General features: G+C 41.9%; 2 protein-coding genes and 2 long non-coding RNA genes across 7 annotated transcripts in view; 2 read left to right on the forward strand and 2 right to left on the reverse strand.

Annotated features, from left to right (window-relative positions):
* Nucleotides 1–12933: 12933 nt before the first annotated feature.
* On the reverse strand, nt 12934–67776 carry hunk (hormonally up-regulated Neu-associated kinase). 2 transcript variants are annotated; one of them, XM_031895706.1, is made up of 11 exons: nt 67648–67776; nt 49594–49834; nt 31624–31916; nt 28257–28312; nt 27124–27259; nt 23954–24081; nt 23037–23166; nt 19585–19753; nt 18618–18701; nt 17234–17411; nt 12934–15311 (listed from the first exon to the last, which is right to left on the reverse strand). In XM_031895706.1, the coding sequence occupies exons 1-11, from the start codon at nt 67746–67748 to the stop codon at nt 14632–14634; spliced, it is 2196 nt and encodes a 731-aa protein (XP_031751566.1). In that variant the 5' UTR covers nt 67749–67776; the 3' UTR covers nt 12934–14631.
* On the forward strand, nt 48203–53205 carry LOC116408753. The gene is made up of 2 exons (XR_004221206.1): nt 48203–48450; nt 49488–53205. It is a non-coding gene; the product is annotated as an uncharacterized LOC116408753 (long non-coding RNA).
* A 20438-nt stretch (nt 67777–88214) lies between the features above and the next one.
* LOC116408754 lies at nt 88215–92608 on the reverse strand. The gene is made up of 2 exons (XR_004221207.1): nt 92523–92608; nt 88215–88682 (listed from the first exon to the last, which is right to left on the reverse strand). It is a non-coding gene; the product is annotated as an uncharacterized LOC116408754 (long non-coding RNA).
* Nucleotides 92609–92717: 109 nt separating this feature from the next.
* scaf4 (SR-related CTD associated factor 4) overlaps nt 92718–144179 on the forward strand; it is a 57073-nt gene continuing 5611 nt past the window's right edge. The window contains exons 1-19 of one of the 3 annotated variants that reach the window (XM_012958019.3): nt 92718–93057; nt 105714–105797; nt 106479–106523; nt 106641–106802; nt 107488–107623; nt 109375–109520; nt 109666–109812; nt 110206–110321; nt 112669–112792; nt 113505–113669; nt 113906–113985; nt 115088–115278; nt 115703–115803; nt 116239–116352; nt 119604–119760; nt 119861–120006; nt 122872–123220; nt 124484–124570; nt 126043–126222. In XM_012958019.3, the coding sequence (XP_012813473.1) occupies nt 93028–93057; nt 105714–105797; nt 106479–106523; nt 106641–106802; nt 107488–107623; nt 109375–109520; nt 109666–109812; nt 110206–110321; nt 112669–112792; nt 113505–113669; nt 113906–113985; nt 115088–115278; nt 115703–115803; nt 116239–116352; nt 119604–119760; nt 119861–120006; nt 122872–123220; nt 124484–124570; nt 126043–126222 (2560 nt within the window). In that variant the 5' untranslated portion in view covers nt 92718–93027. The remainder of the gene's footprint in view (nt 93058–105713; nt 105798–106478; nt 106524–106640; nt 106803–107487; nt 107624–109374; nt 109521–109665; nt 109813–110205; nt 110322–112668; nt 112793–113504; nt 113670–113905; nt 113986–115087; nt 115279–115702; nt 115804–116238; nt 116353–119603; nt 119761–119860; nt 120007–122871; nt 123221–124483; nt 124571–126042; nt 126223–144179) is intronic. The other 2 variants (XM_012958020.3, XM_012958021.3) reach the window with 2 other exon arrangements.

Below are 144179 nucleotides of genomic sequence, written 5' to 3' on the forward strand. Positions count from 1 at the left end.
CTTTCTGCTCTAAGATGGGAGATAATGCAAGCTGGTGCCACATCTAGTCCAGTAAAATAAAGTGTTTTATTCTCTGAGGCTGCCGGAATGATGAGAAAAGGGAATAACAGCGGGACAGAGAGTAATACAGTGGAAATGAGCTGGGAGGAGAGAATGATGGGCCCCGTGTAATTAGCAGATAGCGCAAGGCCTGTGTGCACCAGAAACCTTGTAGGGCGCATATGGGAACCGTCCTCCCAGCACCTTGAATTCATCACCCACAATAATTTGTGACATTTTGGATAAAGCAGAGAGAGCTGAGAATATTCCTAGGCTTAGGGTCTGGCTGAAGAACATTGCCAGATTACACAAATAACAATGAGAGGAGCCAGATGATGGCTAAATCAGAGAAGCCAGGAGCATAGAGGGAAGCCCTGAGATATGAGACACCAGGCTCCTGTCAGCCCAGCGTGCCGTGTTACAGAGTATACAGAGGAGTAATGTTACGCAGCCCCCGGCCATAGATCAATGTGGCACTTCTACACATTACAGCCCAGGGAGGGGGCAGCAAGGCTGACATTATGGAAGCAATTTCTCTCTTTTATGTTCAACAGCAAAGTCTGCTGAGATCCCATCATTATCCCTATTGTCTGTTATTTGCCCAGCGGCCCAATGCAGAGCTCATTCCTAGAGTGCAGAATAACAAAGAGAGAGTAAACGTTCCCATCATGTGATTTTAAAGGGGAAGTATACCATACCATATGTGCAAGCAGGCTTTATCTGCCATTTCTTTCAATTGCCAGGACAGTATAGTAAGAGTATTTATCTACATGGCTTGTTCCTGCCACATTGGTTTCCTCAGGGTCGGACTGGGCCAGTGGGATACTGGGAGAAAATCCTTTATAGGCCCCCTCGACCCAGAACCACAACCTTCCTCCCTCCCGGCTGGGTGGGGTCTGTGCACCCCCCCCCACCCCCCCCACCCCCCCACTGGGCAAGATCTGCAGGTCCAAGAGGAGAAAGAAGGTACACGGCAGGGCGAGAAATTGCAACAGGGCGTTGGAGGGGACAGTTTGCAAAATGGTTGACGGCATTGAAGTTGGTCTCTTATTGAATAAATAACTGGTGTTTTAAAGGAGAAGGAAAGGCTAATAAAGAGTTAATCCCAAGCTACAGACATACCTTCAGTTCCCTCAATAGTGCCCTTAAGTCTCCCCATATTTCTCCCGTTCAGATGATCAGAAGCCAAACAGGAAAAAAAAACAATGAGCTGTGTAAAGAAAGTTCCCATAATGCCTCGCTCCTACACTAAGAACAAGACCCCTGTACATGCTCAGTTAGTAAGACTATGAGGAAGCTTCCTGCTGATTGGCTCAGATCCACATTCCTAAGGGGGGGGAGGGAGTTCTTAGCATTCTTGAGGGAGGTGGGAGCAGGAGAGAGGAGAGAGCTGCGTGTCTCTGGCACAGGAAAACAAACAGACAATAAATCCTATTTCTCTTGATAGAGGACTCAGTGCAGCATTACTGTGAGTGCTTATGGCTGTATTTACATAGCCCTTTCTGATAAAGCTTACTGAGTTTTTACCTTTCCTTCTCCTTTAAGGTAAATCTACTTATAAATAAAGTATATTTTCCATCGGATGAGTGAGCCACGTATATTGTTAGGGCAAAGATCACCTTGTATGTGATGATTCCTATTGCACATTGGGGCGTAGTGTTATTTATGGCATAAAATACGGAGCTATAAATAAATATAGGAGAAGCGGCAACAAACCAGAATTCACCTGGGAGCCTCGTGCTGCGCTGCCTGTTGTACATAGAATAATACATACGAGGGAACGTGTATATTGATATTCTGTGACACAATGTAACACAATGTCATTGCTGGATTTAGTCATATGCCATTTGTCATTCCAGTTAGATCAGCAGGGCGGGGGGTTACAGAATCAGGGTCGGACTGGGGGGTGCAGAGCCCTGCAGGTGCCCCGCCGGCCGCCTCCCCCGCACCCCCTAACCCCCCCTCCGCAGGGGCCCCCGCTGAGCCTCCCTTGTTCCCCCACAGGGGCCCCCTCTGAGCCTCCCTTACTCCCCCACAGGGGCCCCCTCTGAGCCTCCCTTACCCCCCCCACAGGGGGCCCCACTGAGCCTCCCTTACTCCCCCACAGGGGCCCCCTCTGAGCCTCCCTTACTCCCCCACAGGGGCCCCCGCTGAGCCTCCCTTACCCCCCCACAGGGGCCCCCTCTGAGCCTCCCTTACTCCCCCACAGGGGCCCCCGCTGAGCCTCCCTTATTCCCCCACAGGGGCCCCGCTGAGCCTCCCTTACCCCCCCACAGGGGCCCCCTCTGAGCCTCCCTTACTCCCCCACAGGGGCCCCCTCTGAGCCTCCCTTATTCCCCCACAGGGGCCCCCGCTGAGCCTCCCTTACCCCCCCACAGGGGCCCCCACTGAGCCTCCCTTGTTCCCCCACAGGGGCCCCCTCTGAGCCTCCCTTACTCCCCCACAGGGCCCCCTCTGAGCCTCCCTTACTCCCCCACAGGGGCCCCCGCTGAGCCTCCTTTACCCCCCCCACAGGGGCCCCCTCTGAGTCTCCCTTACCCCCCCCCCACAGGGGCCCCCTCTGAGCCTCCCTTACTCCCCCACAGGGGCCCCCGCTGAGCCTCCATTACCCCCCCACAGGGGCCCCCGCTAAGCCTTCCTAACCCCCGCAATGTCCCCCAGCCGACATCCTCCCCTGAACGTGCATAAGTTTAATGCTTCAGGGGGGAAAATGTCGGCCGGGGGAGCAGCAGCAAGGGTCGAGTCTGGGCAGCCGGGCCCACTAGGGCCGTGGCCCACCGGGTTTTTTCCCCGGTGTCCCGGCGGCCCAGTCCGACCCTGTACAGAAGAGAGGGCCCTGGCTAGGTAGAAAGGTGGGCAGTATCCAGCCTGCGGCCCTCCAACTGTTGTGAAGCTGCAACTCCCAACACCCTTCATCTGGGGAGGCACATTTTAAAGATCTATGATGGGTGAAAAATCTTCCAATAAAGCAGTAACACATAGCAGCCAATAAGATGCTTTTAAACAGATGAACAGTAAATGCTGCTTGCTGATTGGTTGCTATAGGCAATAAGAAGTGTAGCAAACTTTGCTCCTGAAATTACATAACCCCATATATGTACATTTCTCTATGTGCCAATCCCCTCTAAGCTGCCCCTAACAGGGTGCCTGGGGCAAATAGTATGAATTATAGGTGTATTTCAACATTGGAGCAAAGGAAAAATAAAAGAGGAGCCTGAGAGCCTCCTGGCACATCTGGGCCTCCCTGGTTCTTCTTGCTTTACCTTCTGGGTTCTGGTTCTGTGATTAAACACTCATTTATAGTGCCTTATTCCATGTTCTGTGGAGCCCTGAGCCTATATGCCAGCCATTCTTTAATGCTTCTGTGGATACTGCCCCCTTTTGGGGCAACAGGCCTGCGCTATTGACCTGAGGGGGGGCATCAGGTGCCCAGTTCCCTCCAGTCCCTAAACTGCTGTATTTACTCTAATAACACTTCCGTGGAAGAGACCGATATTCAATCTTCGCCCAAGAGGTTTGTCATTCTTCTAGTTTCACAAATTCTTTTTTTTCAAATAATTTTTCATCTGACAAAAGACAGAAACAAGTTCAGAGGAAAAATTCCTAATGATCTGGTAAAAAAACTATTTCAGAAATCCACACCTGGACAATCCCGCTGCGCCTCCAGTTGCACAAACGCCCCCACCTCTTCCACTGAAAAATGCTTCTCCCTTGAAATCGGTTCCACCCTTGTTTTGTTTAAAGTTCCTCACATCGTCGTAATGAAGTGTCAGAAGCACCGTGTGACAAGAACATACAGAGGGGGCAATGCTCCATGCACTGTTGCACTCTGGGTAATCCACTAATGTGTGTGTGTGTGGGGGGGGCTCCGGGTGTTGGTGATGAACTCGTTGCACCAGATTGGCTGGGAATACTTAGGGGCCGATTCATTAAATCAGGAAAGCCTCCCATAGGGCTCAATGGCACTCTGCAGCTCCAACCCGGCCCAAGGAAAGTCTCCCATAGGGCTCAATGGCACTCTGCAGCTCCAACCTGACCCAAGGAAAGTCTCCCATAGGGCTCAATGGCACTCTGCAGCTCCAACCCGGCCCAAGGAAAGTCTCCCATAGGGCTCAATGGCACTCTGCAGCTCCAACCCGGCCCAAGGAAAGTCTCCCATAGGGCTCAATGGCACTCTGCAGCTCCAACCCGGCCCAAGGAAAGCCTCCCATAGGGCTCAATGGCACTCTGCAGCTCCAACCCGGCCCAAGGAAAGTCTCCCATAGGGCTCAATGGCACTCTGCAGCTCCAACCCGGCCCAAGGAAAGCCTCCCATAGGGCTCAATGGCACTCTGCAGCTCCAACCCGGCCCAAGGAAAGTCTCCCATAGGGCTCAATGGCAATCTGCAGCTCCAACCCGGCCCAAGGAAAGTCTCCCATAGGGCTCAATGGCACTCTGCAGCTCCAACCCGGCCCAAGGAAAGTCTCCCATAGGGCTCAATGGCACTCTGCAGCTCCAACCCGGCCAAAGGAAAGTCTCCCATAGGGCTCAATGGCACTCTGCAGCTCCAACCCGGCCCAAGGAAAGTCTCCCATAGGGCTCAATGGCACTCTGCAGCTCCAACCCGGCCCAAGGAAAGCCTCCCATAGGGCTCAATGGCACTCTGCAGCTCCAACCTGGCCCAAGGAAAGTCTCCCATAGGGCTCAATGGCACTCTGCAGCTCCAACCTGGCCCAAGGAAAGTCTCCCATAGGGCTCAATGGCACTCTGCAGCTCCAACCTGGCCCAAGGAAAGTCTCCCATAGGGCTCAATGGCACTCTGCAGCTCCAACCCGGCCCAAGGAAAGTCTCCCATAGGGCTCAATGGCACTCTGCAGCTCCAACCTGGCCCAAGGAAAGTCTCCCATAGGGCTCAATGGCACTCTGCAGCTCCAACCTGGCCCAAGGAAAGTCTCCCATAGGGCTCAATGGCACTCTGCAGCTCCAACCTGGCCCAAGGAAAGTCTCCCATAGGGCTCAATGGCACTCTGCAGCTCCAACCTGGCCCAAGGAAAGTCTCCCATAGGGCTCAATGGCACTCTGCAGCTCCAACCTGGCCCAAGGAAAGTCTCCCATAGGGCTCAATGGCACTCTGCAGCTCCAACCCAGCCCAAGGAAAGTCTCCAATAGGGCTCAATGGCACTCTGCAGCTCCAACCCGGCCCAAGGAAAGTCTCCCATAGGGCTCAATGGCACTCTGCAGCTCCAACCTGGCCCAAGGAAAGTCTCCCATAGGGCTCAATGGCACTCTGCAGCTCCAACCCGGCCCAAGGAAAGTCTCCCATAGAGCTCAATGGCACTCTGCAGCTCCAACCTGGCCCAAGGAAAGTCTCCCATAGGGCTCAATGGCCTGGCCCAAGGAAAGTCTCCCATAGGGCTCAATGGCACTCTGCAGCTCCAACCCAGCCCAAGGAAAGTCTCCCATAGGGCTCAATGGCACTCTGCAGCTCCAACCCGGCCCAAGGAAAGCCTCCCATAGGACTCAATGGCACTCTGCAGCTCCAACCCGGCCCAAGGAAAGTCTTCCATAGGGCTCAATGGCACTCTGCAGCTCCAACCCGGCCCAAGGAAAGTCTCCCATAGGGCTCAATGGCACTCTGCAGCTCCAACCCGGCCCAAGGAAAGTCTCCCATAGGGCTCAATGGCACTCTGCAGCTCCAACCTGGCCCAAGGAAAGTCACCATACCGAAGCTTGAATGAATCCCAAACTTTCGTGCTCGGCGCGACAATATGATTTTGTCGCAATTATGAAAAAGTTGCGCAAAATACGAAAAAGTCCCCGAAAATACGCTCGGATCGTTCATGGATTAATAAATCTCCCCCTTAGTCTGTATATACAGCTATGGATAAGTCTCCTGTTGATAGAAATGCACAACTGAGATGCTCTAGGTCGGGGGTCCCTAAACTTTTTTACATGGTGAGCCACACAAGCATGAAAAAAGTTACTTGGGGATGCTAAATAAGGGCTGTGATTGGCTATTTAGTGCAATGGTTCCTAAACTGTTGGACTGGGGCCCCGAGTTGAAAACTTTTTACGGCCGGGCCCTCTTTAAAGTGAAGGATCGTCCGGGCCCGGGACAACAGTCCCCGCTGTCCCCCCCTGATAGCGGCCCTGAGTACCCCTCCCAAAGAAACAGATCCAGACAGCAGCCAGATCCAGAAGCCCAATCTGTGGTCCTTTAGTCCTTGTTGATGTACATCCTACAAGCCATAGAGATTAACAAGCCATAGAGACAACCCATGATTCCTCCATGGGTCCTACAATACTTTTTTATCCTAAAATATCCTATGTTTCAGCTGAACCAATCCCTAGAGGTAGGGGCAGCTTTCTCTGTAGATAACTAACCCTATGTTGTTGCTCTTCAAGTCAATGAGATAGTAGAAGAGGGACGAGTTGCTGGAATGCGCCAGATGATCACTTGCAAGCTCGGCAAGACAGCAATATTGATAATTACCCGGCCATGTGGTCCCCTGCGCCACGTTTCCTGGATCTGACCAGAAAGCTGATCTCAGCAATGAGTGATTTACCCCAGTAGCTGAAGGGGCTCCCAGGAGCTGCTAGCACTATCTCACTATTTCCAGGGCAAATGGTCTTCATGAAGGTGTTGACTAAATGTTTGATGATCCAGAAGGCGGTGGAAAAAGAATGTCAAATTGAAACAGATAATTGTCCTTCTAGGCAGGTATTCTAGGACAAATAATGTAGGGGCACCTCTGAAATCAGGAAAGGAACATATAAACTTGTTATAAGCAGGGTTTGTTTTGACTTACAGTGAAGGATTAGGATTCCTTGGGGCACCAACTGTATTTATTCTGGTGGAGAAGAGCCTGAAACCGACCGTGCCCCCAGCCTGGAGTATGAAATAGAAAGAGGGACAAAAAGCTCTGCCGTGTCAAGTGCAGCAATCATGTCCGCTTTGTGGCCACTCCCCTAAATACCATACACATTTTATCAACCATACCCCAGATGTGCCAGAATAATTACTACAGAAAATTGATAGCATAGCATATGGCTGATAGCATATCATATTAACCCCAGACATGTCAGTATAATCACTTTAGAAATGGCCAATGAGCACTCCATTAACTTCAGACATGCCAGTAAGATCACTGCAGAAATGGGTAGATTGAAAGCATTGCCTCACTGACACAAGTAGAATGCCACTCAGTTCTCAACAGTCTGTTCGGTGTTCATCTTTGTGAAACCCAAAAATAATCTGGCCAATAAATGACAATCATTTATATATCAAGATACTCGCCGTGATCCTTTCTAGCAACATGGATTAGTTACCATTAAATACAGTTCATTTCTTATTATTACAGAAAGAAAAAGCAAATCAATTAAACATGTGGAATTGTTTTTCTAAATTACCATTGTTGTATTTCAGAGCTTTTAGGAGACCTGGTTTCTGTATAATAGGTCCCATACTTCAATTAAAAGAATAAACTTACTGATCAGGCAGAATATAGATAAAGCTAGGGTTGCCTCCCATACATTTTGAACCGGACATTCCAGTTTTTCAAAGGGACCCCCCTTGGCAACCTAGTGCCCACCCCTGATGCCAACATGCCCACCCCCAGCATCACTGCCCCCTGATGATCGGCCCCTTTGTTGGGCTTTAGCCGCCGGCTAAGGCCATGTATCTCGCTCTATGTTATTGTTCTGTACCCGTAAAATACGTTCCCTGTCAAGACAATTGAAAAATTCACTACAAGAGAGTGGGATTGGTGTGTATTTCAGTCTCTCAGGCCCCCGGTGCTTGTACACTGAGGCAGCTGCTGAGATCTTATCCAGCGTATTGGCGCGGTGCGTGCCTCTCCCGTATCATACAAATCGCATTACTATAACTCACACAGCACATAACTCTCATATTAAATATTTCGCTTCTGCTGGAGGCTGCAGTGAGGCCTTATGTCTGTGCTTGTCTGGCTTCAGCATTTCGTCTTGTGATTTTACTGCCAATGGTTCCACATAAATCTAATTCCAAATATGTCATCTTAGAACTAGGCCTGACCCATACGTGGTACTGTAGATATAGATCCCTACTGATTGTAGCCAGTGAATGAGGGCCTCTCTGGGATAGTCATGGATGTACTGAAAGGTTACAGCAAGTTAAGTAGCCTGCAAAAAGCTTTCTTCTGTAAAACTGCAGCTTTGGATGGCAAAAAAGGTTATTTCTGCTTCCCAAAGTATAAAGTCACAAGTCATGTCCCCTGGCGCTTCAGGGCCTGGGGTATAAATACAGATGGCTGTTTAAATGCCACCCATTGGCCCTCTCCAATTCTGTTCTTCTCTGCTTCCTACTTGAAAAGAAGATCCAAGATGGCTGTGCTTTCTACTATGAAGTTTCTACAGGAGTTTTGGCCAGGCAGAGAGAGAGAGAGAAGCTGACCATGTACGAGATGGTTACATTGGGGTGATTCTAAAATTCAAAAAGCCCAGTTGCCAGTATGTGGGAGAATTCAGTTCATTACAAGATCCAGAACTCCATAAAACAGGAGCCTCATGTGGAATAAGTTGCTGGATAGATTTTATCCTCACATGGCATTCCCTGCACCATAATAATAATAAACTTGACGGAACACGTGGAGTAGCGGCATCTGATCCTCAGCCGACACAGTTGCCTATCAGGTTAGGAGAACAATGGCTGAATACACATAGGTGGATCTTCCCAGCATATCTATGACAATACGGAGCATTCAAGTTACACATAGGGAACAGCAGACACAACACTGTAGATGACAATATAGGGCTCTGATGGAAGCCCAGCCTGCGGGGGTCTCACATAAGGTGCTAATGAGTGGGCACCTATCAGCAGCTAAAGGAGACTTCACCAAATCAATGCACTTACATAAAAGCCATTCTACCTACATAAGCCAAATAGACAAAGGGAAACCTCTGTGACTGTAAAACATTCTACATTGCTTCCCAGTTGACACCCAACACTGGAAATAACATTGTTTTATCTCCCTGCAAATGACAATATCCTTCCCATTACTGATGCTGAGAAAGCACTTGTCCTATCAGCCTAAACAGGGGCACAAATGGCACTTCTGGGCACTCCGTACTCCTGCTCCATGCTGCTGCCCTGAGGAACAAGAGACAGATGGTGCTCATTCACCACAATGGATACTGCCCTACAAAATTCATTTTATTCCAGATGAGTGGTTGTATTGCAGCTCTAATTAGCCCTGTAAGTAATGCCTGCAATGGACAAGCAAGTGGTGTGCCAGCCATTAATGCCCTCATGCACAAGCAGGTGGTGTGCCAGCCATTAATGCCCGCCATGTACAAGTAGGTGGTGTGTCAGCCATTAATGCCCGCCATGTACAAGCAGGTGGTGTGCCAGCCATTAATGCCCTCATGCACAAGCAGGTGGTGTGCCAGCCATTAATGCCCGCCATGTACAAGCAGGTGGTGTGCCAGCCATGTCTGTATGCACAGGTAATGCCACAGAGAGAATCACAGGTCTTGTGTTCCATTCTGGGAGAGCAAACCTATAGTGGGATTGGCTAAATTGACATTATTTTCAATAATACCCAGGCTGCTTATTCCCTGGGCACCCCCGGTCTGGGATTCCTACCTAAAAGGTGCAAGGTTTTCCTATGCCCATTAATCAATATCAGATGTTTGTTTTCAAACAGCTGACCATTCAATGCTGATTGGCTGTAGGGTTACTAGTGCAGGCAACTTTTTATTACATTACCCGCTTGGTACTTAGCCAATCCCAGCAATTCCCTGGCAGCTGAATGTGGCACTAACTGTGGGGAAGGCGCAAGTGCCAGCTGAACCACCTTATTCATATCCAGTAGTCTCCCAGGCCTGGGCTTGATAAGGGGCCCCAATGGGGCTATTTGTGCCATTATGTTCCCTCTTTGTGATGAATAGGGGAGCACTTGATACAGGTTGGGGAAAGGGCATTCTTACAGTCAATATAACTCCCACAAAGCATGACTTCTTCCTTCTCACCCCTCCAAACTTATATAAGAATGTGGTTCTAAGATACGTCACTTGTCTCTCTTGTAGCAGCTGATGGTGGGAGGATGGGAGTTCAACTACAGCATGGGAGGGTGAATTGGCCAACCCTGGCAAAAACAGCCAAGAACATGCAATATTTATTGCAAATAATTCTCTGCCATTTATACTTTAATAAGGATATTTCCGTATTCCCATTCCAAGGCTGCTGCCCAAAGGCTTGTGCTCTCTCTGCCCTTTATTATAAAGCCCCCGGGGTGAGACTCATACCAATAACTGCCACAGGGCAGACAGAGCGAGCGGCTGGGCTCGATGTTGTAGTTGAACTAGAGCTTATATTGTTTTCCTTGGTCGGCGCCTGTGTCTCCTTCCCCAGCGCTGGACTATTATTCACTGAAGGTTTTACTTGTTTTCATGGTTTTTCTGCTGTTTATTTGTTATGTTCCGCTGTGCAAGAACCATTTATGTTGGGTTTTTTAATGGAATATATGTCCGAGCTCTACTGTGTGGGGAAAAGAGATTGGATGAATCTATCAAACTGCAGTTCAGCCTTTAGTTGGCTCAACCAATCACAAACTGACAGTTTTAGTACCGCAAAGCCGTTACCAGAAGTGTGTGTCTGGCCTGTATAATTACCTATATAATACATGTGGGGGCAGATTTACTAAAACTCTAACATCTCTTTATTTTTCATTTCCACAAATGTCTGACATTAACTACAAAGTCTGAACTGAAAAAGTCTGCATGGGAAAAGTTGCAGAAAAGTTGCAAAGAAAAAGAAGGATCCTCCAGGGATGGGAAAGGGACATCCGCCACTGGCTGCTACACCATCTCGGCAACGTTCTGCTGGCGAATTGGGATTTATAGCCGTTTTGACGCATAGTAAATCTCAGAAAAGCTGCTACTTTTTTTCTGCAACTTTTAGCACTAAATATCTGAATTGGAAAAGAAAAAAATCCGGCGGTTAGTAAATGGCCACCTTAGCAGTAAATGGCCACCTTAGCAGTAAATGGCCACCTTATGAGTAAATGGCCACCTTAGGAGTAAATGGCCACCTTAGCAGTAAATGGCCACCTTAGCAGTAAATGGCCACCTTAGCAGTAAATGGCCACCTTAGCAGTAAATGGCCACCTTAGCGCCACTCCAATCTCGGCCTGCTTTCCATTGCACTAGAATTTACTTAGAATTTCATTAAAAAAACAAATACATTAAATAAAACATTGATTTTCTTTATGAAAACTGTTCATGTACAGAAATAAACATGAATTAAATAGAGGGAAACTGGCTTACAGGTTGTATAAGGTCACGCATTACAGGGACATATAGAGGTTATGTAATAAAAGGCATTACGTTTGCCCAGGAGCAGTAACCCATAGCAACCAAGTGGCAGGTTCAATTTACTGGTCACCTGTTTAAAAGCAAACACCTTATTGGTTGCTATGGGTTACTGCTCCTGGGCAAACTTAGTGCCTTTTATTCCATTTGGGGGTAGATCTGACATGTGGCTCGGAGATGGAGGAGGAGCCTCTTTGCTGCAGGAACCTCCCACCAAGCCTGACTGTATATTCCCGCCCAGTGACCGACAGCCTCCCCAGCATTCCTTGCTTCAGCCGCAGGACTAGGATGACGGCTACAGAGGAGGCAAACAACATTCTATTCTCTATGTACCTAGAAATCTACACACGGGGTGCGATGAGCATCTGGGCGCGGCACAGAAATGTGTATTTACAGTTGCATTCCACTGAAGCCTTTTCAAAGACAGGGGCCCGACATGAATCCCAACCTGCGCGGCAGCAACATGTGATACAAACATTGCCGTCTCTTCAGGAATTTCCCCTTCTTCTCCCTTTCAGAAGGAATGATGGATTCAGCTTGCAGTTTCACTCTTGCCCAAGCTGCCATTGTTATACTCACCACCTCCCACAGCCCTCCCGTCGTGTTATAAGCCCCTTGCAGAAGGGATTTTTTACATTTATTGCCCAAAATGTGTCCAATTGTCCTTATAGGAAAATATTCTTCTATTTTAATCATCACTGTGCCATGGATATAGGGCAGTTGATTGGTGTTTACCCTAAATCTCCCCCTAGCTAGGGATGGAATATCAGGTACAAGTATATTTAGGACAACAAATAAGCATTTGCTATAAATCTCGCTCTTATTTGTGTTCAGGCTCAGCCTCACAAGATATCTGAGTGGGGTTGGGCCAAGTCATTAAATGTGTAATTTACTTTTTAGTATGTTATAGAATGGCCTATTCCTAGCAACTTTTCGATTTTTCATAGTTTTGCCTTTCTCTTCTGACTCTTTCCAGCTTTCAAATGGGGGTCACTGACCCCGGCAGCCAAAAACGATTGCTCTGTGAGGCTACAGTTTTATTATTATTGTTACTTTTTATTACTTATCTTTATATTCAGCCCCTCTCTTATTCATATTCTAGTTTCTCATTCAAACCTCTGTCTGGTTGCTAGGGTAAATTGGACCCTAGCAACCAGGCAACTGCTAAAGTTATTTAATAACTCAAAAGCCACAAATAATAGTAAGTAAGATGAATTACAAGTTCTTTAAGAGATCCTGCAGTACATAGAGTGGGAGATGGAATTTTACTCACAATGTGCAGGACCAATGGCCAGTGTATTGCCATAGCCAATAGCGACTCACAAACGGACGTGTATGGTGGGACTTCTGGCCGGGTGTTGAGACAATTCATTGCGCTGTACCTCGGCTTCTATATTGTTTGTGAATTTGGTTGCTTTGTTGAAGTGACATTCGCATATAAACTACATCCATTGGAATGTTTCAGTGTCTGTCGGAATCACTGCGCTAAACTGTAAGCTCTTATGACAAGTCATCTGCTACGGTGGCCAGAGTTTGGCCAAAACAAAAGCAAATCTATGTAGAAATTGCTGGAAGGAGTTTATCAATAATCCCCATTATTTTATTGAACAAATGTATGCAATTAACGCATATACCATATAACACTCAAATGTTAATAATGTTGGGTGTACAATAGGCTCAGGCCTCTGAAACAGTGTTGCTTACAGTAAAATAAAGGGTATAAAAAAAAAAATTACCAACATAAATTGTGGCATAATATGTTACGGAATGTCCCCTAAGGTCCAGTTTGTTTATGAATAGGGAGATAGATAGGTCTTCTAAATAACTGGCCCTGTATGGAAAAATTCCACCCCCTTGTCACCAACTGGTCAGAGGCTTTGGAACGGTCCTGCTCCGCTCATACATAGATCTCCATGGCACCCAGGGTTGGGCCAGCGGGGCACCAAGACCTGATCCCCACAGTGCTTCCCCACTGAGCTCCCTCCCCCAACTTGTCAAAGGAAAGGGGGTTGGGCATGCAGCAGGGGCCCCTGGGGGTGTGTGGGTGCTCCTGCAGGGGCCCCTGAGGGGTGTGGGTGCTGCAGCAGGGGCCCCTGGGAAGGTGTGGGTGCTGCGGCAGGGGCTCCTGGGGGTGTGGGTGCTGCGGCAGGGGCTCCTGGGGGTGTGGGTGCTGCTGCAGGGGCCCCTGGGGTGGCAGCCCTGGTGGGCCCTGCACAGGCCAGTCTGACCCTGACGGAACCTATATTAGGACCCTGTGTATGGACTGTTTATACTCATCACAAAGCAAAGTAAACACTGCTCAGTGCATTCAAGAAGGGATCCATTATGCAGAAAAAACGGTATCCAGAAATCTCCGAAACAGGGGAAGGCCTCTACCATAGGCCCCATATTCTGGACCCTATTAGCATTAGTGTGGGATGCCCTCTGTAATTCTATTCTATCCAGTCATTACTAAGCTATAACTCCCATAATTCCATAACTACTAAGTATGCTGGGACTAAAGTTCCGGGGCTACAGGGGTGGATATGTTTGTTCTGGAGGCGTAACAAGGTGGGCAAAGAATCCCGCTGCCACTCCTGTACGGGGAAGTGATAGTGGTGTTTAAATAAAGACGGTGCGAGAATAACAAAGATTGGGTGAACAATAATTATGTAAACGTACAAAGTACATATTGGTCAGAAGTGTTTTCACTAGAAACTGTATTCTACACATGTAATATTGACTAGTTGTCCAACTGTTCCGCCATATAGCAGCTTATAACATAAAACAACGACGAGTGAACCATATCAGCAGTGTGACAAAATGACCCGAAACATTTAGCTTGAAAGCATTAGAACACGGTGTTGTACAGCCTGGAACATCACAGTTATTTCCCAATCATGTGCAATGCCGCTCATCCAGAACTTGTACAAGGCAATATGTATGTTCCCCAGGATTCTCGTTCTGCTTGTGCTTCCGAAAGAGTCAAGTATCTCAGGGTTAGTGCAACAGGCCTGGAATCAACAGCTGCAGAAAGTGTTCGTGGTTTCGAAGAACCAAGTAGGCAGGCTGAGGAGTTCTAAGGGATATTGGTCCCTTTTGCCCAAATGTATACAGCCTTGAATCATGTGTATCATTGGCAAAGACCAAACAGTTTTGGAACTTAAACAAGAATAAAGTCACATAAACATCATATTGTACATCAGTAAATCCTTTCCTCCTACAACGGATTAGTCCTCACAGTTCCGGACTTCTGCAACACATTGTCCTTCAGAAGCCACAAACTAGCAAAACCCATTCATATCACTTGAGTTAAAGCTGGCATAGCCTGGGCTCATCTGATGCAATGCGGGCATACGTGTTTCAAGAGGCTTTTCTGCTTTGGGGGATACAACTTGGTTTCTCTTCCTCAACATCTGTCCAATGCCCATCATTGGGAAGCGGCCCCTACTTCTCACACAGTTGGGGCTTCCTAAATTGCCAGAAATGTTATTGTTACAAGAAGGGGAATGGGGGGAATGGGGAGAAGTGGGCGACATTGATTCTGGACTTGATGGACTGCTTTTGTCATCGTATGTGAAGGACGCTTGATTGGAATGGCCCTTTATAGGGGATGTGTTGTCAAACTGAAAGATTGGGGATAGAATTCTTTCACTTGAATGCCTGGGAGAGAAGGACACTGGGGACCCAAGAACTCTGTACTGGTGATTTGGGGACAACGATTCTATTTGGTCTTCCCTGTTGACGGACTCAAAGGAACGCACAACGTTGAGGTGGGTTTCCCTTATCCGGCTTCCCATGTTCACATTTACAGTCTCCTGGGAGTGGGAATCTTGACGTCTCATAATCTTTGGGGTCCTCGGGTCTGGACTTTGCATTTCCAGATACTCCAGCGAGCAAGACGTCATGCACCCCGGCTTGGTTATCCTGACTTCATGGAAAGGACTTAGCCCTCCAAAGGATTCTGCAAAGTTAAGGGGAGAAAAAATGAATTCAGAATAAAACAAAAAATATGAATAAATGTAGTAAAAAACAAAATGTTTCGGTAACTCTCTCTGATTTAAGCTTCGATCGTCAAACCAGAAGTACAATAACCTAATTAGAGCATTTATATTAACAATTCATTGAGTTTTTTTGCTCAAGTATCACATTTTTTGTTCCCATTGGCGCGCTAATGAAGGCGCTGCATGGTTCTAAGTGGCCTCTTTGACGGCTACAGGTTCCTTTGCGAAGGGGCAGACGTTTCTTGGCACTATTGCAGCCGATGAGTCACATTGGCCTTATTCCCCATGTCTATTTATAGAGACCGACTGTCTTGTGAAGGGCAGTACAATAGGCACAAGTTCCATTCACGTCACAGGCAGCGTCACGTGACCGCAGCCCATGAATGAACGCTCGTCGCAATCTCGAGAATTGTATCAGAAAATAGAAATAACGAGTGCGCTGGAAGAATGAGGCTCATGCATCAACGTAGGCTTTTTAATGCTCCTTTCCTGCTTCAAGTACAAGGCTAACAATCTCTAGGACCTCTTACATATTCCCTATGAAAAGCAGCCGTGATGGTTTTATTTAATTACTGCCAAGAAGATGGCACCACCCCAGGTAAAAAAAAAAAGGTGACCTTGGGATATGCACAATGCAGAATAAACACAATGGGAATCTGAGGACAATTATATAAAATCATTTTATACAGAACTCACACCTCCAAAACGTCATTAATATATTGTTTTTTTACTAACTGAAAATTCTGTGAGAAGAACCACTTAAACATTCACTTGATCCAATGGTTTGTGTACTGAGGTACCTACTGGCTCTCCTAGATACACCTGAATCAGCTTACAGGGGGCTTTATTTGGTAGGAAATCTTGTTTTTATTCAACCAAAACTTGCCCCCAAGTCAGGAATTCAAAAATAACTCCCTGGTTTGGGGGCACTGAGAGCAACACCCAAGGGGTTGGGGAGCAACATGTTACCCCTGAGCCACTGGTTGGGGATCACTGCTCCAGTTTATCCTATATCTGTAACTTTCTTATATACTAAGGGGGGTGCATCATGATCGCCAGTACTTGCTACCTAAGAGGCCCGGACTGGCAATCTGTGGATCCTGGCAAATACCAGAGGGGCTGCTGTAAGATGCCATAGTTAGGAACTATTTATTGGGCTGGTGGGCCTTGTGTACTTATGTACATACATACTTGAAATGCCACGGTCTATTTTGTATCCCTGTATGGACATGCTACCTAAGAGCAGGGCCCCGCTGTGGCCTGCGTTCACCGCCACCCCCTCACTTGTACACATTAGGGCAGGGGTCCCCAACCTATTTTACCCATGAGCCAGCATAAAGTTAAGAATTCAAAAATAGGCACCTGGTTTGGGGCCACTGGGAGCATCATCCAGGAAGTTTGGGAGCAACATGTTGCCCCCGAGCCACTGGTTGGGGAGGATCACTGCATTAGGGGATAGGTAGGTGGCAGTAGGGATAATGCCTAGGTGCCGCCACCCTCCCACCCTTGGGGAATACAGCAGCAATTCATTTAGGCTTAAAGGCAAAGTGTGCAAAAAATAGTGGATTGCACCCAATTTTGCACAATGCACTCTGCCTTCTGCTTTGGTAATGACCGCTATGGTCTCTCTCTAAGATGCAGTATGCAGGAATCAAATGGTTTCATCTTTTGAATTTGACCATAATAATGATATGAAATTATACAATAAATAGAAACACCATTCGTTGAAAACAGCCACTTATCAGAATGCTTTGGAAATATTATTTTTAGGAGCTTATATATAAAATGCAATATTTGCCACTTGGGCACTATGGGTCTCATGTACTACAACGGTGTTGTCCACAGACACTTCTGAGCCTGTGCCGCAGTCTCGGGGCCTCACCTCTCTCAGACTTAGAGGATCTCCTTTCCTTAACAGGCCCTTTGCTGATGTGCCCTTGTGGCGTCAGGCAGTTACTTTGCCTGTGTGAGGGGGAACATTTCTCCAGTTTCCTCTGCATGGCCCGTTGCTGCTGCTGCTGCTGCTCTCCTCTTTTCTCTAGATCCTTACTTCTCCGTTCCTAACGGAAGAGAAAAAGGCAAGGTTAACTGAAATGTGTGTATACAGTCAAACAAACCCAAAACCTTTCATGGGGCCACACCCGGTATAAGGAACCCTATGTGTTCTCCCACTACAAGCCAAAATACAAGTTCTCTACATCCCAGTAACGATCCCAATCTGACTGTTGCTATAGGGCAAAACAAAGTGACACAAGGGATGCTCCAATTTGTAGATCAAAGAAGTCAGAAAACAGAAGTGGAAAACCAAATATTAAACAATGGTGTTTACTAAACGTCAATCGACATGATTTCATCGAGAGCGAAGGGAAAGTGGAGGGGGGGGGTCGGACTTCCTTGTATCCTATAAACCAGCACATCCTCCACTTTCATTCTCTGACAAAGTGTCAGTGTGTAGGTTTCCTGTCCCATATTCCCTCTCAATGAGCAGGAAGGTCCTTCCCTTCCACCCCACCAACCACCTCCCCGGGATACGATTCATCTGGGGATCTCAGGGAGTATTGGAGTAAGGAACACTTGAGCCCTGTGGCTCCTTTAATCACCAGTCATATAATGGCACTGCGAGAGTGAGTAAATGGCCCTGCGAGAGCGAGTAAATGGCACTGCGAGAGCGAGTAAATGGCACTGCGAGAGCGAGTAAATGGCCCTGCGAGAGCGAGTAAATGGCCCTGCGAGAGCAAGTAAATGGCCCTGCGAGAGCGAGTAAATGGCCCTGCGATAGCGAGTAAATGGCCCAGCGAGAGCGAGTAAATGGCCCTGCGAGAGCGAGTAAATGGCACTGCGAGAGCGAGTAAATGGCCCAGCGAGAGCGAGTAAATGGCACTGCGAGAGCGAGTAAATGGCCCTGCGAGAGCGAGTAAATGGCCCTGCGAGAGCGAGTAAATGGCCCTGCGAGAGCGAGTAAATGGCCCTGCGAGAGCGAGTAAATGGCACTGCGAGAGCGAGTAAATGGGCCAGCGAGAGCGAGTAAATGGCACTGCGAGAGCGAGTAAATGGCCCTGCGAGAGCGAGTAAATGGCACTGCGAGAGCGAGTAAATGGGCCAGCGAGAGCGAGTAAATGGCACTGCGAGAGCGAGTAAATGGCACTGCGAGAGCGAGTAAATGGCCCTGCGAGAGCGAGTAAATGGCCCGTATCAGAACACGATTTTGCTTAAGACAGCACAAACGGGCTGGAAGCAGAGCCATCTCACAGCCCTAGGAGGCTCACCTCATAAGAGTTCTTGTTCATCTTGTATTTTTCCAACTGATGAAACTGGTTTTTGTGGCACACGTTGTCATTGATGTCTGGTTTCTGGCATTAAAGGAAACAGATGTTAATTACAGAGCGCAGCATGTTGTGCGGATAAACCCGACTGCTGTGTGTTTTGCTGCTTTGCAATAATCTCTGCTATAAACCCTACCCACAGTCACACACTTCAGCTGAGTAATCTGCACCCCACTCAGGGTAATGGGCACAGCTTGTTATCATGTAATAACAGATGCAAAGTTTGCTCCAGGTCTAGTAACCCATAGCAACCACTCAGCAGGCAGCATTTACTGATCTCCTGTTTAAAAGCAAGCATGTAATTGGTGGGTTACCAGTCTTGGAGGATATTTTGCACATTACATTACCTCCCAGAAAAGGTCTCAGGACCAATGATCTGCTTATGGCACGTGCAAGCAAAAACTGCCCAAAATGGTGGTTGGTGTAATTTACTAATTCCTAACTAGGGGTAGGCAGAAGTGGGACATGTCTAAAAGTAGAGTGGGGGTGCTTTCCCTAGTTTGACTTTGTGTAACTGTGCATGCAGGGCCCCTGTGGGAGTGCCTGCCCCTTATGAATACAGTGCTGCCAAACAAAAGCAGCACTGTATTCATAAGAAGGTGTAGCCTTTGCAAAGAACTTTGATCACAAAACAGGGGGCAGTCATCTGTCTTTGCCCTATGTACCCTGCTCTGTGATTAATAAACAAGGCCATGTACCTACATTATAGGATGCCCCTTGCTTGCAGGTTCCATAAACAGATCAACTGTCTTTTTAAATAATCTACAAATGTTAAAGAAATGTGAGCAGAGATCCTTATTAACCAATATATACTGTATGTATGAGAGTAGGAGCTGCCATAATGCTTTCCCTGCCAGCACAAAATGAGAGATCATTGGCTGAAACTGTGTCACGGTGCCCTGAAACGTACCCGCATGTTTAGTAAATAGTTCTCGAGTTTCCTGTTTAGGAGGAAGTAGACAGCCAGGGTATGGCAAGCTCGGTTGGAGAGAATGACGTTGATAACGTCGCTGTGTTTGTAGCCAAGTTTCTCGGACATATGGAGCACCACGCTTTGGCTGAGATCTTCCAGGTGAATCCTGAATAGGGAAAAGAAATAAAAGAAATGTTACGATTACTTAGTACAATTATGTAGGTACAGCGGATAAATGCCGGTGGACAAAATGCCCAAAACTGGCCCATTACGCGCACTGTGAGCAGAGACAGGCAATGCCATTGACTGCAAATGTAGGTACAATTGGGTGGTTTTGTATACAGTGTATGTAGCTGCCCCTGTGCACGGAATACCATATAGATACCGAATCAAACACAACCAGCACCAACGGTCTTGTCGTTCAAATAAATATTGGTGTATTATAATTGCATGTACAACCGACGTTTCAGTCCCTTTTGGGACCTTCTTCAAGGTCCCAAAAGGGACTGAAACATCGGTTGTACATGCAATTAGAATTATTTATTTTTATTTAATTATTTGAACCACAAGACCCTTGGTGCTGGTTGTGTTTGATTCGGTATATATAAGTATATAGTATATATAAATACATTCAGTTACAAGAAATACAGTGTTTACAATATGCAACAAAAAAAACAGAAGCAAAAGGGAATACACAAGCTCCTATACATGTCTAGCACAGTTTGTACATACATACGATCCGTGGGTTTCCTTTGATGTTTACTTTTGGCCCATAAACACCACAAATCTGGAATTCCACTGAGTACAGTATAGTCGTCCTGACACTTGTGTGTGAACAGTTCCCCCTATCAGTGATGACAAAGGTGCCCGGAGTCCATACTGAGCCATAATTACGCTATCGGTTTGGCAGTGCTGCTGTGTAGACTCGTTACCTATGTCTGCGCCACTGACGGTGGGAAAGGAATCGATTAGGAAATGTATCATAGAGTGCAGAGTGGGAGGACTCGTCTGTCTCTTGGCTTTGAAGTGTAACGTTCAGGTCATCCTGTTCCCTTTCATGTGTAAATGAGAGGCTCCCGCTTATTACTAGCAGGCCATAATATGTCAGACTGTTCCATTAGAGGGTGATACAAGGGGAGAGCTCTCCACTCAAAATTGATCTTTATCTTTTGGTGGATAGAACATTGCTGAATTATTTTGCTTTTTATTAAGTATATATATATAGACAGAATGTTTTATTTAAAGGGACAGGGAGCTGTATATCCCAGAGTGTGAGTCTCTTGGCCTGGCTGTCTGTATTCTGACGGGCAGATTAGCACAAAGGTGTGAAATTTGCCCCCTGAGTGTGGAAGCTGTACAACAGGGCTGCTAAACCTGCCAGCCTAGGTCTCTCATCGGTGACAACCCCCCCCCCCGTGTTCTTTACTAAGGACCTTCTGACCCCCCCCCCCCAAACATGGATCTGTGGCTCTTGCTGTACTTCAACTCCCTGCATTCCAGTCCCCTAATGGCAGCCATGGGCGCTACTGGCCTGCTCTCACTCACACAGTTCATTTCTTTCATTTAACCCCTTTAATTTTGTTTCCACTATTAATTTCTACTCCCCTGCACTTTAATTCCTTATTTTCTGCCTGTGTGAGTGGCCCTTCCATTTATATAGGAACATGGTACAAGGCACGAGGCTTATGGGCACATTTATTTCAGAAAAATAAAAGTGTAAAATGTTTCAGGGTAACAAATCTACAGATGAAAAATATTTATAGAGGGTTAGTACAACTCATAGGGGTGCTTTTTCTGTTTATTTATTGTGTGGCCCTATCTCCCATCTTGGTTGAACCCAAATCTAAACTCCCCCACTGTGCACCCAACCCTTTCTTCTCCCCCTCCCACTGACTCTTCTTCATCCTTTTCATTGTTCTCTCTTGCCCTTTAATTCTATGGCTGCTTCCGCTGGTGTATGTGAGAGTGTGTACGTGTTTGTTTATATCCCCTTGTTTTATTCATCCCTCACTCCTGTGCCCCATGCTTAGTAGAACCCAGCCCCCTTCTTCCAACCCCCACCCTCCAAAAACAAGCCATTTAGTGGAATCTCTGTTTGTTCACTATGCATAAGAGGGGCCACGCAGTATGGCCACAGCCACCAATAGGAAGGTAGCCATACACATCTACTGGCTACTAGTCCCTCTGCATACCAATGTGCAACTGGTCTCATCAACCAAAATGCATTTAATACAGCTAAACCAAATCCAAACCCATAGTCATAGGGCTCAGATTTGGAATCTTTTGTGGAGGATTTGACATTCGGTTGAAAAACAAAAATTACGAATTGGGTGCACCCCTACTCTATGGGCCAAGCCACACCAGGCGTTTTATTAGCTGATGTATCTACTCCAGGGAGATAATGGTGATAACGGCTTCCTTCTGCCCAGATGTAAGTATGAACTGATATCGGGGGGGGGGGGGGGGGGGGGGGGGAACACCTGGTGTGACACAGCCCTAATGTCTTCTCAGAACACAGTGTGATGGTGGGATAAGGAGGTAACTGGATACGTTCCATGAATGCACTGATAGGAATCAGGGAAGGATTATAGCAATGTATCTCTAGGAACCAGACTGTATGACTTCATGGAAATGAATCTGGAGGGTTGGGATGTCTGGGTCAGCTTGAACACCCCAGATTTGGGTGAATGGCTAACATCTACTAAAAAGGCAAACTCCACCCAAACACTGCTAAAGGAAATGCAACTTTCCAATATACATTCATTATGAATTCTCATTGGTTTTATATGTATGTGCTACATAAAACAGTATTTGTCTTTGCAATTTATATTCTTTGCACTGCTGGTCATGACTCCTGAAACAGCAAAGCAGCCAGCCGGGAGAACTGCAGTGTTGTAAGAACAAGAGAAGACGATAAACACATAGCCATTCCAATGGCAGAAAGAGGCCAACACCAAGGGTCTGCCCTGGAATCCCTTTAAAGTGTCATTTGTTTCAGTTACTGATCGGCACCCTTAGGCCGTCGGTTCGATACCAGTCAAAGCACAAAGCCTTGACTTGAAAGGGTGAAACATGAAGCCAAAAGGTCTATTTTAAAAAGTCAGAATAGACAATTGATCTTTGTGCTTGAGCAGGCAAATAGTCAAAACACACCCATACACACATATATATCTATATATATCCAGGTGCATGCCCCCGGAAACAATTTTAGGGTTCCTTCACAGTCAGAACCACTTTGTGTCCATTAAAGGGACACAGAATATTTACAATGTGCAATGTGGCGTGAAGTAGTGCTGTTTGGGAACACGTGTTCAACATGTTCAGCCAAGTATGAAGTCTGCAGTTTCTTTCAGCACTGCTGTCACCTAATACCCCTTTTGTAGCCTGATGGGATAGCCACTCTAATAGCCACTCCCAGCATCCCCTGCCAGCAATGGCCAGTGATTTACCTGTTTGGGTAGGTGTGCAGTCCTTTGCCGTGGTAATTATCGTTAAGCCAGCGGTTTGCCAGTGCTTGTTGTATGTTTGGCCGCTTAAGAGGGTCGGGTTCTAGCAGAGATCGGAGGAAGCTGATGGCGGCTAAAAAGGCAGAAAGTGTAAATCATGAGATTATTTGACTCTCCAGCCTACAACTCTTATATTGCAGATACATACTAATAAGGCTAGCAAACAGACTGATTTTTAAGGTGGCCATGCACAGGCCAATAAAAGCTGCTGACTTGGCCCTTCCAAATTGAGTTGGTGGCTTATTGGTCTGTGTACAAGGGCCTGTCGGATAACTATCTGGGCAAAAATCAGTAAAAATCAGGTTCAAAAACTGCCCAATCTGCTCCTTAACAAACAAGTTCTGATCAGTGAATCTGATGTCATTTTGGAACTGTATTTATACCCCAGTGTTAATTATCTGCTTGCCTGTTATACAATATAAATTCTATGGTGCTGCCTGTCAGGGACCCAACGCCAACACCATAGAGTTCACAACTTATCCTAAAAGTCAGGGTTACTATCCAGCTATATGATTACTGGGAAAAGCTTTACTCAATAAAAAACAGAATTGTGCCCATGTTGGAAGGTTTGGATTAAGACAGCAAGGTATGTTCTCAGAAGCAGCCGTGCATACCTGTTCCCCTACAGCTCTGTTTGTCAGCGATGGAAATTTATGGCTTGTAAACACACTGCACCGCAGGCAGTTTTCACAGAGAAGCAGGCAGCTCTGCCTCCGTACAGAGAAATAAGGGCAGTTAAAGTGCTGCTGAGATTGCCTGGCAGAGCGTAGAGCGATTATAATCATTCTAGAGTGTGCGCTCCCTTGTGATCCCCCCAGCTGCTCACCAATAAACCGACTTGGAAGCACCAAGCTACTTACCCGGAGAGAGATGGGTGGGCAGAGGATTCATATCTTTGTCTACCATCTTCTGGTACAAAGCTCTCAGGCTGAAAGGCTCCACAGTGAATGGCAGCGTGCCCGTCAGCATGGCATACATATTAACGCCACTGGGGAAACAAAAAGGAATGAAGAGTTAGGGCTGAGCGGGAGAGAGAGCAGCAGCGAGTCATTCATAATAAATACTGGATTATTCGGCTCGGCCTTAGTGCTCTTTAGTACTGGGAATCTGCTTGGCACGGCGCCCCTATCCCTGGCAGGCATTTACACTGAGCCTGGCATTTTAAAAGTTAATTTAAAAGTGCAGTACCCCTTTGAATAGTGAGTTACTCCATCTACTGGGTATTCCATGGCCAGGTCCCCATTGGCTTCCTTTAATGGGATTTTGTATGAAATGGAAATTACGGAAGACGATAAAAAAGGTAAAATAATGTAACATTACACAAGACTAGAACTACAAACCAAGCTAAAGGAGTTGTTCACCTTTGAGTTAACTTTTAGTAGTAGCAATAACAATACATTTGTAGCCTCACAGAGCAATCTATTTGGCTGCTGGGGTCAGTGACCCCCATTAAAAAGCTAAAAAAAAAAAAAAAAAGAGTCAGAAGGAGGCAAATAATTCATACACTATCAAAAATAAATAATAAAGACCAATTGGAATGTTGCTTAGAATTGGCCATTCTATAGCACACTAAAAGTTATGCTTTTTACAAAATGAATTGGAAACAAAGAAAGAGAATGAATCATAAATTCACCATATAGAAAAGGCGACTAAAGATATTCTATACCTTCATTTGTCAACTTTTTTCTTAACAGTTTTACATTCAACATGACTTCTGCATCTTGTAATTACTATACTAGCCAGGGATATCAGAGTATTGCTTTTAACTGCTGCTTTAGAACTACACTTCCCATCATCCCCAGCCAACGGTTGGTACTGATGTGAGTTATAGTTCAGCGGCAGCTCTTGGGCTGGGAGATCTCCTTGAGTTACACAGTATTATTTTCTCACAATCCAGCTGGTTTCTTAGACAATGAAAAAAAAAACATCTTTTCATATTTTTTTTAACAAAAAATAGGAAATTGCTAGAAATAAATTACTGTGGGAAGTTGCCATGGAAACCTGTCTGCACAGTAAGTGCTTTGGGGAGGGGTCCATTTAAACCTACCAGATAACCAATATTACAGCTGCTTATGTGTTTGGCATTATGGGAAATACACAGCAACTAGCAAGTGGGGCTTAAAGCAATGGCTCGGGGGGAGTTTTATCGTATTTATACCCTACTCATAATGTCCAGAATTTCAGCCAGCGTTGCCGATTGTTCAGCTTTGAGGTAACTTTTAGTATGATGTAAAGAATAATATTCTAAGAAAATCTGCAATAATCCTTCAGTTTTATTATCTGTGGTTTTTTTTTATTTTTTTTAAATTTTGGTTCAGCAGCAGTTTGGAATGCTAGGGTTGTTAGGGTTCAGATTACCTTAGCAACCAGGGAGTGGTTTGAATATGAACAGGAGAAGGCCTGAATAGAAGAATATATATAATAAAAAGTAACATTAGCGATACAATTGTAGCCGCACAGAGCAATAGTTTTTTGGCTGTTGGGCATCAATGACCCCAATTTAATAGTTGGAAAGAGACAGAAAAAAGGCAAATAATGAAAAAAATTTTTTTAAAACCTAAGACCAATTGAAAAGTTGCTTAGACTTGGCCATACACATAGGTTTGCATATGCACGTTAGGGCTAGGGAGAGTTCAAGGTAACCGCACACAAAGTGGTTCGGCCAGAGGCGTGAATTCGGGCGAATCCAAAGCCTGCTGAATAAAGCCGAATCTTCTGTGTATCACTAAAAGCAACATCCTTAACCTCCATGTTCTTGTTTTGCCATAATGATAATAGGCACGTGCACACCCTAATTCCCCTGACATTTTTTCAGCCTTGCGTGTTTCTCTAGAACTAAGCATGGCTGTTTGCACTACAAATACGTCCTACACAAACAGGCAGATGTGCCCCGACTGCTCCGGGATTAGTACGAACAGGCGTAAGACGTTCCTTTGAAACTAAACTGAAACCCAGCAGCCGTTTCAGCCGCGGGACGCTCGGATGGTGCTTTATGTGCTATCCCGGTGGCCCTTTTGTAAAGAGATTCCATTTGGGATCGGGGAATGGAATGTGCATGAAAACAATGCGGAGGTGCCGCACCACACAAACCTTTGCTACTATGAAATAATGCAAAGAATTTGTATTACTAATTTTAAAGGGGTTAGCCATGGGCATTCTGTTTTCCATAAGGGAACATAAAGCTGAGAAGTATGGGAAATAAGACAATAATACTATTCATATACAGGTATGGAACCTGTTATCCAGAACACACGAGACTTGGGGATTAGTTATTCCTTATCATTTAACCATTAAATAAACCCAATAGGACTGTTCTGCCCCCAATAAGGGGTAATTATATCTTAGTTGGGATCAAGTACAGGTACTGTTTTATTATTACAGAGAAAAGGGAATCATTTAACCATTAAATAAACCCAATAGGGCTGTTCTGCCCCCAATAAGGGGTAATTATATCTTAGTTGGGATCAAGTACAGGTACTGTTTTATTATTACAGAGAAAAGGGAATCATTTAACCATTAAATAAACCCAATAGGGCTGTTCTGCCCCCAATAAGGGGTAATTATATCTTAGTTGGGATCAAGTACAGGTACTGTTTTATTATTACAGAGAAAAGGGAATCATTTAACCATTAAATAAACCCAATAGGGCTGTTCTGCCCCCAATAAGGGGTAATTATATCTTAGTTGGGATCAAGTACAGGTACTGTTTTATTATTACAGAGAAAAGGGAATCATTTAGAAAAAGTCTGTTTATAATGGAAAATGGCCTTCCCATTCAGAGCTCTCTGGATAACAGCTTTCATACCTATATTATATTTGGTATGGTTTATCTTCCCCTTAACTACAAGACTGCACACAAAGAGTCCCTTCCATTTATACCTGCCCTCATACATAGTAACGGGCATTGCCATATAGATGGAGCTGACACAGTGAGCAAAAGCATGACTTTATAGCTGGTCTAGCTATGGAAAATGAAAAAGAAAAAAGATAGAAAAAATATGTTTCAAAATGGGAAAAGCCAGACACTTACATAGACCAAACATCCACTTTGGGGCCATACTTCTTTCTTGCAAGTAATTCTGGGGCAGCATAGGCGGGACTCCCACACTGTGTACTAAATGGGTCGGTGTATCCCAGGATACCAGCACAGTTGCTCAGTCCAAAATCTACCAAAGCAAAACCACATATTTAGGTTAGAAAGTAATATTTACTATATGGTCGTTTTACAACGAACCCAGAAACTATAACAGCATGCCACTAATAACGAATTGCAATTAAGTTAGATGCATAACTAAATCAATATAAATTACATAGCTACATAGGGTTGAAAAAAGACCATCAAGTTCAACCCTTCCAAGTAAACCCAGCAATGTCTTCAATGATTTTTAAGGTACTTGTAGCTGTAAGTGCCATCAAAAAGCAGTATTTGTCCCTTACTACTCCCTCTACTGCTTGTCTTGACTACCCATACCATTGAAACTTTGTATTGGTTGTCAGCTCTCCTCCAGTTAAGACTCTAGTTCCCATAATGCCTTATAACTTCTGTGATTAAAGGGGTAGTTCACCTTCAAGTTAACTTTTAGTATGTTTTCGAATGGCCAGTTATTAGCAACTGTTTAATTGGTCTTCATTTATTACAGTTTTTTTAATTATTTGCCTTCATCTTCTGATTCTTCCAAGCTTTCCAATGGGGGTCGCTGACCCCGGCAGCCCATACACAGTTACTAGTGTCATTTGGATCCTGACAACTAGATAGGTACTGAAATTCCAAACTGGAGAGCTGCTAAACAAAAAGCTAAATAATTGAAAAACCTCAAATAATAAAAACTAGTTGCAAATTGTCTTATAACAGACAGAAATATAAACTCATGCAATGCATTGTGGGAAGTGGAGCCTTGGCTGTAGGAGAGCAGATTTCTGCTAGACTGTTTCTGTAGTCAGACAAGCAGTGGAGAGTAAAGCCTATGACACATACTGTAATTCTCTTTCATTCTAAAAGCTACGCAGTCGGCTGTAAAATGTGTTTAATGGGAAAATGCGAGCGCAGCCAAACCCAGGAGGGAAAACCCTATTAGAGGGTGGCGTGTATCTGCCGCGCGGCCAAACCAAGTGTCAGCGGAGACGCACAATGCTAATGGGAGACTCGTTAAATCATTTGCATACCGATCAGCTTGATGTTGTTGTTCTCATCCAGTAACAGATTTTCAATCTTCAGGTCTCTGTGGGGGAGACAACAATTAATGATTGTACATGAGCATGGGAAGCGGCGAGGCCGGAATACTTAACGAGTGGGAAAGGATAAACCATTAGCGGAAAAACATTTTATTCAGCAGAAAATATTAACCCCTTCACTGCTAAAGGGAGGGGGGGCAGGAACATTGTTGGTGTTTACATAAAACTCAGGGTCAAAGGAATATTCCAAAAAGGCGTTAAACTCCTGGTTATCCAATTAACTGGGAACTATTAAATAAAAGCAGATTTGGGTTTTTAAAAGGGTCTATGGCAGTGGTGAAATGCTGGCTCCCTTGGGGGTGGGGGGACTCAGCCTAATGATTAGTTGAACTGAAATGAAAGGAGATGTCTTATAGTTCAAGGTGGCCAACACATATTTGTAGATATTCTTGGAACTATGGCTAAATTGAAGACACAACAAAGTTTTCATATAACTGTAACCTCATCATAAGCTAAGGTGGAACCTTAGAACCTGACTAAAGGTTGGACCTAAATCTAAAAACCATTGGTTCGTGGCTTATATGGTGATTGGCTAGCCTACTAAAACAGATTTAATTGTGACCTACTGAACACAATGGCATTTGCTTGGAAGGCATTTCATATTTCTGGTACAAAGGATTAATTGAAATTATGACCCATTTGTGTTTTCAACAGTGAATGTGATTGGCCTCGATGGTTCTACTCCCCACCATCTGCTGCCAAAGTACAACCCAGCCATATTGAGTCAGCAGCTGGATTATGATGGTGGCAGTGCAAGGACTGGCCTAGTTCAAGATGGAGTTGCGCATACCAGCTCTTGCGTATTGTGCGGCACTAGGGGGGCAGCACAGAAAGAGACGGAAGCGCCCTGTTATCTCATGAATCAATTGCTTATCATTGCACTATTCCCAGTAGTTAAGTTGCCAAACGCTGAAGTGCACATGCTTATTTAGATCACCATTAAGAAGATATTTTCACAGGGAGATGCACAGAACAATGGAACACACAAACTAAGGCACGATTCAGCTGCCTAACAGCCTGACAGTAATTGGCTCTGCAAAGGATGCATTTGTCAACCCCTATCAAGTCAGATGTTTCCCGTGGGCTGTGGAAGAGCCCATGCTTTTTAACGCTATCAACGCTAATTCCCTAGTATTACTACATGTTAAAAGTAACACACATAACATATAAGGAGCCCTAACCTTCCTATTATATATTAATAACAGACTGCTACCTTTAGAAGTATTAAAATGTTGAGAAATCATACATTTTACAATAGAATAAGGCTCAGAATGCTGTATTTTATTTACTGAATTTACTGTAGCAGCCCAGTGGTTCAGCAGCATCGATCAGAAGTGATCCTTGCCTTCCAAATAGTCCACAGCAGCTTTTTATATTTGATCATGTTATGCCATCTTGGGAATGTCAGTGACTCTGCACATGCTCAGTGTGCTCTGGGGTGCCACTGACAAGCTAAGCTTTTGGGCCATTAGAAATGAGCAAAACATTAGCAGAAAGTAAGGTGACATCCATCCTACTGATGGATACTGGGCTGATTCTTAATTCAAATGTAGAAAATACTGGTTTCTATGCCGGTGTCATGTATTGTGACTTTGGATTTAGATTTGTATTGTGAATATTATATTTTTTATATACATTCTACTTTATATTATGAGTTGGTCCCTAACTGATGGGAAACTGTGGGTATCCTAAGGGCACAGATCTTCCCTACATAGGGGCAGTGGTGGACTTGGGCTGGTAGAGAAGCATGTCTAGACTAAAGGTCCCCATACACGGGCCATTTAGCTGCCGAATCGGTGTAAGGGACCATTATCGGCAGCTAATCAGCCCGTGTATGGGCACTACCGATGGGCCTGCTCGACCGATATCTGACCTGAAATCGGCCAGATCTCGATCGGGCAGGTTAGAAAATCTAGTCGGATCGGGGACTGCATCCGGCTCGTTGATGAGGTCCCGGACCGACTTTGCCTATACCCGAAATTATAATTCGATCGTTTGGCCCCAGGGCCAAACAATTGAATTAGCCTGGATTCTCCTGATATCGCCCACACGTGGCAACATCGCCAAGCGAGCGGATCTGAAGGTGTATGGCCACCGTAATTCTGGGTTGAGTTTTGTACTCCTATAAATAATTAATTCCCTGACCATTCTTGACTCATTAGAGACCTGTCAGACATGAATTGAATAATTGGCCTGATATGGTCCTCACCCTGACAATCAAGTCCGGATTAAATTATATCTGTGAAGGGGATTGTTTTAGCCTTATACAAGGGCAAGAGGATATTCAGTTAGTAGGCAACCAATTTCTGTCCATGTATGACCAGGTCCACATCCTACGAAGTATATATATATAGGTTTTTAATGCAACATCATTTTATGACTCTGCTCACTAAGTTAGCGGACTGATGCGCCTCACTCGAGCCCACTTTGATTTATATCAGAAGAATTTCTGTGGCATTCTGTAATGGCGTGTCAACAGAACATCAATTCAGATGGCCTTTTATCTATTATTCTATTAATAACAGCCAGCTCTTCACATAGCGCCCAGGTGAATTCCTGTCTGTCGTGACTTATCCCCCTTTATTTATAGCTGCCTCCTTTCATGCCATAAAACTCTGAAGCCCATTGAAAAAAATGATCTTTTTTTTTTTTTCTCCACACAAGTTCGGATCTTTCCGCTCACAATGCCTGTGACTCATTCATTAATGCGCTTCCTCTGCGGCTGGAAGACATTGCTTGGAATCAAACAACCTTGCATTGAATCCGAAAATTACTCCACGTCTTTATTTTCTCCCCCAACGGAACTGATCTTTATTTCTTTACGTTTACAAAAGGGAATTATTACAAGAGTGTGGTACAAAAAAAAGAGAGAGAGAATTGATATAATGGGCGATAACTGTAGAGGTGTGAGAGAGTTAAACCCAACTTTAAAGAAAAATACATTTCAAAGCTGAGCGCTGTACTCTTCGGGCAAATCAAATATTTATTCTGAAATCAATACATGAGCCTTTTTTGGGACGGTTTTTTTTTTGGTCTAAAGGTCATGGAATGGTCCAAAGTGTTTACCTTAGAATAAATATTTAGTTTGTATGTAAAAGGCCAAAAGTGCAGCTTCTCTTTTTTGGGGGGATGGGGGGGCTTCATTTATCAAGTTCTAAAGTCAACTTTCAGAGGGAATGCTTACCCCATCCACCAACTTGTCTAGAGCAGTTACAATAAAGAAAGTAAACATCTCATTGGCTGATAGAAGCCACATAAGCCAGGTTTCCAAGCAAAGCAATACATTGCCTACAATTACCTGTGTACGACTCCTGCTCTGTGCAGATGCTCCACGGCCAAGATAAGTTGCCTGATGTATTTCCTTGCCTCGTGCTCCTCTATTCTCTTCCTCTCGTATATCTTGTGCATGAGGTTACCCCCAGTGCAAAGTTCCATGACTAAATAGTAGCTGTTCTCTGTCTCCAAAATGTCAAGGAGCTGGGTGATGTTGGGGTGCCTAATCATTTGTTGGATCTGGCCCTCCCGCCGCAGGTTCTTAGTAACATATGTGTCCTTCTTGGCTTTCTTCTTATCGATCACCTTGATGGCCACCTGGAACAATAAAGTTTATTAAAAGTGATTAACAGGGCGTGACAACTGAATTAGTCCATAACTCAGGAATTCCTTTTATAAGTGACTGCTGAAACTTTACTACCTGGCTAAATGTAGCTTTCAACCACTCTGGGCTAAATGACTTCCTTTCCTAGTAAAAGCATGACCTGGACGACCTTCTCAGCTGTCTTGGAAATTGGTCTCTTTTCTCCAACTTTACTGCAGTTACACTTCACTGGATGGACTTTACCCTTAATTCTTCCAACATGGAAGATTTTCATGCTTGTATCTGTTTCGATGTTTACATCTATTATGGGTGAATCTGTATAGCAAGGGCCAGCCTGCAGATCATCTTTTTTTTTTTACCCCAAATGACTTCTGGTATCTGAATTTCCACAACAAATCTTTCCCCGATATGCCCAATCACATTGACTGGATGTAGGCTGTTTGGGCGAGGACTGCATCAAGACTCCTTGCCCTGTTGAGCTTTTTAAAAACATCATCTGGCCAATTTTCGCCCAGATATCGGTCAGGTAGGCCACAGGTAATTTACATGAGTAAATATAAGCATATATTTTAAAAGTTATACAAATATATATAAGGTTTAAACACCTTTTTAATGACCCTATTGAAACAAGCCTAGTTTACAGTTAATCATTTTGAAACTGTTGCTCAATTGGGCACAATAAACCTCAACCGCAGCTCTTTATTATTTTCCATTCAGTTTAAGTTGACACAAGAGTCATAGGTTTTAAACAGAATATAGGTATATGTGTTCCATTCTGTTATTCTATACATGAAACAGCTTCTTTACCAAACATCTCTTGCTTTTTTTCCTCAAAGCTTCAGCACCAGAGTTGATTTGAAGAGTATCCAGTAAATCCCATAATCCCTCTCACTACTGGGAACACTCTCCATTACAGATGGAGTCTCCACTCTTCTAAACTTTCTTAGCGGACTGATTAGTTTTAATGTGCAATAACATAAGAACAAAGCATCTATTGAGCCTGAAAGTACCCTTGTTTCATGAAGCAAGAAATGCCCATACACAACAGCTATTGTTTTGGAAAGCTTTTAATTGATTAGATACTCCTGTCAATTCCTTGGGGCCTTTATTTTGTCAACTAGTACTTGAAATGCTCTTGATGGAAGGGAATCCATGGTATTATTTATAGTTGGTTGTGCTTGTTAAATCCTCACATATAAAAAAATTTATGAGTATTACATATTCAATGGAATTAAAGATAAATATCCTGCGTAAAATTTATGAAAGCCTGTCTTTCGTCACTCAGGTATTTTGGGAAATAACAAAATACAGAGATGTATGCATTCCTAGAGGCTACAAAAGAGCCTAAATAGCAAGTTAAGGCTGATATAGCAGAATATCAGATCAACACAGAACCTGTTTCACCGCTCGGGGCAATTTCCAAAGAAAGGATAAATCTGAAGAAAACAAATATCTAGTCACGAAAAGGATTACCACATAATAAGATCAAAGACCACAATGAAATTTGTGGTACAGCCTTAATCTACTTCATAAACCCCACGTATATTGGTTATTACTTGCACACTCATCCATCCTGCAATTTGTTAGTACTGGCCCCAGCCTTGGCAGGTGTTTTCTGGCTAGCTTGGTAAACGCTATGGCCAAATGATTGGATCATTGCAACTTTACCCAGCATGTTTGTGGTTGTATTGGGCAATTGCAGATCTGACTAGAAAACAATACCCATTACATAATTAAGCCAACTTTTAGGCTAATATCCCATGGAGAGATTTAGTCACTGCGATTTTTAAAAAACAAGTTCACTCGTCTAAAGGTCCCCACACACAGGCCGATCGGAACTGCCGATATTGGCCCTTGGACCGATTCGGCAGCTTATCGGCCTGTGTAGGGGCAGAAACAACGGCCATACCCGATCGATATCTGCCCTAAAATTGGGCAGATATCGATCGGGCAGGTTAAAAGATTCACTCGGATCAGGGACCACATCGGCTCGCTGATGCAGTCCCTGAACCGACTGCCCCATTGCCGCCATTATAATTCAATCATTTGGCCCCAGGGCCAAACGATCGAATTAGCCTGCATGTTCCCCGATATCGCCCCCCGGAGGTGGGGATATTGGGTGAAGATCCGCTTCTTGGCGACCTCGCCAAGCGAGCGAATCTTCATGTGTATGGGGACCTTTACTCCAAGCGATTAAAAGAGATTTCAACGATGTAACGATTCTATTTCCCACAAATTCAGGTGTCATATTCCCCGCCCACAATTAGAAATTACATTCAGTGCAATGGGAAAATCGCAGCGACTTCCTGCTCAGTGGGTTTAGTTTCAGTGATTCCACTAGTTTTGGCAATTTATATTCTTCTCTATGTGGAGACAAAATGAGCGACTCGTCACCGGAATGTACTTTTTAAAAATAGCAGTGACTAAATTTCCCCCGTGGGACATTAGCCATATGCTCACAATATAAAGAAATCAGATGTCAGCCACCCAGGTTCTCACACTCCCAGTAGTACACACAATGCCCATTATGTGCATTCGTTGTGATAGTGAAGTCCAATATAGCCTACAGGTGCCATGCTGGGACTTCCATAGCAACAGGAGTATAAAGGGCTGCCTGGCCCTGGCTAGTAAGTCTGATAAGCTCATAATAAAATACAAGATTTTCCAATTATTGGTATTTTCAAACCTGAAAGGTTAACGAACTCCAAGAATTCTATGAGCTTAGCTTAGTCGCAGCTGAACCGACTGCAGTCTTTGCAGGAATTTACAGAGGGCTATAAATTATGAATACACTTTTCAGCAAAAGAGAGAAAACTTGTTCTTCAGCAATGTCCATTCTAGCACTGTGTTATGTCTGGACCAGCTGGACTGTACAGAGTTTGATTATAATCATAGCTCTAAAGCCACATTTAATATCAGTAAATTATTTTTTAAAATTGCAATTAAAGAAAAAGCAATCCCACGTTGAGAGATTATTAGTTCAAAGGTCAATAGGTAAGGTAAGGTAATAAGGAAACAGTGTGTCACTTAAGAGCAAGCTATAAGGCAGCTCCTACCCATGTTAATAGGCATTAATGAGTCTAAAATACAAGGCTCTTTTATGACTTGAATAAAATAAATCTAATAACAACAGAGAAGAAAAAGCCTTCCATGTTCATATCCACAATTGGTAGCAAGTGACAACTTATTACTATGAGATGCAACTGCCTATATGTGCCTCTTTTATGGCCTTGGGCAAGGTAAGAACTAATTATGAGTCATATGACATCATTCAACAGCCAATAACTCGTATTGCATCAGGGTTTGTCAAAAACGGCAGCTCAGTTACAAGAATCAGACATGCCTGGGCAGATAAGTGTTAAAATGTAGATGTGCAATAATATATTTGGAATAGAAATTCTCAGTATTAGAATAAAGGGGTAAAGGTCAACTTTAACTTTACATGAGCTGCAGGTGTAAATAATCTAAGCCCGTGGTGCGTAGCAGGTATAGTGCATAGCAGGTATAGTAGGGAGAGATGGTGCCTATAGTAGCAGTGGGATAATAGCCTCTGGGAAGGGACTGGGGCTGTGGGATAGCAGGTATAGTAGGGAGAGATTGTGCCTATAGTAGCAGTGGGGGGATAATAGCCTCTGGGAAGGGACTGGGGCTGTGGGATAGCAGGTATAGTAGGGAGAGATGGTGCCTATAGTAGCAGTGGGGGGATAATAGCCTCTGGGAAGGGACTGGGGCTGTGGGATAGCAGGTATAGTAGGGAGAGATGGTGCCTATAGTAGCAGTGGGATAATAGCCTCTGGGAAGGGACTGGGGCTGTGGGATAGCAGGTATAGTAGGGAGAGATGGTGCCTATAGTAGCAGTGGGGGATAATAGCCTCTGGGAAGGGACTGGTGCTGTAGGATAGCAGGTATAGTAGGGAGAGATGGTGCCTATAGTAGCAGTGGGATAATAGCCTCTGGGAAGGGACTGTGGCTGTGGGATAGCAGGTAAAGTAGGGAGAGATGGTGCCTATAGTAGCAGTGGGATAATAGCCTCTGGGAAGGGACTGGGGCTGTGGGATAGCAGGTATAGTAGGGAGAGATTGTGCCTATAGTAGCAGTGGGGGATAATAGCCTCTGGGAAGGGACTGGGGCTGTGGGATAGCGGGTATAGTAGGGAGAGATGGTGCCTATAGTAGCAGTGGGGGGATAATAGCCTCTGGGAAGGGACTGGGGCTGTGGGATAGCAGGTATAGTAGGGAGAGATGGTGCCTATAGTAGCAGTGGGGGGATAATAGCCTCTGGGAAGGGACTGGGGCTGTGGGATAGCAGGTATAGTAGGTAGAGATGGTGCCTATAGTAGCAGTGGGGGGATAATAGCCTCTGGGAAGGGACTGAGGCTGTGGGATAGCAGGTATAGTAGGGAGAGATGGTGCCTATAGTAGCAGTGGGGGGGATAATAGCCTCTGGGAAGGGACTGGGGCTGTGGGATAGCAGGTATAGTAGGGAGAGATGGTACCTATAGTAACAGTGGGGGGATAATAGCCTCTGGGAAGGGACTGGGGCTGTGGGATAGCAGGTATAGTAGGGAGAGATGGTGCCTATAGTAGCAGTGGGGGGGGATAATACCCTCTAATATATCTAATAATTTAGCAGCTGTTGTAAACAATAAGGATATTAGGAAGCAATCATTATAATTTACATGAAAACATTTGGCCTACAACCTTATGCATTTACATGGTCACAGAACCCCTCAGTGACTTTAAAGATCCTTATAATTTACAGTAGGGGGTTAAATATTTTCTCTGTGTGTTTTTTCTGTTTTGTATAATAGCTGAAATCTATTGTGTATGTCAGAAATTTTTATTGTACAAAAGAAACGTATAAGTACGTGTAATACTAGAAGGAGCAGAGGAAGCTATTCTTTTGAAAAAAAAGCCATATAACTGCAAGTGTCATTTCCCATACGTGCTGCCTGGTAATGTGTCACATCTTACATTAATGTGGCAAAATGCTGAAGCACGCTCTGCTCCCACACACGGCTACACATGTGCTGAGCTCTACACTTTGTCTACACTGCCTAAGTCAATGAGTGAAGGGTAAATGCACTCTTAACTCGCTTTGTCTGCAAGACAGTGCTGAACTACAAGCAAACCTGCTGCCTATTACAAATCCAAAGTAACTTCAGGAGACTTACACTATAAGGAAACTACACCCTATATCAGGGATCCCCAACCTTTTTTACCCGTGAGCAACATTCAAATGTAAAAAGAGTTGGGGAGCAACACAAGCATGAAAACGGTACCTGGAGGTGCCATATAAGGGCTATGATTGGCTATTTGGTAGCCCCTATGTATACTGACAGCCTATAGAAGACTCTGTTTGGCTTTACACTGGGTTTTATGCAACCAAAACTTGCCTCCAAGCCAAGTATTCAAAAAATAAGGGCCTGCTTTGAGGCCACTGGGAGCAAAATCCCAGGGGTTGGGGAGCAACATGTTGCTCACGAGCCACTGGTTGGGGATCAATGCCCTATATACTGTATAAAGCAGAAATCGTTTCAAATTTTTTTATTCAAATTTACATTTAAACATATGAGGTTGAGCTGCCATGTCGCTTGCTTCAGCTTACCTCTATAAACACAGGGCTGCTGTTACTGCATTCTATGGAGTGTAAAAAAAGGGCCATTTTAGACTGCTGATACCTTTGTGCATCCCATGAATACAGTGCTACCTGCATTCAGCGCTACTGTATTCACGAAAGGGCTGACAGGGGGAGGTACGTTGGCCTCCCCTTTCCTGCCCCCTAACTTGCATAAATATATAACAATGTAAATAAATAGAAAAGGAATATTCTGTTCACACATCTGTTTGTCAAGGAACGATGAACAGAAGTCCTTAATATAAACTGTTAGCTATAGATATATTTATTTTTATATATATATATCTGAAATATTTAGAGCTCCATACTAGAAGGTGGCTTGCATTTTAAAGGTAAACCTACTGCTCGTTTCACTCGAAAAGTATTTGTTCACTTCCCCTTCTGCTTAAAACAAAGACCTTATTTGAAAAAAAAAAATACTGTAGCTTTTATCTCATTCATCTGCATTTCGGAATTTTAGCCTTGGAAGCTTTCCCGGCATCCCCTAGTAATAAATTGTACGGCAGCCCCGAACGCTCTCCCCCAAAAATCAATCTGTTGTGTATAAAGGAAAAGAGCAATCTGATATCTCCTTATAATAAGAGCTGTTCTGCCGGCAGCGTAACCCTATCCCCAAGTCAAACAAACCGCCCGCAGTTTACAAAGTTATTTCCTTCTGTTAGCAATTTGGAAAACTCTGGTTTCCTCGCACATAGAAAATGCATTTTTCAGATTAAAATAGCAAGATGTTTGTAATAGGAAAAAGATGTACGTGTCCAACCTGGGGATGAGGTCAAGGTTGGAAATATTTTTTGCTTTTTGTATGGATTATCTGATATTATGTGAAAATGAAAAAAAGAAAAAGTAGAATATGAAAAAGTCATTCAAATTGAATAAAAAAAATATTTAGGAGGAGGAATGGATTCTATGGAATATGTAATGCTGGAACAATGAAGGGGTGTTGTTTGTACAGTACTCAAACTGAAATGTATCTTTATATTATATACTGGTATGTTTAAGGAAGCAATATAGTTATTTATTATAGTTCTTCTCAGGGCTGTATTTATATATAGGCACTCGAGGGCCTGTTCCTAGGGTGAGGGCCACTTGGGTGCCTATATCATTAATAAAATAAAAATAATGAAAAAAATAAAAAAGCTTCCCAGCCACCAGACCTACCAGTGAATATCCAGCAGCGGAGCTTCGGGGGGTGAGGGGTCCTGTGCATTTGCCCTCCAGGCGTGACGTCCTACACAGCCATGCAGGTCACTACACTGTCTAGAGGGGCGTACTTAGATCCGATGAGTAGGGTGACACCAGCCCTTAATACTTCCCGGGTTCTTCTCAGGCCTTCAGCTTTCTTTTCCAGTTGACCAACAGTTTGGTGCTAACAGAGTTTGCCTGATGGCCCATTTCCCTGCTGTAGTGATCTGATATTTTAGCCCTAAGCCGTAAGGTTGCCAACTTTAGACTGGGTCTCTTGGGGCCCACCAGAGAAGAGACATCTAGGTCCCGCTCTATGCGCCGTTAGATGTCAAATGTACTAAATGGTATCTGTATTACACATTTGTATGGTAGAAATGAGGGCAACTGATGAGATTTGTCATACAGAGGCACCCACCGGGACCTACCCCAGTATACTTGCAAGCCAGTCCCTCCCTGACTGCTAGTGCAAATGGAAAAACATGTTAAATATATATTGTACCTGTTCTATGGATTTACTACATTTGGAATGAAGACTCTATCAGACTAAAGCATACCTGTTTTAGGCAAGCAATATATAAGCTAAAAAGTCTTCTGATTTCCATTCAAGACCAGTGAAAAATACTAGAGGTTTGTGTATTTGCTTGGAATGTGCACTTACTAGATCTTCACCTGTGCCGAGAGACCTATTAACCTTGACAATGAACCTCTAGGGTATAATATGCAGTCACGCCTGTATCTGTAGCGTTGCCTTCAAAGGCAGGAAAACAGTTCTTGAGCCACACTGAATAATTTTACAGTGAAACAAACAAGTCTAAAAACTGTTTTTTTGCTTGTGTTTGTGCTTTTTTATCCATTAGATGCTTTATTTGCCAGTGGGACACTAACCATATGCCTCTAAAAATAACTGCTTGTAAGATTAGGCCTATCTTGGGCGACATGCATTCGTCAGAGACGTGTCTGAATGTCTGTTCCTTGTCCTTACAGTACCCAGCAAGGCCTGGGGATTTTGACACTTTCTTCCCCGCTTTAATCTGGTCTGGCTGGCTAGCTGGCTGGGTGGGTAAAGAGACTAATGGCATTAGAATGCTCGCTAAAAATGGTTCATGTGAATATACAGTCTGGACTATACATTTAGAAGCATAAAGCTAATGGCACACAGAGCGGGGACATGTATGCACAACTGGTGCCATTTGCCATTGGCTTCAATGGCAACCATCTGCCAACAGCAGTGACTGCAGTTAGATTGTTGCCTTTGTCATCTGAGTCTTATCAGTCACCGGTTAGTCTTCACCAACCAAAATAATGAGCCTAAAGCACAGGTTCTTTGCCTGTATGCCAGGACCCAAAAATCTCCATGAAGTTTAGGGCAGGACCCCATGATCCCCATTAATAAAGCAAAATTGCCATTGTCACATGGGGTGTACTGACCATCACTTTTTCCCAGTGGTAAACACCACATTCGCCTTTGCTAGAAACAATATTAAATAAGCTTCTGCTATTGGCATTTTATTCCATAATTCATTGCATTCATCGTATGCAGCCGTGGCTTATTTTTAGAATCCTTTATAGAAAAAAAAGGCCCTTGCTCTGAATAATCTGAATGAAAAGCAGTTATTATGCACAAGTATAAAGTGCACAATGAGTAGGTGGATTCTTTCTTCCCATCCTTAATGAATCTTTCTTAAGAACAAACGGGTAAACACTGCAGATAAACACGTAACGTTCCACTTTGGGAAATATGCGCATTTATTTTATTGAAGTCCCTTTGTTATTACTGGAACACAAAAGGGCATGGAGGAACTTTCTGAGAAATTAAAGAATGTTTCTACTTTTGGAATACAATGAAAATGGTAGAATTTGCGTGCTTTTTTTTTGTTGTTTCTCTTGCCCAATTAGGCCAAGAGGTTTGCACCATAATAGTTACAGGAAGTTATGCTTTAATGGGAGTAATGGGAGATAGCTTCACTGTAATTTAACAAGGAAATAAGAATCAAGATGATACCTGCCTGGCATGCAGGAAATAATATATGTTCCACACAGTTCCTGATGGGCTACTGGCCTCATAGCCATAAGCCATAAAGCCAGAATGATGACCATGTTTGCCTCATCCGAAGTGTAAAGGTGGACATACACCGAGCCATAAAAGCTACAGACTTGGCCTCTTCAGCAGTTTTTCAGTCCATTTATAGGGCCTTCACAATGGCCCACTCAACTAATATGAAAAAATTGTCCAGATATCTATCGGGCAGGTTAGAAAATCAGGCAAGGACCGCATTGGTAAATCGATATGGTTTTCTATTCACAGGTAGGCTTACAATTGTTGTCCTGGGCCAAGTGAATGGGTCAACCCACACATTACTATTGCTGGTTGCCAGGCTTGGTCTAATTCTAGTCCTATTCAATATGCCGTTATGCCTAGGTATGTCTGGTATGCTGGTCTGTTTATAGTTACCACCAGGCTGGTAAAATAAATACATCATGCCAATTAATAGAGGGAAAAAAGGCAGCAGAGATAGGAAGTCTGGTCCTTTTATTTCACTGTTTATTTGTTTTGCTTTTTTTGCATTTTGTCCTTATTAAGGATTTAAGAAAGAGCTGAACCTACAAAGCAAAAGTGCCCCCAACAGCATTATTTAAATTGCTGCAGAATGAAAAGCAGGGTGAAAATGTGTGCACTGACCCATAGGATTTCATTATCTTCCGTTCTCATTAGACTCTGGTGCCTCCAAAAACACAATGTTCTCAAACAGAAAACAAAAAGGACCTAGTGCATGCTGAGATGCAGATCTGTGGGTGGGTGGGGGGGTCTTCTAGCTGTTAGATGACAAAGTACACAGGCCAGTATCCCAGGACAAAGCTTATCCCTATTTACCTTACAGATTCTACTTTTGCAGCCAGGGCCACTGGAAACCCCTGAAAGCAGACTGGGGGCTCTGCCGTATATGATTTAGAGTTGCTAGTATTGGTTATGATTGAAAATAACCTCTCTTTGTCACAATTTACACATAAAAGGGCAAAGAAACATGCATGTAAATATTTGTCATTGGAAGACCAAGGTTAAAGCAGAACTGCATTAATTGTACTTGGGAATCCTCAGGACCACTCTTGCAGAAACTTAATTGACCATGAAATGGGAACTAACTGTTATCTGGCAAAGTAAACTTGAAGTTATAAACTCCATCGAAGAACTAAGATCTCATTTAACTGCCGGTGGGATTCTGGAAGTTGCAGAATAATAACATCTTGAGGGACCCTGTCTTGATTTCCCTTTTCTTTTGGGAAAGGAATAACATAGGGTGAGAGGTATATAATCGAGGGTAGCTATTAATTGCACTTGCATGGAGGATACTGGAATTATTATTGAGCTGTGTGAGCAGGAAGAGATTAATAAAATGGCTTATAGCTAAAGCTCATTACACAGTATGACATACCTATGGTACCTTACATAATAGCATTAAACATACAGGTGCACCATAGCCCCAAACCAGGTGAGGACTTACATAACCCTGCGATTCTGCTGTCTTCAACAGAAAAATGCAGCGTCAAGCAGGATCAGCCTGAGCTACGGACAGTGGCCTGTGTATAAAGGTTAATGATAGGTCAATGCAGAACACAAAATAGGCAAAACTACTTGAAACAGGTAACAAACTGCTGCCAATTGTTCCGTATTACAATGTGGTGTCAAAGGAATAGGAATTTGATTGGCTTAATTGCTTGTAGGGCACGACTAGGAAGCATTTCACTTGAGACCTACATAATGAATGGAATGCGCAGAGTAAGTCAGAGACTTTGTGTTTGTGTAATTATGGGATATAATTTGCTGCATTTATCATCCCTATTGCTGCTGGCAGTTTTATACTTGGATCAGATGCATTTTTTTAAAGGGGAAGTATGAGCTCAGTATCTGTCAGCTCCTACTGGCAAATGACCCCGTGGGGTATTTCTATTGAACTGTAGGGGAAGTTATACTGTATTGGCTCTATGTAAGAAAAACAATCCTTTTCCACTAAATCAGGGATGTTTAACAAGCTGCCCCTTCATTTCAATCAACGACTGAGGTACTGCAGGGAAACAATAGCGGGGGGGGGGGGTGCAGAATTTGGATTTGGAGTCTTCATTTGTTTGTTTGTTTTGCCTTTATTATATACTATTTGTTTGTTTTGCCTTTATTAATATACTATTTGTTTGTTTTGCCTTTATTAATATACTGTAACTAATCAACCCGACGGGGAATAAACCTGCCTCTCCATCCCCATATCCCCCAGGGAGTGAGAATTTCATTTCCCTGTCACTACAATGGGATTCTGAGGTAAGTACCTCACAGCAGATGGGGAAAAGCACTTTCTCCTCAGCAACAAATGAATCCAGCCATGGTTTTGCCATAATGTTTCCACTTGCCCATTATGCAGCAAAGAAAGGGGTGGAGGCAGCTTGATGGCTATTTCTAAAGAGGAACTCCGCTCAAATACAACTTAAGCTTCTTACAAACATAATTTCAAGCAACATTGCAATATACATCAACTTAAAAAAATGCAGTCTTTTTATGATTTCTAATGTATCTGGTATCCACTTCCTCTTCCAACCTCTAGTATCGATTTCCTCCTCCTACCACTGGTATCCACTTCCTCCTGCCAGTGGCATCCACTTCCTCTTCCTACCACAGGTATCCATTTCCTCTTCTACCACTGGTATCCACTTCCTCTTCCTACCACTAGTATCCACTTCTTCTTCCTACCACTAGTATCTACTTCCTCTTCCTACCTCCAGTATCCACTTCCTCCTGCCAGTGCCATCCATTTCCTCCTTCTACCACTGAAATTCATTTCTTCCTGCGACTGGTATCCATTTCCTTCTCCTGTGAATAGTATCCACTTCCTCCCGCCAGTGATATCCATTTCCTCCTCTTACCACTGGTTTCTACTTCCTCCTGCCACTGGTATCCACATCCTGCTGCTGACACTTGTATCTCATGTCACTAATATCCAAATCCATTCGTTTCTAGTGCCTTCTGCCAACAGTATGTTGTGCATATCGCCCCCCATGCCAATGGCTCACAATAATGCCCACATCCAGGAGTTCTAGCACTGACCTAATGTTTGGTGACTATAAGGGAGACATCGGCACCCTGCAGCCCTAGGGATGAAGCCAATTGTAGTTCAGCAGCATCTGGATGGGTGCACAGCGGCAGGTGGTGGTATTTAAAAGAGCTGTTTCAGGCAGAGCTAATGAAATATGTGCTTCTACTGAAACGTTCCTCACACAGACCCTGCGCCGGGGATCAGCTATTATTATTCATTTCATTAAACGCGAGTCTATTTTTAGAGCCTGTTTAAGAAGATGCTCGTGTACAAAGGAGACAAGATCCTGTTACCTTGATACTAATCATAATAATAATAATAACACACACCAGGGGCGGCAGCAGCAGATAGCAACAGGATGAGTATGTAATACTGAATATAACTCAAGATATGAAGTGTAGTTATAAATGCAGTCTCAGTGCAACCCCCATTCCTGTATGGTATCCCCATTTCCCCTTCTCTTTCAATACCCTTCAGCCTTATTATTCTGCTCCACAGTAGGTCCATAATTATATAGCAGTTATTCACCTCTTGTTTTATTATGCCATGAGTTGCTATTGAACAGACTGAGTATGTGTACAGCTCATTGTGTGCTTGGAAGGTTCCCTCTCTGTATACATCTATTTATACGTATGTGTGGGACCAGCCATATTGTCTGCTTTCAGTCTTGAACATTTTCCAGGAACAGCTTCCAATACGATGCTGCAGTAGCAGTGTATGGGACATGGGCAGCTCTTCCTTAGCTAAGGCATCCAATATGGCAGGGAGTCCACTATAGACCTGCTTGAGTCTTACCGGGTAGACCAAAATGGCTGACCCACATCTAGACGGGCAACCAACATTTTTACTAATCAATTCATCCTTACCTAGCCCATTACCCCCATAAACCTGAAAGTGATGTCATCATAGACAAAAAATGACATCATCATAAATCCAAGGGTGAGGGTATATGGCAGGCAAGGCAGAGAAGCCTACGATGAGACCTGAAGCCATAACTCCACCCTTAAGTAGGGTTGCCATCTTTTTTTTTTTTTTGCTGACAATACCGGTCTTCAGTTTGAGGGTGGGCAGTGATGTCACTTGGGGGTGGGGTTATGATGTAACAGGGAGGGGAAATGGATGGGCTGGGTGGTGGAATGCCAGGCTTCTGCTTAAAAGGGTGGGTGATCAACCATGGACAGGATTGAGTAGAGTTGCTACCCTTCCAAAGAAGGTCCAAATAATTCTCTGCAAAAACTATAACTGAGTCTGTAGTGTCTGAGCAGCCAAACTTTGCTTTGTGTGTTATATAGAGTTCAACTACACCTAGAGGTCTGGGACCCATCTCTTTAACATCTCTAACATATGCTGTTATACAGATTACCCTATAGGTACTTTACATCCTATGGCCCCGTGGGACACATAACCTAGAGCTGAGCTGCACACTTTTTAAGGCCAAGTAATACCTCACGCCTATAATTGTAGGTGGAGGAAGAGAAGAACTCTATGACTACACACGAGCGATACCGCGGACTGCATTTAATTTTAATTTTCTCCATTATAAAACCATACCTTCATACGTCCCTGGTTCATGTGAAATGTGTTCCAGATGAACAAGGCTGAACAGAATTATACCCAAGAGGACTTGGGTTTATGGCTGGAATTACTGCCTTAAGGAAATATATCCTTTTAAAATCAATTTATATTGTGAGAGGCAGTATAAATGTGAAAGGCCTGGCTAGACTGGGAGATTGCAGGGTCTTTTGTTGGATGCATTTCCATAAGAGAATTTACCAATGGTATTAGTAATGTACATAGCATTACTCTCAGGTAGCGTGTAGGAGACGGCTTTCCAAGCTGTTCTATGAATTCATAACTTGTAGGCGCCTGGAAATACATTAAATGACTTTAGCTTGCTTAGAACTCAATGCACAACTTGGACGCCATATTGTGTCTGCAACAATAGGGGAACCATTTGCACCTGGTTAATGTAAATGGCGGCAGCCCAAAAGCATTTGGCTCTGGGAAGGACTGACAGAAAGGCTGGCAATGACACAGTATTCACAGTGCATATACTGTATATTACAGAATAGTGATGCACAGGTGCTAGAGTTTATAGCCACCCCCATTCTCCCTACTGGTCCACATCCAGGGCCATATTTTATATACAGGAACCCATGACATGTGACTAGGGCAGCACCTTCAGGTCTTTAGTGCATATATAGATTTTTAAAAATATGCAATTTTTCAACCCTCCCTCAGTCCCCAACCAATGGTAGAGCTGAGGGAGAGGATGGAACCCCTTTTCTACCCAATCAGCACAGGCACCAATTGGGAAGAAAGAAAAAAAAAAAGCAGGTGAGGGTGCATTCCTAGGTTTTTATTCATTATTTACCTTCACCAGCCTCACCCCTCCAGTGACATCAGAGATGGGTAAAGTATAGGTGGAGCCATTAGTGGAGTTTATCTGGTAACATCACTAAAAGGGGCGGGCAGTGATTCAAAAAAGGTGCACCACCTGTATCTGCCCGGACTGTCAATCTGTCTGCCCCATACAATGGGGGGCTCTGGAAGTAACAAGGATGCTTGTGGACATCAGGAATGAAAGACAATGGCAGCTTAGGCAAGACTGAAACTGTAAGCTGAGCCAGAGAAATAAAGCAAGAAGGAACAAACATTACCTCTATATTTAATACACACAAAGGGAACACAGACAAATAAAGGGATAATGGCCTTTAAAGTAGCAAATACATTTTATGCACTTAGTTTCTCCAAGACAATCCAAGTGCCAAAGCCCAGCAAGGACCAATCAGACAGGCTTACAGTACGCTGCCCCCCCCCTCCCTCACTCCCATGAACCAGTGGCCCCTATAAAAGAATGATCCTGAGTGTTTTATCAGTGCAAGATGGCTTACTATCTGCAAGAGCATTAAGTCCTCCCAGGTGCAGGATTAGCAGGGAGGTGAGTTAAACTGCCAGCAGGTCTGTAACACTTCAGCAAATAAAAAAGCCTCAGCGCTTTATGGTGTTTGGGGCTTTTCCTTTGAGATCCACTAGACCCCATTCAGGGGATGAACTGGGCTTAACAGGAGACAGCCGGATGGTTTCCAGACGGACAAGGCTCCAGATTGCACAAAAAAGCAACATAAATCTCGCTGCTGGATTGGTTTAGAAGATAAATAGCTTTCCCATAGCCCTAAGGCTGTGGCAGAACTACAATTCCCATCATGCACAGCCTGCCCACAGCTAACCTGGACTTGTATGCTAAATAAAAGTTGGGCTTTGCGGATATCCAAATTCAGAAAGTGGATTGACAAGCAAGCTGTTGGATTAGGGGGTTGTAGGTTGCCCCTCACTGTTTACTAACTATTTTGATTATTGTGATGTTAATATATTATATAGTCACTGAATAACAGGGTCAGAGCCCTAAGTCATTCATTTTAAAAAGTTCCTTGATAATGTGACCACTGGGGGGCACTGTCTCATTGGGATGTAAGGAAGCAGGATAGCAGATTCTACTCACAAGAATAAATCAAAATGTATTCTCTCTGAACTAGTATAGTAATCTAGGGGGTTGTCTCTTCTGCCCAGTAGCCATAATGCTCTGTGTGCCATTAGCCGTACAGATGCAGAAACAATCCCTTTTCATGTGAAACAACAGTTCGTGCCACATTCCTGGGAGCCAAATGCCAGCCAATTGGGCCCCTATGGGCACTCTGCAAACAATGCTGTCCCTTTAACAAAATAAATAAACAAGGAGCTCGTTTAGACTGGTAACTAACGAGCTGCACAGAAGCTGCAGCTAAAATAACGGACACAATGGAACAGCTTCTGATTGCAGCAAACAGACTGGCCTGCTTCTAAGACCCTGGGGCCAAATAAAAAGATCAATGCAATCTGCCCATCCATATGTGTGCCCAAATTGCATGCAATCTGCTACTTAAGCCAACTGGCCAGATGAGCTGTTGCATGGCCCAAATTTAGTGTCATTGATGCTCAGTGTGTGACTATCCACTTATTGTTGGAATACAACTCTCAGCATACCTAGGCAGCTACAGCTACAAGTCTGTTTGGGGATGCTGGGAGTTGCAGCTACATTGTCAAAGGATGGACATTTCTGACAAAAATAAGTAAATAATATTGACCAAGGAAAAATTCTAACCGAAGGGGCCACACAGAAGCTGGAGGGCTGCTAATGTAGAGTAAACATTACTCCATGGCAGTAACCCATAGCAACCAATCAAAATAATGCTTTTATAATTCGAAGTCCCCTACATACACAATCAACATTGTTAATTCAGATGCATGCTGCAGGCTACACTGCTTTTTGTGCAGCCACAAAGTATGTATCTTAATTAATTGCCATTTGGCGGCACACCCTGCTGAAGCACAGGGGGCAGTTAGGCAGGATTCTTGCTGATTACTTTACCATATCAGCTCCCCTAGGGTTCTGCATAATAACATCAGCCCCTTGCTTGGTGGGTTCCTCTGATTGGCTAATCATCCTTTTGGCTCCCATATGCACAATGGTCTCTCACCTTTTGTTGAACCAGGTGCGCAGTCATTTTCCTAATTGAGTAACTTGCATATTCCGGCCCCAGGCAAATTCTGCCCTTCTCACACATGAAGGATGGAGCGAACAGTCCAGGTGAGATTGCAGAAATGATTATACATTATATTTCCCTGAAACAGTGCAATATGATAGAGCCACACCAATCAGGGAACCTATGGCCCCCAGGTATACTTAAACTATAAATCCCAACAGCCACTGCAGTCTTAAGAGGTTCTGCAGCAGCTTTCATGGAAGTGGAATACAATTCTATGGGGGTCTAAGTGGGGTTACCTGCCCTGCACAGCAGCAGTTGCAGGTAGGGAGAGTGATTATGTATCACAATGTCACCCCTGGGCAGTGTGGGCAGCGCCATTAGAACCTACAGTACCACTGAGATGCACTTGTTGCATAAACCATAACAGACATTTCTGTATTTATATACATTCTCATATGTATCCCAGGTAGATTGCCTTGGCAATAGGATATTTAGAGCACAGTCCATTCTGCTGCTAGGGTCAGGATGTGAATCCTGCTGCTGCCAGTACTTTTTATGTTAACTACAATATACTTTAAATGGCTGGACCTGCCATAGGGAGCACAGTAAAGTGAAGACATCCTTCCATCAGTTCTTAGGGTAAAGACACACTGAGCAACTAGTAGCAGCTACTAAACTCCAGAAAATCACCTGTCATAGACAATACTGAGGATTGCCTCTGCTAAAACACACATAGAGACAATTATCAGTAAATTATCAGCATTGTCTTTTTTAAGTAGCTGCTACTAGTAGCTCTGTGTGTCTTCACCCTTATTATGGCCCATCCTTGGGTCTGTGGCAACAGACAAAGTTCTGTATAATTCACAGCATTTCCTTCTATCATTAAATAATTTGTCTCAGACACTCAGTTCTAACAATTTCTGTTTGGCTGGTATTCCACTTCCCTATCCAAATATACTCTCTACCACCTCTACCAGCAGTCTGTTTCATGCCTGGACTTCCCTTCCACACTTCATGCAAGTTCATGTAGCCACCACCCATCTAAACCCCAAAGTCACATTTATTACTTCTGTACCCAAGGACCTAACTGGCCCCAAAATACCCCTGGCCCATATTAATACATGACTTTTCCCCACAGGCACTTTGGCACAGATGCCCATGACTAGTGCTGGCCCAGGCAATCTAACAATAAGAGTCAAAGCCCATAAGCAGGCATGGGAATAAAGAAGTGGGGTAAAGCTTACCTTCTCTCCGGTGCCCACATGAAGCCCCTCTCGGACTTTGGCAAAGGAGCCTTCCCCCAGTTTCCGGCCGATCAGGTAGCTGCCGACCCGCTTGGTGTGCTGGAAGGTGCGCAGAGTTTCCCGGGACACGGAGCTGACACAGGCCGGTAGGAAGCTCTCTGCCAGCTGTACGGGGGGCTTCTCCCCGGCTAAGAACCTGGAGGGCGACTCGCCGAGCCCGTCCCCAGCGGCAGCCGGCATCCTGGGGAGACAGAGGATCCCACTGAGTGCGCAACTCCAAGGTCGGATTTACTGTCCCCTACAGCGCACAGCGCTCATGTAACTTTATAGCGCCCTAGAGTCGCACAAGTAGCGCTGAGTGAGACCCCCAACTATACAAATCCCACACACTTCCTAGTGGCAGCAGTTCAGCTGTGTGTCCCCTGCAACACAAATCCAATACACTTCCAAGTGATCCCCTGCGACTTGAGAGCGGCACTACTCGGCGCCACAATCGCAAGGCAGCGTTTAACAGCTCAGTGACTACACAGTGTCCCATGCAGCACAAATCCCATGCATTTGTAGGTAGAAGCACACAGCAACTTTCCCTGCTTCTGTCGCATCCGCTCAGCTAGGGTCAGTGGGTGCAGCACCCATATAACTTTATAGGAGCACCTTTCACAAGTGACCCCCAAGACGCTTTAAAGCCCCTGCAGCCTAAGGCAGTTACAGATCTCCAGGCTGTAGGAATGGATCCTTCCAAAGTGTGTGAATCCCATGCAGAAAGTGGCAGCTGTACCCCCACAGTACCCCACAGCTGGCCCAGTACCCCTCTCCTAGCTGGGCTCACTGAGAGTCGGAGTAAGACGCAGGCTGCTACTGCTGCTAAATAGCCTCATTCAGTCCCAGCGAGCAGCAGCGACAGGAGTCATTTAATCCGATCACAGGCGGCGGGAGCAGATGTGCGCTCAGCTCAGCACTCGGCTAAAATACCAAACCCCTTTCAAATCCTGAGAGTTTTTTCCTGAGCCCTCCCTCCTCGCCACTGAGCCAAGCCCACAGGCTCTCGCTGCTATATTTAGGTGCCTGGCCACTGGATTGTGCTGGATTGGCGAGCAAAAGGCTCAGTGGTGACTCGGTGCCACATGGAAATGTGTGCCCACTCCCATTCATTCCTCATTTATTCAGTGCCAACCTGTTCCTCAGTGCCAACCTGTTCCTTAGTGCCATGCAGTAGAACATCAGCATTTAAATGGCACTTGTAGCTGGAGAGTAGGAAGCCATATTGTATGGCACTTTGCAGGGCACTCAGTGCCAACCTGTTCCTCAGTGCCAACCTGTTCCTCAGTGCCATGCTGTAGAACATCAGCATTTAAATGGCACTTTTAGTACTACAATAGCTGGAGAGTGGGAAGCCATATTGTATGGCACTTTGCAGGGCACTCAGTGCCAACCTGTTCCTTAGTGCCATGCAGTAGAACATCAGCATATAAATGGCACTTGTAGCTGGAGAGTGGGAAGCTATATTGTATGGCACTTTGCAGGGCACTCAGTGCCAACCTGTTCCTCAGTGCCATGCAGTAGAACATCAGCATTTAATGGCACTTGTAGTACTACAATAGCTGGAGAGTGGGAAGCCATATTGTATGGCACTTTGCAGGGCACTCAGTGCCAACCTGTTCCTCAGTGCCATGCAGTAGAACATCAACATTTAAATGGTACTTGTAGTACTACAATTGCTGGAGAGTGGGAAGCCATATTGTATGGCACTTTGCAGGGCACTCAGTGCCAACCTGTTCCTCAGTGCCAACCTGTTCCTCAGTGCCATGCAGTAGAACATCAGCATTTAAATGGCACTTGTAGTACTACAATAGCTGGAGAGTGGGAAGCCATATTGTATGGCACTTTGCAGGGCACTCAGTGCCAACCTGTTCCTCAGTGCCATGCAGTAGAACATCAACATTTAAATGGTACTTGTAGTACTACAATTGCTGGAGAGTGGGAAGCCATATTGTATGGCACTTTGCAGGGCACTCAGTGCCAACCTGTTCCTCAGTGCCAACCTGTTCCTCAGTGCCATGCAGTAGAACATCAGCATTTAAATGGCACTTGTAGTACTACAATAGCTGGAGAGTTGGAAGCCATATTGTATGGCACTTTGCAGGGCACTCAGTGCCAACCTGTTCCTCAGTGCCAACCTGTTCCTCAGTGCCATGCAGTAGAACATCAGCATTTAAATGGCACTTGTAGTACTACAATAGCTGGAGAGTGGGAAGCCATATTGTATGGCACTTTGCAGGGCACTACTGGGGGGTGGTGGGGCTTAGGATCAAATATCCTTTGCGGTTTCCCACTGGTATAAACTAACACTCCAGCTGTATTTGGACTACAGTGTCCAGCCTCCCTTAGAAAGCCTTGGATTAGTTAATGGAGTTTTGGGCAAAGATGGAGGGTGATTTTTATGTTTTGGGAAGCTAATTAAAGACGTTTTCCTTTATAGCACCCCAGAATAAATTCTACCTATAATACCCCAAAGCACAAGGCAGGGTAAATGCAGTGGGAATTTCAGGCACAATAGCCCAATCCGCATACACATGGCAGAATAAAGAGCCTATTGATACCATGCTTTATTGCAGCATAAATACAATGCCTATGTATAATAACCCCAAAACACATGGCAGGATGAAGGCCAATACAATAAATATAAATACATTCTGTCTGTTGTAGGACATTCATTGTTGTTGCTTGGGGGGCTTCCCCTGCCTTTATTAAAATCTGTTTAGGGTTGTAGTTCAGTAACAGCTGTAGCAGCTGGATTGGGCAACCTAAATATACATGGAATTATGAAGGGAACATGGACCTCAGTGTGCATGCTTTTGCAGGGTTGGACTGGATTGTGCCGGCGGGACACCAGGAAAAAACCCTGTGGGCCCCGCTGACCGAGACCCGATCCCACCTGCCGATTGCAGCAAAGTAAGGGAAGGGCTGGGGTAGGTGGGTGACCGAGTGGGCAGGCTGTGGGGGCCCTTGGGTTGTAGCAGCCCTGGAGGGCCTCACACACCCCAGCAGACACAGTGCATTTGTACAGGTCATGGAATGCCAAGGTGACTTCCAATATCAGAAGGCATGGCAAGCACTAGAGTCGTTATAATCACGCCCTGCCCTTCCTTAGTAAATAACCCCCAGCATGTGCTATAAGCACCTCTTTAATTCCTCCCCTTTCCATATACATGTCATTGTTGCCCTATTTCATATGCACCCCCAGGCTAAAGTGTATGTTTATTCTACAGCCAAGCAGTAACATTTACATAAACTCCCTCAGTTGCCTATAGGAATACAGGGACACCGCATGTGGGGGTATAACAGCAGGGGGCTGGGAGTGGCGTCTGATAACATCCTGCTGGGGGGGGGGTATTTCCATATTCGATGATGGTTTCTGGCCAGGATGTGAATGGTGCAAAGTCCAAAGTCGATCGGACAGGTTAGGAAATTTTTGTCAGATAAAAATATCTGTGTAAGTGTTGCCTATCTGACGATATCCTTGGGTGACCTACAATGTATTTCCGGGGCCAGGGGTGTTTCTGGTAATTATTAATGGGCAAAACATTGCCGGATTTGTTATTTTTAGGACAATATCAATCTGAATGTTAGTTTTAGATCATTGCATTAAAACATACAATCGATATCCGTCAACAGGGTCGGCCACAGGGACCCCGCACTCCCCAAGGTACGCATCCCCTGCAGGGGTCCCCGTCGTGCACCCCTAACCCCCCCTCGCAGGGGCCCCTGCCCGACATCTTCCCCTGAATGCACGTAGGTGAATGCATCAAGGGAGGACATCGGCGGCCAGGGGAAGCGCCAACAGGGTCGGGTCTGGGCCATTGGGGCACACAAGGGCCGGGGCCCTCCGGGTATTTTCCCGATGTCCCAGCAGCCCAGTCTGACCCTGTCTGTCAACTACAATCTAACCGTGTATGGCCAGCTCAATCCTTCCCCTCCCTCCAGCCTGCGGTGGTACGTACCCAATGGAAAGGGTTACAGATGTATGTATAAATATTACAGCGGCCCCCTTCATATTCCAGCAGTGTCTCTTTTAGCATGAGTGTCCCACTAACCTCGGGCAGCAGAGAAGCCAAAAAAACCACACACACGACTTAAAAAAAGAACTAACTGCTATTTATGGCGCTATTGTGGTAGCCAAACAGGGGGCTCAGCTTCTACATATCAATCTCTCTAAAATAAGAATGTCGCCCTGCAGCTACAAAGAGTTTATAGAAATTAGCGGCTAATTGCACTCAGGCTTTATTTTTGTAGCATAATGTCTGCAAACGACTCCCTGCTTCCCCAGCGCTGGTTTTATTGCCATTCTGGCATTTCTTTTTGCTTAGCTCAGAGATGCTCAATGTGTGACTTTACTGTTGTAGCTCAGCCATGTAGTGTTGATCTATGGAGATACAGTAGGGATAAATAATAATGGAGAAGTACAACCCCCAGTATTCACATCCCATAGGCTCATGGCACTCGCTGACAGGAGTTTCTGGGAGTTGTAGTCGTGAAATTGCTGGAGCTAAAGTCATAGGGGCAGATTTATTAAAATGTGAGATTAAAGCTTAATACATAAAATCTCACCCACAGCGTTCTATTCATTACTATGGGCTTTTAAGAAGTGTATTTATGAAATGATGAGTTCTAACTTTCATCCAATGATAAATATGCTTCTGAAAATCCCCTAGGAATCAATAGAACATGGACGAGTCTCTATGTATTAAGCTCTAAACTCACATTTCGATAAATCTGCCCCTCATTGTATGTGATTCTACAGCAGAACTACAACTCCCAGAATCCCCTATGCCCTTTCCTGAAAAGCTTGAATTCAGGCTCCACTCTGTTTATTTCATTTCTGAACTTTCTGCACAGGCAGGGCCACCATCAGGGGGGTATATGGGGTAGTGCAGTCAGGGGCCCCATGGCAGAGAGGCTCTTGTATACACATAATTGTTGGGTACAGAAAGGGGAGGTGTTTGTGAGAATGTGGGTGAGGTTGGTTTAATAGTGGGTGGGTTTAAACATCATGAGGTATGACTAGGAAGCATCAGGGGTGTGGTCAGGCGTCTAAGCTCCATTTTAAAATTGGGGCGCCATTCTACTTATTGGCAGGGCCCTCCACCTACAGACCCAGGTGACCAGTGGCTTAATAAGTTAGTGGTATTGGGGCCTGTGAGTCCTAATAGTGGTCCTGTGTTGGCATCTTCCTGCAGCCAATGGCAGTAATAGTGCAACAGCTGGCGGGCCCCAACAGCCCGGATCTATGGACTAGTTATTACAAAAGAGATAAGATCAGATTATTTAGTGCATGTTTGTGCACAAGGAGGATTCTATAAGTCGCAGACACAAGTGCCATAATAAAGGTCACAGAACCCTAGGAGCCTGGCTGCCTGGAGTGGGGAGGGGGGCTCATTAATCCCATGTGATGATAGCAGTGGAATTATCTTGTCTAAACCAAGTAAAAATATCTCTGTTATTAAAGGGCAATTTCTGAAGGGCACGGTGATTAAATACAGAAAAAAAAGAAGAGAATGAAAATACAACAATATAGATGCAGTCATGTGTGCACTGTTACACCCAGCACGATACCAGCTCGTTTAGCCCCCATGTTGGGTGTCTTACACCATAAATGTCATCGACAGTGTGTTTATTTGTCCTTTATTCACGTACAGAGTAAAGTATGAGTACAGCTAAGTGCAGCACATTGGCTTCCTTCTCTATTTTTATGAATGGGATTTGCCATATTGCTGGAAATGGCTAATGAAGTTTAGGCTTGGGGGGAAGCAACACTTTCTTTACTTTTACCCACAATATCTCTTCCTGTTTCCTACCATGCTGACCATTATCTAGGCCTCCATGGTGCTTATGAAGGACTCATTGTGCTGGTTTCATAGTGGAACGGGAGGGAAAATTTAGTTGTGCCCCAAGATTTCTGATGTTGGCCCTGCTGCCCCCTGGCTTTCTGTCTCTGGTTTAACTAGAGGAGTAGTGGTAGAGAGAAAACCTAAATTTAACTCCCATGTCAACTCTTGGAACATTCAGCCAGTCTAGTAACCCATAACAACCAGTCTAATAACACATAGCGACCAATCATTAGTTAGGTTTAATGGTCTTTAATGATATATGAAAACTGAAGTCAACCATCAGAATGGCACCTATGGATTACTAGGCCGAGGCAAACCCCATCATGTTGGGAAGCTGCCAGGAAAGACCTCTGTATAGGGTTGGGTTTGGGTAGTATAACTAGTTATAATGTAACCTATTCCCAGATCATTGCATTCACACAGACCTCACTCAGAGAGGTAATCACACTGGGCTGTGGGGTACAAAGGGCAAATCTGGGCTGACACCCTCCTGGGATCAAGTGGTTCCACCCAGCAGTCGGCAAACACCTCAGCTTTGAAGTCGGGGTGGGTAAACAAGGGGTCACTAGCAAGCCCATTGGTATTCATGACACTGCACATGTGTAATTAGTTAAGTGGCGCATTTAAATATGCACAGCGCATCTGTAATTAATGCAGCGCTACTGTAGTGATAGACATCGCACTCTCTGTGAAAATGTTTTCTCTTTCTTGTTTGTGTGACTCTCTTCCCTCCCACCCTGTCTGCATGAAAAGGGACTACTGTTGTCTTCATAAGTACATGATCAGATGTTTCTATATAGTAATCCAGACATCTTCACCCTTTAACCTTGTGTTGTTGTCGTTGCACTACTATTCCCACAACAGCCACTGGGATTTAGAAACAGATGGAAAGGGTTATATACACTTCTGTTCCCAAAAGTTTCCCCCATGAAAAATATTTATTACACTAGCCATATCACAATTCCTTGGTTAGTTTTCCCTTTCGAAGGACATTGTGATATGAAAGTGTATGAATAGGCAATAGGCATTAGTCAGTTGGGGTCTTTCTCAGAGGCAGGCATTGTGTGCTGGGTGCGGCAGTGCACTTCAAAGGGAACAGATCAACTAAATGTTGTACAACTCTACTGGGGAACCATCGATATTAAACCTATGGCTGTCAAATAAGAATGAAGTTAACTATAAATCACATCAGTGGTTTCCAAACTGTGGGGCTGCAGTTGAAGGGGGATCAGATTGATGGCTAGTTAGGGTGAGAATTGGGGAGAAGGGTCATTTGCTTTCCTAGATAACCCCGAAAGCCCAGCTTGAAGCTCAGTTAGGGTGAGATTTGGGGTGAATTAATATTTGCTGGCCTAGATATTTTTGAAACCGAGGCTGAATGACTGATACATTGAAATGTTCCTATATCTGTATGTTTGTTTCATGAGCTGACCAAAGGTTGGACCTTCAAGGAGGAGATGGCCAAAGATTAATATTTATGTGGGACTGGATCTGAAAAAGAAAGCCACTGCATTACATCATATGATGCCTATACCCATGAAGATCTCCAGTCACCACACAACCAGATCTTTGCTGATTTGGATGACTATGTGCTGGGCCACAGGCTAACTATCAGATCATTCTCTGGGCCAGGGGTCCCCAACCTTTTATACCCATGAGCCACATTCAAATGGGAAAAGTGTTGGGGAGCAACACAAGCATGGAAGAGGTTCCTGGGGGTAGCAATAAGAGCTATAATTGGCTACTTAATAGCCTCTGTGTACACTGACAGCCTACAGAAGGCTCTGTTTGACATTATACTTGGTTTTTATGCAACCAAAACTTGCCTCCTAACCAGAAATTCAAAAGGCCACTGGGAGCAACCAAGGGGTTGGTGAGCAACATGCTCATGAGCCACAGGTTAGGGAACACTGCTCTAGGCTATCTCCATTAGGAGAAGACCTCATCAATAACCAGATACAGTCCTCATCTAAAAAGATCTTTAAACCTTTCTGATAGGTACTTAGGCAAATTTTAAGCCAAATATTGGTCGGTTATGACATCAAGGACCAATGAGTTACTGACTTGGTCTAGACGGCTAGAGAAGGCAGAGCTAGCAGCTTTTGGCCTATACATAGCCACCTTTAAGGGCAATGGCACACAACTTGTGCCACCTGCTTTCCATACAAGAATCTGCGCCCGAGTAGCTGATTCACCTTAGGTTTATTAGATTGCTGTGGCTACATGGTTACAAAGTAGTTGATGTTTAAAAAAAGATGAGTAAACCCTGACTTATAAATAGTTTTATTTACCCTTTACAGGTTAAAGATAAGTCTAATCTAGAGCCTTACACTGATTATTTGGGTCACCTTCTAGAGATAGATATGTTATAGATTCATTTCGCAACTTCAGCTGCACATTAAAGAATGTGATCGCACTTTCGGGGGTAAATAAAACGTCAGCACTTCCTGGTGAGAACAAAAATCCTGAAATGTGTTATTTACTGCAATGTGTTTCCGCATTTAAAGTGACAGCTACGCTGAGATTCAAGCTGCATGCACGCGATACAGCAGTCACGTTGAATTATAGAAATACCAACTTCTGACTTAAGAAAAAAAGAAGTAAAAAATGCATTGTGCCAAAATTCCACGAGGCCACAGTTGAACTTGGGTCCCCTAGGGCAAACCAGAGAACTTGACAGCCAGATGCCAATCTCACAGAAAATAGATAGAGACTGTTCCAAATGATACAAAGAGGTTGTAATTTTTTATATTTAATTTTGAAATGTCACATGGGGCTAGCCATATTCTTTATTTCCCAGGGTGCCACAGCCATGTGACTTGTGTTCAGATAAACTTCAGTCACACTTTACTGCTGAGCTGCAAGCTGGAGTGATATCCCCCCCCCTCCCAGCAGCCGATCAGCAGAACAATGGGAAGGGAGTAAGATAGCAGCTCCCAGTAGGTATCAGAATAGCACTCAATAGTAAGAAATCCAAGTCCGGCTTGGGACTCCTCCAGTTACATGGGAGTAGGAGAAACAATAGGTTAGCTGAAAGCAGTTCTAAGGGCTCTGGCACACGAGGAGATTTGTCGCCGGCAATTTTTAAAAGAGCGATCTGGCGACAAGACGAGCGACAAGACGCCAATGCTAAATCAATGGAAATCGCCAGCGTCAAAACATACGAGGCTACTTCAAATCGCCTGCTGTTTCAAATCGCACACAGACCCTTTTCTGAGCGACTTGAGTAAACATGAGGGGGGGTTAACTGTTGAGTGTACCATGGGTAGCAGATCGCCTGGAGCTCAACTCTCATGAAATCTCTTCGTAGGTATTGTCGTGGCGACTTGTCGCCAAAGCGCCAGGGGGAAAAAACGCAGGCGACAAATCTCCTCATGTGCCAGAGCCCTAATGTGTAGCGCTGGCTGAAAGTTCAGACTCAGGCACAATGCACTGAGATGGCGCCTACACACCAATATTACAGCTGAAATACATGTGTTGGGTCAAGAATAAAAGTTTAAATGGCAGAGGGAATTATTTCCTGTGTAAACAGTGTCATTTAGTAATAAAAAGTATCCCATAAAAATCATAACAGTGTCTCTTTAAAGGTGTGTGAGTAGATATGGGCATCTAAGAATACTTTAGCATTCATTAATGAATGCAAGTGCAAATCTGGGGGGCAAAAATGGCATGTTTTGTTCCCACAATGCAACTGTTTTTTTCTGCATAATAGCAAATGTCTGCTAAGCACCTTCTGCTATTGTGAGTGTCAGTGTGAGTGCTCCTGTTTCAAAATCATAACATTAGGGGCATATTTCTTAGAGTGTGTAAGCCAACATCACTTGTCCATAGCAACCAATCAGCAATTGAAGTTGAACAGTCACCTACAAGTTAGAAAACAAAAGCAAAGATCTGATTAATTGCTTTGGGCAACATCACTGGTAATGTTGTTTTACACACTATAATAAATATTCCCCATAATGTATATTTCAAAAGAGCAATTGTTGCTTGGTTGGGTATGTTTTCCCTTTAATGTCTGTCTTGCAGTGTGTAACCCTATCACAGTGTCTATGACTCAGTCAGGAGTTGGTATGGAACAGCTCTGTGAGAATAAGAAGAGGAAATCTGGATGGCCTATTTCCAAAATAGAAGGTCAGGGTAATTTTTAGAGGGATACAGGGGGTATTGCAGTCAGGGGCCATGGCAGAGGGGGCCCCAGGAGATGCAAAAGTGAGATTTGTGGGTTACAAAGGGGCAGGACTTGCATGGGAGTGCAGGGTTTGGGCAGATCAGGGGTGTGACTGTGCATAGTACAGCCTCATTCTATTTGTTGGCAGGACTACCCATGTGACCAGTGGGTTAATAATTGGGGCCCCTCGTTGGGAAGCGCACTGCTAACTTGGTAGTATGAGACCCATGATTCCTGATGGTGGACCTGGGTAGGGGGCAGGCCTGAACTGGGATTCAAAATAGGCCCTGGCATTTTAATTACACATGATTTATAGAAACTAATAATGCCCCCTGTGAGTTCCATGCACATTGTACACAGGGTCTATCATTCTTTTATACAATCAGCAGAGCAGTATTTAGGGGTGCCCAGCCTACAGAGCAACAATGATTGGCAGACAGTTATAGCAGGGCAAGATGGCGGCAGCAAGGTTTTTTATCGTTGCTGCCCAACCTGTAGTCCTTCAGTTGTTGCTGAACCAACAGTTACCCAAATCCCCTGCCACACATTCCACCTATTAGCAGAGGGCCCCTTTAATGACATGTTTAGTTATTACCAGTCTGCAAGGGCAAATAAAGCCTAATGGCAACAGGCAATATGTTCATTATAGCGCCGTTTCGGAGATTCTAAATAGGGAAAGAGCACAAATCACTTTAAAAGCCAATTTTAGGGAGCGCCTCCATAATAACCTGCGGTGGATGGGGCGTAATTTGATTCTGTTCCCATGGCAGGATCATTATAGGACTGCGAGCAGCTGTTCCTGGGAATCATTTGTACAGGGAACAGGCAGTGCAGCCCCACTGAGCCTTTCAGCAGAAATGTGATGATTGGATTGTAGTTCTGCAGCATCAGGAGCATTATTGTTAGGGAGGGGGACCTCGCCGCTCATATCCACGTGTTGCATCCGTGTAAATGCATGCTGCCGACAGCACTGGCTTCCAAGATGGCATGGATAATGCTAATCCAGCACTCAGACAAGATGGATTTACCCTCTCAAAGGGCAATTTTTCATTTTTAACTAGGGTCCTTTATTGGGCACCATCAGTAATCATGGGTAGAAGGGGGTCCCCCACACCCCTGATCCAACCAGCCACAGCCCATTATAAAAATAAATCCCTGCCCATTACCCACCCAAACCCCACCTATGCTCCAGCAAGCCCCACCCCTCCGGGCCCACAAAGCACATCTGTGTTGATTGAGTTACCCTACTGCTATGGGGCCCCTGAGTGGAGTACCCCTTTGATGGCGGCCCTACACACACTGACTCACTTAGGCCACATCCATTTACTTCTACAGCTCCAATCTCTACTCCATATACTAACAGCATATGGCTCAATTTATATCTGCCCTATTTGCTTCCAGATATAGGCTGGACATGCCATCAGAGACATTCATTCATCTGTAGTCGCCATCTTTAATCAAACCATGTAATTCTATTTAAACATTCAGGGTCGGACTGGCCCACTGGACAACCGGGAATAAACCTGGTGGACCCCGACACTGTTGGGCCTGCCACCTGTCTGCATCCCACTTAGCTATTGCACTGCTTACTTACTGTGAACAAACAAAGATGGCTTTGCGTTCCACTTTTTTACAGTAGTGGCGGTGGCTGTGGGCGGAACAGGGTGCAGCAGTGGGCCCTTGAGTCAGGTACCCGGTGGGCACCAAGTAACCCAGTAAACATTTTCAAAGGTCTTAAAATTTTTCAAAATATACAGTAATTGCTACTCAAAGCAGTATCTGTCTGTCTCTCACTATTCCATGCACTCACTGATGGTTCAGACTACTGAAGCAATGCTTTATTCACTGCTGGTTCTGACGACTGAAACAATTTAGCAGACACCAGGCTCCGAGGGAGTAGGAAATTGTGGGATTAGGAAATTTGGCTCGAGGCGTGCTGACATCTGCCTTATTGTTTCAAAAGTCATAACCAGCAGTGCAGAAAGAGGCAGACAAAAACTGCAGTTATATTTACAGGTTACTTTAATATCAGGTTTAATTTATATTGGAAAGTTGCTTAGACTATTTCTCAAGGAACATGTCTAAACTAGAGGTTACACTGAACCAAACCTTCAGGGCAAAACCAACAGGCCCGGATTGCACTAAATTAATCAGTAAGACTGAGCACCTGACAGTTGTATATTAGTTTTGCCTGCATTTAAGCTCACTGGCCTGAGTCGCCAAACCAAGGAATTTGCCTTTGGGTATCAAAGTGTCCAGGGACAGGGGTCACTATCCATAGTCTCTGGGTACAGGGAGCTTTTTTCTTGCAATTCCTAAACATGCACAAGCTTGTAATTATCTCGTTAGTGCCATTACGTCTTATTAACCACAAAGTACCCTTAGACGTTATCTAGAAAAAAATAAACAGTGCCTTTGGGGAAACGTAATAATAAGAAAGATAGGTTATCTAGATTTCCAGTGGTAGGGCACTTACAATTGCTTATAAATGCTCAGGATTATATGACTATGAATGCTCAAGATGATAGTGGTTGTTGCCTACACTGCCATCTAGTGGCAACATGCATGGATGACATTCATTTTCTATGTGTAATCAGCAGATACCTCCCTGTCTCAGGGTTTTCCTTTATTATTAAAATGCAAATACTAATACAGAGGGCATTAACTGAACTTGGAATCCTTCATGCCAAATGCTCAGCAGTCACTGGACGGCCTGTTTCCTTTCATACAATAACACAAGCCATTTAAACGCCCATGATATTAAGGGTATTTAGCCTTTTCTTAGAATTCCAAATGAACTGTATATATGCCACCAACGGCAGGGAGGAATTTCTCTCTTATTTACAGTGCATGAAAGCCAACAGCAAGACTTTATAAATGTAAATTATTATGACCGGGTGGGTTTGGGGAGGGGGAATAACACACCGTACACACTGTACTCCGCAATCTTTCTTCTCATGCTGTGCTATAGAGCTTGTAGGAATAAATGGGAATCCCTTCGCTGAATGGCAGTTTCTTTGTTGGTTTGTATGTTATTCATTTGCGTTGCTGTTCCAGAACTCTCTGTAATACCCATGGTTCCTAACACACTGGGCTGCCTGCTATAAGGCTGAGCCGAGGAGGTGTTTGGCAAGGTGCAACTACCAATCATATATTCTTGCTTTGTATAATAAATTTAACTTATTGACTCTAGGTCCAAATTTTGTCCCTTCTATTTTATATAGTTATGCTAAATCTGTGCCCTGAGGCTGTCATAGTTATGGTGAGTCTAATGTCTGCCTACGCTGCAACAAGTTTACAAACACATATGCAAAATGTGGATCTGTGGCAGTAATTTCGACTGCTTAGGGTGAAGACACATGGAGCTACTTAGTAGCAGCTACTAAATGCCAGAAAATACCCTGCCATAGACAACACTGAAAGTTGATAAAACAAACTAAGAGACAATTATCAGTAAATGATCGGCACTGTCTATTTTAGTAGCTGCTACTAGTAGTCCTGTGTCTTTACCTTTAAATAAGGGACTAGATCCAGTTATTTGGCAGTGGGGCCCAAACAGATAATTTCAAAGAGACCCCCATGTGGTATAGAGGTTGACCAGTTAGTATGCTCAGTAATTGTCCAATTAGATTTTCATGTCAGACAGACCAACCAAATTCTTTTGCAATTTCTAACAGGGGAAAATGATTGTTTTGGGCCAACACACACTTTGGGTCACTGTAGTAGGAATGTCCCTGTCCTGCTCCTGTTGGTAATGATAGATGTCACAATGGGGCATGTGAATGATATTTGTGTTGCTGTTATGTTCTCTTATCTCTCTTGAGTGGCACATACACTGAATGATTTCTGGGCTTCTATCCACTGCCAACGACACAGCGCCAGTCAGTTCATTGACTGACCCACTTGTCTACAGATTCCCTGCTGTCGCTGTTTGCTCTTCATTAAACAAATGTGATGTTCCCGTGTGTCCCTCTGTTACAATTACAACCTTTCCCGTGACCATTGGTTGCAGGAAAGATTGTTTATTTTCTCTACTAACATAAAGAGCTGATATGCAGGCAGAAACAAAAGAATTCTACTCCTAGCTCACAATTCAATTCAGCCTTCAAAGGCACCCGATAAAAATTTTCCATCCTGTCACCTATCGATGAGGTTACCGATTCCCCCCATACACCACTGTACCATAATATCGGTATGAGGATGGCTACCTTAAGGGCAAGAACCCATGGAGCAAGTTACTCACCGACAATAGATCTCTGCTATCACGGGCAAGTAACCGCTCCGAAAAGGCTTTCCTCCTGCTGGCAACTACGTGCGACTTCGGAAACCGAAGGGCTTTCCACTGGCGACTTTTATTGTTGCCGGTGGAAATCCTTTTCGGAGCAGTTATTCACTCCCAATACAAGAGATCTATCACAGGCGAGTAACTCGCTCCTTGGGTTCTTACCCTTAGGGTCCCTGCTTGTGTATATAATAAATGTATTGATAATGATAACATAATGCAGCAGTTACAGTAGCACATAGTTCATAATAATACATTTATTTTGCAGTTGGTCTGTTTTCTTCTACTTCTCACCCAGGATCGCCCTTCCACCTGTCCTTACAGGCCTCCTTCTTATAACAAACCTGGAACATTGTCCCTATTTATGTAAAATATTTACATTCACACATATATTTGTAATATATTCTGTCATAAATGTTATATATAACAGCACAGCTATCTCTCCATTTGTGCAACAACTCCCAACATCCTTAGCTCAGCCAGCTGATGCAGAACTACACGCAATGACTGTACAACCACAGGCTGGCATCCCTTAATAATAAAACTGCTAATTAACCAATGCAGTCAAATAATACCACAGTCATGTGATCAGAAGAGCATCCATCAGTCCGCCAATCTCAGTCATGTGACTAGCAGTATTTTCATCAGGGCATTAAGGTCACCATCATGTGATGAGCTTTAGCCATAAAGTCGTTAATGCTTTCTGCACTAATTCATAGACCTCGCAATGATGTCAGCAGCTGATTGGCAGCACCCCATGTGTGTGGGGGGATCGGTATGGGAATTACAAAATAAAACATGGCCCTTTCATGTTACATATGCAACGTGCAGTGTTAATGTATGTCTGTTTGTGTACATCAGCCAAAGAAATATTCCCATGCACATTCACACGCCTAAGGGACTTTATTGTTGTTCCAGCTGTCATATCTACTTAGTCAAGTGCCCCCTGCTCTGCATTTACTGCTATAAATAGAGATCTGACTTTCCCTGCCCCATCGTAGCATATTTACTGGATAAAGGACAGGCAGGCAATCATATGCGTTAGAATAGCATCTCCCAGCATCCCTGGGCACATTGGGTATTGCAATCTCCAGCATCCTGGGCATACAGCGTATTGCACTAGGAGTTGTAGTTCCGCAGGTTTCTGGAGTACCATAGGCTTCTTGCTCCTGGTTGCCAAGTGGTTTTAGGAACAATAAAAGTAATGGGGAACCAGTGCATCTCTGTATCTGCTCCTTTGGCTAGTTAGTATCTGCCTGCACCCCTAGCACCTTAGATTGTAAGCTCTACAGGACAGGCTCTTCTTGACTCAAATATAGTATGTTATCTAAATGCTGCTTAGTAAAGCTTTTACTTATTATGGTTATATATATCTAACAGGGTTTCTTAGTTTTATTTTTTGGGTTCAAGCCCCCATTAGTGTCCCCCACTTCCTCTAGCTTATAATTAATGGTATATAAACACATGGTTATGCTACAGTTAATTCAATCCTATAATGCCACTCAGGTTGGGCCCCCAGTGCATACTTTGGGCCCTACTGGGGGCCATCCCCATAGTTTAAGAACTTCTGGGAGTAGAACAAAGGCATCTGATGAATCCCTTTTTTTTGTGAATCAGTCAACAGAACCACTCACAGACTGTAAACAATTTGCACCCACTTGGGATAGTGGGGCTCAACGGACCCCCCAGTACTGGGTATACAGGATTTAGGTGCTTGTGTTACATGAAACACCTGGAATGCCAGACAATGGCTCTTGTGCATTGTGCTTTGCCTGTCATCCCTTCTGATTCTTTATTATTAATATTGTCCTTTATTGGCTAGTGTGTGTATGTTACTGTATCCCTGACACGCTATTGTTTCCCTGTATAATTTCCCCTGGGGCTCATTCTGTAACAGCGTGTGCACAAATATATATATAATATAAGATTCCCATGCAAGCGTGAAACCCCAGGATAAGCAAAGAGCCCATAACATCTTAACTCATTACTGCCCTAATATACAGCCCCGCTTCCAAAATGACTCCACTATAATCCAAAGCTGGATATACATGTACTCTTGTAGCACCTAAGGGTTTACACAGCCTTTTTTAAACCTACAATTGGATTGCAGCTGCCTGACACAGACATGTACACATATAAACATAAATATAAACAGATATGAAGACACACATATACCCCTATGAATACACACACATACAATCATATAGCCACAGTGACACTGAGAGGGGCTTACTGTATTGGAAAAGTGGAAGATGTAAAATTCAGACAATAAAGGGGTTTGTATAAGTGTCCCTGTTTCTTAACGAGTCATCAATAAGGGCAGGGATTCCTATTGGGCAGCGGGGTTAATAATTCAAGGCAATACCTGCCCTCAGTCGCTAGTACAGTAATAAGCACGGGGTGACAACGTGGCACATAGAACAATGCCAGTACCGGGAGCATGGAAGAGCACGCTGGTTGGTAACCAAGAGAATACAGTTTTCATACAGCAAACATACATTTGCATTTATCATAAAAGCATAAGATAATCCACTTCAATAGCGCTGACTGGTTTGAACACAATCCATTTGTGTATATATATATATATATATATATATATATATATATATATATATATATATATATATACTGTATATAGCTGTATGGTAGTAATGCACTCCCAAAAAAATCCAAAATGAATACACCAGGTACATCCAGTGAAATGTACATGCAATCAAGCACTCTGGGGATTTGAAAGAGAAATTATTTATTGGTGCTTCTTAACGTTTCAGTCTCTGCAAAAGGACCTTTTTCACTAAGCAGTGATAACCCCAATAACATATATACCGGTATATACTTTTTTGGCGAGTGCCAGCTGTACCAGTATATAATAACTGTACCTATACATATATATGAATGGGATCTGGGGTTTTCCGAAAAAGGGGTCTTTCTGTAATTTTCCATAATTTTGACTCCTGTCATTCAGAACTTTCTGGCTTTCCAGGTAACGGATCCTATACCTGTGTGTATATATATATATATATATATATATATATATATAAACTACACGAAGGGATCCTCACTCACAGGACTTGAAGAAGAAATGGTGTTTATTGTGTATATATATATATATACTTTTCACAGAAAGCATTAGACCCCTTAATACAACTGAGTTTAAAACACATATACATTAAGCAGAGATACATGCACTTAAGCCACTCTGACTCTTTAACACCGCACTGTGTGCAGCCCGCAAGTCACTGGAACACGCTGCCTAAAACATGTGGCGTTAAAGAGCACGTAAACTCAAAAATATCCTTTCATTTAATGAAAGAAACTGCTATTTTTAGCAACTTTCCAGTGTACATTAATACCATCGTTTCATTAGTTTTAAAGTTATTACTACAACATCTGCCTGTTGCTTTCTGTTCTCTGCCCTGCTGGTTCTGACTTTTGAAACAATGTAGCCACTTGACTAACAGCAAGGCTGACTTCTGCTGTATTGTTTCAAGAGACAACCAGTGCAGAAAGAGACCTAAAAAAACACCACTTTCAGTGACAATTACATTTACGAATAACTCCAAAACCATAGAAATTGTTTAATGAATGTACATTGGAAAGTTGCTGAGGCAATGGGTTTACATCCCACTGCTCTACGCAAGGAACAGCAATGTGCAGGGAAATGTCTTACAAAACTTTTTTTTAAATTGGGTAGGGTGATATAAAAGTGTATTTACCCCGAGCCAATAGTATCCTCTTCCACACTCCATTCCAAGGGCTGGTGTTCTTTTGCATTCTCTGTAATACAGGGAGACCTCAGGGTGGTTAAAACAACCATCGTCTCTGATGTTACCAGCACAGCTGCACCAACCAATGTGCCGCGCTGCCTCCCAGCTCCTTGGATTATAAGAAAATCACAGGCAGAGAACAATAAGAGCTTGATGGGTTTTGGTTGGTTAAAAATAGTCACATTATCAACTAAGATTGCACGATTTCCTGCATATTAAGAGAGGCCATGCTATAGATCATGGAAAGAGACATTAGTGTTTTGTTGCCTAGCAACTGGCGAGAGGGGACCACAGCAACCAGACAACAAAATAGCGTTCGGATGCACATCGTGAGCAGCTCAGTGAGCGAGCAGAAAAGCAGCACAAAGCCAGTCACGATAACAGGGGATCAGGGGATAAAGGAACGGCACTCTGTTATTTGCTTAAATGAGAAAATATTGGCGCGGGTCATAGACTCTGCACATTATATGTCTCGGAATGCGAATAGGTGCTGGGATTTTATAGGATAATGAGTGCAACCCTTTGATCCCACAATTGCTTTGTGGTAAAACATGAGCGCAGTCATGTAGAGATGCCGTTCCAATGGCAGATTGGATTAGCAGCAATGGGCCAGATTAGTGCTTAACCTCAATCGCCCCCCTGACCGAGGGGTAATGGGGGCTGCCACAAGCGGCAGGTATAACTGGGTTTTGCATTTATATTATAGTAAGAGGGGGACGGTTTATTTTAAAGGAGAAGGAAAGGCTAATAAAGAGTTGATCTCAAACTGCAGGTTTTAGAGATTAAGTGCCCTTAAAGGAACAGTAACACCAAAAAATGAAAGTGTATAAACGTAATTACAATATAATGTACTGTTGCCCTGCATTGCCACAACTGGTGTGTTTGCCTCAGAAACACTACTATAGTTTATATAAGTTAGCTGCTGTGTAGCCATGGGGGCAGCCATTCACAGGAGAAAAGGCACAGGTTACTTAGCAGATAACAGATAAACCCCCATTATATGGGGCTTATCTACTAGTTATCTGCTATGTAACCTGTGCCTTTTCTCCTTTTTCCAGCTTGAATGGCTGCCCCCGTGGCTACACAGCAGCTTATTTATATAGTAGCTTTTCTGTAGCAAAAACACCATTTTTTTTGCAGAGCAACAGCACATTATATTTTAATTACTTTAAAACACTTTAATTTTTTGATGTTACTGTTCCTTTAAGTCTTCCCATATTTCTCGCGTTCAGAAGCCTCATAGGGAAAAAAAACGCTGAGCTGTGTAAAGGAAATTCCCATAATGCCTCACTAGACCGGTGTACATGCTCAGTTAGTTAGACTATGAGGTCCACATTCCTAAGGGGGGGAGGGAGTTCTTAGCATTCTTGAGGGAGGGGGGAGCAGGAGAGGGGAGAGAGCTGCGTGTCTCTGGCACAGGAAAACAAAGAGACAACAAATCTTTTGATAGAGAAGTCAGTGCAGCATTACTGTGCTGATGGCTGTATTTACATAAACCTTTCTGATAAAGCTTACTTGGTTTTTACCTTTCCTTCTTCTTTAAGGTGCAAACTAAGAGTGAAGTGAGCTGGGAAGTTGTGGAATTCTCTCTATGAATCGGCTGCACCGGCAGATACATTGGATAGCTTCAAGGAGGGGTTGGACGGGGGGTTGGAAAACACAGGGTTATTGAAAATAGCTCTTAGTACAAAGCTAATGAAGTCAATTAGATTAGGGTTTCACCTTCCTTTGGGTCAACTAGCAGGCTTCATTTAAACAAATCAATGGCAATTCCTATGTTCCTATTTATCTTACTTTAATGAGCAGGTTATGGTGGCCATACACGTCTCAGTCCTTCAAGGCATCCAGCCGATCAGCTAGCTGTCCATAGGGAGGATACTGTACAGTTTGCAGTTGCTCTGCCTCTAGTGGCAGACAGCGGGCGCTGTTTCAATAATCGGGCAATGGTGCCAGACACACGCACTGGGGGTGCACCATCAGGCATTTTATCTGCTATAATGTTTGACTGAAGCATCACAAATGGCAGACTCTTCACAATGGAACAACGGTATTTTATCTGGCAAAGTAAAGAAACACAGCAGTAAGCAAGAGAAAGGAGGGTCGGGGGAACTCAAGCAGTGTTCTGAGTCCCTGAGTAGACAAAAGGCACCAAGGTAAGGTTCTCCCTGTGCTTAAGGGAACTCCATCAAAAAACAACTTGAACTTTTTGAAAAGTAAACATAAGTTCAATCAACTTTGCAATATACATCATTAAAAAATATGCAGCCTTTTTATGATTTTTACTTTAATAATATGGCTTGGAGCAGTTCCCTAAGCCCCGCCCCCTGTTCCCCTACTGAGCTGGCTGACTACTTTGAGACTCAAATAATATGTACTGTAGTCGACTGTCCTCAGCCTGCCTCCAGCCTGCCTCCTCCCAATCCCACAATTTCCTGCTGCACACGTGATGTCAATAAGGAAAGGAACATCCCAGTGCAATGCATTGTGGGTTATGTAGTCCCTGCATGCTGTCTGTAAGCTGTGGAGAAGTTGTTACAATTTGTAACATCAATGTTTTAGTCCCTCCTCCCCTGCCAGGATTTCAAAACTAAGAAAGTTTTATCAGAAAAGTCTATGTAAATACAGCCATAAGCACTCACAGAAATGCTACACTGAGTCCTCTATCAAAAGAAACACAGGATTTCTTGTCTTCTTTTGTGTATACATGTACTTTGGTATCTGACTTCCTCTCTCTCCTTCATTCCCTGTGCAGCTCTCTCCTCTTTCCCTTCTCCTGCTCCCCCCTCCCATTAGAATTCATAAGAACTCACTCTCCCTCCCATCAGAATGTGTGATCTATGCTACCAAGAGATAGAGCTACAACAGGAAGCTACTGAGACCAAACAAAAATGGCAGCTGCTATCTTAAACAAACAGAGAAACCTACTAGGGCTCTTTACTCAGGTATGGTAAAGCTTTCTGCAGAATAAATATACTGTTCTAGGTGGCACTAATGTGGCAAATCTATTGGCAGTAAAATGCCAAAAATAATTTTCCTCTCCTTTAGCAAATTTTGGTTCCGAAGCCAGCAAGTTTACCATGATTCTGTCACAGGAAAACGTGTTTTTTACAAAATGCATCCGTTAATATTGCTCCGCCAGTGGAATCCTGCATTGAAATCCATTTTTCAAAAGAGCAAACAGATTTTTTTTTATTCAGTTTTAAAATTTGATTTGGGGCTAGCCATATTCTTAGTTTCCCAGGTGCCCTCAGTCATGTGACTTGTGCACGGATAAACTGTAGTCTCTCTTTACAGCTGTGCTGCATGTTGGAGTGATGTCACCCCCCTCCCTTTCCCCCCCCAGCAGCCTATCAGTGGAACAATTGGAAGGTAACAAAATAACAGCTCCCATAAAAGATTTAGTCGGATCAAGGTAGCCAAGCGAGCAGATCTTCTCCTGATATCCCCACCTGGGGCCAAACGATCGAATTATGAAGGCGGCAATGGGGCAGTTGGTTCGGGGACTGCTTCAAAGAGCCAATGCGGTCCCCGAACCAAGTGCCCCATTGCCGCTGTCATAATTATATTGTTTGACCCCAGGGCCAAACAATCGAATTAGCCTACATTTTCCCCGATATCCCCCACCCGTAGGTGGGGGATATCGGGAAAAGATCCGCACGCTTGGCGACCTCGCAAAGCGAGTGGATCTTCGCGTGTATGGCCACCTTTACACTAAGTAGGAGAAACAATAGGTTATCTGAAAGCAGTTACATTGTGTTGTGCTGGCTCTTCTTCTCACTACCAAAGTGTTCTACATGTAGTCATGACATAACGCGAGACAGTTAATACCTATCTTTGCATAAGAAATGATGCTTTTATTGAAGAGGGGAATGTAGTTAAATGCCTTTTCTCCAAGCAACACAATGTGCCTGCAAGCAGATGGCCCCTTTCCCTGTTTTAGAGGAACAGAACTGCTGCTTCTTTATAAATACATGTCTTCCATCTGCTAAAAGCAAGAGGAATTTAGCACTCCCATCGTTGCTAATTCAATAATTACATTTTATTTTCCAATGTTGTATTTCCCTTCTGGGTATTTTTCGGTTGTTTTCACTTGGGAAAACGACCTGTTTAAAAGTCAAATGAACCTGAAATGGTGCCCGATATTTTCATTCCTGTGTTCTAGAACAGCCTGCTACTCGCCTCACACCTGCTTCTGTAGAAGCGCCCATAGTCATCCTCTCTTTAGAACAAATTATTTGTGGGGCTGGCAGTTGCAACAGACTGTCCTGCCATACTGGCCCACCTGCTACTGTGTGTCAGTAGGTCACATTACAAGAATAAACATATTATTAATTATCTTCATATACCAGATATGCAATTTACCCTCCATATTCCAGCAATACTGCAGGAACTAGGCATAAACACCCTAAGGGTGAAGACACACTGAGCTACTAGTAGCAGCTACTTTTTCACCGCTACTAAACTTCCGAAAATATCCTGCCATAGACAATACAAGGAACTGCCTCTGCTAAAACACACGTAGAGACAATTATCAGTAAATGATCAGCATTGTCTATTTCTGTAGCCTTGACAAGTAGCTGCTACTAGTAGCTAAATAAGATACTGGTTCCAGAGCTGTTTGTCCACTGACAAGTCTGTTACAAGGGAATGTAAAAAGTGGATTGTCCTTTTCCCTATATTATATGAGTATCTCTCTGGATTAAAAGCAACTTTTGTGTTTGGTTTAGCTACACTTGTCTACTAATGAATTTCTCAGCAGCGGATCGGCTGTTGGGCTCAGATAATAGATGGAAGCCACTCAACAGTGACCCATTGGGAGGGAGCTAAATACACTTTAATATAAAAAAGTTGATACATCTAAGATGCTAAAAACACACAGGTTGGGTAAAAGTCTCTAACTCTATCATGTTTTGCTTATATAATAACTGTGGTACCATAGCCATCAAAAATGCCCATGACACTTCTCGGGTCACACTACCCAGTGACCAGTAATAAGTCATAGGAATGTTGATTGTAAAGCCATGGCCATGGACCCAAGAAAGTGCCCAGTTTTGCACCATTAATCCCCCATTGAATGGATGTACCCTTAATCATTTTGGCTAATGGAATGGGTAAAAAATACATGCAGTGACCTATAGCAACCAATCAGGTCAGTGCTTTTTAATCTAATTTATATTATAAATGAGCTAATCTGTCTATATTTGCAAAGAGCAAGCAAAACAAGGTTCATTGATGATGTGGGTTGACGAGGAGACCGATATTGGCAAACACACGCCTATAGAGAAAACACCAGTGCATTTTGATCTGCCAAGAGGTGTTTAACCACAGAGAAGGCATGCAGCAATCAGTGCTCACATGGGTGAGTTTTCCTTAGAAATGCACATTTCCAGTTCGTTATAATGGCAAAAACATTTTTTTAAAACAATAGGCAAATGTACTTTCAACTAGGGATGCACCGTATCCACTATTTTGGAAGCAGTGGAACCCCGAATTGTTCATAAAAGATTTGGGCGAATACCTAACTGTATCCAAACAGGTTCGGCCAGGAGCGTGGATTTGTCCTAATCCTGCTGAAAATGGCCAAATCTCGGCTAAATCCCGAACTGAATCCTGGATCCTGCGTCCCTACTTTCAACACAAATCCTATTTATTCTGTTGATTTTTAGCAAAGGCATTTTTATAGGTGTATACTCTCCCCAGGGTTCCAAGGCCCACAAGAGCTGCTGCTCCAGGGGCCCCCACATCCACTCAGGGGCCCAAGCCCCCTGCCCACTTTCCCCTGCGCACACACCTAGACTTACTTCGCCACAACTGGGGGAGGGAAGGCAGTGGGGGAGTGACAGTACGTACAGGTAGGGACTGGGTCTAGGTCGGCAGGGCCCACCAGGGTTTTTTCCCGGTGTCCTGCTGGCCCAATCTGACCCTGACTGTCCCTTTAAGGGTGGTTTGGAGTTCAATGGCACTTTTTCCACGGCCACAGGGCTGCTTTAGGCTACCAGTGGACCCTGGGCAAAATGTAATTGGTGGGCCCCCACTACACCAAGAAATTTGTGATAGAATAACGATTAAGTACATGAAGTTTAATAGAGTAAGGCAGGCAGGGAAGAAATGGTCTGTACTTACTGAAGTAGGAATGATCCCCAGGTGTGCCGCCAAGGATCAACAGCCCTGAGAACAGACAAATCACAAAATGGTGATGCTACAAGAAAAAGGAAATATAAATTAAAATAGCCACACTATAGACCTATTCCAGTTGATTAAAATGAGGGGTCTGACAACTCTGCAGGATATTTCTGAAAAAGTTATCCCTGATGAAAGGTGTGGGCCCCCTTATCCTGATGGGCCCTAGGCAATTGCCCCTTTTGCTCATTTATTAAAATGGCCCTACACCAGTGCTGTCAAACTGGCGGCCCGCGGGCCACATGCGGCCCGCGACCCCCCTCTGTGTGGCCCCCCACCTGTCTGGCTGCTTTGATGGCTTACCTCTGTGTAAGATTTAAATGGTATCAGTACTGAGATTAACTGCCCCCCCTGCATGGTTCTCACCTCAGATTCAGGCTGTAATCCCCCTGTATTGTTTAAATATGTAATCCCCTGTGTTATTCACACCTTTTAATCCCTGCATTGTTCAACCCCTGCAGTGTTCACACCTCAGGCTCAGGCTGTAATCACCCATATTGTTCCCCTGTTCACACCTCAGGAGCAGTAGAAACCCACAAATAATCCCTGCACACTACAAAAAGAACATATACTGAGGTACTGCAATTAAAAAGTTTTTTAATATATAGTTATTATGCAGACTGTAGGAGCAGTGCCAGCATTGTGTCACTGTATGTGCCATACACACAGGCATCATAGGGCAAGCAGAGTATGGCACACACAGGCATCATAGGGCAAGCAGAGTATGGCACACACAGGCAGGGTATGGCACAAACCAACCAAGAATGGCAAACACAGTAAAAGTATGGCACACGCAGGCAGGGTAGGGAAGGCAGAGTATGGCACACACAGGCAGGGTAGGGAAGGCAGAGTATGGCACACACAGGCTGAGTATGGCACAAACCAACCAAGAATGGCAAACACAGTGAAAGTATGGCACACACAGGCAGGGTAGGGCAGACAGAGTATGGCACACACAGGCCAAGTATGGCACAAACCAGCCAAGTATGGCACACATGCAGGGTAGGGAAGGCAGAGTATGGCACACACAGGCAGGGTAGGGAAGGCAGAGTATGGCACACACAGGCAGGGTAGGGAAGGCAGAGTATGGCACACACAGGCAGGGTAGGGAAGGCAGAGTATGGCACACACAGGCAGGGTAGGGAAGGCAGAGTATGGCACACACAGGCAGGGTAGGGAAGGCAGAGTATGGCACACACAGGCAGGGTAGGGAAGGCAGAGTATGGCACACACAGGCAGGGTAGGGAAGGCAGAGTATGGCACACACAGGCAGGGTAGGGAAGGCAGAGTATGGCACACACAGGCAGGGTAGGGAAGGCAGAGTATGGCACACACAGGCAGGGTAGGGAAGGCAGAGTATGGCATGGGCGTGGTTTCAAGTGGGTGCAGTTTCAAAAAGGGGAGTGGTCAAAACTGGCTTCCATTATCGGCCCTCCACCACGTAGGTCGGAAAAATTCCGTCCCTCGGTACAACAGAAGTTGGACAGCACTGCCCTACACGATCAAACATGCGTAATCACTTTAATCTGTGGTAGCGAACTCTCAATGGCTATTAGGAGACAAGCATGGATAAAGCATTCCCTCCTCCCCAAAGGAATCCATTTGAATCAACAGCAGAGCATGTGTTGTTGTTGTGCTAATTAACTATGTGTATATGGTACATTCAAGGTGGAGTGCAGCTCAAAGTAAAAACAAAGTTGAAAAGGACACGCTATGAAGCTGAGGAACAATGGAGAGAGGTTGATATGGGGACAAGTGCACACAAAGGGGCAGTACTTACAACACTTAGAAGCCCATTTATCAAGTAGTTTTTGAAACGACGAATAAACTCATTTCCACAGTCGTTTATTAAAAGACGCAAATTGAAAAAGCATGATTGAGAAAATACAAAGAAAAAAATGTGAAGAACACATACGAAGATATGAAAACCACAATTTTTTTCGTATTGTTGCACAAACGACAGCGTCAAAAAAACTAAAAGGACGCCTGCTATTGACTTCTACATGATCTCGACAGGTTTTAGCTGGAGTATTTTTGCTTTCAAATATGTTGCATAATAAATTGTGGAAAAAATCTTAACAAAATCAGATTTTTGCGAAAAAAAAAATGATTGTCGGTAAATGCCCCTCCTTCTTATAAAGAATTAAGGATTACAAATATGCCTCTAAGGTGCCTATTTATAACAGTGTTTAGAAAACAGCGTCAAAATACAATATACCCCAAAGTACAACTCACATGAAACATTAGCTTTTGTAAAAACTAACCGGTGAAGCTTTATAATACAATTTATTTGATCCTGCTGATTTGAATGGACTTCATCAAGAATGGTGTAAAAAAATCACCACTCATTCCCAAATTATTCAGGGGTACATGCTTTTACATACAGAATTTGTGCAGAAGGTAAACTTGGTTTTATTTCCTGCATCACATGATGGGTGCTCCATAGAGTTACTTCTGAAATCAAAGGAACCATATGTAAGGCTAGCCATCCATGTACTTATAAAATCATATGAATCAAAGTTTTGGTTGATTTTCAATATGTACCATAGAAATTAGACGATTCGTTGACCAGACAGGTTTGAAAATTGTTGATATTGGGTCAGTGTATAGTGCATATATAGATGAGGAAGTGGAGAGGATGAGCAGCTCATACCATTTATTGCCCCTTGTACATTTTCTGACCATTTTGGCCGGGGTCGATTGGTATGAGTCTGTACTGGCTTGACCCGTGTATGACTGACTGCATTTACATATGTGCTTATTTACAGTGTGTAATGGTCACTAAAATATCCCTCTCACTGAAACCGTTTGGTTCACCTATTAATGTGCCGATAATAGATCCAGCCTATTGTGTTGACTGATAAAGCATGGCTTGCTGTATACAGTACAGTATCTCTACGGCGGTCATAAAAACACTTCATTGTGGTACTGGAATTCTATTCACTGATAATATTAACCCCACTCTACTGATATTGGTAAAGACTATCTCTACAGTGATCTAAGAGTCATTCCATTGTGTAAAGATACTGGGACTGTACTGTACTGATATGGGGACAGAGTATCTCTACAGTCATCATAGAGTCATGCCTTTGTGTAATGATAATGGAAGTCTACTCATTTGATATTAGGCACACTATACTGATATGAAGATAGAGTGTCTATAATGATTATGGAGTCCCGCTATTGTACAATGATACTGGTGGTCCACTCATTGGCGATATTAGACACACTGTACTGATATGGGGAGAAGGTATCTTAGTAATGATTATGGAGTCACATCATTGTGTGATGATGAGAATTTACTCATTGATAATACACAGCATGAAATCATTGTAAGGAAACCAAATGTACCACTCTGTGCAGGTAAAGAGAGTATAGAATCTAAACTCTGATAATAAGCATCCCACATTGTGCTCAGTCTGTGAATATCTACATAAAGATGGCCAAGCAAGTATTTGGGACATCTGGTGGCATGGACCTAATGAAAAACAAATAGTTGTGCAGTTAGGAAATATATTTTACATCTAATTTAACTGCCGAGTTGGCTTGCTATGGGGAAGTGCATGCCTATGGAATTCGGGGTCATTCACCCCTCAATCGGTTGGCTGTGTTTTTTTTATTCTGGACAAAAATTCTGGGTACTTGCAGAAGCTTAGTCATTAGCAGGGCACACATGGGTTCAGAATTTCAGACTAGTTTTAAAATTGGCCAACTGGAGTAACACTCGGCAAACGATAAGATGATCCACGTTTGTTCAGATTAAACAACTTGAAAAACTTTTAAAGAAAAGAAGAAAGGGCAGGGCATTGGCTGCTTTAAGAATTTCAGCTGTAGGACAATACTATAGTAAGACAAGACTACCTTGATTCATGTTCATGTATATGGAGGCAGGGAACCAGAATGACCTTTGTAAAATAAATAAACCAATTAAAGGAATACAGCCATCACACTATTACGCCAAGAAATGCATCTGTTTTTATACACAGGATTAGATAGTGCTGAATATATTCAGTATTTACATGATGGCCACTGGCCAAGGTGGCAGTTTACCCAAATTGTATCTGCCAATGCTCTTGGTGTGTGGATGGGGCATCAGCAGAAGAAAATGGGACAGGAGACATCCAATGGCAGAAAAGAGTGGAACAATACTATTATGCAGGCTTAGGGAACTGTTCCAAATCATATTATTACATTAAAAATCATGAAAAGGCTGCATATTTATTAACTGGTGTATATTGCAAAGTTGCTTGAAATTAGGTTTATTTTCAAATAGCTTAAATTGTTTTTGAGTGGAGTTCTGCTTTAAAAATATGACGCATCAGTGCCCAAACAACTTTTATGGATAGGTCATTTAGAAAGCTCCCAAGAAAGCAAATGGACCATTAGTCTGTTTCTTTTGTTATAGTCAATGTGACTGTGTTTTTTCTGTGGCTGAAAAGCCTCTGGGCCATAATCTGCTCCTCTATTTAATTCAATAGCTGCTCTTGTAAAGCATCCTTCTGCCTAGCCCTAGATAATCACCCAAGGATGGCCAAATGGATAATCACCCAAGGATGGACAAATAGATAATCATCCAAGGATGGACAAATGGATAATCATCCAAGGATGGACAAATGGATAATCATCCAAGGATTGCATGTAGTCATAAAAGGTATGGCCTGCAGGCCTGCATTCATCTAACAGGGATTGTTAGAAAGCCAGCCAAACATGCTTAATTTCTAAGAAAAATGGAAGATATTCTGTATTTATTAAAAAGGGAAACAATTACTTTATTTTACTACAAATGATTGCCCCGGGAGCCTTGTTCATCTGGGTATTTATACAAGCAAGAGCAGCCATGTAGAAAAGGTATACAGTGATGGTCACATAAACCACTCTGACCCTATTGAACCAAGTAGTGTATAGCCAGAATTATATTAGATTACATCACATACATTCCTCCTGTATTACATTTAATTCTAGCCATGTTCTTTGCTGCAGCAATTCTGCTTTTATACAATGGTTGTACAGTTTAGTCTATAGCAGTTAAAGAGCAACATCAAGGGATTGGTGAGCAACATGTTGACCAGGAGCCCCTGGTTGTAGATCACTGCTACAAAGAGGGACAGTTTATTGTGGAATCAGGTGTGGAATGAAGATGTTGATAGTCTAAACTTATTTGGAAATGGTCTTCAATTTATGTTTACTTGTAGTTTTTAATAACGATTTCCCTCCAGAGCCAGGCCAATAGTATTTGCACCCAAGGCAACACTACATGGCCCAGCGCCTCCTGCTTGCTCGAAAGAAAATAAATGAAATGGAAATGATTTACAGATTGGCTTAGATTTCTCCTTTTTTATTAGAGGGGAGCCCTATAGCCTTAAGCTGATTCAATAAAGTCAATCTAGTCAATTCATGGGATTGTTACAGTATAATTCCTATATGCTCTCTCCTGTTACTAATTTTGGGTTAATATGGAAATCTGTAGACCAGGTTCATAGTTACAGAGGTTGCAACCTTAACTGGGACTTAGGGGCCTTGCGGGAGGGTTGTACCCTCATCTGGACTGAGGGACCTTAAATTACAAAATGGCCCCAAGTAAATAGATTAAACAACAACATTTTAAAATGTTAAGATATTTTAGGGCATGGCCCCTATCTACCAATTCTCATTATCTTCCTAAATCCAGACTATTTTTAATAAGCCTTGCCCTCTTTTGTCCCACATGAAAGGGAGGAAGGAGATAGAAGCTGTTGGAGCGAGGATTGCGTCATTGAGCCAATGCAGTTCTCAGTCCAATGGGAAAATCAAGCCTGCCCAATCAATATCTGGCCGATTTTCGGGAAATACACCCGTGTACATACCCAAACCCGTGTACCTTAAGAAAGATACTACAGTAAGAAAGAATAAGTTCCCGTTCCTACATGTTCTTGAAATGGGTCAAATCATGAATGTGGAATTAAAAAACTGGAGGTCACTGTGGATATTGTGCGATGTTGCAGTATATAATTTTTTTTCACAGGAACCCCAACAATAAAAATGTATATGGTACTAAACATACACTTTTTTTGCAGAAAAAATAGTATTTTTACTAATTTATAGAACTTTTCATAATGACTACGATAATATTGTTAAAATTGCACTACCTTTTTTGTGGTTTTTGTTAACTTGCACAAAAAAGTTGTATTTTTCGCAAAAGACTATGACCATTTCGGAATTCATTCAACCTTTGGCTTTTGCCCAGGTTGGATCTGTACAGTGCCATTGAGTCCTATGGAAGGCTTCCAAAATCATGCATTTAAGTTTCAAAGCCAGAAAGGTTTTTGCGCCGTTTATGTTCGTTTGGATACGAAAATTTTGTGACTTTCGGATTGCAACCACAGTATTTTTGTATGAATTTTTTTCAATCGTTATTTTAAAATCGCGGTTTAATGAACGGGTCCCTATAGGTCCAAGTTAATGTATTTGGTCCTCCCCTTGCTGATACAGCAGCTTTTACCATCTACTCTTTGGTAAAAGCTCCACTAGATATTGGAACATTGTTGGTGGGATTTGCCTCTATTTATATGTAAGAGGTTGGGAATGATGTTGGGCAGATAGGTGTATCTCATGGTCATTGTTTCAATTCATCCCCAAGGGTTCAATAGGTAAATGGCAGGGCTCTGTTCCAATTCGTCCCCCAAGGGTTCAGTTGGGTTGAGGTCAGGGCTTTGTGCAGGCCAGTCAGATTTATTTCACTCCCATCTTAGCAAACCCATTCTTTATAGACCTGGCTTTATGCATTGGGATATTAGAGTATTGAAATGGGAAAGGGGCTTCCCAAAACTGTTGCCACAAATTAAGAAAAGCAGAATTGTCAACAATACAACTGTATGCTACAGTAGCACCTGTACTGGCAATGGGAGACGTAGCTTACATAGCCAATTCCAATAATTAGAAGGGGTGCCCACATACTTATGGCCATGTAGTGTATTTCTTTGTTTAAGGTAAAGGCCACATTTACACTACACTACATCAATGTCTTATACAGGTATGGGATCTGTTATCCAGAATGTTCGGGACCTGGGGTTTTCTGGATAAGGGATCTTTCCATAGTTTGGATCTCCATGCTTAAAGTTTACTAAAAAATCATTTAAACATTAAATAAACTCAAAAGGATTGTTTTCCATCCAATAAGGATTAATTATATCTTAGTTGGGATCAAGTACAGGTACTGTTTTATTATTACAGAGAAAAGTGAATCATTTAACCATTAAATAAACCCAATAGGGCTGTTCTGCCCCCAATAAGGGGTAATTATATCTTAGTTGGGATCAAGTACAGGTACTGTTTTATTATTACAGAGAAAAGGGAATCATTTAACCATGAAATAAACCCAATAGGGCTGTTCTGCCCCAATAAGGGGTAATTATATCTTAGCTGGGATCAAGTACAGGTACTGTTTTATTATTACAGAGAAAAGGTAATAATTTAACCATGAAATAAACCCAATAGGGCTGTTCTGCCCTCAATAAGGGGTAATTATATCTTAGCTGGGATCAAGTACAGGTACTGTTTTATTATTACAGAGAAAAGGGAATCATTTAACCATGAAATAAACCCAATAGGGCTGTTCTGCCCCAAATAGGGGTAATTATATCTTAGCTGGGATCAAGTACAGGTACTGTTTTATTATTACAGAGAAAAGGGAATCATTTAACCATGAAATAAACCCAATAGGGCTGTTCTGCCCCAATAAGGGGTAATTCTATCTTAGTCGGGATCAAGTACAGGTACTGTTTTATTATTACAGAGAAAAGGGAATCATTTAACCATTAAATAAACCCAATAGGGCTGTTCTGCCCACAATAAGGGGTAATTATATCTTAGTTGGAAGTACAAGGTACTGTTTTAATACTACAGAGAAAAAGGAAATTATTTCTAAAAATTTGAATCATTTGTTTAAAATGGAGTCTATGGGAGATGGCCTTTCTGTAATTCGGAACTTTCTGGATAATGGGTTTCCGGATAAGGGATCCCATACCTGTATTATAAAACACAAAGTAAAATTGTTTTTCACACCTCTCATTATGCTATTTTCTGTTTAAAAACCAAATGTCCCCCAAGCCCTGCTCCTACTATTTATATAACGCCTACAAGTTACCTTCATTTTTTATTTTCTGTTTGCTGTAATTAGCCCCTTATATAGTCTGCCCTGCCCATTTCCACTGTACAGACCTTCTATATATAATGCTGCTATGCCATGGCTGCAACACTGAGAATAAAAATAAATGAACCAAACAGTTCTTATTGCGTGTATTTGGAATTAAACAAATGCAATTACTGAATATGAATATTTATTTTAGGAAGTATAAATAATTAAGCAAGCGTTTAGTTCTGCTAACGATAGCAGTGAGGTAGGCAACTGTTCTTAATTAGAAACATTCATGTGCAAATCCTATCCTCTGGGGTAAGCAAATAAAGGCACTTGTACCATATCTGGGATCAAGTTAGTGTGCGTGTTTAGACTGTTCAAGGGACTCTAAACCTTCCTTTTTAAAGGTTACCTTTATAGTTCCATTAAGTAAAAAGTGATGCAAATGTATTATAACTTATAGCTTTTGTCACATTGCATTCCCTTGTGTTTCTATTACTGAGTCCCTCCAGATTCTGCTGTACATTACAGCTCCATTGTTCTCTTGTCATTACCTTACTTGCCCCCTCGCTTGGGCTTGTCGCCAGTTTGTAGCCAGCTGGCTGCAAGTAGTTGGTGCTGTTACATTAGTAGTAAAGTAGTAGTCACAGACAGAGGGGAATACAGCTCTGCTCTAGTTTTGCACCACTTTAGTATTATCTTAGGCCAACATGTTTGTAATCTACCAATCATAAAAGTTAACACTGAGGGGCAGATTTATCAAAATTCGAGTGAACAAAAATGCGACATGAAAAATAACTACAGCAAAACCTATGTCACTTTTTTTTCCAGACACTTGCTTGTAGGAGGATTTGGGCATTTTACTGCCAATAGATTAGCCATATTAGTGCAAGCTAGAACGCTATATTTATTATGCAGAAAGCTTTACCATACCTTAGTAAACAGCCCTAGAAGCTCCCCCTGTTTGCTTAAGATTGCAGCTGCCATTTTAGCTTGGTCTTCATAGCTTCCTGCTGCAGCTCTAGCTGCTGGTAGTTCAGATCACACATTCTGATTGGATGGGGAGTGAATTCTTATGTGAGGGGGAGCAAAAAAAAAAAGGGAGAGAGGGAGAGAGAGAGAGCTGCACAGACTCCTTCCCCAACTCTGGATGAGCCCTAAAGGAGAGGAAGTCTGATACCAAAGAACATGTTTACACAAAAGAAGATAAGAAATCCTGTTTCTCCTTTGATAGATAACTCTTTTCTGTGAGTGCTTATGGCTGTATTTAAAGATCCCAATATAAAAAGCAAAAAAAAAAAAAAATTATTGAAGGACCAGGTGGCAAATTGTAATATAGAAATGGCAACAAGTAAGGCTGAGGTGAGTCAGAGTTATATAAACAGCAGGTTGGTGGATACACGAGTCAAATTGTCCTCCAATAAATACCCCATCATCATGCCTTGTCTTCTTTCCTAAGCATTTGTGACCCCCACACCAATTAAAAACAAAAGTATCACCATAGATCAAAGTGGAAAATGAAGTATAGGGGCACCAGCAAATACAGCAAAAGTGGGTGATCCTGATATACACCTTAAGTGGCTAAATAGTCCTACCTATGTCCACACTTTCAGGTCCAGATTTGGTTCGGCCAGGCACTGGGATTCAGCAAAATACAATATACGAGACACCCTTGTGTAAAAAGAGGACTAAACCCCATTCCCCCCAAGCTTTGGGCTTGTGGTGTCCCCTCCCCTTACCACACTAACCTCTTTCTCAACCATTTCCCTACCCCTCAGTAGCTTTATTATTGTATAGTATTGTATTGTTGAAAAAGAGCTCTGTGTAGCAAAGATATATGTCAAAGTCTTGGTTTTTTTTATATATTTTATATTGAATAATAAAATATTTTTCAATAAACCCTCCCTTCCCCATGCATTAGCTCTTCCTTATTCTTGGAAAGGTGGAAAAAAGGGTGGGGAAATGAAAAATATATGCTCAAGTTTGGAAAAATACAGTGGTTTTAGGGTAACTTTCCCTTTAACAGTTTGAAAGGAGACAATTAATACTGTAAACCAGGCAGAGAGGAACAAGCTTGTATCCACCCCGATTGTCCCTGGAACAACATTATTCAGAGGTTAGCGAATGGGTTAATAATTCAGTTTTTTGTTCCAACATCTGTACTGCTGCTCCAATTTTCTCTGATTATGGCATTGATGTGAAAATGAACTGACGAGTGTTCTGTGTGTGTGTATAGTGCTCAGATACCAGAACTGATATGGGAATAAAATGAAACAGCAGCTGTGCAAAATTGTCTTATTGTGCCTGCTGAATATTAACTAATTAATACATAAAAAGGGACAGTTATTATCCTCTTATTCACCCAACTATGAGCACTAATTCAAGAAACATATGTACAGCCAAAGCAGTCCACTCATGTGCCAGTACTGCCCTCTGCTGGGAGTCTGCGGCCAAGTACTACTACTGTAATGTAGTCATTTAACATCTGTTTAGCATTAATTACAATTAGACTTAAAATTAAATGTGACTTTACAGCTAGATGGTGTTTGTTTAAATAAATAAAACAGCTTTCAATGTAGTGGGGCCTACATCTTGTCACAGACATTTCTATTGAAAACAGCTGGATGGTCCAACCAAACCTTGTGGGTGGGATCACTTTAGTTCCATTATAGCAGGAATGGTAAATATACTCACCATTCAGAAATTGTATGTGGCTAACAGTTGCTTACCACAGCTGAGATGCCAACCTGGTTGTATTATAAGACAGGTGTGCCTTTGCCATGCCCCTGTTCCACCCACAGACTCACCCCCATTCTGCCCAGGCCACATGTCCAACTATGCCCCCTACCCTGCCTGTTATAGAGGATTTCAATGTGTTTCAATGCTGTTTTATAGTAAAAATTGAGTGCAAATTCTTACAGCGGGTGACGGAGCTCTTATCGTGGGTGGCTGGGGTGCAAATCAGGGTGACTCCCAAATAATCAGGGTGAGGTATTGTGTCTGAAGGCATTCTGTAAGGAGGTGCAAGGGGTATACCTACAAAAACAGAGCTGACAATACTCCTGCATTATCCAGGAGTCATTTATACTTATATACCAGTTGTGGGATGGCCAGGACATCACTTGGCATGAACTGGGTGCAGCCAAGGCATTCTAGGGATGTGGTGAAAACCTCCCAGAAATCACCACCCTCTGTGACTGTCACTAGTGTATCTGAGCATAGAATCCTAACAGAAGGGGCAGTTCAACTTAAACTAACTTACAATATAATGTACAAGCTCTTCCCGGCCTGAGAAGTAGGTATATAGGCTGCTTACAAATGCTGTGGCCAAAGCACCAAGAATTATCCTCCATGCCGTACCCTAAGATAAACCCGAACTGTGAGTGACGCATTAGGCAGAGAGAACAAGAAAAGCTCCCTGTACTAAACATAGCTGCCTTCACTGTACTAACACCGTGTTCTAATACAAGTACAGACAGCACAGGACTCTGAACTAATAGAAAAGGCTTTGTGTTTTATGGAAAATTACAGCCGAATGAGGCTACGCTGCTGATTTACCTTATCTTGGGGTTTGATATATTACAGGTACTCTATCATTCTCTAAAGTTTCAACCTTTATCCTTTCTCACTTTCTCACTTTCTCACATAGAGACCTCTTCTATAACCTGAAAAGTAACATTGCCCTTACTATCATGGGTCCCAATTACATGTTCCCCCATTACAGAATGGTTGTCCTTTCTGCCAGTGGCTGGAACATTTAAAAAAAAAATACATCTGCTAGTCTAGGCCTCCTCCCTACCTACTGACTTCCACACTAGCAATTTGCAATATATACCACTCCAGTAGTGAGACAATTAGCATGGTTCTTATTTAGAAATATCTCTTCTGTATTAAAACTACTAAATGACTTGGAAGTTTGTATTAATTGGCAAGACTTGCACTCTTCCACACTTAAAGGTCCCATTACATCCCAACCCATAGTTTTACTCCTCTTAAAAGCAAAAGTAAGGGACTTTAGTAGAAACTAAATCCTACAAGAGGACACACCAATGTTTTATTTCTATCTCCTTCCTTAGTTCTATTGGCTGTCCCACATTTCTTACTTCTCTGTAGACCTTTAGGATGTATTGACTTACCCACCAATAAAGTGATTGTGGGGAAACTGTCTCACTGAAGACTGACACCCTAAACACTAGGCTATCCTCCCTCCTCCCACTTGTTCTTTCTGGTCTCTTGTCTGTTACATATGTTACGTAGTTGGTGTTTCCTAACTGTGTGTAGGAAACATGCAGGGTTAAAGCACCCTGCCTGCAGCAAAACCTGTATAACTAGGGGGACCATTTAATAAGTAGAGAGTATGAATCTAAAAATATGTGGCACTGTGTATAGCACAATAATAGGCAAAATATCTATTTGAAAACTGTGTGTGGCTAGCCAACCTGGAACTAATAAAGCCCTATGTGCGTTATATGAGAGAGTTTCCATAGAAGGCTGGCTTGCCACTGTTATATCATGTACATTTTCCGGTTTTTAAATGTGTATATTGACAGACATATTGCTAAATAGTTTAGAAGCAGGACGGGCAAACAGGAACAGAGCTGCCAATCAGTGGGAGGCACCAGAACTTACGAGACACACAGAATTAACACAGAGGGGCTCAGATTGGGATTTGGTGAGTTCCTTTGGTGCTGCAGCCACAAATAGCCATGCCCCCACCCAGGGCAGGCCATATGCCATTTGGGCCTATTGGGCCTAAATTACCCCAAAAAAAGGTCATGGCCAAATCATGGATTGTAGAAGCTTGTCTGTATTTTCTCTGTAGGTGAAGAGAAAGTTGATGCTCTGCCCTTCACTCTGCTATATCTCTGCACAAACAGATATGACGTTTGTCTGCGTGCATGTACACAGGGTGGATATCAGTGAGAAAATGCCAATATCTGCTTTAGTGGGGTCATTTATAAGCACTGGGCAAATTAGCACCTGGGTAGTACACACAGGCCAATGTCATGTCTGTCAGTGCAGAAACATGACGGAGCAGAGGGGAGTGGGTCTGCTTCTATCCACCTGCAGAGTAAATGCAGGCCCAGAGGAGCTGAGGCTGTGTCTCGTGTGACATTAGCCTTAGACCCAAATGATGTTTTCATGAACATAATAGGGCAGCCGCATCGATAATAAATCACCTTTATCCTGGGTGCCAAACTACCTTCTCCATAAAGTTAAAACAAGAGGTTGTGTCCCTGTTGGTACATGGAATACCATTGGTATTAAATGTTCAGCTACATACTGTACTGTGAAAGACCCATATTAAGGACCTTATTCCTGCTATAATTGGGTGACCTTTCATATTCAAAAGAGACTTTTTGGGTAGGATGTAGAAAATAAGAATTACTGGATCCTCATGGTAAATATAGTCATACGCAAGTAATACTGTCTCTATTTTCCCTAAAATGTATTTGTAGAATTTCTTAATCCTAACTTAGATGTAGATACTCCAAATCTGTTAATGCACATTGATTTCTAAAGTCTAGACTTTAGGCCTCACCTAGAGTATTACCTTCTCTCATATAAGTGCCTTCAGCTCTTGACTCCTCGACATTCGGATTTCATTTCAATTAGCAAAGTGCCGGTGTAAAACCAAACCCTAAAGTAATATTGTATTTCGTAAGATGACAAACCATATCTACATAAATGCATTACATTCATTAACTCAACAGACTGTCCTTGATTACAAACAAAGTTACTTATACTTGTATCATCTTCCATGTTCAAAGTCCATGCATCCATTGCATAAAACACTGCTCATGTCTTATAGAATGCCATGCTACTTTGTACCTTGATATGTTGGTAAATTAAAGCTAAGTTTTATGGCTTTACACATCCATCTACACCTTCTTCTAAAACAGCAACTGCTTGTTGGAGCTTGCATTTAAGTCTTGTGTACTACTCTTGAAGCCCAGCCTGCTGACATGCCCCATTGGAGAGGCTGGTCAACAAATAATAAATATGTCTATGCACCCTTTAAAGAACTGAGTCAAACAGAATCCGGCACACAACTCTATTAGGTTGATGGCAAAAGGCTGAATACCCTTGAGACTGGGCATTACCAGGGCACATCAGATTCCCATTTGCAGACTGGTTTCATCCTTATTGGGGCTCATTAGAGCAATGCCAGGTTTTCCAATCAACATATACAGAACCAGGGAAATGGATCCACTAGAAAAGCTTTTCGTTAAGGAGAGACAGCTTCATTCATAGGCAAAGCAGAAGGAATTTTGTGAAAAAAAGCAATGAGTGTCTTGCAGGGTAAAACAGAAGGGGAGATTCTAATCTGCTCCCTGTAGGCTGTGGCAATGAATTGATTTTAGCGATACACAGAAGGGACACATTCAGGTGTTAGCAACCCTGTTTGCAAAAACCAAATTATTGTCCCTTTGAGGGGTTAACTGATTATATCTGCAAAAAAACTAGGCACCAGTCCGATTTCATACTATTCAAGAATTTTCTGTTCTTTTTACATTATATTGCAGAGCAGATTGTTACCGTGGGAACTGGTTGCCGGGCAAACATTCCTGTTACATAAGTTGTCGCCGTAATAGTAAGTGTGCCTGGTCCATCACTTCTTCCCCACGTTGCATGGCCTTGTGTCCCACAATGCCTCTTTAATATCCACTGCCATCTCTCTTAATAATGCCTGTAGAAATGACAGATAGATTTACATTGGCAACAAGAAGTTCATTCTTTGAAGGGGGTGATGTTATGTTTCTGTGACTCTGCACAAATAGAAGCCCTGTGACTGTGGTTGATGAGGGATGCTGGGAAATATTGACTACAACAATGCTGCACACTCACTAGCTCTTCTCACAACTATGGAGCTCTAACAAGGAATATAATTTGTTCTGTCCCATTCAGTTGTGCCCTTTTCCCCATTTTCCCTTCCTTGTTGCCTGCGCTGAAACAGGTGGGTATGAATAAAATATAAAATATATATTATAGCTGCAGGGTGCTGCCTGTGGTGAATAGTATACAAAATATCTTTCATAGCTTTGAGCTGCCTCCTAGTATGCCTGAAGCCTTTTAGCTAAATGCATGCATTGCCCTTTACAGGCAGTATTTATATTTTATATGGTTTGGTTTATCAGAGGGGCCAGCTGGGGGATGCTGAAGGCAGCACTGCATGGGTGAAATAAGACTTTACATGAAACCCAGTTGTTATAAGCCATTTTTTAAAAGAATACAACAAAAATGATTACTGCAGACTTCTGCATGAATCCTAAACGGTACACTGTATTTATATCAATCTTTTTTGCATCACCAAGGCAACACTCAGGTCGGCTATTATTTATAATAAATGTGTTTTTTTTTTATTTTTGCATTTTGATGCTACAGTGCCACCTACTGGTATTCATTTTAGCATTCATTACTGGTAAAAAAAAAGTATGTTAAGCTTTAAACCAGGGGTGCCCAAAAGGTAGATTGCGGTCTATCAGTAGATCACTTTAAAGTTTCTGGTAGACCTCAAGGTGGAATGCAGTGGGATGACATCCCGACACTACTTTTTTCCCCCCAGCACACTGGAGCTTTTGAGCGCGGCTGCTCAAGCCATCCGTCTTTGTAGTCCTTTCCAGTATAGAAGATTTTCCCCCTCCTCCGGGCCGCTGTATATATTTGTTACCACTTTATATATGTTTCTGTGTGCAGACTACAAAGTAGGCCATTAAGAAAAGAAGTAAAAACTATTACAATCCTTTCACATTAAACTTGAAGTTGGCACTTGAATAATGTTATGTGGGCATTCAGTGTGAATTTGGCACTGCATTTCTATATTACTATGTGTATTTGTTAAACATCGATAGATACTTTTTCTTGCTAATTGTGCCAAATGATAGATGTGGCACTATTTTACCTATGGTAAATCTCCTGACGGAGGTCAGTTGGCAAGAGTAGATCACAGGGTGACAAAATCTGGGAACCCCTGCTTTAAACTATTTGGTAAAGGGACAGACGTTGCAAAGGGCTAAGGAAGGCAGGATAAAGATTAGTATATGAAATATCATCCCAGTTATTCTGAACCTCCTTCTTCATTAGTGTGTATGCAGTGAGCCAACTGAAAATCAGTCAGAATTTAACAGAACAGAATACAGGGAAACATTTTGGGAACATAGAAGAGCACATATTTATTGGCTGACATCTTGGAACACACAGGGACAGTTCTCCAACCTTTACAGAGGTAAAAAAAAAAAAGGTAAAACTAGCAGCACATCAGATATTACCAGGCATACCTTCAGTTGTCTCAATAGTGCCCTTAAGTCCCCCCATATTTCACCTGTTCAGAAGATCTGAAGCCAAACAGGAAGGAAAAACGCTGAGCTGTGTAAAGAAAGTTCCCATAATGCCTCACTCCTGCACAGACACCCAGACCAAGTGAACATGCTCAGTTAGTAAGACTATGGGGCTGATTTACTAATCCACGAATCCGAATCGGATTGGAAACGAACATTTTGCGACTTTTTCGTATTTTTTGCGATTTTTTCGTCACCGTCGCGACTTTTTCATAGCCGTTACGACTTGCGCGAATTGTCGCGACTTTTTCATAGCCATTATGACTTTCGTGAATTGTCGGGACTTTTGCATAGCCATTATGACTTTCGGGAATTGTCGCGACTTTTGCATAGCCCTTATGACTTTTGTGAATTGTCGGGACTTTTGCATAGCCATTATGACTTTCGTGAGTTGTCGCGACTTTTGCATAGCCATTATGACTTTCGTGAGTTGTCGCGACTTTTGCATAGCCATTACGACTTTTGGGAATTGTTGCGATTTTTTTGTATTGAGCGCTCGAAAAATTCGCGACAATTCGCGAAAAAGTCGCAAAACACCAATCATTACGAAAAAAACGCATTCAGGCGCTTTTCGGACGTTCGTGGATTAGTAAATGTGCCCCTATGAGTCAGCTTCCTGCTTAAAGCACAGAATGTCTAATGTCCTATATATCTTGCTAATGGTTGAGTGCAGAGGATCTCTGTTGTCCAAGAAGGGCATACTGGAGAAATATCCGCTCATTCGTCGTTCTCTCCAAACAAGTGAATTTTTTTAGAGTATGGCCAGCATGAGTCCTATTAACTAAGTAGTGTGGAGTCCAACTATTCTAAGGCAGCTCTAGGTTCAAGAACAAAAAAGTGCATTTTTTAAAGCAGTGATTTCAAAATTTTGTGGAGTGGACCCTCCAGGGTGTGGCCTGGAGCATGGCAGAGACATTGATGTTCCCCTTTTTTATTGTGCTTGTTATGAGCCAAGGGAGACCCTGAGCAAAGTTTGGACATTTAAAGCGGGGTTTAAACTGAAAAAGTTGACAACAGCACTCACAGCAGCATCACATACAACTGCATGTTGGTCCCCATTTCCAGAATGATGGGAATATGTAGACAGGGTCGGACTGGGGGATGCAGTGCCCACTAGGACTACAGCCCCAGGGGCCCCACACCCCCCCAGGTTCCCCCCCTCACCCCCCGCAGGGGTGCAACACATTAGGGGAGGGACACCAGCAGCCGGCAACAGGGATCAGGTTTTTTCCCGGTGCCCCAGTCCGACCCTGTGTTTAGAAACACCAATCAACGGACGGTGCCCATCTTGTATTCTCCACAGAGGCCCAGACTGGCAATCTGTATATTCTGTCAAATGCCAGAAGGGCTGCTGTAATATGCCATAGACAGTCACTACTTCTGAAAGGAACAGTAACACCAAAAAATGAAAGAGCTTTAAAGTAATAAAAATATAATGCACTGTTGCCCTGCACTGGTGTGTTTGCTACAGTAACACTACTATAATTGATATAATAAGCTGCTGTGTAGCCACGGGGGCAGCCATTCAAGCTGGAAAAAAGGAGAAAAGGCACAGGTTACAAAGCAGATAACAGATAAGTTCTGTAGTATACAATAGTGTTTTATCTGTTATCTGCTATGTGCCTGTGCCTTTTCTCCTTTGAATGGCTGCCCCCATGGCTACATAGCAGCTTATTTATATAAATTATAGTAGGCTTTCTGAAGTAAACACACAACTTTTACCAGTGCAGGGCAGCAGCACATTATATTTTATATTTTTATACACTTTCATTTTTTGGTGTTACTGTTCCTTTAAGCCTGAGGAGCAATTGTTTGGGCCTCTGTATACTTGAAACACCAAAGCTTGTTGCAGTGGGAATTCAGATTTGGGGATTTGACCCAGTAGGCCACCATACCCTCAACACGGCAAGAGGCCATTATATGGGGGTTGCTCATATCACCTCACCTGCTGGACATGCCAGTTATTTTTTTTCCTATCACTATATTAATAGCCTCACACCACAGGTCATCCTCTGGGATTGTAAGGGCCAGGTAAATCCTAGTCATGCCAACCATTCGGTCTTTCTAATTACTGCGGAAGTTCTATAAACCCTTATAGAGGGTTGTGACCAATGGCAACCTATACAAGAATAAAACTGCAAGGGGAACCAATACAACGATTATAAACACTAGGAAAGAGCAAAATAACCTACGCATTTAGAAATATGGGTAAGGACCCTAAAGCAACGGGTTACCAGGCAAATAAACAGGCAGCACAAATGCGCTGCTATCTTGCTACTTTGCTTCACCCTTGACCAATCAGGAACAAGACCCAGTTCCCGCCTTCGTTTCCGTCTTCGCACTGCGCATGCCCAGTCTCTCAGCCGAGTGGGAGGTACCTAAAGTCATTCGAAGGCGGTGCGAAGCAGCGGAGGCGGTGTTCCAGTTCCCAGGGTTCCTAGCGCGACGTCCGCCATCTTGTTCCGGCGAGAAAGGGCTTCCTAGACCCGTCTATTTCCCCGCTCCGCTTCGTACCGATTAAGGCGGAGGTGCTGCTTCGCCACGGTAGCGGGGAGATTGGTTGTTCCAGCGGGACATGTTGCAGCAGCAGGAAAGAGAGCCGAAGCGGTGATAAGCTCGTTACGGAATAACAGCCAGCTCTCGCCTCACAGACGCGCAGTCTTCTCCCCGCCCTCTGCGCCTACTCAGCACCGAGCCATGGACGCCGTCAACGCCTTTAACCAGGAGGTGAGGTACCACCGAGGGGGAGGGGGGAAACCTAATGGTATTGTGTATACGGGGATATTTCCCAAGGTTCCCTGCGCGCAGCCATGTGAGGCCTGTAGTGATTGGCAGGATTATGGCCTCCTGTACATACGGCTCTGGCTATTGGCTATCCTGCTTGTCTTGGGCAGAAAGGGTGTTTGCCTGGGGCTTCTAGCTTAATTGGGAATAAGGATGTAAATAAAAAAGAGAGCACCAAACCTATGTTTGATTCCAGCCTATCAAACCAGCCAAATTGGCATACACGGTTTCAGTAGCCACAACCAGCAGTGCAGAAAATGTAAACTGCCAGGCAGACCCTACTCACAGTTACCTTTCTCTCATCCCTTGAAAACCAATGAGCCTTTTTATGAATACTGGAAAGAATGTGTAAATAAAAAGGGCTTAAAATTACATTGTGTTAATTAGGATTTGATAATTGGCTGCCTATTGTGACTGCAAAGGTATTGGGGAAAAAAAGATGAATTTAGTGTATGTTGTAGTATAAATGTCAGGGGGGTCCGAGCTGCTGTGCAGCAGTTGCTGAACTCTGAGTTATAGTCCAACTGGCGGCGGGGGGGGGGGGGGGATGGCAGTTAGTGTAAATGATTTATATAAGTTCATCTGCCCCTGTGGGTTGTTGTGCCAGTCCTGCTACCTTTCTCTTACTCTAGTATCCAATCAGAGTTCTTTTTGTTGCAGTTAAAGGAGACATATCCTATAAAAATTAAAAATGTACCAGGGAATTATACTCCTAGATATAGAAGGATTGGGCTTAAATAAAGTTGTGTTTCAGACTGATTTATTAAAGGAGACATATCCTATAAAAATTAAGAATGTACCAGGGAATTATACTCCTCTAGATATAGAAGGATTGGGTTTAAAAAAGTTGTGTTTCTGACTGATTTATTGAGAAATTCCACAAAAACCCTACTAGCCCCGCCCATCTGTGCCACTTCCTGCTGGCTGAATTCTCTGGATGAGCTGGGGAGCCTGCGGCCCTCTGTACACTGCACTGTAGGATAGGAACCAATCAGCAGCTAGGCTGACCTGATAGGGAACTGAAGCCTGTCTGTGCTTGTGTGACTGCAGGGCTGTGATTGGCTCTCCCCCTCCTACTGTGCTTCTGGCAGGGACAGTTCGGAAACGCCCACCCCTCATTTCACACTGGAGGGAGAAGTGATAGGATCTATAGGGAGCTCCAATAAAGGGGCCATTGTTACAGAGAGGATTAATGTTTAGCCCAAAGGGAAACCAGCACCGTATATTATTCATAATTGCCTACAAAATTAGGGTTTTTTCCATTTATCCAATATGTCTCCTTTAAAAAATTCCCCAAAAACCCCACCCCACCCATTTGTTCCACTTCCTGCTGGCTGAATTCTCTGGATGTGCAGGGGGGCGGCTATCAGTAAATTGCACTGTATTATAGGAACCAATCAGCAGCTAGGCTGACCTGAATAGGGAACTGAAGCCTGTCTTCTCTTGTGTGAGTGCAAGGCTGTGATTGGCTCTCCCCCTCCTACTGTGCTTCTGGCAAGGACCGTTAGGACACGCCCACCCTTCATATGATACAAGGACCTAGAACTGATAAGATCTATAGGGAGCTCCAATAAACGGGCCATTTTTCCAGATAGGATTCATTTTTAGCCCAGCATGAAACCAGCACCATTTATAATTCATAAATGCCTACAAAATTGAGGGTCTCCTTTAAAATACATCTCCCATCACACCAATCTACACATATCTTGAGGGTTTTGGGAGCTGTAATCCATTAACGTCCAGGGTGTAAATTCCTGCTCCGTTTGTTGTGATATACAGGGAATTGGCAATTAATACAATCCTACCACCTAAATAGGAATGTGTCTTGGGATGGAAATATAATCATATTGGGTTCTTACCAGCTAAGGGGTTGCCTGCCTGTGTGCCAAGTTCTCCTAAACATCTTTATAATGTACTTTGTCATTTTTGAAGGTTTATTCTTTTTGGAGATACTTCATGCCTGGTTTGGGCCCTTTTTGTAGGTTGCTGTCATTGTTGTCTGCGTTTTAGGGTGAAGACACACTGGGCTACTAGTATCGGCTACTTTTTCAAGGCTACTAAACTCCAGAAGATACCCTGCCATAGACAATACTGAGAATTGCCTCTGCTAAAACACACACAGGGACAATTATCAGTAAATGATCAGCATTGTCTTTTTTTAGTAGCCACGACTAGTAGCTCTGTGTGTATTCACCCTTAAAGGGCTCTGGCACACGACTAATCTCCCCGAGTTGCCATCCCACCGGCGAAAGTGTAAGTCGCCGGTGGGATGGCACACGCGGCGGCGAGATTTTGCGCAAATCGCCGAAATTGCCTCGCGAGGCTTTTTCGGCGATTTGCCAAAATCGCACCGCCGCGTGTGCCATCCCACGGCGACTTACACTTTCGCCGGTGGGATGGCAGGTGATGGCAACTCGGGGAGATTAGTCGCCCGCGAACAGGGAGTTTTGTCGTGGACGACGAATCTCCCCATGTGCCAGAGCCCAAACACACATATGCAGCTTCTCCAGTTAGTAGCTACTCTGCAGATTATTGCTGGCATTGTGACGAGTTAACTGCTGGAGCAATAAAACTGCACCACAGCTCGGTGTCTCCTGTCACTGGCTGACACTACACGGTATTCAAGTTGATCAAACTAATGTGACCGACAATAAATATGGATGACTACATACTCTTGTTCTGTTTGTCCTGACAACCCAAAGTCCCTCCAGCAATGCACCGAAATGTTATGGGTGTAGCTACTAATATGCAGGTTTTTTTTTTTCATTAAAGAGTAAATAGGAACTGCTCTGATGTGGGTTCTTAACCAATTTATCCTGATACAGGGAGCCTCCATAATGTAGAGATGGTAATGGCTGAACAGATGGGTTAATCACTCACATCACAAAGGTGTGAGGTTCCCTTATTGTGGAGATGGACCAAGCATCAAGGGAGCGGCACCATGTTGATTTTTGCACACCTTGAAGTGTCTGGAAGGCAGCTTTTATTTGTTCTGTCAGACAAATTAGCCTGCAAGGGGGTCTGTCAAGCAGAGCAGGTGCCTTCCTACAGATAGAGCTCTGCTACTTCTTTACTGTGGCCCAACAGGCTACGTACTAAAGCAGGGCATCTGCAACAAGCAAGGTTGAAATATCTTAAAATGTTTATTGTGGTCTGTACTAAATGAGAAATATTTGCTGTATATAAACACCATATAATGCAATAAGTTAAACTAAACACAGTTCCATAGAAAATCATTGCGTATCCAAGGGTTTCCAGTACTGTACCCACAATATTGCAGGTTAATGGTGCTTAACCCCACCAGGTTCTCTGTTGCTCACACGTTGCCACATTCATTGTGCAGGGACAGCATCCTATGGTACACTGCTTGCACTGAAGACCCAACAGCTGTGAGCAAATTAGAATTAAAGAACATGTAAACCACACACACAAACATTTCATCAGTGAACAGCCTCTTTGAAATCTTTCAATACCTGCCACTCTGGTTATTCAGAGGTTAAAAGTAAGGCTGCAGCATCCCCTTAATTACTTGGGATTCCTTCTCCTGTAACACACTTGGTCCCTATCCTCAGGAGTTTGGCTCCTGGGCATGCCCAGTTCTTCTCAGCTCAGATTACTAAATACACCCTCCAGTCTAGCAGCCAATGAAGAGATGGCATTGCTGGTTCCCACAGAAACTCTGCTCTAGCTGTCTGCCCCTACTAGCAGCAGCTACTTTTCACGCCTACAATACAGTGCTGATCATTTACGTGTGTTTTAGCAGAGGCAATTCTCAGTATTGTCTATGGCAGGGTATTTTCTGGCAATTAGTAGCTGTGACAGGTAGCTCACCCTTAGGCTAATATCCCATGGAGAGATTGTCGCATGTGATAGAGCTCTGCTACCTCAGGCAACTAATCTCTCCAAAATGCCTTTCCACCGGCAACAAAGGGAATATCGTCCTGGTTTCACTTTGGGCTAAAAATTAATGGTATCTGTAAAAATGGCCTCTTTATTGGCGCTCCCTATAGTTCCTCTCAGGTCCCTGTCTGTGTTTTAAATGAGGGTGGGCGTGTCCTAGCGGTCCCTGCCAGAAGCACAGTAGGACGGGGATAGCAAATCACAGCCCTGCAGTCACATAAGCAAAGACAGGCTTCAGTTTCCTATCAGGTCAGCCTAGCTGCTGATTGGTTCCTATCCACCCCCCCCCCGCACAGCCTTTGAAAGGAGGCAGCAGGAAGTGGGACTAGTAGGGTTTTTGAAAATAATTTTCAGTAAATCAGGCCGAAACACTGGTTTTTAGAGCACATTCCTTATATATTAAGATGAGTGCAATTCGTTGGCGCAATTTTGACTTTCACACAATATGTCCCCTTTAAAAAGTCATAAGCAGGAGTTGAGCAAACACTGATTTTAATAGCAACTGCATTTCAATTTTTTTTCAATAAATTAATATTGGACAGTTGCTTTTGTTTTCTTTTATTTTGTCCTTTTAATGCAATGGAAATCCCTTTGCCCTACAGTTCAAGGCAAAAAATACTCCCACCCAAGTCAGAAACTGACCTATTATGTGAGAGGCTGCCCAGAGAAATTTGAATCCATTTGGGGCTCAGTATCTATTCTATACTACCACCTCACTACTTTTTCTTATGTTCTTTTTTTACGTTTAAGTTTTTACCAGCGACTTCAGGTGCAGGCTGTAAAACTACGGTGAAGGAAATGGTGTTATCTTCAGAAATGCTGAAAAAAGTACAGTTAATTGCCCAACACTTGAGATTATGGTTAAGAAATGTTAGTTTCCATTAATGTGAATAGGAAGCAATTTTAGTCACTCCCAGAAGTAGCAGCAAACCATAGGGCTTTTTTGCTGTTGCCCTGGATGCAAGTGTGTGCACAGTACTATAGGCAGATGGCAAGTACGGTGCTGCCCTGTACCTTATGGCCACCAGCTCTCCCTAGTCTTTGCTTCTAAATCATGCACAAGCTTGGGAGTGTTTAGGTGACAGATACTTCCCACCACCTTAAAGAGGAGCTCTGCCCCAAAAAACTGTGTAGTGCTGCATGCTGTCTGTAAGCTGTGGAGAAGTTGCTACAGTTTGTAACATCAGTATTTCAGTCTCTCCTCTCCTGCCAGGATTTTAAGTAATGCAGAAAGAGAAGAACTGTTTTGCAGCTGGATTTCAGCATATAAAAATGGTATTTTTGAAGGAACAGATTAGATAGGTATGTTTCTGAGCTGGAGTTCCCCTTTAATCCTGTGACTTTTTTTTAGTGCAAGCTAAATAAAGCTTAGTGCCAACTTGGAGTCACAGTGCAAAAAAAAAAGATTTCATATTGCCCCTTACTACTAGAATGAGTCTTTGTGTGGCATATATGTTTCTACACTAAATTGCTTCATGTGGAATTTCTAAGTGTACAGGTAAGTCTCCCCAAGATATATGTGGGGTCCACCAGCACATGCCCCAGACCTACTGCAAGAGGAGGATCATCCCACAAACTGAAACTGCATGCAGTCATGGATCCCATCACTTTAAAGGGGACCTGACACCTTAAGAAATAATTCCAGATTGTTTTCTATTGTGTTCTTCAAGCAAAATAAACTTCATTTACACTATATAAATTATTTTAATCTTACTTTCTTCACAATTGCAACAAGCAGGCAGGCACCATTTTGTGGACACTGTTATTAAGGCAAACTTTGCATTCTGCTAAAATCTTGTTTCTGTGCCGGTATGGGGGGACCTGATACCCATGTCCATGCAGTGGTTACAAAATTAGATGGGGAGGGGGAATGTGAGGAACATCTAAGAAATTCTGAATTGAAAGTGGAAGTAACTCTGCCCCACCTTTATGCCTGAGGCATAGAGGCGGGGCAGGCAATATATGATTGACATCTGGGATTTTTAAATGCTTTTATAATGGATGTGTTAATAAAAAAATGAGTTTGGGTTCCTTGGGTTCCTTTTTAATTTGAAATGGGCTTTTATTATACAGTTTTTTATGCCTGGGTGACAGGTCCGCTTTAAAGGAACAGTAGCACCAAAATATGAAAGTGTTTTAAAGTAATTAAAATGTAATGTACTGTTGCCCTGCACTCGTAAAACTGGTGTATTTGCTACAGAATGCTCCTATAGTTTATATAAATAAGATGCTGTGTAGCCATGGGGGCAGCCATTCAAGCTGGAAAAAAGGAGAAAAGGCACAGGCTACATAGCAGATAACAAATAAACTCTGTAGAATACAATGGCATTTTATCTGTTATCAGCTAAGTAACCTGTGCCTTTTCTCATTCGAATGGCTGCCCCTATGGCTACACAGCAGTTTTGCTTATATAAACTATAATAGTCTTTCTGAGGCAAACACACCAGTTATACCAGTGCAGGGTAACAGTGCATTATATTGTAATTACCGTATTTTTCGGACCATAAGACGCACCGGACCATAAGACGCACCAGTTTTTAGAGAAGGGAAATGAAGAAAAAAAGATTCTGAAACAAATACTGTCCTAAAATATTTTATGTGCATTAAAAGCGAACCTGTACCAGCAGCACCCAACATATTGCCCCCCACCTGTACCAGCAGCACCCAACATATTGCCCCCATCTGTACCAGCATATAGCCTACAGATATACTTTAAGAAAATGTTTTTACTTGCCCGTGTGGTCTCCGTGCAGGGCCCTCCTCTATTCACCGGCGCTTAGCTGTGGCGCTGTGCGCATGCCCAATGACGCGCATGCGTATGGGCCTGCGCGTCATTGTGCATGCGCACAGCGCCAGAGCTAAGCGCCGGTGAATAGAGGAGGGCCCTGCACGGAGACCACACGGGCAAGTAAAAACATTTTTTTAAAGTATATTCAGACCATAAGACGCAGGGACTTTTTCCCCCCACTTCTGGGGGAAAAAAGTGCGTCTTATGGTCCGAAAAATACGGTACTTTAATACGCTTTCATATTTTGATGTTACTATTCCTTTAAGGAAGAGACAGCCTCAAGGCTTAAATTATGAATTTGATGTTTCCTATTATTACGTGTTTTTTTGTTGTTCCCTTCCCTCACATTTTATTGGTTAATTAGTAATTTACTATGATTGGTGCATCTGGGGTATATATGCTTGTATGAAAAAAAATATGTTCTGTCCAGCCTATGATTAAGTGCTTTTGCAGAAAACGCATAAGGCTATGTTTTTAGTGTGCCGTAACCCTTAGGCCAGTGATCCCCAACATGTTGCTCCCCAACCCCTTGGATGTTGTTCCCAGTGACCTCAAAGCAGCTGCTTATTTTTGAATTCTTTGCTTGGAGGCAAGTTTTAGAGGCAAAAAAACAAGTGTACTGCCAAACAGAGCCTCTTGTAGGCTGCCAGTCCACAGAGTGCCTACCAAGCTGCCTTTTTTGGGCACTTTTTCCATGTATGTGTAATTTTGTTTTATATTTAAATGTTGCACTCAGGTAAAAAAAAGTTTGAGGAGCACTACCTTAGGGCAATGATACATAGATATTAGTCACAAAAGAAAGATGTAATCCAGCCATGCATGGAGAAGCTTATTTTAACCCATATGTAGTTATTTAAACAAATACCCACATAATAGTGATGTGCGGGTCGGCCCAATACCCAGGGGTCGGGCGCGTTCGGGTCGACCTTGGCATATGAATTGCAGTTTGCAGGTCGGGAGGGTTTAGGCCAACTTTGGCACATCAATTGCAGTTTGTGGGTACGGGTTGATCGCTTCCACTTGCCCCCACCCGTGACCTAACACTGACTGCTTCCTCTTGCAGACTTATCCTGTCAGAACTGTTTCATAACCATTTTCTTAGGGAACCCAAAAATTAGGAGCAACTACCTGAGTGTTGGCACACAGAGCGGAGCAGATCAGAGGTTGGCCTGAAAAACACCCGACTTTGCTTTTTTCAGGGCAGCGTCTGTTCTGCTCCGCTTTGTATGCCCACACTCAGGCAGCTGCCATAATCTTTAATGCAGGCACACAGAGGAGCGTAGGGAAGCAGATCAGAAAAACGCAGGTCTGACAAAAGCAGATCTACGCTTTGTGGGACCTCGCCCTTAAAGCATGTGTTTTTTTTTTTTTTAAAGCTGTGTGATAGGTAAATTTGTGACAGAATTGAACAAACCACTATAATTTGTATATGTTGTGTAGCAGAAAACATGACATGAAATATAATAGTCTTGTTATTGTATCCATTTATTTGGCTAAATTGCTGTGAGAGCTGGGGAAAAGGAAATGTACAGACTCGTTTCACTTCTCACATTTGACTCAATTCAAAACAAGCCCTGTTAGTTTTGGGTACTGTAATCCAGGATGTGCAGGTTCCAGGGCAACCACATGCTAAAGGATTTATAGGGCTCATATGTTTTTTAATAAAAACTGTATATCTTGTCTTATGGACAGAAAGTAAAAAGCATTTACATATAATGTTTATTAAGTCTCCGCGTTCTGAATCATTTCTAGAATGCATGAAATTTTTTATTTAATATTTTCTGTAATTTTGGTGGTGGTGCTTTTCATGTAGAAATATCACTTTAAAAGTTGTTTCTTTGATAGTGGACAGACTGGGTATCTGCAGATAGTTGGACATAAAAATTAAAATTTTGGGCTGAACCACAGTACTGGTTGGAGGGGCATGTAGGAAAGCCTTCAAAAGGTTGGCACTGCTTGGGTATGTAAAAGTGATCCAAAATATGGCAGAGCCTTTATTATTTTTTTTAATAGGAAGCCTTGACAGGCAGGGAAAAGCTGTTTTAACCACAGTGGTTCTTTCTTCCCGAGAGCCAGGGTTGGCCAGAACTCCAGGGGTGCTATAACACTTAAACTATATAAATATAGTATGTGTATAGTTAACTTATAAGTAACATAAAGCAAAACCAACTACATCTTATTCTCTGTTGCATTACAGCACACCTATTGGGTGTCATAATTTGAAATGTGGTGCAAGGTTACAGACATATAAACTTGTTTTGTTACAGGAGCTCTGTGGTGCCGGGTTTGCCATATGGCAATGCAATCTTGCTTACTTCGCATTCTGTAAAAGAAAAGCCTCCTACTGATCTCTTTTATGTTCTGCTATTGGGAAAATTTGGTTTTTCAGTTTTTATCAGTAAAAAAAAATGAATGCAGAGGAACGGAGGCCAAGAATCAATTTCTGTGCTGGCATCAGCCTTAGGGTGAAGACAAACGGAGCTACTAGTAGCAGCTACTTGTCACAGCTACTAAAATAGAGAATGCTGATCATTTACTGATCATTGTCTCTGCTTGTGTTTTTGCAAAATAGCTCTGTGTGTCTTCACCCTTAAAGAAATTAAAATGTACTGTTTCCCTGCACTGGTAAAACTGATCTGTTCTGTAATGTGTAGCAATGGAGAAAACTGAAATAGGGATAAATGACACAGGTTAAGTATCCGATGATGCACAAGCTCTGTAGAACACCATTTTATTCTTCAGAGCTGATCTGCTATGTAACCTAAACCTTTTATCCTTTGAATGACTGCCCTCGGGCCTACATAGTAGATTTTTTTTATATATAATCCAATGTTTCTGAAGCAAACACAGCAGCTTTACCAGTACAGAGCAACAGTACATTACATTTTAATTAGTTTAAATAACTTTTCATTTTTTGGTCTAAGTTTTTCTTTAAATGTTTGCATGAAAAACAAATAACCTATTATTTAGCAGTGTCAAATGGCCACATGTTAAAGCTAGTGCTAGGTAGAGGAGTTTATGTGAATGTCAAAACCATCTTTTGTAACCGTTCACAGGTTACAGGTGTCTAATAGATGTCTCAGAGGATCATTCATGGACACCAGAAACTCCTTTGTGATATTCATCTTTTTTGCTTTACCAAGCAAAACGGTTTAAATTAAATTAGCAATTGCTTAAACGTTGGAGTGCTATTACATTTGTATTGTTTTATAGGGAAACTATAACGCTGAATATTGCAGGTCGGAACGTTGCATGAAACAGGCCAAACACTATTTAATATAAATGAAACCTTTTCAGGAAATATATATTTTTCTAACAGTGCTGGATTATCCCATATGGAAACGCCGTACTAAAATCATTACCTCTAGCTTGTATGAGGCACTGTACTCGCACACACCCCGAGGGCATATGTTTATACTAGGTTATACAGCCAATGAATGGGCACAACTGTGCCTGCTGTCTCGCTTCTTCCTGTTAGAATCTGCTCTTGTGTTCCAGCCAGGTCATCAGTGAGTGACACACAGCTCATAGAATTTCGGCACAAGGTAGAATATATAAAGGGGAATAGGGCCATCTTTGACTAGGGGTAATGTGGTAAATAAAAAAGGAAAAAATTAAATAAAATTGTGCATTGGAAATCTATCTACCTTGCAAAGACCAATCATGGAGTAACTTAAATTTCCCTGTTTGTCCTGTTAAACTCAAGCAATAACAAACCATCATTTTATTTGAGTGCCTTTTAGCCTAGAAATGTATGTATACCCTTGCTTTGGTGCTTAAACCAATCAGGTCAGTGGGACTGGAGGGAAACGGCCTTGGGTGCTGACCAAATTGGATATATATTGCTCCATATGTGCGAGGCCTTCCATCAAGGACAGGACTGAGTCTCATGTTATACTGAGACTATTGCTCATATCCGTAATGTATAGTCAGATCCCCACCAAGAAGCGCTACTGAGCTGCTTTGCCAGGAAGGAAATTGAGACTGTAAGATGAGTATCTCAGGTAGTAATGCTCTCACAGCCAATGTGTAGGGGGATGGACTTACAATTGGCTAATTAAACCAATAACCAAGTTTTTTTCCAGCAGATGACAGCAGCCAAAACTTCAAGATTTTTATTCTACATCAGACAACTTCTACAACAGCATTGCTTAACAGTACTCATTGATGTACCTTAAGGGGCATATTTATTATAATGTAGCTTGCAGTAGGGTAGTTGTATGCCCAGTAAATATTTAATGCCCATATTTAACATAGAGGGGCAAAGCTTTGTGGGATCACTGTAGAGCAGGGGTGTCAAACTCAATCACATAAGGGGGCCGAAATCTAAAACACAGGCTAAGCCGCGGGCCAAATTTTTTATTAATATACTTAGTAAGATACTAAGGGGTATATTTATCAAAATGTGTAAAAAGTGGACTAAGACATTACCGGTGTTGTTGCTCATAGCAGCCAATAGATACTTTGCTAATGTTGAAATCTGATTACTGATTGGATGCCTTGGGCAACATTACTGGTATTGCTTCGCTCCACTTTTTACACAGCATGATAAATATACCCCTTAGTCTTTTTTTACTATGTGAGGAAAATGGAAATTGATCAGGCTGGATGGTCAGACACACTCACCAAGGGCCACATAAAACAGCCAGGTGGGCCGGATTTGGCCCCCGGGCCTTGTGTTTGACATATATGCTGTAGAGGAGAATTTATTTTGTCTCCAGGCTGCCAGTGTAGTCTTGTGAATTTATCTTTTATAGCTGGCTGTACAAAATATGTTCAGGACCCAGAGCAGCAGCTGCAGTGTGATTTGCTCACTGATTTGTTTAGTACAGCTTTTGTCTGTTTCTGCAAGTTCTCTCTGTCTTATGATCCCTGCCTGACAGCAGCACTGTCTGCCAAATATATATGAAACTAAGGTGTATTTAGTAATGGAATACTGACAGCACAATTTAGAAGTTCAGAAAGTCAAATGGAATCTTGTATAAAAGTTTGGTTTGTAGTCCTTTAACCTCAGTTGCCAGCAGTGTCACCATATACACCTACAATATGGTAGACATACTGTCATTAGAAAAAAATCTGAAGTGCTACACCTAGTTTGATGATGTATTCCATATGACATTGCTCCATATGACTTACAAATTCCAACTTACATATTCCATATGACTTTACAAATGGGGATAATTATCTAATGGCTTTTTCACAGCAAAATTATAATGCACTGTCAATCTGTCTTGCAAGGCAGGTACAACAGCTGTAAATTTTATAGCAGGATATATACTGGTGTCATTGGCACACAATCCTTTATGTGACAAGTTAGTAAAATTCTCATATTTCCTACATTTCACAAAGATGCCCAGCTAACACCGGCTTTCAACTTGGCAGAACATTGTCCCATGTATGAGTTCTAAACACTGTCCCCCCCTCATTAGTATCTGGTTGCTGTCAGATATCTAGGGTGACAGGCTATACCTCACTGTGCTTTGGAATGGACTCAGGGTTGGCAGGTCTTTAATGGCCCACAGTAGTATCTGGTCCTTTAGGCTGAATGAATGGGTTAGCCCATACTGACAAAATTACTAAATATGCCAAAATATTTGTTTATTTTGTCCATTGCCTTATCTGCTATGTGTATGGCCGCTGAAAGGTGGCGTTTTGAAGAACAGTTAGTGACATTTGAGATTAATGTTTATGTTCTGTGTACAAACTATTGTGTGCAAAGGGCCTTTTTTACCCATATTGTTTTCAGACTTCTTGGGTTAAAGGCACACTAATCCAAATTAAGAGAATTCTAGCAAAAACTGCTAAACTGTCTAATTCACGTTATTCATTTTCACTGAGCATTATAATGCATTTACCCTGCTCCGCTTGGTTATTTTTGTAATGTAAAAACAAAATACTTCTATGTTTCCAGCTTTTCTCACTCATGGATATGAAACCTCCGATCTCACGTGCAAAGATGATTCTAATTACTAAAGCTGCTATTAAAGCAATAAAGGTACGTATATAAAATCAGTTTGTTTAACTGCATGATATTTTTAGGCATCAGCTAAAGCAGAATACAATACAAAAAGATACTGCTCTATTGTCCATACAATTGTTAGACTGTTATGTAATAATACCAAAAATCAGTTGTTTGCATCTCCTTTATGAAAAGCAGGAATTCAGTGTCCAGTGTCATATATATACATATACAATTATTTGGTGACTAAAGCCAGCCATACACATTCAGATTTTAGTTTTCTTCCAACGAACATTCGTATATTGATTGTATGTTTAAATGCAACGATCTAAAACTAACATTCAGGCTGAAATTGTAGGCTAAAGCCCTAAAAATAACAAATCAGCGGATGTTCTGAACATGAAATAGTTGGCAGACACCAATTCTACAAAAGTGACTTTAATTGTAGGCCCTCCGAGGATATTGTCAAATACACAATATATGCAGATTTTATCTTTTTCTTTAAATTTTCGAACCTGGCCAATCGACCAATTGCAATGGTACGAAAATTATTGGGATGATAATTTGGGGCCCACACAGTCTGAAAATCATAAAAGTGCATGTATGGCCAGCTTAACTTAAAAATCAAAATATTTAGGTATTTGATCTGTCTTTTAAAAATCCGAAGTATAGCACTAAGGCAGTGAACTCATATTTAACCCTTTTTTTTTTTTCCAGCTCTATAAGCACGTAGTTCAGATTGTGGAAAAATTCATCAAAAAGGTAAATATTCATATTTTTAAAATGTCTTTGTTTAAAATAGTGACATTATGACAATACAGACTTTTTCTGAAGCTTTAGTCTAAGGTGTTTTTTTTTTTTTTCTTTTTCTTCAAATAGTGTAAACCTGAATACAAGGTCCCGGGGCTTTATGTCATTGATTCCATCGTTCGTCAGTCTCGCCATCAGTTTGGAATTGACAAAGATGTTTTTGGCCCAAGATTCACTAAGAATTTAACAGCAACGTTTCAGTGTTTGTATACATGTCCTTCAGAAGATAAGGTATTTTATACTGTTTTTACATATAATAATACAGGTATGGGACCTGTTATCCAAATTGCTCAGGACCTGGGGTTTTCCAAATAAGGGGTCTTTCCATGATTTGGATCACCATACCGGAAGTTTACTAAAAAATCATTTAAACTTTAAATACAATAGGATTGTTTTTCCCCCAATAAGAATTAATTATATCTTAGTTGGGATCAAGTACAGGTACTGTTTTATTATAACAAAGAAAAGGGAATCATTTAACCATGAAATAAACCCAATAGGGCTGTTCTGCCCCCAATAAGGGGTAATTATATCTTAGTTGGGATCAAGTACAGGTACTGTTTTATTACAGAGAAAAGGGAATCATTTAACTATTAAATAAACCCAATAGGATTGTTCTGCCCCCAATAAGCAGTAATTATATCTTAGTTGGAATCAAGTACAGGTACTGTTTTATTATTACAGTTTATTATGTTATATAACTAATGTAGCTTTTCTTGAACATTTAAACAACTTTATATTTGATTTAAAAAAAAAATGTTTTTGATGAGAGAAGAAAAATAACTGAATTTAAATCACTGAATACTTTTATTTTCACATGCTTTTCTGCAGTTTTATAAAATTAGGTGCAAAATCTGTAATTTATAGTCATTGTGTTCAAGCTTAATATGTGTAAATAATGTCATTTTTGTTGTAGAGTAAGATTGTCAGAGTATTGAACCTGTGGCAAAAGAATGGAGTTTTTAAAATTGAGATTATCCAGCCCTTGCTGGATATGGCAGCAGGTGCGGCAGCGGCAGATGTAATGACTGACAGCTCTATGATGGAAGAAGGTAAAATTTAAAAAAAAAATTGAATTAAGCATTTGTTTCAGTAAATAGTGGTCCAGTTTTCTCTAGCAACTATGCAGTCATGTGAGAGACTAGAAAATGAATAGAAGAGGCCGAATGGAAAGATAAGTAACAGTATAATTGAAGCTTCACAATGCAAAGGTTTTTTTGACAGTTGTGGTCAGTGACCCTCATTTGAAAGAGAGACAGAAGTAAATAATTGAAAAACTAGTAAAAAATTTAAATCCATTGAAAAGTTGCTGAGAACGGAACATTCTGTAGGGTAATGTTACCTCTGTGAATTACCCCTTTTATCTGCAAATGTGCACTGTAAAGATTAAGTATTTTATTTTAGTATCCTGTATTTTGCAAAAGTAAACCTTTCAAAATAGTAGCAACATTAAAAATATTATGTACAGGCCTGGACTGGCAATCTGTCACTATTTATTAGGCCTGTGGGGAGTGGGACTGTTTGGGCCTCTAGATGTGTATATGTTACACTGTTATGCTAAGGAAGACCCTAGCAACCAGATAACTTTACAATTCAAATTGAAGAAATTGAAAGACCTTCAAAACATGAAGACCAAAAAATGAAAAATGTCTTACAGTTACAAATGGTTTAGGCAACAGAATTAAGGTTATTTTGTGCTCTGTATTGATTATAACTAGGGATACACCGAATCCACTATTTTAGCATCTGGCTGAACACCGAATGCAAATTAGAATAACAAAGGGTTAAAGAGAACCGCACTCAAAAGGGGCGGTGACAATTTTTCAACTTCCGTGTTTGTGACAAAGTCAAGTTATTTTAAGGATTTGGATTCTGTTACGGCCAGAGGCATGGATTTGAGCAAATCCTGCTGAAAAAGGCAGAATCTTGGCTGAATCCCGAACCGAATCCTGGATTCACTGCATCGCTAATTATAACCAGCTTTGGGAATATCCTATAGGATTGTTCTGCCTCCAATAAGGATTATTCATGTCTTAGTTAGGATCAAGTACAGGTACTGTTTTATTATTACAGAGAAAAGGGAATCATTTAACCATTAAATAAACCCAATAGGGCTGTTCTGCCCCCAATAAGGGGTAATTATATCTTAGTTGGGATTAAGTACAAGGTACTGTTTTATTATTACAGACAAAAAGGAAATCAATTTTTTTTTTTTTTTTTTTAAAAATTGGAATTATTTATTTAAAATGAAGTCTATGGGACATGGCCTTTCCATAATTACAAATAACAAATCCCATACCTGTATTATCTTGGGATGTCTGTTGCCATATGCTTCATAGCACAGGCCATGTAGTGCAGCATATGTTAGTCTGAAGTTCCCCCAAGGTATAATAAAGTTCAGAACATAGTTCAAAAATTGGGAGCTGCAGGATTTGATTAATTCAGCTGGGAAATGTTGTTGCATCACTAAAATACTACAAGCTGGCTGTACATGCTCAGATTTGGTTGAGCAGTTTTAGTAACTGACATCAACCCAAAGCACGTGCTGTGGATAAGTAGAAAGACAAATGTCTGTTTCTGAGGGCATCTCCAGATGCACCAATCTTCTAAAAGGCTGTGTTCACCCTGTGCTGGTATGGAAGCTGAAAACTCAATGTGTAGCTTTTTCCAATGCTTTTAGATTGAAATCTTTTTAAGCAGTCGGTTTAGTTTTAAAATTTGTGTGTGGCCATCTTTCTTTTGTGGTGTAACACAGATGTCATTTAGTGAATGATCTTTATAGACATTGTTTCCTTTTCTGTAGGCTCTTCACCACCCTCTGGTATGATCCTCTCAGAACCCCCTGATGAAGTTCAAGAACCACCTCCTGTTGCACCTGTTCCTCAGTTACCTACTCCTGATGCTTTTGCAGCTGTAGCACAGTTGTTTCAGAGTACCCAAGGACAACAAGTAAGTGTCCATATTTCTGAAACATGGAGCTAAGAATACTTCAAAATGTATGTATGTATGATTAATGTGTATTACCTGACAGTAAATGTAGTAAAAGGAATATTTCCCCCTTGGTAAAACGCTATCAATGCTGTGCTTGTTTTAGCTCCAGCAGATTCTTCAGACTTTCCAACAACCTCCAAAACCACAGTCTCCAGCGATTGATGAAAATGTGTTTGCTCAAGTTCAGGCCATAACATCCCAGCTGAATGCCCCAGCACATCAGCCAGAGAGAAAAACTGCTTTTGATAAGGTGATTAGAGTGTAAATGATCATATAAAATCGGGTAGATCAACTGCAACTTGTTAAAAGTTCTCAGTGGAGAAAATATTTCCAGAATTTTTTTCAGTGCCCAATTGCAAGGGGTTGAAAAGTCTTTGGCTAATGCATTTGTGGGGATTTGTCTGGCTAACTTGGTGGGCTCCTAGACAGCCCAAAATGCTATTTCAACTATAATCAGCAAGTAAAAACTTTTTTCTGCCTGCTACTAGGATTATTAAAAATTATATGAAAAAAGGTAAATACTCCAATTAAAGATACAGATTTTGCATACGAAAGTAGTAGTAATGAAAAACACCCCCAGATATGATGATATCATTTTCCTGTTTAAGCTTGGAGACTTAGTATTTTCTTTATCCTTCTTAAGTTGCTTGACAGATTTGATTATGATGATGAACCTGATGCAACTGAGGAGTCAAAGAAAGAAGCATCAAGCCCTCCTTTGTCAGGATCACAGCAGTCACAACCACCGCTGCAGCCTTTGTGAGTAGTTTCCTGCTTCAAATGTATTATTTTAATTAGTATGATGTAATTTTTATCAGTAGTTTAATATTTTCTCTTTCAGTTTTACTTCTTAATTTAAGAAAATTTCAAATTTTTAGGTATTTCTCCTGCTAATTCACTGGGGTTATCAATAGTCATCCCTCAGGGATTATAATCACTAACCTCAGGCCAGGCCAGTGCTCCTCTTCGCTTAAAGGGGCTCCATCCCAGAATAATGATGTATGGAGTGCCATGCTGCCATCTTGCTTTTTAGTCCACACAATCATTTCTGCTGCCCAGGACTCTTGCATATGTGCCCATCCCAGAGCAGCAGAGAGGATTGGAGAGATTGCAAGAAAGATGGTGGTGTGGCATTCCCTATAATAGTACCAAAGGCCAGTGCATTTTCCAGAGAATAAAAGCTTCGGCCAAGTCTGAGGTTAGCCATTATAATGAACTGAAAAATTGGCTCACTATTGTTGAAAACAATGTCATGCTGAAAGAACTAGCTATCCTGGATAACACACAGGCTTGTCATGCTTTCTAAATGGGTATTACATTACCTCATGGTGCTGCTTAGAATATTGAATGCACCTGTGCAGTGTCCGGGACAGCAAGTTCTTTACCGGACTTGCTTCAGAATAGAGAGTGATGCAAGACAAAAGCATTTTAACAAAGAGCACTGTAGAAACAAATTGTGACATGGTTTAAATGACTACCTCACTAAACAAGTGGGGGGGGGGAGTTTTCAGGGTCTTGGGCCTCGGCCATGCTGCACTTACTTGTCTGTGAGCTGCAGGTTAGGGTATGCCCGGCAAAGCCACATGGGGTTTGGATGGGCTGGAGGGGAAATGGAAACTTCACCCATCCAATCCCTGTGTGACTGTACGAAGACTAGAAGACTATCGGTCGCACAAAAGATCGTTTCAATCCGCCACTAACGTTCAGGGCTGAAACGGCAGATAAGGAGGTAGAAACAATAGGATTTCTACCTTCTTCTGCCGATTCAGCCCTGAAGGAAGATTTTGCTCAGGCGCCAATCAAAATATTTTAACCCGCCTGATCGGCGTGTCGACCGATATCAGCAGCCTCCTGCAATATCGGTCGACTCGCCAACTTGCCATACACGGACCGAATATCGTATGAAACAAGGTTCCTTACAATATTATGGGTGCGTGTATGGCCAGCTTTAAACCTTGTGTGGTCCTAATAATTATGTTGTAAAGGACCCTGTGATTTCTGATAACAGCTGTTTGCCCATACATATACACCGCAAAATACAGATTAGATCTTTAGCCTGTTAGTACAAAGGGTATTTTGAATTCTGTAATTGCTTGCTTGGGCCACTGCATGTGTTGCTACTGCGGGCAACTAATCTCCCTGAAATGCGTTCATATCACCATTAAATTGAATCACCAGTGGAAAGGCATACGCCTTGCTTCCTTTTCTGAAGTCGCACGCAAAGTTTTCTCCTGCAGGCATGTATGCCTTTTCACTGGCAATTCACTTTGTTGCCAGTGAAAAGGAATTTTGGCGAGATCAGTTGCCTGCGGTAGCAGAGATTTACCTGCAGGCGACTAATCTCCCCATGGCCCTCTGCCTTAGTCCTATAAACTTGAAAAAATTGCATTGTAGGCTTGTGCTTGGAACAGATGATCAGATTATTTTTCCAAATTCCTTGTTTAGAATCTGATTACAATGAAACATTTATTTTATGTACCTTGATTTTACGTTTTCCTACATTTTAGTGTTATTGTAATCCCACCGATTTATAATGAATTTCAGTGCATGCTTTTTTTCTCATTTTACATGTTGTTTTCTGGGATGTTTCCATAGGATTTTTATTCTGATTTTAACAAAAATGGCTGTTTGTCCTCTGGGAATGTTATTAGTGCAAATAGGAGGTTTAAAATACTAACCAGATGCATATTTTGCCATGTTTCTGTCTTTAAATTGTCATTTCCTATAAGTCTGCACCTAATACAGTCATGCAAAGATCTTATTGCTTTAGGTTGTGCATCTGACTGTCAGAAAGGTTTTGCCCATGCCCTCCCATAGTGTAACATTAATGCTGTACCGCTTAACCCTTGTTATTAACACAGTAAATAATTTATTTAATGTAAAACTGACTCCTGTCCTTGTATTCTTTAAGTACTTTAACAAGTTGCCTTAAAACATTTCCAGGATTTTCTTCCTGAAAAACATAAAATGGGGGTTCTGTTTTATTTATTTCTTGTCTCATACCGGTTTTCATTTTTTTTCTGGTTAAAAGCATGCCAAATATTAAAAAAAAAAAAATTTCCCAAAATGTATTCACAGATGAGCTATAATAATTCTTTCTCTACAGTGCATTTTCAGCAGACAGCATGCAGCCTGCAGCTTATCCTGGTCAGTTACCTGGTCAAGTGCCAAACATGGATCAGTTTCAGCCCATGATGATGGGAATGCCGCAGGAACCACTACCTCAGCAGGTATGTTGCCAGCAGTATTATAAGGTTTTCTGATCACTTATCTTTTAGGACAGTAATATCAGTATTTAAGTGATAAATTGTTGCGTGTTACTGTGGGTCAGTAACAACTTAAGAGTTTGGGGTAACTACAGATTTTTCATGGGACTTACAAATGTGGTGTATAATCACAGAAATGTTTTAAACCAGCTTAAACCTCCTATTACTCCATAAATAGAATTAGTTTTTGATTTAAGATACCGTTTTTACTATGAAGGGTTTAAAAGTATTGTGCATAAATTTATGCACAGACTACCCCAGTAAGTAATTTGTTGGGGTGCAAACTAACTGGAATTCTCTGACAGACTGGCCTGTTTTGCTGTTCAGCTCTGCTGTGATCATCGATATTTGTCTAAAAGCTGGGTGCACTCTGTTGGGTACACGGAACCCTTAGCATTTACATATTACTGGCCTGCCCTCCAAATAACTTCAGATAAATTGCAAGGAAAGTAGCATGAAGCCAACATTAGGATGAATTTATATAGAAAGAATTTTGCAGTGTTATCACATATTATAAGGTTCCAACATACTCTCTAGTGCAGTACAGTAAACAGGTGTATTCATTGAGCATATAGATTACATACAAAAGTTCAATCTTCTAAAATGGAGTTTAAAGATTCTGCTCTTTTTTTTTTTTTTTATCAAGATCTTACTCAAATGTATTTTTTTTAAACAGACTCAGCTTCCTCCCAATGGCCAAATGCTTGGATTTGGTATGGTTCCTACTCAGTCATTTGCGCCTATGGTACCACCTATGGGGTCTGAACCTTCTACCCATGGTTTCCAAAACACCTTCCAAATGCAGCCAAATGAAATGCATGTGCAGAAGGAACATCAGCAGGTAATAATTCAATTATATTATTCTATTATAGTAAGTAGTTGTGATATTATCTCTAAAAAGCTACAGTGCTTTAGTCAGTGCTTATCTTTTACTACTTCTTATAACATATATGTAGGGGTGTGTGTGGTTATACATCAAAAGATGAAGTTATTACTGTTACTGTATGAGAGCTGTGGTGCAATGATGCGTCTTTGGAACTTGGTCATATGGACATATACAAATATTTTTTTTTTTAGGAAATGCCCATGGATGTTGAACAGCCTAATGTTCAAGAAAACAAACGTCATATGAATGAACAAAGCAAGTCAGTATCCAGGTATTGTAAACAGAGTAAATATTTTGGGTTTTGGAGAGAAGTAGTTAAAATAAGTACAGGTATGGGATCCCTTATCTAGAAACCTTGCTATCCAGTAAGCTCCAAATTATGGGAAGGCCATTTCCCATAGAGTGCATTTTAAGCAAATCTAATGATTTCTTTTTTGTCTGTAATAAAACTGTACCTTGTACTTTGTATTTTCATTTTTATTATTCTACCTTCCACACAATATTTATATAATATTTAATACGGCAGAAAAATGTTTTCCCTCCTAAAAATGTGATTAAATCAGAGCTGCAGAGATCGACCTTAGTCTGGTCCGAAATGAGGGGTGGGCGTTCCTCTTCATTCTCCCGCAGGAAGTGGTCATAGCTCTGACCAGCAAGCAGAACTCCCCAGTAGCAGGGAAACCTCACCCAAGTTCCTTTCTGTGTCTGTCTTTCTTGCTCTCACTGTTCCCATCATGCACTTCTCTCATGCTGCTGCAAGATCTTGCTTTTTGGAGCCGTGCACCCACCCCATCACATTAGCATCTGGGGCAGAAGGGGATGCTGGAGATAGTTTATTTAGCTTAGCCAGATAGTAGTAAGCTCTGTGCAAAAAATATAACTGAATCATGCGATCTGTGTAACATAATGATGCTAGTAAAGGAGATTCCAACATCTGGTCTCATTCCTGATCATAAAGTTGATCTATATCACTTTCCCATTTTCCCCTAAGGGTATCAAGAGGCTTATTATGCAATTTAGCGTGTAGTTCAGTGTATAGGTTGGAGATAAGACCTCTGGTTGATAGAGGAGATTCTTAAACAGGAAATAAGGAATAGGGCTGGATCAAAAGCAGTTTTTGAACTTTTTTTTTTATTAGATATTTATAAAAATGAAAAGTGTTCCTTCAATTCAAGATTATATGGCAAATTATGGAAAGGTCAGTTAAAAAAAAAAAAAGAGATCCCAAGCAGTCATAATAGATAATAGATCCTATGCCTGTACTTTTGCCTTTTAAGGTTTGTTTCAGAAAATGCTTTAAAATCCACGTGAAAATGTTTGTAGAACTTGGGTGCAACTTTTGGGTTTGTGCTAAGTTGATTTTGTTTCTGAAGATCACCAAAGAGACGGCGTTCACGTTCTGGTTCTCGTTCACGGCGATCTCGTCATCGCCGCTCTCGTTCTCGCTCTCGTGATAGACGTCGTCACTCCCCCAAATCTCGATCTCAAGAAAGAAGGGACAGAGAGAAGGAAAAAGAACGAAGGCAAAAAGGACTTCCTCCTATTAAATCAGAGACTGTTAGCAGTAAGTTTTTGTTTTAGGTATTTAGTTTGGCTGATGGAAACAAAGTTTTTTTGGGGTTTTTTTTTACCTGTGTTTGCAGACCCAAAACTACAAGTAATTCGGTGTGTTCTTGAACACACAGGTAAAGCTATCAGAATAACCCAGAAATGTTATGTCACTCTTTAAGAACTATGATCTTTTGCCAGTGGCTTCAAGTTATTGCCTGTAAAGACTTTTATGTTTAATTTGGGAAGAATGTTGCATGTCTGTGCCATTATTATAAGCAGTTCCTAATTAATGTCTTAAGTTATTCTATGAGACCTTTGTTTGTTTTTTTGTTTTTTTCTTCTCAAATGCAAAATGCAGTCAAATCACTATCTCTGAGTGTATCCCTATTTTGGGCCTAAGACACACTTATGGCTAAAACAGATTTATTATCTTTTAGTTTGTAGTACTACACTCTGGATAGGACAACTGGACAAAAAAACAACACAACAAGATGTTGGAAGTTTCCTTGAAGAGTTTGGACCCATTGAATCAATTAATGTAAGTAAAGCTTAAATTTACTTGATGCCTGTTAAATTTCACCCCTGCTTTTTAGATGGAGATCCCAGAAGGGGTGAAAATATTGCAGTAGCAAAATACAATGTCCAGCATTGGTTTGGATCAATGTAAATGTTATATGTGTATGTAATGTTTTTTTTTTTTTACAGTTTGAAGTGTCTGCTTGGCCATTGACTGGTTGCTTGGGTAAATTGTTACCCTAGCAACTAAGTAGCTGCTGAAGTTCCAGGCTGAAGAGCTGTTGAATAAAAACCTGAATACATTAGGGCACAAGCTCTGCTGTATCCTATGCAATTTTAATTAGGATCATACAGTGCATTTCTAGTGGCCCTCATTCTGTTGCTATCTCTCATCTTAAAATATTACAATACCTCATTAATGTTATCCCTTTCTAAATAGCTGTTTGTTGTCTTTTAGATGATTCCACCACGAGGCTGTGCCTATATTGTTATGGTCCACCGCCAGGATGCATATCGTGCTTTAATGAAACTTAGCAGAGGAAACGTTAAAGTAAACCAGAAGGCAATAAAGGTAAATTATTCTTGCTGCTTATCTACAAATGCTGTTTTTTGTGTAACGCTGTTCATGCATTTCCCTTTTCTTTCGTAGAATTGGAATATCCAAGGACATGTCAACCCAAAAAATATGTTTTGGCTAATAAAAGACAACATTATTCTAAGCAACTTTCCAATATGAATGTACTAAAAAACAATTTTGTTCTTTAAAAGTTATTTGTAAATGTAAGTTGCGTAGCATGATGTCTTCTAAAATTTATTTTTTGGGTTGAATTTCTTTAAGAGGTGAAGGTCCTCCCTCTCCACCCCCCCAAAAACTATTAAGATGTTAATACATTTTCAGTCTACTTGTCAGTTTACATTGTTTTAAAATACATTTAAACCCTACATCTTCCTACCGTGTATATAAGGTGGGCACATCACCCACACCACATTATTTATACTGCTTATATTCTCTCTGCTAGTCAGCACCATCACCAGGTGGCCAGTTTCCCTCTGACGACATCAGTGACAATTTATATCTGCAAACAGCACGTGTGTGCTGTAAAGTTCATGCAGTGAAGAATGCAGGCTTACACAGGCAGGACTTGCTTTGATAAAGAGTCCTGCTTGGATTGAGCACTGTAATGGTTAAGATGAGCTCAGGGGGTGGAATTAGGAGAAAAAAACATTTCTCTGTCAGAGTGCACAGCTAGAGCAGAGTTTCTATAGATACTAGCAGTGCCATCTCTTCATTGGCTGCTAGACTGGAGGGCATGAGCATGTTCAGTTAGCCAACAGCCAAAGCAGATTCCCAAGGGAGGAGGCCAAGTAAGGAATCCCAAGTGATTAAGGGGATGTTGCAGCCTTACTATTAACCTTAGCAACCAGAGTGGCAGGTATTTAAAGGTTTTAAAGAGGCTGTTCACTGATTACATTTTTTTGTGTGTCGGGGTGGGGGGGGGGGTTACAGTAACAGTAACCGTAACAGTAGCAAATAACAAAATACTTAAGCTATTGTGTTCCTAATGAGCGTGTAGCAGGACTTCCTATTTATGCATATTTCTTTATATGCCTCACTTTGCCAGCAGGTAGGGTAATTGTCTTGACATGGTTGCAATATACTGGGAAATTAAGTAAAGTTACTATAGTTCTTCATAATATACTCATTGATATAAATTCACATTGATGAGGTGTGCATCTTGAAATTGTTTTGTTTCTCTTGCCTTGCTGGTTGTATGAAAGTGCTATTAGTATTTAAAGTAAAATTTGACATCGTTACATTTGACATCGTTTAACTTAAATTCTATTTAGGTTTTTGTTATCCTATAACTAAAATTACTTAACTTTATATACCGAATATACAGTACCAAACCATAAGTGTTAATCCATGTCTTAAATATGCTCAGTATGCTGTGGACTGCTATTGAGAGCTAAAGGTTGCCTGAAATGATCCTGTTCTTACTCTGTAAACCCTTGCTTGTTAAAGTATTGTAAGATCCCTGCTCGTTATAACTTAATGTAAACTGCTGACTAATTTGCTGGAACTAAATAAATGATAAAGATGATGCTGCTACTGCAGTAAACTGCACTGGTTTCTATCCTATCTTGTGATCAGATTTATATGTATTGTGAGTGGGTCCTAAGCTCATGTAACTGACGGCAGCCAACAGCATGTGGGCGAGATTCTGGGGTCATTTTGGAGACTGAAATCTTGACTTCCAAAGGGCTGTGGCAGCCCTGGGCTTGTATTAGGGCTGAGATATACAAGGAGATTAGTCAGCCTGCAGTTAAAGGAACAGTAACACCAAAAATGAAAGTGTTTTAAAGTATAATGTATCATTGCCCTTCATTGGTAAAACTGGGGTGTTTGCTTCAGGAACACTACTATAGTTTTATATAAATACCCTGCTGTGTAACCCATTGAATCTTAGCCTAACAATATTCAGGAATTGTGCTTGTCTAAGGAATTTGTCGTTTAGCAACACGGCAGTCAGTTTGTTTGCTATTGGCCAATAGTTTGTGTCAAACAGGCCTACCTCTTGCTTAAAAAGAGAGAGAAATATTGCCAGTTTGCCTTTAAATTGAATTTTTACAAAAAAAATGAGGTGTTAGTACCACAGAACAAAGAATGGACTAGAATGTACTAGTGCATCAAGTTCATAGCCATGTGACTATGAATAGCCTCCATGTTTGCTACCTTATTAAATATCTATCTATTATAAACAATAAAAAGTATTAAAAATCAGTATCCTATAAAAGATGAGCATTTTTGTTCCTTGGTAGTTAGCTACCACCTTTCCTTTTTCCTATTTTCTGGCTATCCTCTCTGTTTGGGGGCCATGACTTCAGTGACTTGAGACCAAGGTTCTATTTTCAAGTCTGATCCAAAGAAGTATAGTATCAAATACTGTTTCAGCATTAAATCCTTTCTGTTTGGATTTCGTGTTAGATCAAGTGATGAAACTGCCAGCCGCTTGGGGTGTCTCCTTGAAATGTAGAAAGGAGCCCCAGGGCTGATTGCTTACTCACATCTATGCAGGTGAAAGCAATTATTATTAATGCAGGATGAAAAAAGGGACACATCCAGCAGCTGTTAGCTTGAATAAATCCTTTTTAGGGTAGCCCAATTTATAAGTAGGGTTTAAATTGGTTTACTAAGGTTGTATTGAGGCATTTTGTCTCTCATACACACATTTACAGAATAGCAACAGTTTCTATGAATCAGTGATGGCTAATATTTTAACAGACTTTTTGTATTTATTAAAGGCTACTGTTTAAAATTGACTTATACCCCCCCCCCCACCCTTTTTCAACATCATTAGTTAATACATATGGCTTTATTTCTTGCACTAAAAGGTAAATTTGAAATGGAAAGTAAAGTCACTTTGTACTTTGATTTACTTGAGAGCAATCTAAACAGATCAGCAGGCCACTAAAAAAAGCAGTCTGTATAAACAAACCCAACCCTTCACCCAGCCACAGCCTCTTAGAATATGAAGTAAGCAGAAGTTCATTATACAGAGAATTCTCAGTGGACTGGTTATTTGTTTTGATTGTGCAAACTGGTAGTAGAATGGGACTTTACATTTAGTTTCCGAGTTTGCTCTGTTTAGAGCAGCAAAACTGTACATATTTCCTGATTAAAGCAAGAGGGAAAAAGTGTGTTCAGCACACGCAATAATCATTGTACTGATGCTGAATAAAGGGGACATACATTCCCTTTAATGTGTTTTTGGTCAGTCTATGAATATATAAACTTTTACAAATTGTGCATTTCTCTTACAGATTGCCTGGGCTTTGAACAAAGGGATTAAAGCAGAATACAAACAGTATTGGGATGTGGAGATAGGAGTTACATACATACCATGGAATAAAGTCAAACCTGAGGATCTTGAGAATTTCTGCGAAGGAGGAATGTTAGATAATGACACACTATGCCCAGGTAATGCTGGTACAATTGATGCTTACCAATGAGAATTTTGTTTTTTTTTTTTTGCTATTTTCCCAGATCAGAAACTTCAAGTGTTTTGTTCTTGTTTCAGAATGGAAACCACTGGCAAAGAAACCTGAGCCAAAGGATGTATCTCAGAATGGTGCAGCTGAGACTAAAGGTGTGGGGGAGGCTTCTCCTGCACCCCAAGTTCTGCCGCTATTATCCATTCCTATCCGTGCACCCATTCCTGGCATGGTAAGATAAGTTGGAAAAATACATGCACATCATTTGCAGGCTTTGTCTCATCTTCAGTGTAACTGCTGCTAATATATTAAACGTTGAAAGCCAATTTAACACTCTAATGGAAATGCCAAACAGTTATACCATATTATTTAATGTGATGTCTATGTAGCACTAAGCTGTCCAAACACCATTTTTTTTTTATAATTTTTGTATGTGTCCTGGCTAAATCATACGGACAGCTCTCTATGTGCCATGGGTTTCTAGGAACAGCTTCTTTAAAGGGGTTGTTCACCTCTGAGTTGACTTTTAGTATGATGTAGAAAATATAATTCTGAGACAATTTGCAATCAGCAGCTCTCCAGTTTGGAGTTTCAACAGCTATCTGGTTGCTACAATCCAAATTACCTTGGCAACCAAGGTGTGGTTTGAATGAAAAACTGATATATAAATAGGAGAGGGACCGAATAGAAAATAAGTAGCAATAACAATAAAACTGTAGCCTCAAAGAGCAATAGTTTTTTGGCTTGCGGGATCAGTAGTGGGACCCCCATTTGAAATCTGCAAAGAGTTAGAATAAGGCAGCAAATAATTCAAAAACTATGAAAAACAAGTAATGAAAACCATTTGAAAAGTTGCTTAGGCTGATGCCACACGTGGCGTTTTTACGCTGCGTATTTTCTAATTCTCTCAGCGGCTGAAAAACGCCTGATATCATCATCCATAGAAATAGCTTGAAAAGACGCGAAGCAAACCACACAAAGCGGAAATACGCTAGAAAACGCCTAAGCACGGATTTTTCAAGCGTTGGCTGAAATACGCCAGTACTTGCAAAGCAAGCCATTCCTATGGATACGCAAAGGCAGCTGCCAGACCTAGCGGAAATACGCGGCGTTTTTTGCTATTTCGCACTATTAGCACCATGGCAACAGGATTTGCTTACGTCACCAGTACTAGGCTGAAAAACGCCATGTGTGGCTTGTGCAGCGTTTTTAGGCTGAGAAAAAACGCCGCGTAAAAACGCCACGTGTGGCATCAGCCTTAGAATTGTCCATTCTATAACATAGTAAAAGTTAACATAAAAGGTGAACCACCCCTTTAATGTTTATCTGTTGTGATTGTTCAGGCTGCCAGCCCAAATAAATTAAACAATACAATATAGTGACTGGTATCTCTCTGTCCTGCCCAAGGGCCCAGTTGGTCAGATACAACAGATAAATACAACAGTACTGTCCAGTAGTCCTGCATGTAGTGAGAATATTTCTTTTTGATGGCTGAATTAAAAAAAAATAAAGTTCCACAGTGAAGCCTATGGAGGCTTTTAGAAGACTGGGGGCCATAAAAATCCTTTGGGGTGCCAAATTCATCCTGTGGGCCTCCAGTTTGACAGACCTCCTGTACGGGATTGACTTATTTAAAACCACTTATATTCTTGTGCTTTTCAGGGTTCTTATTTAATGATTCTGTAAAATGTATATCTGTACAGTTACATGGTTATTTTGATACCAAGTTACAAGCATTGCCTAGAGTTCCTTGGTTTCTGTGTTATATACTGTTGGCCAGAGCAGCCCTTTTCTGTTCCACAGGTAAGTGAGGATCATAGGGTTGTTTGTGCTCATTTAGATTTAAACCCTTATTTGAGGCTATGAGGTGTGGCTATAGAAAATTGGGCACAGATGGGCAAATAACCAATATTCCCTGAGGCAGGGCCTTGCTAAATAAGTAGTTTGGGGCTGCCCTGCAGTTGCCCACATCAGCTGTCAGCAGTTAGCTCTAATTAGTTTAATGCAATTTAGGCTGATGCCACACCAGGGGTAGGGCTGATTTTTTCGACAAGCGGAAAAACGCTTGCCGAAAATTCAGCCCTACGCCTGCTACTTGTGCCTGCACCCGAATGAATGGAATACGCTCGGGTGCAGGCACATGTAGCCGATATACGCAAGAAAACGCGAGACTTTGCATTCTCACGCGTTTTCGTGCGTATATCGGCTACATGTGCCTGCACCCGAGCGTATTCCATTCATTCGGGTGCAGGCACAAGTAGCAGGCGTAGGGCTGATTTTTCGGCAAGCGTTTTTCCGCTTGCCGAAAAAATCAGCCCTACGCCTGGTGTGGCATCAGCCTTAGAACATCAAAGTATACACTGCTTTCAATGAATAGGGCTTGTGCTAAACATACTTTTTGACTATTTTTTAAAATAATAACAACTAACTGTGGTTTCTATTTTTGGCACTAAAGAAAATTATGAGCCAGTTTCACTTCAGTACTTACTATCACTTCTAATCCCACAGAACTTTAAAAGAAGTGACACAGCTAATTACCGGTCCACTGAGAAGCCTCTGGCAATGAGCTTGCTCATAAGCTGCAGCCTAGAGAAGGCAGGGCTTTGTTTGTTCAAAGGTAGATAGGGTACTCTGAACCAATTTGTAAAGGAGGGGGGGGTGAGTTCTGTGAAAATACCCCATTTATCAAATTCTAAAGAGTGGGAAGAAAAATGAATTACCCAGGAGAAACCCACACAAGCACGGGGGGAACATACAAACTCCTTGCAGATTGTGCCCTAGTCAGAATCACAACTCAAGAAATGCCAACCACTCGGCTACCATATATTCTTTTCCCTGCAACATTAATGCCTATCTGAATTTGCATTGAGCTGTTTTGCTCTTACATTCTGAAAATAAGAAACCCTGGCACAGAGTGATAACCTGCATTGCTTGCTTAGGCACGCTTAGGTAAAGAAATAGCTTTGTTACAATGAATAAATGAATAAATATTTTGCTTCCAGTTAGTTTCCAAGGTGAACCAGATGCATTTTAATGTGTCCTGTTTTGCTTCATTTAAGTATCCACCAAATATTTTAAATACTGTTTTCTTTGTAAGCAGGTGCCACCCCTTCAGCCAATGACTGCACACCAGCCAGTTCCATCAATTCCAACACCAGGGGTACCAACAGTACAAGGATTACCCCCTCCCCAGGGATTACCCCCCTTGCAAGGAGTTCCTCCATTACAAGGAATGCCCCTCCCACAAGGGCTTCCTCCACAAGGATTGCCACTCCCTCAGGGCATGCCTCTGCCTCAAGGCATGCCCCCCCATCAGCCTATACCAGGAATGGGACCCCTACAACCTCCTGCGTTTCCCATAGGTATTCCTCCCCCTGGATTTGCACCTGGAGTTCCTCCTCCACCATTTATGAGACCAGGCTTTAATCCAATGCATATGCCTCCAGGTATGTCTTTACAACTAAACTGAAATACTTTGAGTAAATATATTTTTATATAAATGTCCACTACTGCGAGTGACTGTCTCCTGCAAATGCTTTTCCACTGGCAATAAAGTAAATTGCCAGTAGGAAAACAAAAACACAGCAAGTCGCCTGAAGTTTAACAGTGTATAAAATTAATTTACTGCTGCCCTGCACTGGTACAACTGATGTGTTTGCAATAGGAACCCTACTATAGGCAGATAACCCCTCTAGAATACAATAGTGTTTTATCTGCTGTGTAAACTGTGCCCTCATTTTTTCCAGCTTAAATGGCTGCCCCCGGGGCTACACAGCAGCTTATTTATATAAAGTATAACTATAGCAAACACACAACTTTAACCAGTGCAGGGCAACTATACATTGGTACACTTGATAAAGGGTATTGACCTGAAACATGTCGTGTTACCACTACCCACAATAAATGGTTTGCAGTAAATCTGCTGAAGCTTTTTTCTCCTACTTTTTGGATTTTTGCAGGGCAACTATACATTGTTTCATTTACTTTCAAAAACATTTATTTTTTTGGTGTTACTGTTCCTTTAAGAGGCATCTTTGGGTAATTTGGGAAAAACTTGAAACTTGCCAGGCATGTGTTCTCACCGGCGATTCACTTTGCCTGTGGCAAAGTGTTTCGGGAGATTAGTCGCCTGCAGTAAGGAAGATTTGTTGCAGACAACTAACCTCCATGTGTGCTGCTACACCAATATACACACACTCCAGCCCATCAAAAAATTTTGCTGGATATTTATTTAACTGCTACAGCTTTTTACATCCTTTATTGTAAGGAAAGCAGCTGTGGCCTCGCGAACTCCCACCCACTGGTTTGCCTTTTCTGGCCCAGGCTAACTAGTCCTCCCTGTTTCACTACTAATTACCCAGCAGCCTATGTATAACAAGATAACCTGTAGTGCCTGTATATTCTTATTGTAAGACTGGGCATTGAATTTGGTGAAACTCAGCATGTTGTTTAAGTCCCCCATTGTGTCTTCACTGTATAAGGCAACCAAAGCCCCACCCTTTTTTCCAAGAACTCCTGTCTATTGGGCAGTGGATTTATTATAACACAGGTTTCATTGGGACTTCATTTACATTTTGTTTTCATAGGTCTTGGAAATCCTACAGTATGCTTGAGCATTCTGGGTTGTGTTGCATACGGCAGTTATATAAATGCAATATAATGTTCAGTAATGCAGTGATCATTATACTAACTTTGTTTCTGTTCTGTAGGCTTTCTGCCTCCTCCTGGACTTCCCCCACCTATGACCCCACCTGTTTCTATTCCTCTTCCTACACCTGGAATAAACATCCCGACTTGTAAGTGCCTGAAGAGCAGCATTGCTGGGGGTTCTTAAATACGTTATCCATAGACCGTCATATATTGGCATTTTAGTGGATTCGAAGAGAGGGGTTTAATAAGTTGGTTCTACACCAAGTCCATTATTAGGTTTATTCTTATTTCTATACAGGTTAATTAGCCAAATGACTGCCTCTCATAGGACTTCACTTACAGTGAATCAGGAAAATATACAAAGGGGCAGTATACCCCATATTTAACCATGAGCTCAATTAATAGGGCTGGTACTGAAGATACTTTTTCCTATTTAAATTTAGAAATAGCTTTGTTTTTTTTTTTTATATTTCTTACTCGAAACAGGGAAAAACTTAAGTTGAATGACATTCCAACTCCCTGGTTTGGTTCGAGCTGCTTAAAACAAATGACCAGTCCTCTGAGAAGCCCTGTGTGTAATGAGCTGCTCCTTACAAAAGCCTAGCAAGAGACATTTATTGCACAATATTAGAGCTCTAGTTGACTTAGAGTTGGCGCAATATTCGAGCTCGCCATAATCCACAAGAGTGAAATTAAGCTGCTGTCATACATTTATATGGAAATTTTAAAGACCTATTAAGTGTGAGAAAATTTACGCTTTGATGAGTACACCTTTAAAATTACATAGAAATTAATAGAGAGGTGTGAAATTTCTGCTCTGATATCTAATATGACCCAAATGCTGCAGCCTGGGGAAAGGAGAGGTTTGTTTATACAGAGACTTTTCAGTGGGCTCAGGAAGTCGGAATGGTACTTCAGCTCTGCTGTGTTTAGCACAAGCCCTATTCATTGAGCTCATTTTGAATAAAGGGGATATAAGGATTTGAGGTCTTATGAGGTAAATAAGGGCAAGTTCGCCACAAACTTTAAATTGTAGCAGTAGAAATGGAACTTTGCAGCCAAATTTGTATTTTTAATTGCCTTTCTGTTGTACTCCCTTTTGCTTATTTATCATATCTGGGTACGTTGGCCCTGGCAATCAGGTGCTTTAATTTTTCTCTTCCAGTACTAAAATATTTATTATACATTTGAATTGACTTGAAACATTACTAAATTTAAAAATGTTGAGTTTTAAAAACCCGATATGTAAGCTCATTTGTTACAATGGAAAGGTAAATAAGGTACAACTTTTGCTCTGTGTTCTACAACAAAGGTTGTTTTGAGTGGAAATCCCCCCATTGATGATGGTACATTTATCATGCTGTGTAAAAAATGGAGTGAAGCTTTACCGGTGATGTTGCCCAGGGCAACCAATCGGCAATTAGATTTTAACCATCACAAAACCAATGCATCAGATTGGCTGCTATGAGCAACATCACCAGTAACGTTTTACTCCACTTTTACACAGCATAATAAATATACCCCTAAGTAACTTTTGTATAAATGTTGAGCCTAGTACACGGTTGCTGACACACTGCATGCCCTGTTGGGATACGTTGGATAACACATGTTTTCTTAGCTACAGCAGATACTTCATCTAATGACTCTTCAAAAGATGTGTCTCGTACAAACCCTAGTCCAATGGTACCTGTGAGGGATAATATGGAGGAGGATGAGAAGGCTGATAATGGCAATGGATATAAGCCTACCCCATCAGGAGGGCCAAATAATGCTCCGGGGCCCTTGAACCCACTTCACGGTAAGCATTCTGTTTTTCTTTCATAACAGCTTTTGTCAAAGGATTTCTTGCGTAGGTGAGATCTCTTGGTGCTTTTGATCCAGACCAGGCCTGTGGAGTTTTATATTTAGTGCAACGTTTTATTGCTTCAACCGCAGATTCAGAAATCAGTTAAACAAAGTGACCTTGGCACCTGTATTCTAAAGTCTTTGGGTGCCATAAATCCCGCTCTAGATTGTAAGATACATATTCACATTCCTAATTACTTCTGTTGGGCGTACGTTACAGTCTGATTGTGCTGGCTTTATGGTATTTAATAACTTAGTGCCTTATAGTTTAACATTGGCTTGAACATTCTCTCTGAGTCTTGTAAGTTACTGCCTTTAGGGTGTTCCTACAGAGTTTTTGTTGTATGGTGTTGGGGAGTTTTGTATCTGTTACACTTGATGCCGTTTGTATTCGTAGTTATATAAAAATGTACTACTGTTTTTGTTTTTAAATGTTTCTGCTTAGCAGAGGGCCTGGGCCTTTCACAATCTTTGCATATGTTTTTATCATCTATAGATTGTATGCAGTTTTAAATTATACCCATGATATAGATATATAATGATATATAAAGATATATAAGGTAGTCTTCCTATTGTGCAATTAGGGCTGGACAAAGCAGCAGTCACTACCATTGGCTGCTTATATCATTAGTAAAGCAGAACTGTAATAATTCAGATTTGTTCTGATTCTTACTGGCTATTATAGCTATAACACATTTACTATTCTATCTTTCACTATCACTTGACAAATCCTCAGACTCTTCCCAGCATCTTACAGTTACACTGTAGTGATTATTTTGCTTCATTAAATTAACATTGGTGAACTACAACTCTCGCCAAAAGTGAACAGCGCTTTTAAGGTGTTTATAATGAACACCTAAAAGCACTGTTCACTTTTGTGAGAGTTGTAGTTTACCAATTTTTTATGTTTAATTTAATGAAGCACAATAATCACTACAGTATTAAATTCTAATATTTTTTTATTGAAGTTGTGATCACATTTTCTAAGCTGCTTGGTACATAGTTATTTAAAATAGCACATTGTCACTTTAACAGCACAAGTAACACTTTATTGTGAGTTGCAGTTTACCAATACGTATTTAACAAAGGAGTAAACCAATCGAGCATTTTCATTTAGTAATCAGAGAAGGGGTTGTCTTTTATCTATTTATTATGAATACTTGCAAATTATACCCCCTCCTGGTTGTTTTGTTTGGAGAAAGGGTGTGAGAAGATGGTGAGAGTTCCAGTTCAACACATCCAATCCATATATTCTTAGTTACATGCCTTTGAGCTTTTAGACATTCACAGAGGGCACAAATATATTTATAAATACATGGTGGTACATGTAAGAATGGTAAAAGGCGCACAGTGTTTTTCCAAACATGAATTTCTTGGGAGCAGGTGAGAGGTTTCAGTTAACAATATTGGAAAACAAATGCCGGTTTCATTTTTTGATCATCAAGCTTTTCTTAGAGAAAATTCTACCAATTACACACACACACCATGCTCTGCAGAAGTTTAGAAACTCTCAGTATTTACACTTCTTTCTCAAATGCTTATTTTTTTATTTTAACTTGTTTTCCTGTAATGAGTATATTGCAAGACTTCTCTTTAAATATTCATGTTACAATAACTCTCTGAAGAATTGGTCCTGAAATGTACTGAAGGAAAAAAGTACATAGATAATTCAGTTATTAGAAACACTCTAGCAAGTCTTTACAAAGTCATTTATTCCTAAAGGCTTGTGTCATTTTATTGCTTTGCATATATTTCGCCACTATATAACATCAGTAAAAAAAAACTCGGATCTGCAGACTTTGTGATCAGAAGTCATGATATTCCAGTCTGTGTGGGCTGCACATTGCCTTTCTTACTTAAAGGAATACTGTCATGGGAAAACACACACACAGATTTTTTTATATTTAATTTTAAAATGTCACATGGGGCTAGCCATATTCTTCATTTCCCAGGGTGCCACAGCCATGTGACCTGTGCTCTGATAAACTTCACTCACACTTTACTGCTGCGCTGCAAGTTGGAGTGATATCCCCCCTTTCCCCCCAGCAGAACAATGGGAAGGGAGCAAGATAGCAGCTCCCAGTAGGTATCAGAATAGCACTCAATAGTAAGAAATCCAAGTCCGGCTTGGGACTCCTCCAGTTACATGGGAGTAGGAGAAACAATAGGTTAGCTGAAAGCAGTTCTAAAGTGTAGCGCTGGCTGAAAGCTCAGACTCAGGCACAATACACTGAGATGGCGCCTACACACCAATATTACAGCTACAAATACATGTGTTGGTTCAAGAATAAAATTTGAAATGGCAGAGTGAATTATTTGCTATGTAAACAGTGTAATTTAGAAATAAAAAGTACCCCATAAAAATCATGACAGTATCCCTTTAATGCCACAAAACGAGATATTTTATAATTGGCCTACTGAGCTTTATGGAATACAAGGCCACATTCACAGTCCAGCAGTAATAAGCAGGATATAGGCACACTCTTGGGTTGTGTTTGCAATTAAAGCTTTTGCAAGCTTGGCTTATCTGTAGAAACACAAAGCTTGCATTAAACAGTATGGAAAAGAATCAATTTCAACCTGTAATACATATTACATTATTAAATTGGTGCTTTTGAAGAGGATGCCCAGTATTAACCTTGTAGTGTGTGCTCTTGCCACTGGAGGGGATCCCAGGAGATACATACGATGAAGTCTCCACTAACTGGCTCATCAGATTTTGTTGGAGTGATGACATAAACCACTCCTTATGTAAATATGTATCAGCGAAAAAGGTAAGCTTATGTGAAGAATGCATACACATAGGTATTAGCATGTACACTGGGACGTCTTCCTATCCATAGACATAACCGTTTGCTAATCGTAGCTTAGCCAATCCAGTCCTAATATTGGCATGCATAATGTGAGAGCTGGGGAAACATCCCCTCATTCATTGTACACTAATAACTCAGTAAAAAAACACTTTATTTAAACTATCATGGATGTAATGGGAATGGTGGGCAGCTGTCTCCATACATTACTTCTAAAATATAGGAATATTGCTTACAAGTAACTCAGTAAAGGACACTTTATTTTTAAACAGTAATTTTCAAGAAGTTGCCAGAAGCTGATGGCATATTTTCTGTTTCTGGTAGGCTAGGAGTTGCTTCTGTTGCGCTAATACACATATTCAGTTAAAGTAACTTGCACATATTTGTATCCATCCTGTAACGATAATAACTTTCTTCCACATTGCACAACTTCGTTTTGCTTTTATTTCCTTGGAACCACGCAACTTCGGGAAAGTGTTCAATGAAAGATTGTATAATTGTACCATGTATTGTTTTATTTTAAATAAAGTCTGGTTAAAAATATTCGCAGTGTGCAGTGATTATCTAGCTGGAGGAAACCAGGAGACCAAAGATCCTCTGTTTGTACCTCTCTCATTTTGTCCAGATATTAACATGGAAGCTTTTAGACCACTTCTCCTTGTATCTTGGTTAAAAGGGGGGGTATATTGGGATTATCCCATGGGTTGGCCAACTTAAAATATAGCCCGTGCCTCCCATCATGTTTTTACAGTCTTCGCACATCAGCACTGGCATATATATGTGTGATAATTTCAGTGCTTTACCAAGTACCATTCCAACATTGTGGACTAAATGGGTTTACATTTTATGTATAAGTAACAGTTTGATAACCCTAACATGTGTAAAAAGTTAACGAATTGTTTACTGATTAAATGGACATCTTGAAGGTCCAGACCATTCTCATCAGAGCTGACCATTCAGAGCGATAGCATCTATGGCCTACACTTTATGGTGAAGACACACAGAGCTACTCCGTAGCAGCTACCTTTCACAGCTACTAAACACCAGAAAATCCCCTGCCATAGACAATACTGAGAATTGCCTCTGCTAAAACACACATAGAGACAATTATCAGTAAATGATCAGCATTGTCTGTTTCTGTAGACGTGACAAGTAGCTGCTACTAGTAGCTCTGTGTGTCTTCACCCTTAGGAGGTGATTTGGCTTTCCTTTTGGCACCTCTTTTCTACACCTTACAGTACCTCCCTTTTTTTCTTGTTTAGGAACATTTATTCTAGGGTTGCCCCCAGTCTGGGATTTTGTTTTAGTAGTTAGCATTGTATAGGTTTTAAATTACTAGCATGTAAATAGTGTAAAGCAAAAAAAGAAAAGCTAAAATATTGACAATCACACAATATTTGCAGACACCTCTTAAATTGAAAGTACATTTGGGTTCTTAATCTGTTTTCAAGATTCCCGACTTATAGATTCTGCACATCCCTCATTGGTGATATGACATAAATAACATTACATTGAGTTTACAAGTCGTGTAGTCTACAGCTTTAATTATGACTTTTGCTCTTAAAATGCAGTTTATACAGCACCCTATAAGCTCATAACAAACTAAAATCATTAATGACCCTATAATGGCCAGGATGGTATTGCTCTATAAAACAACGTTCAACAAAGTACATTGTAGGGACAAGTTGATTTAAACTTCTTTCATTTAATTCATTTTCCTTTGCACAAGCATGCTTGTTTCCAAAACAGAGTAATATATTTGTGTGTTCTGTTGTCACAAAGTCAGTAAATCAAGGGGATGGTTACTGCAGAATGGTGGGATGCCAGTTACTTTTATTTTTACTTTTCACTTTTACACATAGTATTACAAACACTGAGAAACCTGCCAAAAACAAGAAAACCACAATTTTGCTTTTTTAGGATGAATTATGTTTAGAGATCTCAGGGAGGCATAGTTCATGCAGAAGTGTCCTTCATGTTATGGTACAGGTATGGGATCTGTTGTTCCGGGAGGACCTTATCCCTTAGATTCCCTTAGACATATAAGCAAATAATTGTAATTTTTAAAAATGATTTCTTTTCTCTCTGTAGTTATAAAAAAAAATAATGCATTGTACTTGATGGTAACTAAGTTATAATTAATCCTTTTCAAAAGCAAAATACTACTATTCGGTTTAATGTTTAAATGCTTTTTTTTTTTTTAGTAGGTAGAGTAGGTATGGAGATCCAAATTACAAAAAGACCCCTTATCTTGAAACTCCAGGTCCCAAGCATTCTGGATAACAGGTCCCATAACTGTAGTTAGTGGAGGGTTAGCATCCATATTGGTTTCTAAGGGCAAGGGAATGCTTCATTTTCTCCATATACAGCAATAGCGAAAGCACTACGTGTTCTCAGATGGATTTCTTTCTAACATAGTGGACACTGATAAAATGAGAAGAAAAAAAAATATATATATATATATATATATTTAAGTATTCAGAGAGATCATTCTATATATTCTATCAACCCCTCCTGAATTTAAGCACAGTGGTACATTCTTATACATTTTATACTGTTATTTATTTTTACCTTCAAACTGCTGAAATCAAATGGAATTTAAAAACTGTTGAATATACACACATCTATTACTGATTTCCTTAATACAAAATGATTCATTTTCCTGCCTGAGATTTAGGGCATACTGCAGCATCTGCAAGGATAAGTGTTTGAATTCAGATGTCTGTGTTATGGATTTTCTTTCCAGTTTGCTGTTGCTCAGTAGGTGTAAGACACAGGTATAGATAAGCCCTGCATAACAAGTAATTTACAATCACACAGCGTGTGGCTTATGGAATTTGCTATTACAATCAAACAATAGTGTGTTTTAGTGATTCTAACAAAGGTTAACCTGCACCTATGTAACTGTACTTCTGCATCATCACCGGGTCAGTCTCTTCACTGGACACTAGTCGAGTAGCACACTGCACACATCACACTTTATATCCGGATGGCCGCAACCTTTTTGTAGAAGGTCCCATAGGGTTTTTGATAAAGGTGGCAGTTTTAGTATTATAAACATTCAAATTGAATAACTTACATGTTTGATTTCATCATGTTTAAATAATATATCATTAAAGGAAAGGTAAAAACTAAGTAAGCTGTATCAGAAAGGTCTATGTAAATACAGCCATAAGCACTCACAGAAATGCTGCACTCTAGTTCTCTATCAAAAGAAACACAGGATTTCTTATTTTTTGTGTATTCATGTTCTACAGTATCAGACTTCCTCTATTGGGAGAAATCATTTATTTCAGGGGCAGAGTCTGCGCAGCTCTCTCCTGCTCCCCCCTCCCCCAAGAATTCACCCCCCCTCCGATCAGAATGTTTGATCTGAGCTACCAATGGCTAGAGCTGCAGCAGAAAACTACTGAGACCAAGCTAAAATGGCAGCTGGTATCTTAAACAAACACAGGGAGCTTCTAGGGCTGTTTACGGCAAAGTTTATGATAAAGCTTTCTGCAGAATAAAAAGTGTTCTAGGGGGCACTAATGTGGCAAATCTATTGGCAGTAAAATGCCAAAATGACTTTCCTTCTCCTTTAAGGGATAATTAAGAGTGTTTTCTTCCTGCTGAGGTGTAAATATCCATATGAGTTGTAAACTAGCAGTATGAAATTGAAGTAACTTTTTTTTTTTGTTAAATTGGTGTTTTTCAAGTGGTATGAGATATAGGGTGATATTGGTAGGGCTTATGTTGCATATGTCTGTGGTTGATGTAAATGTTCAGTTCATAGGTGCACCTTAATTTTGCTAGAATTTTCCAGTTAGTATTGTCTGCACTAGTGTGTAAATTGCATAATGCATGGATCCATATGGGTTTACTTTACGGTAATGACAAGTACGTTAATCTGCCTAGTTGCCCTTTACTCGCCATTAGACATTTTCTGCAGCACCATATCTTTATGGAAGCATAGCATTGAGCCAAATAATAAAATGAAGTTTTGAAGAGTGTAATTATCCATTCAGGTTGGTTCACATTTAACAGCTAAACCTATAGCAGAGAGAAGTTCAGATGAGCTGAGGGAAGTATGTCTTCTACTGGCACAATCAAGTTTAGTAAAATAATAGAATTAGGATAGATGTGTCAATTAGCACTCACAATTACAGAACACCCTTCTGCAATGCTGGCTCTTCTTTACACATTTATTCACAGCGTTGCTGAATGAAAGATCTAGATGCTCAATGCCAGCGCTAAACTTCCTTCCAAACAGCTAGGAATTTCAAGGTAAAGGGGTTTCTATCACTGTTTAATTGTAAAGCAAAGCTGGCTTCCCCACTGCTGTCTGCATTTTGGTAACTATTCAAGTGGAAGATCATGAATGGAGACAGAAGATGACCATTAGTAACGGTAATTTGTTTTTGTTTTTTCATGTGAACAATATATGTTAGGGCAAATTTTTTGGTACAGGCATACACTTTAGTAACTTCTGGAAAGTCATCAAACTTATTTAAGAAGCCCTCATGCACATTAACAGCGGTTAGTCTGTAGCTGGCTTCAGGGTTAAACTGATGCAAAAAAAAAAGTCCTAGGGTAGTCCTGGGTAGTAACATAGGTAACCATTTGCACTGGTCCAGTAACCCTGAGCAATCAGAATCTTGTTTTATTTTAACATTGCCATACATTATTGCAGGAATCCCCAACTTTTTATATGTGTGAGCCACATTCAAATGGAAAGTGTATTGGGGAGCAACACAAGAATGAAAAAGTTCCAGTGGTGCCAAGTAAGAGCTGTGATTGGTAGCCCCTATGTGGACTGGCAGCCTACAAGAGGTTCTGTTTGGCGGTACTCATGGTTTTTATGCCACCAAAAGTTGCCTCCAAGCCAGGAATTCAAAATTAAGCACCTGCTTTGAGGCACTAAGAGGTTGGGGAGCCACTGGTTGGGGATCTGCTGCATTAATGTATTTTTTTTTTTCTTGTAAGAACCTGCAAAATCAGCTTTGAGACCCAATAGTTGACCCAACCATTATTAAACCCTAAACCAAGGTGTATGTCTATATTCTTTTGTAAAAATAATGGAGACCCACCCCTAATAGCATGGGGACCTATTTTTGGGTTAAAACACCTAGGTTAAAAGTTCTTGTTAGTCATAGACGGAAATGGTGTTTGGCTGTCCTCTTAGAATAACATCTAAATGATTTATGATTTTGCCACTTTGTTTTTCTCTGAGGGAGTTGAGAGGTAATCTAACAGTGTCTTACTGAGAAGGGTTATGGGCAGATAACATTTTCTCCTTGGATGCCCCGAGTGTTATCCATTTGAGTTGCAATATCATATAATTGTCTGTTTGCTAAGGGCTACTGGTCTGTGGAAAAGTTTGCAATAACAGAATCCTGTGAAACAGGGACTTGAGTCAGTAGGGCTGAGTCAGATCTAATACACATCACGGAATCATAACGGAACATTGAAAATTAGCTGCACTGGTAAAGGGCATGATACAGCGTTCTGTTGGGGTTCCACTATCCCCTGCCTATAAACAAGCCATGGGCGTCTATTAAAAAATAAGTGGTGCCATTTTGGAATTAATTTCCTGCACAGTTTTGCCTTGTCAAGCAGGCATTAGATTATTTTGGTAAAGTAATGAGTCCCATGGGACGGTTTTAGTGTTGGCTAAATACAAAACTTACACATTAGTTACATCTTTAATTACATCCCTAATGAATATTGATTTGCCCCTTGCCTTCCTTCATCTGCTTATGCATGGGCGGTTTCTCATTGCCTTTGCTTGGAAAATCCAGGAGGTTTGTTGCTTTATGCAGTCTTTAGAAAGCTCACAAATTGTATTTGTAATATCAGCTTAAATGTGAATATCAGAAGTCGGATTCTTGCTTATTTGGCACACTGTTACTTATGTGGCCTGGGCCTAAGTGACTTCTACTGTCGGCCTCCACTCTCAACCTTCACTACCAAAGATAAGGGAAACCTGATATACCGTCTACACTCAAGTGACAGAAAATGGTATATTGGCCCATCTTGAAATGCTTCTACTTTCTATGGATTTTTTGGCAAAAATGTCTTATTTGAGGTAAAAGTCACTGATCTACTTCTGTGCTACCAAACAGGCAGTTTTTGCACTCCATAATCCTTGGTGTTTGGCTTTGTAGAAATTAGCCTACCAGTGCATCTCAGTTAGAGCCATTAGATACAAATTAGCTTTTTCTAAACTGTTTAGGAAGGTTTCTCTCTCTCTCCAGCTAACTATGAAGCTTAGTTCATTGGTTTTCCTCACACGATGGCTTGGGTAGTTATAGTCCATTCCTTGGGTGGCCGAGCAGTCTGTTCCCCAGTGAACTAAATAAAATCAGGCAAGGTTTACACATACAGATGGGTGTACAAATACCCATACATATGTTGTACAAATCTCAAAGTGGATGTGGGCACTGCTGCTTTTAAGTTGCACAGTAATCTCCAGCTGATTGGTGGCAGCACCAAACTGTGAAAAGACCAATTGTGATCGTAGAATGGCTAAACTATCCAGTCCCATCGCTACACTGTGATCTTTAGTCTCAAAGTCAATGCTTGGAACTACCATTGTAGATATTCAGCCTGGACTGGGGAATCTGTTTTAGGTTTAACAGATGCTTACATGAGATATCCCACTGTTCTGTCTTTATAAAACTATTTCAAATAGCTTCAACTTTACACCACACAACAACAAAAGGAACATACATGTATCTGCTCCTGTCTAGTCACGTCTTGTAACCAAGCACACAGGCCAGAAGTTACCCATCCAAGACCATTGACTGGAAGACCCAGGTACTGTATTGTTGGTTATGAAACACACACACACGGCACTGCTTGTGCAAAAGGCTAAATAGGGTTAATAATGCATATTAAGGCAATGGTAACCTTCTAATGTAATGGCAGCTGCCTGAGGCACACACACATTACTAATAAGAGACACTGACTTCTCAGTAGATGAGGTTTTCAATGTGTTTAGTTTGTAAGCCTATTTGTGTATAGAAATCTGAAATACATTTTGAAAATTGGTTACAGTTTCCTAAGAAATTACTTTTTTTTTTTAATAAATATATCAATCAGAAATATAGAAGAAGATGGAAATATACATTTTATCTCTCTTTTTAAATTACAATATATGGCAAAAGTATCTGGACACCTGCTTGTCCAACATGTCATTCCAAAACCAAGGGGATTAATATTTAGTTGGTCTTTTTTATGGGAACGCATTGCTGTAGGTGTTGGAACATCATTGGGAACTCTAGCTTCTCAACCAAATTTGTTAGAGCCCCACACAACACAAAACCCCCTGATATACCTATCCCTGTAATTTGTTTCTTCAAACAGTATGAATAATGCCATTTTTATATACTGAAGTCCAGCTGCAAAACAGTTGCATCATTTGAAATCCTGGCAGGGGAGGAGGGACTAAAACATTGATGTTATGAACTGTAACAACTCCACAGCTTACAGACAGCATGCATGAACTACATAACCCACAATGCATTGCACTGTGATGTTCCTTCCCTTATTGACATTACGTGTGCAGGGAATTGTGGGATTGGGAGGCTGCAGGCTGAGGACAGACGACTACTGTTAAATTTTATTTGAGTCACAAAGTAGTCAGCCAGATCAGCAGGGGGCGGGGCTTAGGGAACTGCTCCAAACATATTATTACACTAAACATCATGAAAAGGCTGCATATCTTTTTTTAATGAGTATTGGAAATTATGTTTACTTTTCAAAAAGCTTAAGTCGTGTTTGGGTGGAGTTGCCGTGTCTGCAATGATGGATGTTAAATAGTCAATTCTGTAATTAGAGGGGGTGTCTACATACTTTTGGCCATATAGCAGATTTGCTTTGAAGCTTGTATGATATCCTTCCATTCACACTCACCAGTGGACACTATAGGCAATGGCAGGGACACAATATTCCAAAGCTCAAGCCTATTGTGAAGGTAAGCTAAACATTGCCAGCACTGAGAGTTCCAGCATTTGCACCTCGTGTTGGTGAAATGGGAAATCCAGAATTTCTGTCTTCATGCAAAATATAGGTTTTTGAGAGAGACTCATGGGAATCCCTGACGGTAACTCGCAATAGGAGAGACTACTCATCCCACTGTAACCCTTTTGCTTCCAGCAAGAAGGATGGATGACATTCTGGAAGGATTCCTCCGTTCAACTAATTTGCGTCTTTGCAATAACCAAGAAGAATTTAATGTTGCTGGTTGTATCATGGTTTGATTTATTATTCATACACTTTATAGCATTGGGTTTCCTAAATATACGTCATGATGTCTTATAGCATTTGGTAATGATTTATAGGTACACTCTATTGTAGGCCACAATAATTCATGGTAAATATAACACCTTAACACAAGGTTAGTAATGAGCACCATAAGGGTGAAGAGACCTGAAGCTACTAGTAGCAGCTACTTGTCGTGGCTACTTAAAAGGACAATGCTGATCATTTACTGATAATTGTCTCTACGTGTGTTTTAGCAGAGGCAATTCTCGGTATTGTTTAGTAGCCTTGAAAATAGCTGCTACTAGTAGCCCAGTGTGTCTACATTCTAATTGAGTATAACAGTAGTTATCCAGCATACATAGCTAAAGGCTTGGAGTTGTGTTTAGGTGGCCATACACGGGCAGGTCTTGTCATGGGGAACAAGCAATTTTAGGATTATTCAATGCTTTTTGTCACATTGATGGGGTGCAACGATTGTAATATTTACACTTGTTTGGCCACATCCTAACAGACAGGTTTAAACATTTTGGTTGTGCAACGATGAAATTGGTCAGTGGATGGGTTGGTCAGATAAACATTCTGTTCTTGCCTTCATTTGAAGGGTTGGGATAAATGTGAACGTCAACAAAAGAACAGATATTTATTGGTTAATATATGTATGATCTTCCAGCCAAAACGATACAACAAAGGTCTCCTCACATATCATTAACCATTGAATCCTTTGTTAAAATAACCATTCGCTCATAAGATCCTTCACGTGTATGGCTAGCTTTACTGTAGTCTGATATTTGTATTCAGTAATAGTCACAGTAATGTGTTCTTTGTTTGTGCTTATGGCTTTCTGTCCTTAGGAGCATGGGGTAGACAGTAGTGACTTATAACCTAAACAGGCTAGTAAGCCAGCCTTGGGAAGGCTGTGGGGCATAATCATTTCAAGGCAGCCCCTGCAATCTCTTGTTGATAACCCTGGTATAATTAGTCAGGTTAACTATAAACTAATACAGCTAGACCTTACATATTACTTTCTATGAAACAAGCAGGCTCTGATCAACATCAATACAGGGAAAAGTCATTTTATATTATGCCAAAGCCTGTTGTCAAAGGGATACTGACATGATCTTAGCATTTATAGGGGGCAGCAACTTGCCAGTTATCACAGATTGAGTAACTGGGCCACCATAGACGCTTGTCTTTCTCAGATTGATGACTTGGATATGATTATTTGCTTCATATCAGTATACTTTTAGATCTAAAAAGAAATTGTTTATGCCTGTCCATGTAGCAGTGGCAGAACCGATAAAGCATAAGGGTAAAGACACATGGAGCAACTAGTAGCAGCTACTTGTCACAGCTACTAAACTCCAGAAAATACCCTGCCATAGACAATACTGAGAATTGCCTCTGCTAAACACACGTAGAGACAATTATCAGTAAATGATCAGCATTATATTTTTTAGTAGCCGTGACAAGTAGCTGCTACTAGTAGCTCCATGTGTCTTCACTCTAAATAGAAGTATACCTAGAATGCTGTATACTGGAGGTACTGGATCAGCCCAGAGGTTTAGAAGCCTTTGCCTCCACACCTTGAATCCACTAGTTGGCTCTGGGCTGCTGCTAGTTAGCTAGGCATAGTTAGAAAGCATCATCATGTTAGCAGAAAGTGAGCTTATATCTGTCAGAATTAATTACTGATAAGACCTGGAACTTATATTCTTGTAAACAGAGCTTAGTGATGTCATCAATTATAATTGTTGCTTAATAATGTAATGTCTGTCACATGACTCAAGGAAACATGAGTTGTTATAAAATATGAGGATATTATATGTCACCTCGGGGTTCCATGACCCAGCCTTTAGCTTTGTGCTTTTATATAGTCAGGAAACTCCTCAGTGACTTATAATATCCTTATATTTTATAACAACTCACTATTATTCACTATATAAACATGTCACATGACTCACTGAAATGTGTTTTATAGTACATAGACAGTCCCTAGTTGTAAAATATAAGAACATTAGAAGACGACATTTTTATATTTTTCAATAAGGGGTTAGTGATACGTTTTGCCATTGGTTACTGCCCAGGAGCAAGTTTGCCCAAAATTGATAACTGAGCCCTTGGGTGTAATATGTGTAGCCTGAGTGTTTTTGGAGCGTCAGTTCTTCAGTCATGTCAGTGCCGGACCTACAAATGTTTACACTTTTTTGTTACAACTTAGTGTGAAGTTAAGCATCCACTGCTTTAGAAAGAGTGTTAGTGAAACTGGGATTAGGGGTGAGGATTTAGCTTTGGGTGATTTTACAGGTTATTTTTGTAAGATTAATCTTGAAATCACCCAGTGATGGCGGCTGATGTACATTCAGTGCCGATGTGCAGATAATGCTTGGCCACACGTGGGGGATGTGGCACTAGGACCCAGTGGACAGGCAACCAGACGTTTGAGGAGAGGGAGGGTCAAATTAAACTTTTCTTTTTTTGACAAACTACAACATTTCTAGAATACCCCATCTCCATATAGGGTGTGGAATGATAGATCAGATGTTTCACTGTTTCCATTCAGAAGCTGCTGCTTCTCTTCACTTTTCCATCTGCTGATGGCTGCCCAGCATGGTACATTGGTAGATGACATTTTTTAGACTGGCCCGATTAACCAACTGACTTAAATCTATGGTAAATGGAGATTGTTGGCTGCCATACAATGTACCCAAACACGTACCAATTGGTTTCAAACGATTTTGAGGCAATTTGCTCCATGGTATTGTTGCTTATTGGTTGATACAATTGCTGAGAGGCTGGGGTCGTCTATTGGTTTAATTGTTTGCAGCCTTGCCCCTTTTTTTTTTTTAAGTTATGATTAATGGGTTGGATTAAAACATATCTATATAAAATGAGTTTGAAATAGCATGGAGAAATTATCTGTTGCAAAAAATGTTAAGATGGCCATACATTTCATTCACTCGCTATGTCCACCTTGTAGTGGGCAATATTGGGGTGATCTGATTGGGAACCAAACAATCAGATCAAAATCCTCAGATCGAGGACTACATCAATGTCTACTACTAGATCTGATGCTCTATCAAGAAGGCCCTTTGGAGGGCCCAATACACGGGCCAATAACCTGCCAGTTTGCAACTATTATTGGCCCGTATGGCCACCTTTAGGGGCTGATTTACTAATCCGAATGGGAAAAATTCGGATTGGAAAACGAACATTTTGCGACTTTTTCGCAGCCGTTACGACTTGTGCAAATTGTCGCGACTTTTTCATAGCCGTTACAAATTTTGTGAATTGTTGCGACTTTTCCATAGCCATTATGACTTTAGTGAATTGTCGCGACTTTTTCATAGCCATTACAAATTTCGTGAATTGTCGCAACTTTTTCATTGCCATTATGACTTTCGTGAATTGTCGCAACTTTTTCGTATTGAGCGCTCGAAAAAGTCGCAAAACACCGATCATTACGAAAAAAATGCATTTGGACGCTTTTCGGACGTTCGTGGATTAGTAAATGTGCCCCTTAGTGTTCCGTTAACATATTCCCATCCCTAGTATAAATGTGGATACTTTTTCTTTAAAATTAGTCTAGTAGCGTATTAGGACACCCTAGGACAACCAAGGGAGGTTTTGTTGCCCAGAGTAGCAAAGATTTATCATGGGCAACAAAATGTCCTGTGTGCCAGGGCTCTAACATTGCAGGGTTTCTTTATTTGCTGTAGGGTTTGGGAACATTCTCTCTCCAGTCATGGTTTTTAAAGGACCTTTGTCATGTGTATCATAGTATCTCAGTTATTTTATAATTATACTGTTTTACTACATCACACTAACTTACTTTGAAGATGGTTATATTTGTGAGTTTCCTTAACTTCAGGTGTTGGAAATGCCCTGTAGGCTTAGGATATAGGCTATTGAACCAACATGTGGTACTTTCTGGAAGTAGTGATGCAGGGCAGACTTAGTGAGTTTTGTGTGCGCCTGTAAGTAGTTTGATTTATGGTGATACTAAACCCTTAGTTAAGTTACTTCTGTAGAAAAGTTAAAATTGGAGATCCATGACCAGTTTAACCTATAGTAAGTTTCACAGCCATGTCCCCTGAGCTTAGAAACACTTTCCTCTTCTGCATAGTGGGAAACAGACCAACCAACCATTTGCATTTATTTCACCAAATATGCCATAGTATACAAAGGGAATGTAGCCAACATGATTACTAAAATCAAGGGTTTTATGCAGAAGGGCAGAGGGCCATAACCAATTAGCTTGTGATACACTGACTATGGGGCTGGAATAGAAGAGATGAGAGTCCCCTTGGGTCGGGTGCCTCTGGTTGCTCTTACCAGTCAGGCAAAGGAGCAGGTAATGTTTGGTTTTCAGCCCCCTGTAAGTGACACTAGTAAAGGACATGAGATTGACCCCATAGAGATTATCTGTTTGGGTAGTGATAGCGATACCTGCTCTGAGCGGAATGATAGCTTGTAGTGGGAGCATTACAGGAATGTTTATAAGAAGAGATGTAAGATGTTGAGTATACTTTATAAACATGAATACGTCATGCACAGACATACACAAAACTAACTCTGGATATATTGCCCGTCCAAGTTGACACCATAGTCCCACATAAAGTCAATATAGGAATCATCACTAGGCAGAGTATTACACGGCCGTGGCCTTTGTTTCTTTTTCGTGTGGGAAATCCCCCATTGTCTGTAATGATCTTTACTTTGCTGAATGAGTAGCTCTGGCATTAATGTGTGTTATGGAGAGCTTAGTTTGGCAGCTACAAATACAGCCAGCTCGCACCTAATAAAACTCCTTCTAAGGGCTCTGGTACACGGGGAGATTAGTTGCCCGCGGCAAAACTCCCTGCTCGCGGGCGACTAATCTCCCCGAGTTGCCATCCCACCGGCGAACATGTAAGTCGCCAGCGGGATGGCAAACGCGGCGGCGCGATTTCGCGCAAATCGCCGAAAAAGACTTGCGATTTACCGAAATCGCCCCGCCGCGTCTGCCATCCCGCCGGCGACTTACATGTTTGCCGGTGGGATGGCAGGGGGAAGGCAACTCGGGTAGATTAGTCGCCCGCGAACAGGGAGTTTTGCCGCGGGCGACTAATCTCCCCGTGTACCAGAGCCCTAAGGATGGAGCTACTTAGTAGCAGCTACTGGAATGCCAGAAAATCCCCTGCCATAGACAGTACTGAGAATTGCCTCTGCTAAACACACGTAGAGATAATTATCACCAAATGATCAGCCTTGTCTATTTCTGTAGCCATGACCATTACCTGTGTTTTAGCAGAGGCAATTCTCAGTACTGTCTATGGCAGGGTATTAACTGGCATTTAGTAGCCGTGACAAGTAACTGCTACTAAGTAGCTCCATGTGTCTTAGGGCAGTGGCACGTAGGGAGATTAATTGGCAATGGGATGGCACACGGGTTGCGAGGCAACTTCGGGAAACCAAAGTGAAACAATTTACATTATTGCTGGTGGGAAGGCACGTAGGGAAGATCAGTCGCCTACAATAGCGCAGATTTATCACAGGCGACTAAATTAAATTATTTCTCTTTGGACCAGACCAAACACGTCTTTGTTACAAACTGTATTGTACTTTGGTTATTCCTCTGTAACTTATTGGAGTGAGTGTAAGGCCATGGAGCAAATTTCTCAAAATTACAATTCAAGATTTGCAGCAATTCAAGAAAATTGTGTAAAATAAGTTATAAGCCCGACTATTTTGGAATTTGACTTTGCAACAAATTTCGACATTCAAGGAATTTTATAGTGGAATTTTTTTTCATTTAGTATTTTAAACGAGCACAATCAATACAAGTTTTTCCAGAAATATTCTAGGGATCGAGGAAACAGGTAAATTAAGATAATCAAATTTTTCAAAAAAATTGAATTTGAACTATTTTTACGGTTAAAAGGAGATGCTACGTCAGCCATATTGCAGGTAAATAGGCACAACTGATAAAACTGCACCAACACTCTCATGTATGAACATCTAGGGCAGATTTATTCAATCTCGGCACAGACGTATTCACCCACTTTCCATTCATTCCTGCGGGATAAAGTGTATTTATCAATGGGTGAAAGTTAGAGTTCATCATTTAATAAACATGTTTCTAAAAATCCCATAGGAATGAAAAGAACGTGGGCGAGTTTTTTTTTATCTATTAAGCTCTAAGCCAAACATGGACACGGGGGGGGGATTATCAGTTGATTTGAGCTTTGTTTTGTTTTTTAACTGGATCTGTGATAAAACTCATCTCAAGCTCAAATTGCATTCAAAAAAGCTCAAATTGCATTCAAAAAAGCTCAAATTGCATTCAAAAAAACTCAAATTGCTTGAATGTTGGAAATACACCTAATATTGACTTATTGCCAATGTTTTTTTTCAAATTATAAATCTTGAAAATGCTGTTTTTTTTCTCAAATAGTATGGAGAAGGAAAGTCATTTTGGCATTTTACTGCCAATAGATTCACCACATTAGTGCCACCTAGAACACTATATTTATTCTGCAGAAACCATTACCATACCGGAGTAAACAGCTTTAGAAGCTTTCTCCGTTTGCTCAAGATAGCAGCTGCCATTTTAAGTAGCTTCCTGCCTGCAGCTCTAGCTGTTATAGCTCAGATCACACATTCCCAAGGGAGGGGGGAGCAAGTTCTTAGCATTCTGGTGGGAGGGGGGAGCAGGAGAGAGGAGAGAACTGCGCAGACTCTGGCCCCGGGAATTAAGGCTGTTTCTGAGAGAGGCAGTCAGACACCGGAACATCATGTTTACAAAAAGAGACAACAAATCCTGTGTTTCCTTTGATAGAGGACTCTATTACTGTGAGTGCTTATGGCTGTATTT

This window comes from Xenopus tropicalis, chromosome 2 (assembly GCF_000004195.4).
Source record: "Xenopus tropicalis strain Nigerian chromosome 2, UCB_Xtro_10.0, whole genome shotgun sequence".
Taxonomy (NCBI): Eukaryota; Metazoa; Chordata; class Amphibia; order Anura; family Pipidae; genus Xenopus; species Xenopus tropicalis.

What these genes read in the sequence shown, in the direction of transcription:
- hunk (XM_031895706.1), bottom strand. Translation starts at nt 67,748, where the DNA reads ATGGTTGTTTTAACCACCCTGAGGTCTCCCTGTATTACAGAGAATGCA. An exon ending in GAGGATACTATTGGCTCGGG is followed by an intron (nt 49,835 to 67,647) that starts GTAAATACACTT and finishes CTGTCTCCCCAG; the next exon opens with GATGCCGGCTGCCGCTGGGG. An exon ending in CTGCACACCTACCCAAACAG is followed by an intron (nt 19,754 to 23,036) that starts GTAAATCACTGG and finishes TTCCCTATTCAG; the next exon opens with GATTCACCTGGAAGATCTCA.